This window comes from Castor canadensis, chromosome 7, assembly GCF_047511655.1.
Source record: "Castor canadensis chromosome 7, mCasCan1.hap1v2, whole genome shotgun sequence".
NCBI classification, from domain to species: domain Eukaryota; kingdom Metazoa; phylum Chordata; class Mammalia; order Rodentia; family Castoridae; genus Castor; species Castor canadensis.
In genome coordinates, this window is record NC_133392.1 from 150709538 (window position 1) to 150830565 (window position 121028).

At 51.5% G+C, this 121028-nt stretch overlaps 2 protein-coding genes and 1 long non-coding RNA gene across 6 annotated transcripts; 1 reads left to right on the forward strand and 2 right to left on the reverse strand.

Annotated features, from left to right (window-relative positions):
- Nucleotides 1-23021: 23021 nt before the first annotated feature.
- Padi3 (peptidyl arginine deiminase 3) lies at nucleotides 23022-49837 on the reverse strand. Of its 4 annotated transcripts, none has more exons than XM_074081215.1 (18): nucleotides 49712-49837; nucleotides 45128-45240; nucleotides 44214-44712; nucleotides 43599-43779; nucleotides 41281-41353; nucleotides 39333-39394; nucleotides 38189-38306; nucleotides 37159-37284; nucleotides 36594-36772; nucleotides 36062-36165; nucleotides 35853-35964; nucleotides 34489-34596; nucleotides 33348-33499; nucleotides 31750-31894; nucleotides 31544-31646; nucleotides 29959-30038; nucleotides 28905-29030; nucleotides 23022-27428 (listed from the first exon to the last, which is right to left on the reverse strand). In XM_074081215.1, exons 4-18 carry the CDS (start codon nucleotides 43755-43757, stop codon nucleotides 27195-27197), a joined length of 1881 nt encoding a protein of 626 aa, XP_073937316.1. In that variant the 5' UTR covers nucleotides 43758-43779; nucleotides 44214-44712; nucleotides 45128-45240; nucleotides 49712-49837; the 3' UTR covers nucleotides 23022-27194. The 4 variants fall into 4 exon arrangements, with proteins under 4 accessions (XP_073937316.1, XP_073937314.1, XP_073937315.1 ...); XM_074081213.1 differs by having other exon boundaries at nucleotides 44214-44929; XM_074081214.1 differs by having other exon boundaries at nucleotides 44800-45240.
- Nucleotides 49838-50083: 246 nt separating this feature from the next.
- Nucleotides 50084-54418, forward strand: LOC141425029 (uncharacterized). The gene is made up of 3 exons (XR_012450104.1): nucleotides 50084-50306; nucleotides 50444-50556; nucleotides 53010-54418. It is a non-coding gene; the product is annotated as an uncharacterized lncRNA (long non-coding RNA).
- Padi1 (peptidyl arginine deiminase 1) lies at nucleotides 51860-82157 on the reverse strand. Its single transcript, XM_020153771.2, has 16 exons — nucleotides 81971-82157; nucleotides 68396-68576; nucleotides 67434-67506; nucleotides 66801-66862; nucleotides 65512-65629; nucleotides 65308-65433; nucleotides 64965-65137; nucleotides 64740-64843; nucleotides 63737-63860; nucleotides 63352-63459; nucleotides 62698-62849; nucleotides 58383-58527; nucleotides 57427-57520; nucleotides 56834-56913; nucleotides 56016-56141; nucleotides 51860-53750 (listed from the first exon to the last, which is right to left on the reverse strand). Exons 1-16 carry the CDS (start codon nucleotides 82060-82062, stop codon nucleotides 53517-53519), a joined length of 1992 nt encoding a protein of 663 aa, XP_020009360.2. The 5' UTR covers nucleotides 82063-82157; the 3' UTR covers nucleotides 51860-53516.
- Nucleotides 82158-121028: the final 38871 nt, after the last annotated feature.

Below are 121028 nucleotides of genomic sequence, written 5' to 3' on the forward strand. Positions count from 1 at the left end.
GGGGCCCAAACATCATGATCCACCCCGTGTCTCTCAACCGTGCCATATGGGGGCATGGGAGAGAAGAAGGCGAGGAAGGCAGCGGGGGTTTAAGCAGGGGGTCACAGCCCAGACCACACGTTGTGAGACCATCCAAGCGCAGGGCCTCTCCCACAGGGCTGCCCACTGCTGGGTGCCTTGCCCTGCTCTTCCTAGGGAGTAGCTCATTTCCATAAACCTGTGAACTGGGCACAGTTATTATCCCCTCCTTTTATCCTCACAGCAGCTCTCTGAGGTCAACACCATTATTATACCCATTTTACAGAGGAAGAAACTGAGGCACAGGCAGGTTACACAGCTAGACAATGGATCTGAGCCAAAGGTGTCTGGCTCCAGGGGATGAGGGTTATTTGCTGCCAGTCTCTGTGACATGGGCTTTTCATACCTTATCCTAGCTACTTCTTACTACAACATAAGTTATTTATGGGATTTTGATTACCACCCATTTTACAGAAGGGAAAATTGAGGCTCGGAGAGGAAAAGTAACTTGCCTGGGGAGCCAAAGCTAGCATAAGGGGTGAGAGGGGACGACAGTTGCCTGACGCAGAAGGCTGTGTGCACCGCACACTCCAGGATGTCTGCCTCAGGCCTCCGTCCTCTGGTATCAGACCAGACCACGCAGGTGTGGCCCACACCTGCTCTGAGTGCTCACTTAGGTGGTTGCACCTGGGCTGTTGGTGCCAGCACTGTCTGCTAACAGGGTGATGAGTGAGGGGCATTGGACAAGTCCCATCAGGGAGCACCCTGCACGCTCACATGTGGATCTGAGAGGGGCGTGGGGGGCCGAGGGGGTAGACAGTCTGTGTGTTTCCAGTTTGTTTGCTCTCACTTTGAAGCAAAGACTTTGGCTCATGAAGTAAAAGCCAGGCTGCAGGTTGGGTAGGAATGAGTACCCATCCTCCATCGTGCCAGCATGCCTGGACATGGACCCAGGCATGATGCCCACGCTACAGACAAGGACATTGAGGCTCAGAGAGGTTTAAGGTCCACACCCGCAGAGGTGGACAGCCAGGATCCCATCCACCTTCATCTGACTCACAGCCTGCTTTCTGCTCCCTCGAGGATGTGGCCAGGACTGGTGGTCTGATGTCCCCACGGCCACTCACACACAGCAGGGCCTAAGCGACCCCAGGTCTCTGTCTGGTCATGTAAGAGAATGAGTTTCAGTTTCTAATGGAAAGTGGCTAGTTGGGTCAGCCCTTGGAGAACACTGACCCAGTCCTCCTGCAGATGGGAAGACTGAGGCACAGAGGGCGGTGACATGCCCACGGTCACACAGCAAGTCAGTGAGAGGCTGGGTTCTACCCCAAGCCTCAGGTCTCCTGGGATTGTTTCTTCTTGTTCCTTTCTTTCTCTTTTCTTTGGCAGTTGGAGGTTTGGATGTGCTTGTGAATAAGTCACAGACAAGCCCAAATCAGTTTGTTAGTTCGAAATTTTTTGTTCGTTTTCTTGCAATGGTGGGGATAGAACCCAGGGCCTTGGGCACGCTAGGCAAGCACCCTACCACTGAGCCACACCCCCAACCCTAATTCAAATATGTGTTGAGTGCCCATTGACTACCAGGCACTTCCCAGACACTGGGAACATGCAGTGAGCAAAACAGACAAAAATCCTGTGTCATGGAGCCTTTTTTTTCTGTTGGAAAAAGACAACCAATAAATATAAGTGAATTCTATAGTGCATATGCAAGAGGTATAAAAACTGAAGAACTGGAGTTGAAAATGCAGGGTGAGGACTCACTGCAGTTTGAAATCAGGTGGTCAGAGAAGGTGGCACTTGAGAAAAGAGTTGAGTGCAGCGACAATAGCCAGGAACAGCCAGCACACCTCGTGCAAAGGCCCTGAGGTAGGGTCATGCCTGGTGGGTTGGAGGAGGAGCAAAGAGACAGTGTAGCTGGATGCAGTGGGGAGGTGGAGGCCAACAGGGGAGGGCTGATCACGTGGGACTTCTACTCCAAGTGACCTGGGGAAACGCAGGGCACATCGAGCAGGAAAGGACCATGTGCAGACTTGTTTGAGCACTGTGGTTCTGGCTGCTGTGTGAGAATCCAGTGCAGGGAATGAGGGAGGAGGCGGCCTGTGGGAGGCTGCTGCCCTCAGGCAAGGGGGAGTGTCAGGCTCAGGTCAGGGCTGGGGAGGGAGGAAAGTGGTCAGTCTGCACATTTGGGTAGTAGATTTGCAGGAAGCCAGATGTGGAGTGTAAAGAAAAGAGGGGAATCAGGGGTGACTCAAGGTTTGGGGCCTGAGCACCTGGAAGGGTTGGGGCTGCCCCAGCTGAGTGGGAGCCTGCGGGAGGGGCAGTGGGGTGGAGATCAGAGACTTGGTCCTGGCAGTGTGAGCTGTGAATCAGGGTGGAGATGTCCACAGGGTGGGTGGACACGGGATTCTGGAGTTTAAGAGAAAGGACTAGGCTGCAAGACAGAGACCTCTCCAGCTCCCCTAGGGAGTGATCTGATGAAGAGGTAGGTCAAGGGATGAGCCCTGGGGCCCTCCACCAGAGACGGAGAGGAGTGACCAGCAAGAGAAGTTAGACTATGCTGCTGCGACCGTGTTTGTAATAACACACACGCATGTGCACAACCATGCACACACACACACACACACACCGCCCTCCCACCCCCCGACACGCACAGTTGCACTTTGGAAGCAAATCTCTCCACAGATGCCCACCTGGTCACTCATGGCAGACAAAGGACATGGGGCTTCTGCCTAGGGGGGGGCAGGGCTGAGGTCAGTGGGACAAGAGGCTGACAGTCACAGGGCTGCAGCAACCCAGGTCACTCCTGTTATCTCTGCTGCATCACAGCCTTGCTGCTCGCCTACAAAGGTGTGTGGAGGCCATGTGTAATTTTGGTATTGTAAGGCTTGCCCGTGACTGTGGTTACGTGCGGAACTTTGTAATTTATCTCTGTGGAACATTCTGTTCCTTCCTGAGAGTGGCCACAGCTTGTGTTTAAATGTCTGGCCCCACCCCACCCCTGAAAGCTGACCTGTGGCTGCCATGGCTGCACCCCAGTGCCCAGACTCATGATAGGTGTCCACAAAAAATTTGAATACTGTGGTTGTTTGTCCCTATTACCTGGTCCAGTCCATGACTCACAGCTGGGGACCCTGGTGACAGCCCCTGCAAGCATCCTAGAGCCAATAAAAGCCAGTCTGGCTGTCACTTCTGCCGAGGACATTAATGTTTTCAGAGACCAAAGGATTGGGAAACAAATTCTGCACACGAGGGTGACAGACTCAGAATGCAGACCAGAGCCCCAGAGGAAGGGGCCCCTTTCCTGCTGAAGGGCTGAGTTCCCAGCCCAACTCCCCGCAGGAGGCAAGGTGATCAGAGAGTTGCCCAATCCCTCTGGGTGTCTGGGGCCCAGATTACTGGACACCTGAGCTGCTGTCCCAGTGACCTGCCACCAGCCTGCTCCAGGCAATGGCAACGGGGTAACTCTGGGAAAGGTATTGGGGTCAGAGGACTCTCCCAGGAACTGGGAGACAGGCACAGTGCAGTTGTGCTTGACACAGATGGTCTGGCCATTCCTTCAGCATTATTCATTCATAAATACAGTCAAGATTCACCAACTGAGTTGTTAAGCTCAACAAACACTCATCAAATGCCTCCTAAGTGTCTAGATCTCTCTTAGAGGTGAACTTGGACTTTGTTTAACATAGATTCATGAGCACCAAGGTGCTAACAGACCACAAGTATGAAATACCTGCCACCTGCCCAGCCTGTCACCAGCTCCTTGAATTCTGTTGTTTCTAACCTCACAGCACCACTGCTACAAAGGATGAAGAGCCAGGTTTGTGGTCACATGGCTTCTGAGCAGGTTTGGAACCAGCCTCATCTCATAGGCTCTTCCCTGGCATAGCCCCAACCTGTGCCGGGCCCCCACATGCCTCATCTCCAAACCTCACAGCAACCTGTCTGGATTAGACTCTCCCCATTTTCCAAATGAGGAAACTGAGTCTGGGAGAGGTAGGTGATCGCCCAAGGTTATGATGCAGAGGAAGTGGCGATGCTTGGGTTTACCTTGTCTGGCCTGACTCTGGAACCTTTGCATCCTTGTTCCACCCTCTGAGCCAGGCAGGTCCCATGGCTGATGACCTCTGAAGTTCCTTCTGGCACAAAGACCCCAGCTCTCAGCTTCTCTGACCTCATCGCTTCAAGAAGAAAATTGGGAGCATGTGTAAATCATCCAGACTGGCTGAAACTGGAAAAATCACCTCCCTCCTATAAAGCCTTGTTCAGGCGCCCTGCCTGTTCTCCATATATGTCAGGGGTCTCTCCTCTCTGCTCACTCAGCCTGCCCTGCCCCCAGCACCTAGCTCTGCTTTCCTTTGCAGAATCCTTCCAGGTCCTACAAAGATGCATGAGCACACGAAGCCCAAACCAAGCAATGATGCTAAGATGTGCCAGGCCCTGCCCTGCAAAACTGCTTTACAGAGCCCACTCTGGCGAACCCTGTACCGGCTCTCGGCACATCAGGACCAGGAGTGGCAGATGAAATACAGGTCTGTCTGCACTGAAAACCTCAAAACTCCCACGATGCCATCTCTGAGAAAAGGATAAAGGCTGGTAGTCCTATATCTGACTTCTACCCCATCCTTGCCCCCAGGTGCCCACATTCACTCTCCAGCTCCTGGGATTTTTCCAGGCACCATGACATGACAAGGTCAGCACCATGAAAACAGGGACTTTGGTTTGCTCACTGCTCATCCCCAGTGCTTAGGTCAATGCCTGGCAAAGAGTAAGTGCACAAGAAATACTGTATTTGGTTCAACTGAAGAGATCACTTATTTTGAGATATGGTTCATGCTCTAGCATCCTTTGTTGAAAAGATTCCTTCCTCCATTATTGCTTCTGCACTTTTGTCAGAAGTCAGTTGGCCACACATGCATGGGGCTAAACTGGAGCACTGTATTCTGTTCTGCTGATCTCTGTCTATCTCTCCACCAAAATAATAGTCTTGATTACTGTAGCTAGGTAATACATCTTGAAATCGGGTAGACAGTTGGCTCCTACTTTTTCTTTTTTCAAAATTGTTTTATCTATTAAGGTTCCTTTGTGGTTCCACATAATTTTAGAATAATCTTGCATATGTCTATAAATTATCTTGCTGGGATTTTGATAGTAATTGCAATAAAGTCTGTATGTGAGTTTCTGGAGAATGACATCTTTATTATAGAATCTTTCAATCCATGACCATGGGATATCTCTCCACTTATTGAGATCTTCAGTGTCTTTCATCAGTCTTTTGTAGCTTGCAGCATGTTAAATCTTGTACATGTTAAGTTTACACCAAAGTATTTCAGTTTTTTGGAATGACTAAAAACAGTATTGTATTTTAAATTTCAGGAGATTATTGCCAGCATAGGAAAATAAAAAAGCCAGTGATTTTTCTGTGTGGATCTTGTACTCTGTGACCTTGCCTAAACTGGCTTATTAGTTCTAGGAGTTGCTAGATTTCTTCGGATTTACCATGTGGATGATTATGTCATCTGCAAAGAGGGGCAGTTTTATTTCTTCCCTCCTGATCTTTATGCCTTTTCTTTTTCTTTCTTTCTTTCTTTTTTTTTTTTTTTTGGCAGTACTGGGGTTTGAATTTAGGGCCTTCACCTTGAGCCACTCCACCAGCTCTGTTTTTATGATGGATTTTTTCAAGATAATGATCATGTGAGCTATTTGCCTGGGCTGACTTTGAACCGCAATCCTCCTGATCTCTGCCGCCTACGTAGCTGGGATTACAGGCTTGAGCCACTGTGCCCAGCTTCTTTTCTTGCCTTATTGCACTGGCTAGAACTTCTAGTACTAGGATGCTGTCAGTGGTGAAGGCAGACACCTTGTCTTATTCCCACATTTTTGGAAAAGTGCTCAGTGTTTCTTCATCATTTGTTGTTAACTGTGGGTTCTTCTGTAGATGCCTTTTATTAGGTTGAGGAAGTTTCCTGTCTGTTCCTAATTTACCAGGAGTTTTTTATTATGTTTGATTATTGGATTTTTTTCTAATTACTTTCTCCCATGATTGATATGGTTGTGTGATTTTTCTTCTTTAACTTGTTAACAGGTAGACTATGTTGGTTTTTAAAAATTGTATCAGAATTCATTCTTGAATAAATCTTACTTGGTTATGGTGTATTTTGCATATTGCTGAATTATATTTGCTAATATTCTGTTAATAATTTTTATGTCTCTATGACAAGGGATTTTGTCCTATAGTTTTCTTTCTTTCCTTTTTTGGTACTGTGTTTATCTGGTTTTAGGATAAGGGATAATGCTGACATCATTAAATGAATTGGAGAGGTTCCTACTTCTTCTGTTTTTTTCTAGAAGAAATTACATAGAATTGGTGTTATTATGTTATAATTTGTCTTTAGATGTTCAGTAAAATTCTGAACATCTAAATCATCTGGGACTAGAGATTTCTCTGGGGGGAGTTTTAAATGATAAGTTCAATGTTAAAAGCAGATGCAGGGTTGTTCAAATTATCTACTGCATACGCAGTCTTTGCTGCTTGAAGGGTTTGTGCAGAGTCTGTGGTGTTTCCTCTGTTTTGCTTTTGTTGTCTACACTGCTTATACCGCTATTCCCCATGACATTTTTGGTAGTGGCAATGTTTTTTTTTTTTTCTCTTCTTGTCTTCTGTTAGTCTTACTAGATGTTTGTTGATTTTATTGATCTTTTCAAAGACCAAGATTTTTGTTCTGTTGGTTTTCCTATTTTGTTTTTGTCTTTACTTTCATTATGTTCTGCTTTTGTATTTGTTTTCTTCCTTCTTGCTTTGGGTTTCTTTTGCTCTTTTTTCTAGGGTGTGTATGAGGGAGTGTACTGGGGTTTACACTTAGGCCCTTGTCCTTGCTGGGAGGGAGGCTTTACCACTTATGCATAGCCACGAGCGCCTTTGTTTTTGTGTTTTTTAACAGGGTCTTGGTGGACTGCCAGCTTCGTATTGACATTTTCTCTGTGCTGGGACGACAGGGGCACACCACTGCTCACAGCTTTTTATTGGTTCAGATGAGTGCTCGTTAACTGTTTGCTCTTGAACCACTGTTCCTGGCTTCCTTTTTCTAGTTTTTCTGTCTTTTCCTTTCCCTATATAAGCATTCATGCTGTGAACTTCCCTCTCAGCCCTCATTTAGCTGAGCACCACAAATTTTGACGCACTGTATTTTCATTTACACTCAGCTCAATTTTTCCATTTCTCTTGAGATATAAAAACATTTTTATTTCCTCTGAAATCTTCTCTTGCACCGATTGGTTACTTAGAAGTGCATATATTCAAGATGCACCATGCGGTGTTTTGAGAGATGGATCCATTGTGAAATTGTGATGGATGCTTAAGCTGCTCCCTCTGAGCTGCACGACTCCTCACCTGGACCTGTGAATGAATTGAAAGGGGGAGAAAGGCTTGGCGTCCCTGCCTCTGTTTTGTATCTGTCTTTGCTCTGAGCCATTCTCCCCACAGTCACTTTGCAATCCCCTTGGAATCCAGGAAGGACAGGACTGATTGATAACATCTTTATGACAAGGGATGGAAACTACCCCTAAGGAAGAGCAGAATCTGCAGGTCAGATCACCCCGGGCAACACCCACCTGTTTATCCTGCCAGTGATGACAGCCATACAGCTTCTCCAGAACCCCTCCCAAAACAAGGACTGAAAATGCACCTGACACATTTGTGACCAGGGCAGCTCATTCACTATGCATGCCTCTCCCCGCACCACAATCCTAGGTCTGTTTAAAGGTAAAGTTCATGTCCGTACCCCAAGATGGCTGAAGATGGGCTGAGTGCTCACTCTGCCTCTTCCCACAGCTGCCTGGGTCATGTAATCAAATCTCCCTTCTCTGCCTTCACCGTACTGTCTCTGCACAGGGGCAGGTGGCCGGGCCTCACATGTGGAGCTCAAGGAGTTTGGGCCTGGAGCCAAAAACTCCAGTTTCAAAATGATGACCGCAACCACCTCGAACAGGAATGTGTGTGCGTCTGTATCACACTTTTGTTCATTCTCTTGAGACAGAGTCTTGCTTTGTAGCCCAGACTGGCCTCGGGCTCTTGATCTGCCTGCCTCAGCCTCCCAAGTACAGGGATTACAGGCATGCGTCACTACACCTGTAATCATATTTTCTTTATCCAGTCACCTGCTGCAGGTGACACAGGAGTACAGGCATCTCTGAGATAGCGATTCAATGAATCAGGTGTCTGGACAGGTGGGATCAGATCCCACCTTTTTATGCAGCACTGTCTCACGTACCCTTCTTTACGGCGCTGGTGCAGTCTGTGATCAGAAGACTTCCAAATTCTTTGTCCCACATGGAAGAATCCATGGCAGGACGTGGGTGTAAAGGGAGTTTATTAAAAAGTAGGGAAGGGAAATACAAAGGGAGCATGGTGGGCACAGGTGGAGTCTGCCAGCTGAGACAGTGAGCGTCTCTTTCTCAGGTGCTTTTAAAACTAACCCAGGGGAAGGGAGGAACCAGGAGATTCCCATCCAGTAATCAATGGGTGAGGGCTGCACGGCCAGGTGAGGGTGGTTTGGCCATCCCTGGGCAACCTGCATGAGTCCCGAACTTTCCTTACTTATAGCCTGCCTCACCCTGGCCTCCCAGAAACTTGTTTGTTCTCCCTCCCCTCCCCTTCCTTTCCTCTTCCCCCTTCTTTCCTTCTTCTTCTTCTTCTTTTTTTTTTTTTTTGGTTTCTGTGTCTGGTGTTTTGTGTTAGTGTAGCTCCTGATAAGGTTAATAGATATTCCCAATTTGTCGAGCAGCTGTTGAGGTTATTTTATTTATTTATTTTTGGGTGGGGCTGGAATTTGAACTCAGGGCTTTGTGCTTGCAAAGCAGGTGCTCTACCTTGAGCCACACCTCCTGTCCTCTTTGCTCTGGTTAATTTTGGAGATGGAGCCTTGCAAACTATTTGCCTGGACTGTCTTCAAACCTCAACCCTCCCGATCTCAGGCTCCCAAGTAGCAAGGATTATAGGCAGGCTGATGTTATTTTAGAGCAGTGTTAATCAGAGAGACTTAGGGAGGGAAAGGGCCAGAGGGGGGACATGGGTTCCTGCAGGCACGGACACTTGCACATTCATCCCTTTGCCTTCTCTGGTTAGGACTAGAGGCATCTCTCTGACAGCAACCTGAATGTTTAACCTGGAGGATCTCCTGTGGCCAGCATCGTACAACCTTGGACCTGGAGCTGGTTGAAAATAACACTGACACCCCACATTCTTTTTAGTCAGGCTGGCCAGTTCTCCTCCTGGGTTTATTTGTTTTCTCGGTGGCTTCTCACCCAGCAAGAAGCTGCAAGGCAGGGCTGAGTGGCTGTGCTGCCAGGTGTTGCCAGCCCTCTGGGGCCCTTGGCTGTAGCTCTTCCAGCTCCTCTTTGTCTCCCAGACCACACAGAGCTTCCATCCTTGCTGAGCAGGGATGCTGGGTGTCTTCAGTTGTTACTCAGGGCCCTGTGGTTTAGAACAAGCGCCTTTTGGCCCAGAAGCCATAATGGAGAGCAGTTAGGCGTGAAATGCCACAGGTCTGTTCTGCCCCAATCTGGTCCTCAGTGGCCGCAGCCCTCTGTGCGCCATCCTCCGTTTACTGAGCACTCTAGTGCCAGACCCTCTCCTCAGGTCTCTCCTGATTAACACTGTTCATGCCTATAATTCTAGCTGCTCAGGAGGCTGAGATCAGGAGGATGAAGGTTTGAGGCCAGACCAGGCAAATAGTTTTCAAGACCCAATCTCAAAAATACCCAGAGCAAAGTGAACTGGAGGTATGGCTCAAGTGGTAGAGCGCCTGCTTTGCAAGTGTCCCTCCAAAAAAATAAATAAAATAAAATAACAACCTCAATAGCTGCTTGGCAAATGGAAACATTTGTCCTCCTTATCAGGGACTCTTCTGAGGAATGTGGCTCAGCCATGGCACCTGCTGTTCCTGAGAGGCAGCTGCCCTCCCCTCCACCTCCAGTGCTCCTCCCCCGTGCAGTGCTATGCCATCTGCCCGACGAGGATCTCCTGTGGTCAGGGTGAATCACATCAAGTAATCATGTATGCGTTCTGTGCTCGCCTTTATAATATCTGAGGGCATCTCTTAAAATTGCACAATATCCCATACATCTGGAGGAGTGTGTAAACATTACGGGCACATTAAAGAATGACGTTAAAGTGAGCCCCGTGTAAACACCACCCAGCTACAGCAATAGAAAGCCGAAAAATGTTTGTAGCATCTCCCTGTCTACATCCCCCTCATTCCCGCCCTCAGAACTGACAATTGTGCAAACTTTTGCAATTATCAGTCCCTTGTTTTTATTTATGGTTTTTCCCCTGTTGTTTTGTCTTGCCTTTGTGTTTGTGGTCTTAATGTAAAAGGGAGCACGGTTTATTCCTTTGTGACTTGCTTCTGTCACTCAGTGGTATATTGCTGAAATCATTCTTACAGTCCTCCTCCTCATTACTATCTAACATTCCATCACATGAATAGTAACAGTTTACTTATCTCTTCTACTACCAGTGGGCCTTGTTTCTAGTTTTTGGATAACATGACAAGGTTGCTTTGGACATTCGTGTCTCCAGGCAGGCACATACCTATGAGTTGGGTTTCTGGCTGGTGTAGGGTATGGGCTATGTCAATTTAAGGTTTTTTAATTTTTTGACAGTGCTGAGATTAGAACTTGGGGCCTATGCTTGCTGGGTAGATGCTCTACCACTTGAGCCACACCGCCAGGACTTTTGCTTCAGTTATTTTTCACATTTTTTTGCCTGAACCACAGTCCTTTTACTCAGGCTTCCTGTGTAACTGGTATCACAGGTGTGTGACCACACCAGCTTTTTGTTGTTGTTGTTGAGATGGGGTGTTACTAACTTTTGCCCAGGCTGGCCTCCAAACAGAACTGCTATCCTCCTAATCCCCACCTCCCAAGTACCTGGGGTTACGGTGTGAGTCAATGTCCCTGGGGAGACTGAATGTCTTTTGACTGGTTTACTGGAAACCTGTGTTTGCTGCATTATGAAATTTTGTCTTATTTTTCTGTTGCCTTGTTTCTCTGTTTGTCATATTTATTGGATCACAAGTATTTTTTATGTATCCTAAATATTGGTTCACAAAGAGCAAAATGATAAGGGAAAAGAATAGTGAAGTAATTACATTAAAATCAAGAACTCACTGGGCACTGGGCATGGTGGTACACCTGCAATTCCAGCACTAGGGAAATAGAGGAGGATTTTTGAGTTTCAAGGCCCCTGTGTGGCCTGGGCTACATAGTGAGTTCAAAGTCAGCCTGAACTATACAATAAGACCCTGTCTCAAAAAGTCAAAATATATGAACAAAATTAAGAATTTCTGTGTATTAAAAACAGATTGATGGAGTGACAATTTATGCCACAAATTTGGAGAAGATATATTTGTGACATATGTAAATGATGACAGAGCAGTATACAGAATTTATAGACAATTCCTATCACTTAATAATAAAATTTCTGGCCTTCTATTTATTATAATTGGGTGGTTTGCCTATTTCTGCAAAATTCTACATCGTCACAGTTACGATAGCTTTATAATATCTCTTGATGCCTGCTACAGCAACTTTGCTCACCTTTTCAAGAGTGATTTAGCTCTTCTTGGCTTTTATATAAATTTTAGAATCAGCTTAGAAGTGTTTCTCTCTCTCTCTCTCTCTCTCTCTCTCTTCTCTCTGAAAGCAGAGATTCTAATTATTTGTAATAATTTATATCTTGGGGGAGAATTGTTGTCATTTCAATATTGAGTATTCCAATCTATGGACATGGTATATCCACTAATTAGATCTGCTCTGTTTTTTTCAGTATAGCTGTACAGGATACTGTCCACATTTTTATTAGATAAAATAAAAATGAGTATCGAGTAAACAGATGTGGGTTGGGTAACCACAAGGGCTTCCTGCAGATCAGTGGTTCTCAAACTTTTAGCGGAAACAGAACCCCTAGAGTTTCTGATCCTGAAATCTGGGTGAGGCCCAGGGCGTCTCACGCCAGCTCTCTGGAGATCAGACCTCGAGACCCGCCATTGCATCTGTTCTCTCCGCGTCGTGTTGAAGAAGGTCCTCTCCAAGCCAAGGCCGCATTTGAAAATCACATGGGGAAGCTGCCTCAACTGCTTTTGTGACATGAGCTATCTATCACGCAGAATTTCTCTTTGTTCTCCAAATCTGTTAAGTTGATTTTTTGAACTTGTTTTGCTGGGATCAGTTTAATACAGTCTGATATCATCTGTCATTGCCCCTTTTAATTTCATGTGGTAAGAGTTTAACTTCGGTACGTACAGGTGCTGCTGGGCAGAAGAGTCACCTTCTCCTGCTGTCCCAGGAGGCACAGGGCCTGTCCTACCCCACCCAACCCCACCCCCAACCCCACCCCCAACCTAACCCTAACTCTACCTCTATGTCCAACCCTACCCCTACCCCCAACCTTCCCCTAGCCTAACCCTAACCTCAACCTTAACTCTAACCCTAACCTAGGTGGGACAGGGGTGAGACCAGGGGCACTGGCATAGTCATCACTGTGTCCTTGGACCCACACTCACCCCAGCACTCTGCTGTTGTCAGTCTGTCCATTCTGTACCCATCTGCGAGCTTCCTAAAGCCAGGTGGCCCCATTTGTCCACTCACTTCTAAGCTCCAGACTCTGTCATACTGGCTGGACACATGGTGGAGCCATGGTGGAGGGAGAGGACATATAAGACACAAATCCTGCAGGGGCAGAAAACAAAGAAACCAACACATGTTGGAGCCTTACTGCCTGCCAGGCACCGTTCTGGTCCCTGGATAATCCAGAAGACAAGCGTCCTGCCCAGTTTGCAGATGAGCAAACAGAGGCTCAGCCTCAGGAGAGCACTCATCAAACTGGCTGCTATAAGGTGGTGTTGAGGACAACGATCCAGGTAAGGCGAGATTCACCGTGGCCTGCCACCTTCCCTCTGACAATGAGAGTTACCAGGCTGACTCTTTCTCTTCTTGCATGGGCTGGTGGGAAACTCGAATTCCAGTTCTGAGCTTGAGCACAGACAGAATTTGGTCCTTGTGGTCATATGTGTTTGCCTTTTCCCATGGCTTGATTTCCCATGGCATGGTTTTTTTTCCCTGCTTGATATCTTTTTTTTTTCCTAGTCTTTAATCATCCATTTGCTGAATGTGTTCTTTTTATGTTGCTTCAACTCTCTTGATGAGTGTGCAAAGGAATAAAAAGTTAAATAAATAGAAAAGACATAACTATAATGACCGGGCTGCCTGCTGCCCCCCCGGGTGGTGTTACTCACACGGGATTACTTCTGACTGAGGCCCTGCCCAGCTGCTCAGGCCCCTGCTTGCCGGGCCTGGGAGCCGCCCGGGGCAGCCAGGAGGACTGTAATCCAGGAGCTTCCAGTGAGATAATTAACCCTGAGCTGCAGGTTCTCAGGACTTGCAGCTCATCCAGAGCCCCTTCCGGGTCTGGAATGAGGTTTCATGTTGCCTGTAAGCTCTTCAAAGATAGATTTGCTTCAGAGCTGCTTCCTGGGGCCTTCTTTCTGCCCCCTCATGCAGGACTCGAGCCCCTCTGGAGCCCTCGCCAGCAATGCTCAGCCTGGCTTCTCTGGGCCCAGGCTTTTCAAGCACCTATGAGGGTGACCTTGGCCCCAGACATCCCATCAGGAAGCACATCAAATCCTCACCACCAATGTAACAAGGAAACACTGGGAATGAGGACCCCCAGTCCTGGAGCCTAGAATTGGGGTGAATAGGCAGCCCCAACTTTCTCCTGCCCCAGCCTTGGGAAAACTTGGCCTCAAATCCAGGGGACTGGCCTCTGCCACATCATGGTGGACAGCAGGGGACACACGTACCTGCTCCATCAATCAAGGCTCTGATTCGGCCTGATTTCTTAGACATCCACCTGTAACTTAAAAGTTTTATCAAGAAAAAGTGGGTAAGAGACCCTGGGAGAGCAGACAGAAAAGTGGAGGCTTCTAGGTCAAACCTACCTGCCATTTTAGCATCCTCAGGCAGGAACTTCAAGTTATGCTGTCCCTAGCACATAGCTGCAGTTTCCTTGAGGCCTTACCCTGCTCCCAGCAATCCCCAAGATAGGTGCTATCACAATCCCCATCTTACCTATGAGAAAGTGAAGTTCAGAGAGGGTAAGTGACTTATCCAAGGTCACACAGCTAGCAAGTAACAAAGCTACGAAGCACATCCTGGCAGCCTCTGATCAGGGCTCCAGCCAGCACCCCAAGTGCCTGGGACACAATGAGTAAGTGCTCAGTAAACACCAGTGGATTAAATGAGTGTCTGTGAGAGCCAGCTACTGGATCCAGTTCCCAGCCTCAGAGCCGTCACTCACGAGCAATGGCAGGTACAGGCTGGCAAAGAAACCTCGTCCTTGGTACATGGTTTGCCTCATCGCCCGCAAATGGGGAAGCAGGAAAGACAAAAAGTGATACTTCCCCAAATGGCTTCATCTGTCATCGGGCTTTTAATGAGTCTCTCCAGGAAAGGGAAAGGTGCAGCGTGTATGGCAGTGGGGGAGACGGCCACAGCAAGAATGGCCGTGAGTAGAATCTGGGGCAGAGGGGGGAGCCCTTCAGGGGTTGGACCAGCTCTGCACAGCCACAGCTATGAGGAAGACAACTCTGTATCCCGAAGGACAGGGAAGCCTAAGGTGGACACACGTACAAAAGTGAGCTGAGCTGGAGGAGTGGCTCAAGCAGTAGAGCGCCTGCCTAGCAAGCGTAAGGCCCTGAGTTCAAACCCCAGTACCGCCAAAAAAATCAAAAGAGTGGTTAAGCCATGTTTGGTGGCACACACCTGAAATCCCAATACTCAGGAAGTAGAGATAGGAAGATCAGCCTGGGTTGCATGAGACCTTTCACCTGAAATCCCAATACTCAGGAAGTAGAGATAGGAAGATCAGCCTGGGTTGCATGAGACCTTTCTCAAAAGACAAAAGCACTTGTTTGGCAGAGACAGAGCCTTGTGGCTCAAGACGCTATCTGGAAAATACTAAAGCAAAAAAGGCTGGAGGTGTGGCTCAAGTGGTAGAGTGCCTGCCTAGCAAACGTGAGGCCTGGAGTTCAAACCCAAGTGCCACCAAAAAGAAACAAAAGATCAAAAGTGAGCTAAACACGGAAGGCAGGGAGAACAGGATTTTTTCCTGCCCCTCTCCTCTCGGTCTGGGAGAGTTCCTTCCCCTCTGTACAACACAGCTGCCCAGCTGAGGGCATTTTCCCCGAGTCCCTTGCATCCACAGGGGACCGCTGAGCTATTCTGGCTGACAGTGGCAGTGGTGTGGGTCCCTGCTGGCCCAGGTTTGCCTCATCAGCCTTCTTACTTCTCCTTTCTGTGGGTTTGAGGTCCACATCCACGGAGCAGAGCTACGCCAGCCAACTCTGTGGTACACACATACCTACCATCCTGACCTGAACGCCTGCTCGTTAGGTCACAGCCTGCCTGAGTGCTTCCTCTCCATCCAGTCCTTTCCCTTTTAACAACCCTGCACCCCATCACCCCTTCCCTGCCACCTCCCCACATCCTCATTCTTCCTGGGAATAAAACCAGAAGCCTAGACTTGTATTCTACAGAGACCCCTGAATGTTGTTTGCTTGTTTGTTTGTTTATTTTTTGCGGTGCTGGAGTTTGAACTCAGGGCCTAGACCTTGAGCCACTCCACCACCCCTTTTTTGTGATAGGTTTGTTCTGAGATGGGGTCTCAGGAACTATTTGCCTGGGCAGTCTTTGAAGCACAATTGTCCTGAACTCTGCCTCCTGAGTAGCTAGGATTACAGCAATGAGCCACCAGTACTTGGCTTGTTTTATTTTATTAAAAATGTTTTTTGCTGGTACTGGGGTTTGAACTCAGGGCCTCACACTTGTTAGGCAGGCACTGCTTGAGCCACTTGGCCAGCCCCTGACCGCTTATACCAGGTTCCACTTCCAAGGTGCTGGGCTCAAACCCAGGCCTCCCGCATGCCAGGCAGGTGTTTGAGCTCCATCCCAGCCCTGCAGCTTTGCTTTTTGTAGAAAAAAATGGAAACAAGTCAAACATGTTGCCATAGAACGTAAAAGTGGACGACTAGATCGAGTCCATTAGAACGAAGAACCAAACGGTGAACAGAGTGACTGCAACTCCTCATCATGGTGCTGAGTTTAAGAAGAGCAAAATTAATGAACCAATAAAGAAATGGGCAAGTGAACTAAACAGAACTCTCTCAAAAGAAGAAATTCAAATGGCCAAGAAACACATGAAAAAATGCTCACCATCTCTAGCAATAAAGGAAATGCAAATTAAAACCACACTAAGATTCCACCTCACCCCTGTTAGAATAGCCATCATCAGCAACACCACCAACAACAGGTGTTGGCGAGGATTTGGGGAAAAAGGAACCCTCTTACACTGTTGGTGGGAATGTAAACTAGTACAACCACTCTGGAAAAAAATTTGGAGGCTACTTAGAAAGCTAAACATTGATCTACCATTTGATCCAGCAATACCACTCTTGGGGATATACCCAAAAGACTGTGACACAGGTTACTCCAGAGGCACCTACACACCCATGTTTATTGTGGCACTATTCACAATAGCCAAGTTATGGAAACAGCCAAGATGCCCCACTGCTGACGAAGGTTAGCCTGGCCCAAAAGACCAAAAATCGTATGTTCTCCCTCATATGTGGACATTAGATCAATGGCAAACACAACAATGGGATTGGACTTTGAGCACATGATAAAAGCGAGTGCACACAAGGAAGATATGAGGATAGGTAAGACACCTAAAAAATTAGCTAGCATTTGTTGCCCTTAACGCAGAGAAACTAAAGCAGATACCTTAAAGCAACTGAGGCCAATAGGAAAAGGGGACCAGGAACTAGAGAAAAGGTGAGATCAAAAAGAATTAACCTAGAAGGTAACACCCACGCACAGGAAATCAATGCAAGTCAATGCCCTGTATAGCTATCCTTATCTCAACCAGCAAAAACCCTTGTTCCTTCCTGTTATTGCTTATACTTTCTCTACAACAAGATTAGAAATAAGGGCAAAATAGTTTCTGCCAGGTATCGAGGGGTTGGGGAGGGAGAGGGAGGGGGCGGAGTGGGTGGTAAGGGAGGGGGTGGGGGCAGGGGGGAGAAATGACCCAAGCATTGTATGCACATATGAATAATAAAAAAATAAAAATTTTAAAAAAAGTTAGAAATCAAAGAACAAGTACAGCAGGAACGAGAAGAATTTGGGGAGAGTGTAGAGGACAAAGTAGACCTTGTTATTATGCTAGAGACCACCACCGAGGCCCCTCCATGGTCTCACCATCTAGTGTAGGAAGCAGACAATAAAGCGACAGAGGAAACACGTGATGGTGAGGAGAGCCATCGAGAGGATGGGTGGGCTGTGCTGGGAGCCATAGGAAGCACACCTGGGCCCCAGTCAGACAGGAAGGCCTTCTAGGGAGGTGACCTCTCAGACCAGGGTGAAGGACAGGAGGGAGCCAGGGCAGAGAGAGGCAGTGAGTGCTAAAGCCCAGAGTGGGAATCAGCTGGATGTGTTCTAGAACCTCCCAAAGGCCCTGAGGCATGCGTGGGCTGGAAGGGAAGACATTGGATGGTGGAGGATGGAAGACAGGCCCCATCTCTGGAGTCTGGGAGGTCCCAGGTGAGGTGGTGTCACTCGGTGTGGCAGGGGAGTCCTCAAAGCAGGGCATGGCCCAACTGGGTCTGTGTATTATAAAGAGTGTTCCATGCAGGTAACAGCTTGGTGCGAGGTTTGGGGTAAGGGGTGCTCACATGAACCAAGGAGAAACATCAAAAGGCAGCAGACTAAGCCAGTGACTCATGCCTGTAATTCTTCCTACTTGGAAGGATGGGACTGGAAAGATCAAGGTTTGAGGCCAGCCCAGGCAAATAAGTTCCTGAGACCCCATCTTAACCAATAGCTGGGTACAGTAGCAGGTACCTGTCATCCTGCTAAACAGTAATCTGAGATTGGGAGGACTGAGGTTCCAGGCCAGCCTGGACAAAAAGTAAGACCCCATCTCAATGGAAAAAAGCTGGACATTGTGGTATACACCAGTCATTCCAGGGATGGCAGGAAACCAAAATAGAAGGATCGGGCAAAAAGTGGGACCCTATCTCCAAAATAACCACAGTGAAAAGGGCTGGAGGTGTGGCTCAATCGTTAGAGTGCTTGCTGAACAAATGTGAAGCCCTGAGTTCAAATCCCAGTGCTGCCAAAACCCAATAACAACAAAAACCCTAGTTCAACTAGGGGAGGCCACTGACCAGCCCACTATTTTTGTGAAACCAGGGCAGCAGCTTATAGACAGACCGGAGGTGGAGAAATGGGAAGGGGAAAGGCAGGTCAAGACTGGCCCTGGCTTCCAGACTTAATTACTCTTTTCCTTACAGATGTATTATGAAGTAGCTTCTGAAATGTTTCTGAACGGTTTAAAGAGTAATTATGAGCCAGGCCTGGTGGTACATACCTGTAACCCTGGCTACCCAGGAGGGGGAGGCAGGGAGGATTTTTTGCCAGGCTAGGCAAAGTTACTGAGACCCTACCTCAAAAACAAAAATAAGATATCAAGAACCTACAGATACAACTGGGCCTGGTGGCTCAAGCCTGTCATCCTAGCTACTCAGGAGCAGAGATTAGGAGGATAGGGAGGATCGAGGTTTGAGGACAGCCCTGGATAAAAAGTTAACAAGACCTCATCTTAACAATAAGCTCCGTATAGTGACATGCTCCTGTCATCCCAGTTATGAGGGAGACCAGAGGTGGCAGGATTTCTGTCTGAGGCCAGCCCTGGAAAATAGCACAAGACTCTTATCTGAAAAACAGCTAAAGCAAGAGAGGACTGGTGTGTGGCTCAAGTGGTAGAGCGTCTGCCTAGTAAACATGAGACCCTGAGTTCAAACCCTGGAGCTGCTAAAAAATAAAATAACAACCATGGAATCAAAACCTGTGCCCTCCTCACCTTTCCCCTTTTTTTTTTTAAATTTTTATTTTATTCATATGTGCATACACTGTTTGGGTCATTTCTCCCCCCTTCCCCCACTCCCTCCTTTCCCCCCTCATCCACCCCCTCCCTCTCCCCCCCACACCCTCGCTACCCGGCAGAAACTATCTTACCCTTATCTCTAATTTTGTTGAAGAGAGAGTATACGCAATAATAGGAAGGAACAAGGGTTTTTGCGGGTTGAGATAAGGATAGCTATACAGGGAGTTGACTCACATTAATTTCCGGTGCGTGTGTGTTACCTTCTAGGTTAATTCTTTTTGATCTAACCTTTTCTCTAGTTCCTGGTCCCCTTTTCCTATTGGCCTCAGTTGCTTTAAAGTATCTGCTTTAGTTTCTCTGCGTTAAGGGCAACAAATGCTAGCTAATATTTTAGGTGTCTTACTTATCCTCACCCCTCCCTTGTGTGCTCTCACTTTATCATGTGATCAGAGTCCAATCCCCTTGTTGTGTTTGCCCTTGATCTAATGACCACATATGAGGGAGAGCATACGATTTTTGGTCTTTTGGGCCAGGCTAACCTTACTCAGAACGATGTTCTCCAATTCCATCCATTTACCAGCGAATGATAACATTTCGTTCTTCTTCATGGCTGCATAAAATTCCATTGTGTATAGATAACACATTTTCTTAATCCACTCGTCAGTGCTGGGGCATCTTGGCTGTTTCCATAACTTGGCTATTGTGAATAGTGCCGCAATAAACATGGGTGTGCAGGTGCCTCTGGAGTAACAGTCTTTTGGGTTTATCCCCAAGAGTGGTATTGCTGGATCAAATGGTAGATGGATGTCTAGCTTTTTAAGTAGCCTCCAAATTTTTTTCCAGAGTGGTTGTACTAGTCTACATTCCCACCAACAGTGTAAGAGGATTCCTTTTTCCCCACATCCTCGCCAACACCTGTTGTTGGTGGTGTTGCTAATGATGGCTATTCTGACAGGGGTGAGGTGGAATCTTAGTGTGGTTTTAATTTGCATTTCCTTTATTGCTAGAGATGGTGAGCATTTTTTCATGTGTTTCTTGGCCATTTGAATTTCTTCTTTTGAGAGAGTTCTGTTTAGTTCACTTGCCCATTTCTTTATTGGTTCATTAGTTTTGGGAGAATTTAGTTTTTTAAGTTCCCTATATATTCTGGTTATCAGTCCTTTGATGTGTAGCTGGCAAATATTTTCTCCTACTCTGTGGGTGTTCTCTTCAGTTTAGAGACCATTTCTTTTGATGAACAGAAGCTTTTTAGTTTTATGAGGTCCCATTTATCTATGCTATCTCTTAGTTGCTGTGTTGCTGGGGTTTCGTTGAGAAAGTTCTTACCTATACCTACTAACTCCAGAGTATTTCCTACTCTTTCCTGTATTTGATTTCCAACTGTGGCCACAGTCTTTGGCCGAAAGTGCAGATCATTTATATTAAAAAAAAAAAAAGCCAGGTGTGGTGGTACAGAACTCAGGGAGGATGTGGGAGGATCTTGATTTTAAGGCCTGGGCTGCGTGATGAAACCCTGTTACAAAACACTAAAACCAAACCAAAACCAACCAAAGGAAAAAACCTCCTATTGTTTTTCTGCTTGGCTCCTTTTTCTTCCCTGACATACCCACGTGACCATCTCCTGTGTACCTGTCCACCTTCTTCCTCATAGGGAGTGAGGGTGACTTCGAGGTCATGGTGACCACACTGATGTCAGATTGTACACATTGCTATTCATCTTGTCTTTCTCACTCAACAATACATTCTGGGAGTCCCTTCAGTCAGTCGGGATTCTTCCTGTTCATTTTTTTTTTATACAAGCCCAAATTTTATTTATCTGTTCAGACCACTTCCTTCTTAAAGTAGCTTTACAGTAAGAGCAATGTCAACCCACCTGAGATAAGGTGACATTGTTTTATTTTAAACTAACCTAATAAGTTGTGTTCCCAGTAATAGGTAAAACTGTCCAAATTCCTGTTTATTCTTTTAAAATGCTAAGCTCACAGAGCAAGGTGTGGGGCTTCCTTGACAAGAATCCTGCTTCCACATTTTTTGCCACAGTGAACAAGGACCAGTTGGACTTTGTAACTGAGACATGCCACAGACCCCCGGGGGACACTACAGCCAGCAGGTGCCCAGACCCAGGGATCAGTCTTAGGAAAGCCCATCTAGAGGGAGGAGTCCAGGAATCTGTACTGTTAGGCAGTACTGGGGTTTGAACTCAGGGCCTCACGTTTGCTAGGGAAGCACTCTAACACTTGAGCCACGACCCCAGCCCTCTTTGCATTGGTTATTTTTCAGGTAAGATATGGCATTTTTTTTTTGCTCAGAGCTGGCCTCAGATGGTGATCCTCCCACGTACAGCCTTCCACTTGGCTGGGACCACAGGTGTGAACCACTAAGTCAGCTTATTGTTTGAAATGGGGGTCTTGCTAACTTTTTGCCCAGGCTGCCCTTGAACCAAGATCCTTCTGATCTTCACCTTCTGAGTAACTGGAATTACAGGCATGAGCCATCAAACCCTGCCCAGGGATCTATTTTTTTTAATGCACTCTTTGGAGAGCCTTTGAGTGCTGTTAGGAACACAAGCCCAGCAATGCAGTTTGTCTGGAGCTGGAGCTGCCTGGTTGCTAGAAGTGACCATCAGACAAAGGAGCCCCTGAGCCCCTGAACAAACTGATTCTATGTCAGAGGTTGGGGCAGCAAAAGACCAAAAATCGTATGTTCTCCCTCATATGCGGACATTAGATCAAGGGCAAACACAACAAGGGGATTGGACTATGAGCACATGATAAAAGCAAGAGCACACAAGGAAGGGGTGAGGATAGGTAAGACACCTAAAAAACTAGCTAGCATTTGTTGCCCTTAACGCAGAGAAACTAAAGCAGGTACCTTAAAAGCAAATGAGGCCAATAGGAAAAGGGGACCAGGAACTAGAGAAAAGGTTAGATCAAAAAGAATTAACCTAGAAGGTAACACCCACGCACAGGAAATCAATGTGAGTCAATGCCCTGTATAGCTATCCTTATCTCAACCAGCAAAAACCCTTGTTCCTTCCTATTATTGCTGATACTCTCTCTTCAACAAAATTAGAAATAAGGGCAAAATAGTTTCTGCTGGGTATTGAGGTAGGGGAGAGGGAGGGGGCGGAGTGGGTGGTAAGGGAGGGGGTGGGGGCAGGGGGGAGAAATGAACCAAACCTTGTATGCACATATGAATAATAAAAGAAAAAGGAAAAAAAAAAAGAGGTTGGGGCAGGAGAGGCATCCAGAGTAGGGGGAGGGGCAGTAGGAGGACAGTAAGGGGCCTCTTAAGCTCCTAAGGTTACTTCTGCTCTCCCCAGCAACAGGTCAAAGGCATCTGTGCAAACTCAGTGTCCAGGCAGAATCAGAGGGTGGGGCCTGGCTCTGCTAGGGCTTTAAAGTCTTCTAGGAGGTTCTAACATGCAGATGGGTTGAAAACCACCGGAGTGGCTCATTCAGAAACCAGGGTTTAGTGGTCACCTAGCTCTGTGACCCAGGAAAAGTCCTTTCATTTCCCCGTGCCTCATTTTTCTGTCTTCAAAGCAAGGGTCTTGACAGTGACTGGTTGCCTGTGGCCGTGTTGTGAGGGGGAAAGGAGATGATGGCTGTAAAGTGTCTGGCACACACCTGGCACCTGGCACCCACCACCCTGACACTGCGGGACCTTGGGTTGACACTGACTTCGTAGGAAATGATGGTTTCCGTACTGTGCCACCATTCAAGCTTCCTTCCTATGTCCTCATCCAGAGCCCCGGCTCCCCACCCCACCATGCCCTCCCTCCAGGGCCACGCAGGCTCAGGAGGCCACAGGTTGGGCAACTCCCACCAAGGCCCTGCTGAAGAACACAAGCCTGAGTCAGGGTCGCACGGAGTGGGGTCCCCATTAGAAGGATAGGGTCTTGTCTGGGCTGGAGCCTGGACAGGACAGTCCCTTTGTCCTTTGCCCTAGCCTAGTCTGACTCTTTGCTTGCAAAGGATCTTTGTCCTGTTTTATTTTGTTTTTCTTGGAAGGGGTAACACTGGGGGTTTGAACTCAAGACATCACACTTGCTAGGCAGCTGCTCTTACTGCTTGAGCCACTCCTCCAGGTTGAACTTCATCCTTAATAGAATGCAGGACCCGGAACTGGGCATGGTCTACACAGCAGGCCTAAAGGAGCCTTGGGAGTGTCACACGACTGTTATCATTTGTTCTTCACAGTGCCACCAAGCACTACTCAGAGTCACCTCCCTTAATCTCCAGGAAGAAGGTGTTTATTGTGCCAGTTCACAGAAGAGGAAACTGAGGCCCAAGGGGTTGAAGGTCTAACTAGGAAGTGTGTGTTCAGCGTCCTATGTCAAACTCCAAGAGGGTCCAGGCCACTCCTGGCTGGGAGGAGGAGGAGAGGTCAGGTAGCCCCCCTTTTCCTCAGGGTGGGTGCAGGCTACCTCTATGTTGGAGGAGCCATAGTGGAACAGAGTGGGGAGGAAGTTCCCTGGAGACCCCAGGCCTCAGCCTAGTCTCCCCAGGGCTTCCTGGCTGAGCACCAGGCCTGGAAGGGACAGGGTGGTGTGGTTCAGGCAGCTGCCTAGGAAGAAAATGGCTGGTAGGAGGTAGCCTTTGTCCCCATGCTGCCTCCAGGAGACCCAGGTGCCATCCCAGCAGTAAGGGAGCTGGGACTGAGCAGCAGCCCTGACAGGATGGCCTGTTGACTGCATCTTTCTCTTCTGAGTCTGTGAAATTCATCAGGAGTTTCATCGGTTGAACTTATGGTCCAACTCATGGAGGCTGCAGAGCCAGAGGTTCGCTGGACCAGGCAGAGCAAGATGTCCCAAAGATGTCCACATCCTAATCCCAAGAACCTTCATGATAAAGGGGACTTCAGGCTGCAGGTGGAATGAAAGTTGCTCATCAGTGGAACTAGCAATGGTAGGGCAGCCTGGCTTATCCAGGAGGGCCACTTGTCACCTTGAAGGTCCCTATGCACAGGAGAGGGAGGCAGGAGAACTGACGGATGCCGGCTTTGCTGATGAAGGAGAGGCCACCAAGGGATGCAGGTGGCCTCTAGAAATTGGAGTCAGAGTCTCCCTTACAGCCTCCAGAAGGAGCCAGCCCTGTGGGCACTTTGACTTTGGCCCAGGGGGAACCAGGTCCGACTTCAGCCTCTAGATCTGTGAGATAATAACTATGTGTGATTTTACGCCACTAGGCTGGTAGAAATTTGTCTCAGCAGCCACAGGAAAGGAACTGCTGTGTTCTTTGCTGTGTGAACAGGTGGACTCCCTTGGCATTGGGGTTAGGCTTCTCACTGCTCATTTGTCCCACTCTCACCAGCCTGGAGCACAGGAGGAAAACTTGACAGGTGAGAAGTTTCCGGACTTCATGCTGGAAAACCCAAGCCCTGTGGCCAGGGTAAGAGCATCAAAGTGATACCCAAGTCTCATCCCCATCCTCCCAATTTTAGGCACTTACTTCTAGAGGGTCACACTATCACCCTGAGCCCTTTCTAAGACTTATTTTCTCAGTATCCCCATTAGTGAGGATTAAGGAGCTCATTTTGTCACACTCTGGGCCCATGAGGAAGCATGAGGACATCCTAAGTATACCATGGCACAGAGGAGGCTCCAAGGAAGCCGGTATTTCTCCAGCGACTTGGAGACAGCCCAGCCCAGGACTAGTTAAAGCGTTGTTAGGACTTGGATTGGAGGTTTGGTCCTCAATGCAGCAGTGTTTAGCGGTGACTGAATTATGTGGGCTCTAACCTCATGAATGGATTAATCCATTTATGAATTCATTTAATGGGATATTTTAGTAGGTGGTGGAAACTTTAGAAGGTGGGGCCTAGTTGTAGGAAATAAGTCATTGGGGGTGTGCCCTTCAAGAGTGTATTTTGTCCCCAGCCCCACCTCCTTTCCTGGCCACCATGAGGTGAGCAGTTTTGCTCTGCCCACCATGGGATTCTGTTTCACCTGGGCACAGAAATGATGGACGGCCTCTGAAACCATGAGCCAAAATCCACCTCTCCTTTGGAGATGATTTCCTCAGGCATTTTGTCATGGTGGCAGAAATCTAAACTGCACAAGTGTTTCTGTGTTTTACCCTCAGCAGAGAATGGTGGGGGGGCGGGGAAGGGTCACGGGTGGAGAGGTGGCTCCCTGGTGCTCTGCAATAGGCGTATACTGCTGGACAGGAACACACCTGTGCTTTCAGGAGAAGAGGCTGCTGTCCCCAGGATAACTGTTAACGTCCCTTCTAGTTCTTTCTTTGTGTCAGATAAGGCCCTCCAGAGGACACTACCAGGAAGCCAGTTAAATGGGCCCAAGTCCTTCAGCCACTCTTCTGGGTGACCTAGAGGAAACTTTGCTCACTACAATCACAGTACAACACTAGATTCTTCACCCCAGAGCCAAAAGCATTCCTGTCTGCATTTTTTTTTCTCAGTACTGGGGTTTGAACTCAGGGCCTCACACTTACCATGCAAGTGCTCTATGGCTTGAGACACTGACAGCCCCTGTCTGCCATTTTTAAACGTTTGATGTATAAATAAGCATGGTTTTGAGTTGGACAGAATTCTCCTGCCTCTGGAAGCAATCACAGGTCACTCAGTAGGAATGTACATGAGTGTCCTTGCTTCCTTTGTTTGGAAAGACACTGCTTTGGGGGTCCTTCCCAGGGCTCTCCTTGCATAAAAACAGTCAATACCCTTTCTTCATTCTTTCATCAAGTTGTAGCTTTTGGCTTTGCCCTCACTGAGGGGTAAACCCACAGTGTTCGGTCACAGGGCACCCTAGAGCAGGCTTCCATGAGCTCTGACACTCAGCTGCCCCCTGCTCCACCTCAGCCCCTGGCCCTGGTCCCCCACTCCCCGTGCTCACTTGGTCCTGGGAGCCCAGCCTGCCACCTCCAAGTTGGCTTTTATGACAAGGTCCATATTCACCACAGCTGTCCATGATAGCCCTAACATGTCCTGTGACCAAGATAAAACAATTTCATGATCTTACCCAAATTTGGGGTTATCAGCCCCAAATTCTTGGGGGAGCCAGGCAAGCAAATGCTTTAGCTGTAAGAAACATCCCAATCCTTGCTGTCTGGTTCTAAGCTCAAAGAAGGGCCAAAATTAGAACCACACCATGCATTTGTGCTTCTGTTGATACATTCATCCGTGAAGGAAACCCAGCTGGAAGGAAACCCTTCCAGAACATACATGAAGCCAACACAGTCTGGAAAAAGCCAAGGCCCTCATGGCTCCCACACTCAGAGCAGTTCATTCTGAGTCGTCCCACTGGGAGCCACCTCTGTGAGCCTCAGGAGGTACCACTCTGGGCTGCCTCTTCTGCTGCGTGCCAAAGTGTGGAAACTGACCAGAGGTCAGCAGAAGGCTGAGGGCCAAGTCAGCCAGGAGTCCCCACCCTGCAGAGAGAGTCCTGGGGCCAAGGAAGCATCCTCTTCCTGTCTGTGGGATCGCCAGGGTCAACCCTGTGCACCAGGAAAGGAACTTCCACCCTCATGCCATCGTCCCAATTTCCATCATCTCCCGAGACATTAGTGCCTCCAAGAAATTCCAGGAGGATTTTGGACAAAGCTGGATTTTTGAATGTCAGATAATGGGGAGTGCATAAGACCAAGGGACAACTGTCATTCCTTCCACAAACATGTAGGGAAAACTGGTGGAGCAACTTGGGTTAGGGGAGACACAGACTTCAATACCTGGCCAGGAACTTGGAGTGAGAACAATGGTCCCACTGTGACCTAAATTTTCCCCAACCCCTCTTCCTACGGGGAAGGCTTTGAGTGGAGTCTGTTTTGACCCATGTGACATTAGGTGGTTCCCCTGCAGGGCAGGGCAGGGCAGGTCCAAACAGAATTTGGGGCCTCACAGGCTAATGAGATGTGGGGCTGCTTCTAACTCTCCATTGCCCCAGCGAGAGGATTTGGGGGGAGGGGTGATGAGGGGGAATCCCTTTATGTCATAATGATCCACGGGACAGCCCACGAGAAATGAGGTCTCTTTTTGGAAGACCAAGAGGATTCGTGTCGTTGAAGCGGATGGGTTGCAGTGAGGTGTGAACACGTTCAGGGAAGAGGCTTCTAAGGGAGTTGGGGGTCTCTTGATGCTTGTTGTTCAGGGGCCTGTCTCAGTCTCCATCACCCAGGGCTGACGTCCCACCCCTGGGGGGAGGATGACAGGTGGCAGCGGCTCAGGGCACCATGTGCCACCACTTGAAGGTGAAGGGCTGCCGGCGCACGTTGGTGCCACAGTGGACCTCCCCGTGTAGCATGTGGTATGGGGTGAAGTCATCAATGAAGGTGCAGTGCAGGCCAAGCGGCTCCAGCAGGGAACGCACCTTCTCTTCCAGGCAACAGCGGCCATTGATGAGGGGCCCAAAGGGCTTGGGGATGCCCAGGTGCTTCCCCAGCACCAGCATGTTCACCTGCAGAGAAGGGGGGCCTGGGTCAGAGGCTACACCTCACCATCAGCCTACCTCCCTGACACCTCCACCCACTCAGCAGGAGCTGGGCTTGTCTTTTTTAGGCAGCCTTGAAAATAGCTACTCGCCCGTTCCTGTGCAGTGGGAGGAGCTCTGCTGGAAAAGCACCTTAGCCTGATGCTTTTGGGCGCATCTGCCAAGCTCACCATGGCGATTTTTTGGTAACTGTCCTCCTACTGGTGGACTGCGTAGCTGCCATGTTTATGCTACTGAATCCCAACCTCCTAAGCCATCACTGATTAGATCAGAGTGGACAGCTGACTTGAGATAGACCAATCAGATTCTCTCTCCCAGGAATTTAGAGTTGACACTGGAAGAGCCTCAGTCTTTGTCCTCATGTTCATATCCGTTCCCAGGGGCAGAATGGCAAAGACAGTCAAACTAGAGGGAGAAGAGAACAAGAGAGAGAGAGAGAGAGAGAGAGAGAAGAACACAGTCCCTCTGGCTGAGCCAGTTTGGGTGATTCTCTATTTCCTGCCAACACAAGAACCCAAATCATTGCCCAAGCTTCCGGGAGCACATATATAATTACAAAGCGTCCTCAAGTGTGCAGGAAGGAAGGGGGGTAACAAGAGGCTTTGCAAGGGAGGGCAAAAAAAAAAAAGAGGGAAGGAAAAAAAAGGGGATGAAGCAATGGTGCTGTGGACCTGTTAAAAACAGGCTTTGATGATGGTGAGTTAACTTCCTCTAGGGGATGGAGGCAGGGGAAAGAAGAGCAGGTGACCTGAGGGCAGCACCAGCACCCCCTTGTGGGCTCCTCAGAAGGCAGCAGCATCCCTGGCTCGCCCTCAGACCTGCTCAATGAGGACATTTGTGTGGGGCCCTTGCTATCAGGTGTTTCTGAAGCAAGCTCAAGATTTAGAGACACCAAGGCTAAGCCCTAAGGCTCCATCAAAGGCCTCTTCTTCTGTGAAGTCTTCTCAATCTCCCCTCCTACCTCTTGTCTGGCAGTGCCACCCCCAAACTGCTCTTTATCACTAGGACATGACCTTAGGTGATGAGAGTGTCCCCTCAACAGACAGAGTGAGGCTCCTGGAGAGCAGGGATCATCCTTAGTCATCTGTGTCTCCCACAGGACGTGTAAACGCGTGCGGGATGCACAGCTCTGAGCTGGGAGGGCAGGAACAGAATGGCCCCCAGCTGCCAGTGAGACCACGGGCTTTGCACATGTGACCTCGTGCAATCATTTCTCCACTCCATGAATGTCAGTGGGTCCCTTCCTTTCCTGGTGGCCCTTGAGCCAGGGTTTGGCCAGTTACAGGGACCAAGATGGACACCTAGTGGAGGCCACAGGGTCAGGTGGGACCCCTGATTCTCCTCACTACTGCCTCAGGACCCTAGAATCTCAACAGAACTGTGACAAATGTCTCCCCGCTCTGGGGACGGGAGGAAACCCTAAGTCACAGGTAGTGGACTCACCAAGTCAGGGAAGAAGGCCACTGCCTTTTTCCTCTCGGTCTTGAAGAGCTGCGGGATGTCGATGATGTCGCGGTCAGCCAGGCCCAGCTCCCGCTTCAGCACCTCACGGTTCCAGTCGATGCAGCTCTGGAGACGGGTGAGGGGCCGAGATGGGAGACCACGCCATTGTGGGGGGGGGACCTCGAGGATCCATGTGTGGGGCCGAGTGCCCACGGGTCCACTACTTACACAGCCTTACATTTGGTCAAGATACACCTGCTCTGTATCCCACACATGCCGTCCCACTAGTGGGGCTAACAGTGGGAATGTTCCAGAATATTCCAGAGTGTCCCATCTGTGACCTCTTCTCTAGATCCCTCATTTGAAGGGGATCCCCTTCAGTCTCATGGTTTAAAACACTGCCTGTATGCTGATGAGCTCCAAATTTCTGTCTCCCCCTCTCTTTGCTGAGCTTAGACTTGTAAGTCTAACCAGCTACTTTGCATCTCTGCTTAGAAGTCTAACGAGCACAACCTTATGGCTGGGCCGAAGATAAATTCTTTAAGTTCTATCCCTCCCCACACCTGGTCCTCCTCCAGACTACTCCAGCTCCATAAATGTTACTGCCCCCTCCCAGCTGTCAGGGCCACAGTCCTGCCGTCATTCTTGACTTTTCCTTTCATGTATCCAAAAGCAAGTGCAGTGGGTGCCACCTTTGTTATCTACACCCACTCTGCCATCTTCCTGCTACTTCCCCTGCCTCCCCCTGCTCTGACGCCTGCCTCTCTGGACAAGCTAATGGCAGTGGCTTGCTAACTGTCTTCTTGATTCTTCTCTTGCCCAAAGTGATGGCCTGATAATGTCCCTGCAGACTGGCACTTACTGCCAGGCTCTGTGTTTGAGGTCACACTTCCCTCTGTCCTCCTCAAATGCACAGTGCAAACACCCCACTTCTCCCAGGTCAAAGAAGGGCATTGGAGCCATTCAGATTTTGTGAACCGTGAGCCTCAGGCATCCGCCCCCATTGCTGCCCCCAGGCCTGCCCACCTTCCTCTCACAGCCACAGCCTTTGTACCTGCACGAACTTGTTAAAGCTGATGAGGCTGTCATTGGAAAGAACCTGATTGATGGAGATGGTCTTGACCTGCCTTTCGCCTATGAAAGAGAGAGACATAGAGGGGTGAGGACAAGGACCATACTGTTCTGGAAAGCAGCCAGAAAGAGGCCAGGTTCACAGCTGCTGGTCTGGCCAAGTCAGCTGCTCTCTGACTCTGCTGGACAGGGGTTGGGCAGCACCGGTTAGAGCTTGGCCCAGTCACTGCACATCTGGGGTGGGAGAGAAGGGAGGCACTGATTGCTGTGCGCAATGAACTTGAGACTTCTTTGAGTTCACTGGAAGTGGTAGTTTACAATCACCTGGAGACACTGAGTGATGATTCCTCTTCCTCCGGCTAATGAGGGAGCTGGGGAAGTTGCTGTCTGCCCCTTACCCACCAGAGCCAACTTTATAGGTTCTCTGAGCAGTGAATCAACTGGTCCTGAGAGTCTGACACCATCAGGCTCTCGCCTGCCCTTCAGGAGGTGACTGCATGGCAAAGGGTCTCTGCAGAGGCCTGGCTTTCCTGCCTGTGGTGCTTGTGCAGACAGGCTGGCTAGAGAAGGGGAGACTGGAGTCATGGCTCCCAACCCAACAGCTGCCAGTAACTGAGCGCCTGCCATGAACAGAGCAGGAGCCAAAAGTGCCACGTTCAGAAGCTCACTCAAGCCTCCCCCTTCAAGGTATGCATTGCTACCTCGCTTCACAGGTAAGGAAAAGAGACTCGGAGAGGTCAGATGACTTGCCCAAGGTCACAGAGTTGGGGGGAAGAGAGAGGGCTGTATAAACCCAGCGCTCACAAGGTCTCAAGCCACCATCACAGGGAAGGAGGGCTTTGTAGCTGTGCGTGTGGGCCCCACATCTAAACTTTTCTCTCCGAAGTAAGTTGGTCCAGGACCAACTGCCTCCCACATGAACCCCCTAGAGAAGCTTTCTGTGTGGAAACCCCTGGCATCCAAGTCAGAAGTCAAAGGGAGGAGCTAGTGGGACCTCACAGTCTCAATGAGGCCCCTCCTTGCCAAGGCTATGGTGACCAGGGGCTCACCCAGACCAGATCAGTGTGGGGACAGCTGATGCCAGGCCTCCTGGTGCCTGGTTCCCTCCCACTGGGGGTGAGGACCGCACCATCACTGGGCTGCCAGGGAGGGGGAGGCCTGGCAGCTGGGGCTCCAGAGGACAAGGTAAGCCTGCAGGGACCCATCCCTGGAGGGTGGGAGGCAGAGGCTCCGTGCCTCAGTAGACACCCAGTGGATCAGACCTCACTTAGAAAACACAAACACTAAGATTTTGAGCCAGGACATTCACCCCTAAGCTCTGAGCCCCTCTGAACAGAGGCCTGGTGCAACGGCACCTGTCAAAGGCTGACCTTGGCCCCACCTTCCCCACACCTCCCTGCTCCTCCTCAGGTTCCGCCCCCACCCAGCAGTGGTTGGAGGAGGGAGGACATCAGGAATCAGGGGACACAGCCTTGCTTTAAAATCTGCTGCCCCACTCTGAGACCATGGTATGCCTTGACTCAGGAGGGATGGGAAGTTGTGCTGAGGGTCTTGGTGCTGTTACCCACCGACGACCCCCTGGAACAGGAGGGCCCTGCCATGGCCCCACTTCTGCTTTTCCTGGAAGAGCCGGAAGCAGGCGCCTGGGCTGGCCAGAAGCAACCGGAAGCCCTGTGTGCAAAGAACAGACCCAGCTGAGTCCTTGGCCCCAAAGTGTCCCCTGAGTTCAGCCCCTGGCCCAGAGACTGAGAAAGATATACCACCAAGTCCTTACCTTCCCATCTGGGGCAGGGACAAAGCTCAGAAACTCATCAACATGTCCCACTGCCAGCCAGTCCACAAAGAGCTCCACCAGTGGCTGCACCTTCTGGGCATGGAGGAAGTCCCGTACAACCTGGGTGACCCTGCGACCTCTCGACCTGGGGTCCGTGGGGTTAGGAAAAGTCACTTAACTAAAAAAAAAACCTCCATGCTGAAATGGAATCACAAGTATTCAAGATTTCTGTGGTGTCCAACTTTACTTTAAAAATCGTTGCTGCCAGGCATAGTGGTTCACTTCTGTAATCCCAGCTACTCAGGAGGCAGAGATAGGAGGATCACAGTTTGAGGCCAGATCAGGCCTCAAAAAAAAAAAGTTAGTGAGACCCTATTTCAAAGAAAAAGGTGAGTGTAGTGTCATACCTGTAATCTCAACTACACAGTAGGCGGAGGTAAGGGATCACAATATGAGACTGGCGAGGGAGAGAGAGAGGGATGTAAGCCCCTCTCTAAAAAATAGCTAAAGGAAAAAGGGCTGGGGGCATGGCCCAGGCGGTAGAGCACCTGCCTAGCAAGGGCCAGGTCCTGAGTTCAAATCCCAGCATTGCTTTTGTAAGCAAGAAAGACTATAACTGCATACATTTTAAAAATTCCACTGAGAGTAAGTTCTGCTGAAGCCTCACCACCGTGGATGTCTTAAGGACAGGTGCACGAGACCATCCGGGGCTCGTGATCCATCCTTTGGCATGAAAAAGCACCTAAGACCCACAGTCCTCTTTGGGGCCTTCAGGTATTTGAGGGCTGTTACTCCCCTCTGAAGCCCGACCCTGAATTCGTCTATTACTTGATGTCAAGTCTGTCCTAACGGCTCTGTCTTGGTCTACTGCACAGTAAATAACCATTGCTCCTTTTCTTTTCCACAGCGCCCCTGTGTAATACAGACACAACATTCAATCTCTCTCTCTCTCTCTCTCACTACCATCTCACTTTTTTTGTGGTACTGGGGCTTGAACTCAGGGCCTCACACTTGCTAGGCAGGCACTCTACCACTCGAGCCACTCTGCCAGCCCTGTTTCTGTGTTGGTTATTTTTGAGATGGGGTCTTGCGCACTATTTGCCCAGGGCTGGCTTTGAACAGTGATCCTCCTGATCTCTGCCTCCTGAGTAGCTAGGATTACAGGTGTGCACCACCAGCACCGGGCTGCTATCTCACTTTTCATCTTATACCTCCCTTGTCCTGCTCTGAGGAAACAATCTGGCATCAGTCATTTATATCACAGTATAAACGAGGCTTGACTTAAATGAATTTTGTCCCAGGACTGTTTGCTGTCAGCTGATAGACTCTGGGATCAGCAGTGTCTGTTTATTGCAGAATCAGAAGACCCGAGTCTAGCCATACTTTGCCTTCTGTGTGACTCACTCACCCTCTCTGGGCTACTTGTACAATGAAAAGGCTGGACGGAATAACCTTTTAGGTCCTGGCTTGCTCTGGCCTTCACAGACTTCCAGAGGAAGTCTCCGCATCCAGAACCACATATGAAGTCTGCAGTGGTCCCTCGCCCCCATCATCAGGGCCTCCTGCCTCCCACCGAGCTCCTCTCCCTGCCTTCTCACCCAGGCAGGTTGCCCCCGATGAGGATCCTCCCCAGGGGGTACTCCTTTCCATTGGCCACCACTGGGGGGCTGACCTCCAGGTTCCCAAAGGAGTCCAGACCGCTCACAGACTTGTCTCGTGGCTCCCGAGTCACGTAGCCAAAATCTAAGCCCTGGTGAGGGAAACTGAGTCAGGTGGGGATGGGGAACCTGAAAGGGTTTGAAATAACTTGCTGGGCTCTGAGCTCCTAAAAGACAAGCAGGAGTAGTCTCCCATTCTTCAGATGGAAACACTGAGTAAAAGATAGGCTTTGGTCCAGTCAGTATTTCATGCATGCTTCAGGGACCAAGTCAGGAAAGATTTGGCCCTTTAAGTGCTGGCCTATCAGGCCAGTGTCATCCCCATCCCCTGGTCACATCTCCACCTGACACAGAGCCTGAGGCTTCGGCCATCCTGTCCTCACAGGGTCTTCTTGTCAACTCTAGCCCAGGCCACATATTGGGCTGCTCAGGGGTGGTCCATCCCTGGAGACCAGAGGCTGGCGATGGCCCTCTGAGCCTCAATCTTCAAACTCTGGTGGCCTCCCCAGGGCATCTCTCAGAAAGAACTCAGACACCAAGAAGAGCCAGCTGAGCTCCTGACGCCTGTGTGATCTGGTGGGGACCTGGAAGGACTCCCTATGGCACCAAGGAAGTCTCCCCTCTGTCCCCAGCACCACCACCTTCGGGGCTGACCCCTTTATTACCGAGAGCAGACCCAGCCCTGAGTCTCAACCTCCCTCTGAGCGGGACGCTGTGGTCAGAGGGAGCTCGAAGACTCCTGTTAGCCAGAGCTAACTATCATTTTCACTGCGGGAGGGAAGTAACTCATGGAACACCACAGCAAATGTGTGACAGAGCCAGGGTGCTCGTCAAAGCCGTGTTCTTCACTGCTCTACCGCCCTGTGTCCCCCTCCTGGGACTGCCAGATTTAGCAAATAAAATACAGGATGCTCCATCAAATTTGATCTACAGATAACACATTTGCAATAGAAGGATGTCATCTCCTGGGTTGTATCTGGTTGTATCTGGGAGCAAGGTTCCCAGCAGGGTTCCCTGTGCTCCGATGCAGCTCTGGGGGGACCAGCCCCCAATTCCCAGGTTTGCCACCATCGCCACTCACCAGGATTCTTCTGTAAGGGAAGTCTTGCAGTTCCCCGTTCCTGGGGGAGTCAAAGACAACTGGCAGGGTTTTATGTGGAGCCTCAGTGTAGCCCAGCTCCATCTCATCCTGCCAATAAGGAGAGAGACGCCCAGCTGTGGACAGCCAGCTGCGCCCTGCTGGCTGGGCACTGAGCGCCCTGAGGAAGGCGGCTCCTGCCAGTTCTCTGTCTCAGCCTGTTGTTTGCCCTTGGAGGTGGGGGGGAGGGGGAGGAAGCCAGATGACTGAGGAGACTCAGAGAGGAGATGCATTTGCCTACAGTCACACAGCAAGACAGAGGCTAGGAGTGAATGATAACATGGACATGACCTTGGGGGTGTCCCTGTGTCCATGTGCCAGAGATGGGTAGATATAGAGAGGGCCTCAGAGTGGCCTTAATTGAACCAACAGGCCACTGGGCATCAGCCACCTCCTCTGGCCTCCACACTTGGTCATCAGGGGCTGACCAGGGCTGAGGGACCCAAGAGGCCTAGCTATACCTCAGCTGTGTGAGGTCCGGGGCAGTCCTGAGCCCTCTGGTAAGGAAGGCAAAGAGATGCTTACTAGTCTGCCTGGCCCTGACCTGAGCTCTGTGTAAACACTGACTCCACAAATCCCCACAAATAATAGAGGCTCTATTATTACCCCACGCGATAGATGGAGAAAATGAGGAACAGAGAGGTCATTTGCCCAAGGGCACACAGCTAGTCAGCCCCTCCCCTGAAAGTCTCTCCCCTTAAAGGCCCCTCCCTCTGGAGGCCCCGCCCCTGGGAACCCCTCCCCCTGGAGCTCCCTCTCATTCTCCAGCAGAGGTGATGCCTCCTGCAGTCCCTGCAGGTGCTCTGGGCACCTGGTTACATCCTGGTGCTTCTGTAGCAGTCACTCACTGTGCCAGGGCTGCTCACCCTGTACTATTAATACGTCACACCAGACCTCTCATTGCAGGGCTTGTCCTGGGTCTTGCAGGTTTAACTGCGTCCCTGGAAACCAACTGCACCCCCCCCCACACACACACCCAGTGTGTGAACCAAAAATGTCTCCAGCTGCTGCTGCTAAGTTGCTCTCAGCTCAGTTGCTGAGGGCAGGGAGCCTGTGTCCTGCATCTCACCATCTCACCCAAGGCCTAGCCCTGGTCTGGTGGGTAAAGGGTGCTAAGCCCAGGGGCAGCGTGCGTGCCAGGAGCTCCAGAAAGTTCTGGAGCGAGGTCTCAGGTCTCCATTAGGTAGAGCAGGGCATGCCCTGGAAGCACGCGGGTCCTCCTAGGAGTTTCTCGGCGGCCCCATTACAGAAGCCAGCATCTCCCTGCAGGATGGTGTCCTGCTAGGCCTGCCCAGGGCCATCATTACCTGGATCCAGCGGTCGTTGCGGTTCTCAGTCTGCGGGCAGATGGTCAGCTTGCAGCCGGCCTTCCTGACCAGCTCCTCCACGGCTTCCACAAAACACTTGTTGTTCCTCACACTGGGGACAAGCCCGGGGAGAGCGGCTCAGAGCCAGGGCCTGGGGGCCTAAGGGGTCATCAGGGTGAAGACCCCCACACACACTTCCCCAGACTTACCTGCACACATACACCTCCAGGGGTGGCTGGGTGCTGGGTGTCATGATCCAGGGTGCTACGCGGAACACCACGGTGTCGGTGAAGATCGGTGACGCAGAGAAATACTGCAGGGGAGCCAGAGGGAAAGAGCACTGACTCAGAGTCCAGCGGCCGCCTGTGGTCTTTAAGAAAGCCTTTTGCAACTGGGCATGGTGGTAAACGCCTGTAATCTCAGATAGTCAGGAGGCAGAGGTAGGAGGATCACAGTTCAATGCCAGCCCAGGCAAAAGCATGAAACCCTATCTGAAAAATAAACTAAAAGCAAAAAGGCACGGAGTGTGGCTCAGGTGGGAGAGCACAACCATGAGGCTCCGAGTTCAATGCCCCATACTCCCTCCTACCTTCCCCCCCAAAAAGCCCTTGGCTTCCGCCAGAGGATGGAGATGACCTAGCAGGGTGGGCAGGAAGTCTGGGGACCCTCATGCTGGCCAGTGATTCCTGAATCTGCCAGGAATGGAGCCCTTTTCTCACCCTTTGCCCAACCACCCCCTACCTCATTGGAGTCGTCTAGCAGGGTGACATGGAAGGAGACCAGCCCTGGGAAGCCAGCATCTGGAAAGGAGAGGCCCTCCACGAAGAAGCGCTCCTCATCCCCATGGAGGCGAGGCACCTTGTAGGACACCTTGTCCTGGCCCAGCACGCACCTATAGGCCTCACAGGAGTCCTCGGGACCTGGGAGGGGAAGGAGAGTGGCCGTGACTCTCAGGCAGCCCAGGAAGCATGAGGGGCACAGCTTACCCTCCTCTCCCCACCCCCATCCCACCTGTCACTGCCCCCCCACACACAGAGCAGAGAAGGCAGCTCAGGACCAAGGTGGGCACAGCAGGGAAGGGCACCCTTTCTAACTCCCAAAAAGGTCATGTTTGCCCCAAGCCACTTCTAGGTGTCTTTTCTATAAAAGTGTGCATGCAAATTTTAGAAAAAGCTCTCACTTGTGACTGTCCTCACGATGACCCCGCCAACCACACCCCCCCCCGCCCAGGGCACCTCCTGGAGCTGGAGCAGGAGACATGGAGGTAGAGGAGGCTGCCCTGGCTGGGCACCTGGCACCAACTCACCACAGACATGGAAGACTCGGGCCCGCCCGGCATCATAGCTGGATGTGTGCAGGATGAGTTTGTGGTCATCAAAGAGGGCTGCAGGACCCTGTGTCCGCAGGACCATAAGGGACATGTCTTCCAGATCTGTGAGCCAGAGGGGCAGCGACTGAGAGGGGCCCTGCACGCCCACCCCTCCCGCTCTGGGGCACTGGGTGTCCCAGCCCCAGCTCGTGGATTGCTGGGCTCCGGCAGCAGAAAACCATGAAGATATCCGCGTGCAGGGTCGTGCTACCCTGCTTCATGTCCTCTGTAGGACCTATAGGAGCAGGGAGTGCGCAGTAGCCAGCCCGGTGCCTGGCACCCAAGAGGAGCTCGAGAGAAGCACCCTGCGTGCCCAGGGCATCCCGCAGGTGAGCCCTACCCTTCCCGGGTCTGGGCATTTCCACTGCCGAATGACATGGCTTCTGTGAGCGTCTCGTGTGGAAAGTACCTGTCCCCACCCCCCCCCAGGGTGCTTCTGCCTCATTCTTCACCTTAAGCATGGTGCACGCAGCAGAATGTGAGCATCACTCACATGCAGATCAGAGGTGTGGGGGAGAAGAGGGGTGTCTGGACTTGAAGCTGGAAGGGGAAGGCTTGGATGGACCACAGTCTAGCTTTGCAACTTCAGGGAGTCTCCTGACCTCTAAACCTCAGTGTCTTGTCCCTAAATTGCTTTGAATGCTTAATTAAGAATGTTGGGGAAATACATACAGTAGGTGCTCAAACAATGGCATACAGTAGGTGCTCAAGCAATGTTAGCATCCCCTGTCCCTGGAGCAGGTGAATGGTAGGAGGCTTCTTTCTAGGGTTTCTGCCCCAGCATGAGGTCCTCAGTGCTGAGGAATCTGGGGAGGAACAGCTACCAATCTGAGATGGGTTTTGAGGAATATCAGGGAGCTGGAATTTTGGCCCCCACTTCTGCCTCAAAGCCCTGCCTGGGGGTTGAGACCCCCTGCAGGGTAACTGAGCAGTGACCCTGGACATCAGGGATCCTCAAGCCCCTCACCTTGCAGGCAGCGCACATGCTGGTCGCAGTTGTCTTGGACGTCACAGTCCAGATTGTCGCGATCACAGTTCACCAGCAAGATGGCTCCATGCCCCTCAGGTCCCCACACCCACTGCCGCTGTCAAGAGAAAACAGCCAGTGATGGGGGCTCGGGCCAGTCTCCTGAATCTTCACCCTACCCTGGGAGGAGAGGTCTGTTTTCATGGAGGCACCCCCAGCTCAAGAAATGTCAGTGGCTCCCTATGTCCACACCGTGAAGTCCAAACCATCGAGATGTCTGTCATGGCTGTCTGTGAGTGCCTCCAGGCATGTCCTCTTTGTCTACAGGCAACTTCCTGATTACAGGGCCACAAGCGTCACACCCTGAGCAAGCCTCCATTCTTCCCTCCTCGCCTTTGATCCTGCTCCTCTCTGCATCTGGAATGCCCTCCCTCCTGCACCCTGCAGAGCCCTGCTCCGTGCACTTCCCTCAGGAAGCCTTCCTGGATCACCCAGCCACCTGGACCTTCTCCTCTGAACTCCCAAATCACTTAGTGCCAACACGGTTGGGTCCAAGATTTCTCCTTTCACCTGGATCTGGAGATTTGCACCAATGTCCTATGGACCAAATTGACTTGCTGCTTGTTTTTATAAATAAAGTTTTATTAGAACACAGTCACATGATTAGTGTATGCATTGATTGGCCACTTTCATACCACCACAGGGGACTTGAGATAGAGTGGCCCACAAAGCCTGAAATACTCACTCCCTGCCTTTCATTTTATTTAAAAAAAAAAGTTTGCCAAACCTTGATTTAGATCATAAATTCAGGTGTGGCTTAAGAGGTAGAGTGCAAAGCCCTGAGTTCAAACCCCAGTACCACCAATAAATAAGTAAATAATAAATAAATAGGCAAACGTTTTAAATAAATAAATAAATCTGGAACTTTCCTCTGACAAACCAAAGCCTTCCCCAGGGCTGGCAACCTGTGTCCTTGTTCATTTTGGTGGTGAAGGTCCCCAGCCATGCCTGGTCCACATCTAAGCTTCTGACCTCAGCATCGGCTAGGCTACACGGGTCACCTGTCACGGCCTCTCCTTCTGACCCCAGCTTACAGCAGTTCCGCACTCCACGCCCCAGTCTGGGCCCAGGCAGAGAGGCCTACCTTGTCCACGAAGTTCCTGTCCTGCCTGCCCTCGCAGTTCAGGTCACAGTCCAGGGCGATGTCTGTGGGAGGAGGCAGCTCATTAGATTCCCAGGAGCTCAAGACAGGCCAGGGCTTCTGTGTGTCTAGCCTTATTCTCGGGCCCACCTTGCACTGGCAGATGTATTTCATCTCCCAGTAGACACAGCCCACAGGCGGGCTGGGAAAAGAGGCCTTAGGGAGGGAGGATCAGAGCACAGGCAGGGGCCAAAGGCTGCCCCCTCCAGGAAGCCTTCCCTGACTACTGCTCCCTCTTCTGCATTCCTAGAGCCCTCTCTGCCTAGGGCACACCCTACACTGAATCCAGGTGGCTGGGAGCATTCTCAATCCGTATGAAGCTGTCTCATCTCTTGGGCTGGGCTGTGAGCTGGACTTTGGTGACAGAGGATGTGGATGTGAGTAGGTCTCTGCCACCTACTGACTGTGTGACCTCTCTGAGCCTCAGCCTCGGTAGCGAGGGGCATTCTCCAAGTCCCACACCCCGCCCCCCTTGGAAAGTGGGTGAGATCTCAAAACACAAATGGAGTAGTTAAGGTGTCAGAACCAACCTTCCTGCACCCACAAAACCTTCCTAGCTGGCAGAGGAGTAGCTGTGATCAGAGAGGGGCGTGTGGGGGGACTTTGGGGTGCAGGTCATGTTCTAGTTCTTGGGTCGTGATATGTGTTGCAATTATTCAATTAACGTGTGTGTGCACATGTATGCACACACTCACATATAAAATAAAACCATGTATTTTCTTTATGTGTGCCGTCTAATGTGCGAGGGTTTGGAGTTGGGACAGATGCCCAGCCTTGCTCCTAACTAAAGAATGGGAACGACAATAAGATGACAAGTGATCAGACTGGCAAAACTGGAAGATGGTGATGCTGCCCAGCGTTGGCAGGTTCACACGTGGACAGCGGGTTGGCAAAGTCCTTCGAGTTTTAAATTAGCATCTGTGTCCCCGTTAGCCCGCCTGCCTGCATCTCCTTTCTCACTAACAGCGCTCCAGGTGCTCATACAGTCAGTCCACGGAGGACTTGTGCCCACAGAGGATCCCCAGCTCCACACCAGTGACTTAGGTGACTTTCCACGGTGGCTTTCTCTTCTGTGAATTGTTCATTGCATTCTTCTCATCCAATTGTCCTTTTCTCTTCTGATCAGACTTTTCATACTCTGTATGCAATATGTCAACCACACACATTGCAAATTTATTTCCTTTTCTTCTTTTTTCCTTCTACTTTCCTCCTGTTTTTATGAGACAGAGTCTCACTATGTAGCCCAGTCTGGCCTCGAACTTGAGATCTTCCTAATGTCCTTTCCCAATGCTGGGATCACAGGTGAGCACCACCACGCCGGGCAAGGTCACCAATTCCTGCTTTAGCTATGTGGTGTCCATTGATGAACCATCAAGAGCATTTTTCATCTCTGTTACTGTGATTTTTATTTCTAGAGTTTCCATTTGATCCTTTCTCACAATTTTCATGTCTCTGCTGAAATCCCCCACCTGCTCATGCACAGCGTCCAGCTTTTCTAGGAGGGCTTTTAACACAGGTGTCACACCTCTGTCTGATCATGTCAACTCGAGTCATCTTGCATGGAGTATACATATCAAGTCATGGAGAATTATAGAAAAAACTTCAGGTTGGAAAAATCCTACATTCCCATGTGCTTACAGGAAGGGAAGAGATGCAGCTAGGCTCAGGTCTCTTCATACGGCATCTGTTCGAAGGCTGCTGGCTTTGGGGACCCAGAGATCTTGGTTGGACGGGAGGAGGTTTACTTTTCAGTGTATGCTCTTGTACTGTTTGGATTTCCTAATGTACACTACTCTAACTGGCTTTTTTAAAAAGACTCCAGTTCAGGGTCATTCCCAGCCACCACCTCCCTGTCTTTGGTCAAGGCCCCTTGGCCAAGTCCCCAGCTTACCAACACACGTGAGGTAGAGCACAGCGTAGGCCAGGGGCAGCGGCTTGTGCCTGGAGTGGTAAGAGATCTGCACCTGCAGGGGGACAGACAGAGTCATGCTGGTAGAAACTGAGAGTCCCAGGCCCCCAAGATAGTCCTTGAGGGATGTGATGAGGAGGGCGGAGCCTCAGCTCTTCCTTTAGCTTTCTCTGGGCTGTCCATTTTTCCATGCCTTGGTTGGCCCATCTGTAAAATGAGAACGATTTGTGAGGGATTCTGAGTCAGTCTTACCAATGAGGTCCTGTGGGATTGTGGCCCCCCCATACCCTTTGGGTCTCAGTTTCACCATTTGTAAAATGAGGAGTTTGGATCAGGCAGGGTTTAAGAATCCAAGAATCTCCAGGATCACAATCTGAGGCCAGCCAGTCAAAAAGCTAGAGACCCCATCTGAAAAACAACCAAAGCGAAGAGCTGGGGGTATGACTCAAGCAGTAAGAGCTCCTGCCTAGCAAGCATGAGGCCCTGAGTTCAAACACCAGTACCAACAAAAAAGAAAGAACAGACTCTAAGCCAGCCTTCCCATCCGTGGGACTCAGGCATGCCTGGTTTGAGCCCAGCCTTCCCTGTGGCCTGGGTCAAAGCCATCGCTCTCTGACTGAGCTGCCTTGGCTTTCTCGCCTGCAAAACAGGGATCATGCAGGTCCCCGCCTCGGAGGACTGCAGGGCAGCTTAGAACAAAACCGAATGACTGAGCCTCTGGAAATGCCCAAGAAACACCAGCTGTGGTTACCAGTGGAGACGGCAGGGTGGGTGGGTCAAGGGCAGAGATGGGCTCACATCCTGCAGCCGCCACTTGTGGATATCCTGGGAAAGTTGACCTTCCCTGGGCCTCGATTCCCTCAACTGTGAAGTGGGGGCGCTAACGGGTCCTACCCCAGAGGATCCATTCATTGTAAGTCATGAGGATTAAAGGAGTGGAGCTTGTGGTAGGCTCAGAATGGTACTCAGCGAGTTCCCAGTAACGATGAAAGGTAAGAACAAAGATGGCAATAAAGGGACTAGAGGCAGACGCATCCAAGTCCCCTCTGAGCCACCAGCTGGGACACATCTCTGAGATCACGTCCTTCAACCCCCAGGCTCTGATACCCTCATCTCAGCCAGGACATCAGACATCAGGATCTTGCAGAGGCCACTTACCCCTCAGTCCTGGGAGCCCCCAAATCCTGCAGCCATGGACTCCCCTGTGCCAAGCCCCAGCAACAGCACTCTCCCCATATCTACAGATCCAGGGATTGATAAGGTAGGAGGGGCAGAGCGTGAGGAGGACTCTGACTTTCCTCAGTCCTAGTGGCCCCTGGGGCCGAGTGGGTGGGAGCCACCCACACAGCCCCATCCTGCAGGGCACCCAGAAGAGACCTTCACATGCTGGCTGGTCCTCTGTGTTGCTCTGGGGACTCTGTCCTAACCATCACCAACAGCGCTACTAACTAGGACACATGGCTCTGAGTAAGCCATGCCCCTTCTCAGTCAAAGATTCTAAGTCTAAAAATTGGGTTCATTGAGCTCAGAAGAGAGGCTTGATTCAGACCCACGGGTGCGAAGAGAGGTGAGGCGATGCGGGAACCTCTGTTCAATTGTAAGTTTCCTGTGCATTTGCTGTAGACCCTCCTGGACGGTCACTCTGAGTCTCGGATGCCCCACTTGGGAAAGGGAGCTGGTCTCTGTCCCTCAGGGCTATCATGAGGGCTGGGTGAGGTGACAGCCATGCAAGGCCAGGGCTGCTTTCCAAAAACTCTTGGCATGGAGAGGGAACCACCTTCTCCCACACACCCAAGTCCTTTCTCAGGCATCATCTGTGCCCTGCTCAAAGGCCACCTATTTTCTTCCATGTTATATTGCTGTCCCTTGCAAATGGTGGATCAGGGGACAGTGGAGTCCTCAGGGAAATGTCACCGAGGAAGGGCACTTCCCCAGCTAGCACCATCCCTCCCCATCCCTGCTTTCTCCTTCATTCAGGGTGGCAGAGATTGCCTAGCCAACCCAGTCCTACAGATGGGGAAACTGAGGCCCAACACAGCAGAACTGGGCTGGCTCTTCCCTTCACCAGGTCTTGGGAAGCCAGAGAAGGAGCAAACACTGACTCCTGTCCACCCCCCCCCAAAAAAGGTGCCATGATGATCCCCACATCACAGATGGGCACACAGAGGCTCAGAGACTGACAGGACTGGACTGAGGACACACAGTTTGGGTTTGTGAGCTACAGAGCTGAGACTCCCCCCAGCAGTCTGGCTTCCGGGCTGGATGGGGGGCTCCCCCGCCCTGGCCAGGGACCAGCTCACGTGACTGTCATTGAGGTCATTGCTGGGGGAGTTCATGACCACGATGATCTCCAGCCCCTCGTTGAAGTGCCAGCGCCTGGTGTCAGCATGCTCCCGTCTCCTCTCGATGCTGGGAGAGATGTAAATGTCCACGCCTGGGGTCCCGTAGATCTCAAACATCTCTGTGCCCTCAGGAACTGACCTGGGAAGAACAGGGTTCACATGTTAGAGCTTTGGCTCAAGCCCCACTTCCTCCCCCAGGAAGCCTTCCCTGACCACCCTGGCCTCTTAGACTCTCACAGCCAGCTCTGGGCAGTGGAGTCCAGGTCCCAAACACATACACGCACTTCTCATGCCCCCGAGGCTCTGGGTCCACAAACATTTCCCTCCCAACAAAACTGCAAACTCCCTGGAAGTCAGGACCCAGCTCTGCTCTCTCTAGCAACCTGGTACCCAACTGGGCAGAAAGAGCTCAGGAACAGCATTGTGCAATGGACTCCCTCCCTGTTCTGACACTGTAGCTTTAAGAAGAGCTGTTCTCACCCAAATCCCAGCAGGTGACAAGGTGTCAGGAGAGTCCCCCTTAGGAAAGGGAGTCAGGCTGAGTGCCCTGTGTGGTGGGCAATTTATACTCACCAGTCTGCAAGGTGAGGTCACACAGCACCAGATGGCAGTGCCAGGTTTGAACTTGGGTCTCTCCAGCTCTGAGCCTGAGCTGTGTCGCCTGGGACACTTGGCCAGATTCAGTCAAACAACCAAGTGTTAATTGTAGGTTTAAAACATCTGTGATGCCATCTGGCACCGGGATGGCATTCCCTCGTTTCTGCTAGTCTGAGTCCTTCTTGGAACCCAGCCTACCCGTCCTGGTTGTGGGGTGCCCGCCAGGGCTTCTCACAGCAGGGGAATGAGTCACAGCAGAGCTGGGGAAGGAGGCCACGAACCCGGGGGCTCTGTGGCTCCAGGACCAGAATTAGGAGTCAGGTGGAGACCAGGGTGGGTCACACATTAGGTGACACTAAGTCACTCACCCTCTTGGTCCAGTCACCTCACCAACAACACGAGATAACGACACCCACTTGGCCAGTCAAGGCTCAGATGTGGCATAGGTATTACAGTAAATTAGGGGACAGGGAACCTGTGGGTTGAGGCCATTGAGACAGTGAGCTGGGACGGCTGGGGAAGGGCTCTCAGAGGAGATAGGTCTGAGGGAAAGGGGTTTTACCATGAAGCCTCAGGAGGTCAGGTTTAGACTGTGACAGGTTTGTTTTCACTTCATCTCTATGTAACGGGGAGCCAGTGATTGTTCTTGATTAGGAGGGCAGCACAATGGAACTGTGGCAAGGTAGTTAAGCCTGTGGGGCCAGGCAGCCTGGGTTCAAATCTCACCACAGCCTTGAGGGCGTGATTCAGCCTCCCCCAGCCTCAGCATGGCTATGCTAAGGCACTTGGAATGAGTGAAAGTCATAACTTCATTTTACTGCTAGGGAAACTGAGGCCAGAAGAGAAGCGATCAGAAGGTGGGGCTCCAGACTCTGCGTCTAAGCACTCACTCTGCAATGGTTCCTCAGCCCTGGCCACACATCCCTCTGTTGGGAGGATTGAGGGAATGGCTGCTAGAAGGAGAGCCTGTGTCAGGTATGGCAGGATCCAGACTCCTCACTTCCTAGAAGACAAGGCGGGCACCTGGGCAACATCGGGTCTGGCTATTGGAAGTTTCAGTGTGGCTATCACCTCATACCACAGTGTCTGGGCTCCTGATCCAGCCGACACTGTCCACACTTAGGACTGTCCTAGTCCCCCCACCCTCCAGCCAGCCTCAGAGGGTTGGGACATGTGTTTCCTGGGATGAAGAAGATCCCGTGTTAAAACCAGGAAGGTCCCTACAAACCAAGACAGGTGATTACCCTAGAGAAAGCCAACCTCAGGCCACCTTTGGAACACACAGCTTCCCAGTGACACAGGTGGCCCCGAAGCCTGTATTTCAGACTCTACTGATGCCCACTGTGGCTGACCCCATGGTGAAGAGTGGGCTGCTCAGAAAGGCTGGCCCCTGACCCCCCAGAAGCATAAGGACAGCGCCAGGTGAGGAGAAGATGTTGCTCAGATGACACAGCCATGGTGACAGCTCAGATCAGGTCTCAGGGTTCCTGGCTCCATCAGGCAGTCTTTGGGTGCCGTGACTCACCTGCCCTCCCAACTAGGGCAGCGGTTCTGCACACGCCAGGCTCAAAAACGCTCAATGCCATGCCTCCGACAGATAAGGCAAGCCAGACTCTCTGAAGGGGCCCCAAGCAGCATATCTTTTTCCTCTGCAGCTCTGGGGATCAAACCCAGAGCCTCGTGCATGCCAGGCAAGCACTCTACCACTGAGCTACCCCCCAGCAGTACTTTTTTAAAGGCCCTAGGTGACTCAAATGTGCAAGCAGGGTGGGGACCTCCACTGGAGACAAGAGGAGGCTGCCAGCTCATTGCCAGGTGTGGTCCCTTAAAAGACACCTGCTAACGGAAGAAGAGATCCTCACTGAAGGAGATCAGTGGCATCCATCCTCCTATTTTTTTTAAGACCTACCCCATGGGGCTGGGCATGGTATTGTATACCTGTAATCCAAAATACTCAGGAGGCAGAGGTAGGAGGATTACAGTCCAAAGCCAGCCTGGGCAAAAACTTGACACCCTGTCTGAAACTAAAAGAGTGGCTCAAGTGGTAGAGCACCTGCCTAGCAAGCACAAGGCCCTGTACCACAAAAAGGTGTGCATCGTACACACTTGGGGCTCTGAGCCCTTAGATCAAGTCTTCCAGCACCGAGCTTCCACAAGCTCCCCTGAACCTCCATCCAGGTGAGTCTTTGCCTCTGTGACTCGGGTCCCCTCACCAGTAGTCATGGACTGACTTGGGAGACCTGCTTCCTAGTTTTGGCTCTGCCCCGAGCTCGTTCTGTGGCCCTGGACAAGTCATTTCATGATCAAGACTCAGTTTTCCTATTCAGAAAATGAAGGGGTAAGAGAGATGCCTCACTGAGCCAGTCTGGGGGCTGCTCTTCAAGCCCACCCGTGACAAGTTCCAAAGGTGACCAACTTCCAGGTCCTCACAGCCACAATGGGACAGATCCCAGCAGTGTGTCACATGTCTTAGGAGTGTCAGGTCAGATGCTTCCAGTCTGGCTGCCATTCTCACCATGGCCAGAGACTGGCCCTGGGATGAGCCCACCGCCAGAGTCGTCCTGGGAGTGTGACACTGCCTGGCGAGAACTAAGGCTGCCTTCCTCCCACGCTAGCTCAGTCTGAGACCTGACCTCATCACTGGCCTTCTGGCATGTTGGGGAGCATGGTGGGTGGCGGGGTGTGAGGGGTGACACACTGGACCACAGCACCTGGCGACTCAAGTCCAGCTGTGCCTTATAAGTTAGGATGTGCCCGCTCTTGTCCTCTGACCCCTTCATGCACCTGGGAAACGGAGGCTACTGTCTTCCTCCAGGTGCCACAAGAAGTAATGGAGACCCCAGGGACCTAGGGTGGGCTCACGCACCCATGTTTCACCTTTTTTTCCCTTTCTCTGTTCTGAGACCCCCTGCTCGAAGCCAGGCCCTGCCATCTCCCACTCACAGGAGGCAGGAGGACAGGGTGGAGTCCACTGCCGCTGATGGAGAGGCTGGGACTCTCACCTGTGCTCATCTTTCAAGGCTCTGGCTGGGCCCCTCTTAAAGGAAGCCCTCACTGGCTGCTCAGCCCTTACTAATTCCTCTTCTCTCCTCTTCTCCTTTAGTGTGGCTCATACCATTCCCCAGCCTGACTTGGGAACTCTTGAAAAGTCCACAGGCTCAGGACAGAGCCCTAAAATGGTAACAATGGTTACGGATACCAGAGTTGAACGTTCCTCACATGCCAGGCATTAGCTGGGTACTCCACGCACACAATTCTCCCAACAGCCCTTTGAAGTAAGGGCCAAATTGTTCAGGCTGCATTCTGACTCTCCACTCAGTGGCTACATGACCTTGGATGAGTTACTTAACCTCTCTCTGCCTCAGTTCCCTCATGTGTACAATGGGGTGATGTCAGCACACAGCTCTGGATCATTGTGAGTTGGGTAACCCAGGAAAAGTACTACGGGCACCTGGTGCTAAGCTTACTTGCTGCCACCACTACTCTCCCCATTCTGCAGAGGAAGAAATAGAGACTGGGGGAGGGGAAGAAAGAACTTGTCCAAGATTAGACAGCTGGGAAGTCATAGTCACATTGAGTCACTACACGTGCTGTCCTTTCTCTTGCGAGCCACAGGCTGAACACCCAGGACTGTTAAAGCAAGGCACGTCCATGTGGAAAGGGACCTTAGCGATAGCCCTGCTCTACTCTTTTTCAAGACCTGGATCCTGTCCACAGCCCCTGCTAGGAGCCCCGTAGGCAGGGACAGAGCCTGCTCGTGCCCCTCTGTGTGTGTCCCCACAGCCTGACACACACTAGCATCGAAAGAAATGTGATGAATGCACAGATGAGCTAGGAGTTCCACTCCCCAGGGGCAAGGGGGGGCTGGTCATTGGGGTCCAAGGATTCCCCCACTTGAAGATGTCAGAGCCCCTACCCAACATCTCTTCTGTGAACCCCTGTGGCCAATCTCAGGTCACCCACCACTGGCTGCCTTTGCCTCTCGTTGCCCCAACCTGTCCTCGGGGGGAGAAGCCAGCCCAGCTACCTGGACGGGTCAAACTAGAGACAGATCTGCCCGAGGGGCACGAGGCAGCTGGGCAGGTGAGTCACCCACAGGCATGCAGCCTTGGAGCAGGCGGTGGCGCCAGGCAGCACGGCCTGTCCTGCCTCTTCCGGCTCCTGCCTGCTCCTAGGAGCCACCCAATCCCCTTCCCATTCCCATTCGTCATGGCCTCCCCACCCTCAGCCAGCTTTAGTGCCTAGTTCCCAGTGGGGCTGGGCTTTCTCCAGACTTGGTTTCTCCCACGACCTGCTCCTCACCCCCTCTCATCTATGCTCTGGGGACCATCTCTCCAGCTAAGTTCAATCTTTAAATTCTTAGGGACACTTGTTCTCAGAGAGTGGTGACTTCACCCCCCCTAGGACTCAGTCAGCACTATCTGGAGACAGTCTTGGTTGTCACAGAAGGGGTGGGGGGTGCTACTAGCCTCCGGTAAGTGGAGGTGAAGATATTGCCTATAATGCCCGAACAGCCCCACAATAGCCACTCATCGTGTCACAGTGCCTAGGATAAGAATCTGGCCCAAGGAGAGGTCTGAGAGCCAAGAGGTAGCAATAATTACAGGTGTCTGTGTCCTCCCCTCCCAGCATCTTGGTCACTTGTCCTCAAAAGTCCCGAAGCCAGATCTTTGGTGGATCCCAGTGCCCAGCTCCAAACACTCTTTTCCTTCCTCAGAGAGAAAGAAGGTGTGACCTCACTTCCCACCACAGTCATAAAGGCCTTCTCTGCCACACGACTGAGCATAATACACGGATGTTGAGTGACTGTGAAAGAGACCGGATCTGAGATCCCGACTTCCACGAGTGAAGAAGGCTGGAAGCAGAAGACCTGAGTGAGACTGCAGGTGGGCTTGAAGCCTGGCTCCATCACTTGGCTACTGTGTGACTCCAGCAAATGGTTCACCCTCTCTGTACCTCGATTTGCCCATCTGCCTGACAAGGCGATGCTCACAACAAGACCAGACCAAGGGGTCGTAGTCAGGGTGTAATTTGAGTTTACATTCAAGGGTTAAATTCCAGAGGCCTGTCAAGCTCTGACAATAGACATCATTATTTCAAATATGATTTCCTCTCTGTTGTCAGGTACATAAGACCAGGGGTGGCAGGGGCGGGTAGCTGCCTTTTCCTGTTCTTGACAGACCACCAGGCCAGCCTGCAGGATCTCTAAGTAAAGTGCCTAGCTCTGCCACCCCCCTACCATGGCACCAGCATCCTCCAAGATGGAGCTAGGCCACTGCAAGTCTCCTCTGCCCCCTCCATCTTCTGCCATTCAGCTGACAATTCAAGGACCCAAACATCCCTGCTTGACTGCAAGACTGGGGAGTGGGCAACCAGGCCAGGGCCCTGAGGAAGCCCACCCAGTTCCCAGGGAAGAAGACTGCTGGGAGTGAGTACCTAGGACCCAAAAACCCTCCAGGGCCTCCATCCCTTACCCATAAATGTCCACGATGGTCTCCACGCCAGCCACACACACGGCACTGGTGGGATGATCCAGGGACACACGTACCATCCTTTGCAGCGACATGCTGGCCTTGGACTGGGCTTTGGCTACCAAACCCAGTACTGCTCAGAGCCCCCTCGGGATGTGGTTTAAAAGTCCCCGACCCCACCCCTCCAGCCCAGAATGAAGCTCATTGGCTCCAGTCCTGGAAGCCCAGCCCCTTCCCAGATGCCCGAGACAATCCTCTCTTCAGGATTGGCTGGCAGGGGCCCCGGTATTTGCATATGAACCTGTTGCTCCCATGATGGGCACCCAGGGCGTTAATTTCTCCCTGTAAGGGAAGCAAGTCCCCACAGGTGCTTAGCCAGGGCATGCGGGCCAAGGGAGCAGGGTTGTTGGGGAAGGAGGAAGGTGTGCGGAGATGTGCAGCATTGATCTCGGTCCTTCCTTGCCCCCTCGCCTCTTCTTCCTGCATTTTCAGAAGCAATATGTTTCATGGGGAGCTCCTCTCTGAGGCTGGGGAAGCCAGCGGAAATGCAGAACCCCAGGCCCCGCCTCCGATCTGATGCAGCCTTTTAGAAGTACAGGTAACGTCTCTGTTTTTTACAATCACTTCAAAGCATTTTGGTGCTGTTGAGAAACACCAGCCTTTTTCTTAAGTGCATGGGTGGGTGACCTTGGGCAAGTCACTTCATTACTCTGTGCCTCTCTTTTCCCATCTGAGGAATGGCTGCATGGAAGCTAACGTGGACCAACGCTGGCGGAGCTCTAGTATGGAGCTTGGCATTATCTCATCACCATTGTTGTTATTATTGGATGCCAAGACCTCTGAAAGGGGTAAGTGATGAGGACGAAGATTGTCCCTAGCCAATAAGAGTCACGGTATGAAGCTCATTGTCAGGAAGGGAAACTGAGGCTGGGGATCACCTGGAACAGTGAGAGCAAGGGCTCTGGGAAAGGGAATCTTGGATTCCTATCCAGGCTCCACCGTGCTCCAGTGAAGTGGCCTTGGGGCTTGTGTCTGATCTCTAGGGCCTCAGTTTCCTCATCTGTAGAAAATGTGGCTAGTCACCAGCATTGGCAGAGATAATGGCCAGGCTGCACCCTGCCCGGCGGAGGCTCAGAAGATGCTGAATCGAGGTCTCCTCCCGTCCATCTGCTAGGGCTGACCATCAGGGCAGGGACTTGACCTGCTCCCCAGTGTCCCCAGCTGGTACACTTGCACCAGCCCGCCCGAGGATCTCAGTGGACACTAAGACCATCACTCCTAAAACCCAGTTTCCAGGAGGGACGTTCTTTCCAAGGAATGCTGGCAAGCCTCTTGGTCCAGTGACAACTACACTTTTTTCAGCCTGGTCGCCAACACAGCTCTGGGTAAGGGCTAGAGTTTAGGAGGAAGCCCCAGGAAGCCTCCCTTGCCTGCCCACATCTGAGTACAGTTGGGGGGTGGTGGGGGATACAGAAAATACCCCAGCCCCGGCCTCCAGGTACTGGCCCACTATACTGGAGACAGGAGCAGTCTCCATCTCAGCCCTGTGTCTCCCTTTGGAAGTGGACCCATGTCTTCATCTCTCCCCAGCTATCAGATCCATGGTTCATTCAGACTAAAGTGTCAATGACAGATTGGCAGTGTTATTTTTGCTTCCTAGTCTGTTACAATAGCTAAAATGAGTGAGTGAGTATCCAAGGTGCAATCTGGGGCAGCGGCAAGGGTATAAGACGAGGGGATGATGTTTTTGGGCCTTAAAATGAGACCACTGTGGCTCGACTGCGTGGTCTCCACTGGCCTCCTTCCGAATGACTGAATGACTGTGTCCCAGGATTCCCACCCCCGCAATCCACAGGGCCCAGCATCAGTTCCACCTCTCTTCCGTCCCTGACAGAGAGAGGCAGAAGGAGGAGAGGTCAGGGAGCAAAAAAGGAAGAGATGGGACCCTCCCTCCTTCTCATCCACTTTCCAGGCAGTCAGCCCTAGGCCACTCGGGATGTGCCAGTCTTTCTGCTGAATCGGTGGTCACCTGGCACTCACCAACCTGGACCCGGGGTGCTCCTGTGCCTGTGGCCACAGAAGCTGAGCCTAGGAGCTGGTAGCAGAGCCTCTTGTTGTCCTTCCCTTCTCCCCAGTCCGGCAGGCAGAGGCAAAGGAGGCAGCCAGAATGCATGCTGACATTTTTTATTGATCAGAAAGGGGCTGACTGAGTGCCCAGGATGTCCTGAGCTGACACCAGGACCCCCAACAGTACTGACAGCAATTCCAGAGCCCTCCCCACCACACACACTCAGCACAGCTCTGCAGGCCTGCTCCCACACTCCTCCCAACCCTACCCTTCGTCCACCTCAGCCCTTTCTCCTTCCTGGCCCAGACTCCAGCTGGGTCGTGGTCATAAGAGGGCAGTCGGGTGAGAACAGGAGCTTGCAAAGGGGTTCTGCAGAACCTTCTGGAAGGGGAGGAGCCAGGTTCCTGTCAGCACACATTTGCCATACTCATTCCATGTAAGCCTTCACTAAGTGTTCCATGGCAAGAAGAGTGACAGCAGCTGCTTCAGTCTGGGTCTCAACAGGGGCCACCAGCAATGCAGACAGGCAGAAGTCCAGGAGCTAGCACCCATTGTGGTACCCCAGCCTGCGGGGAGGAGGGGAGGCCAGTTCCGTCCTGTCTGCTGTGCATCCCCAGCCTTCCTGCCTGCACTTGCCTCTGTGACCTCACCCAGGGCCATTGGCCTCACATGGCAGCTCTCTCTGTCCTACCATGGCAGGAGACTTGGGCCTGCTTGGGGGTTTGCTCTCAGCACAACACAGGCTCTAGGCAGGGCCCCTTGGCTGCTGCAGAACAGCAGGTCGCCTCCCCCTCCCACTGCCTGCAGGAGGAAGGGGAGTAATTAAAGACAATTAGAGAAAATTACGCCCACCTTCAGAGATAACCTAATTGTCCCCCCACCCTCTGCTAACATCTGGGCCACACCCCGCCACATCTGGAACGCCAGCCGCCTTCAGATCCCAAAATCCAAAGCCAGGGAGCCTCGGGGCACAAAAGCCTCCTGTCCCCAAGATCCACAGTCACCTCCTTTAGTCTCCTCTGCCACCCTAGCCCGGTCCATCCGTCCTGCCCAGCAGTACTCCTTAGGGTGGCCTCCCCAGCCTCCCTTTGCTTCTCAGCACTTTTAAGCCGGAAACAGCTGGCTCTCATAATTATAGGCTTCCCAGCCTGTAACAAGCACCCTCTGACCATGGAGTCAGGTATTAAAGGGGTTTTGTTGCCTGCTTTTTTCTTCTTCTTCTTTTAAAAATAGGCCCCAGGATACTGGATTTCCTGTCCTTGGCTGCCTACATCTAGTTAAAAGATGCTGAGTGACACAGCCTGGGGTTCCCTTTGGAAAGAGAACACCTCAAATATTTTTGTCTCATAAGAGCCAGAGACTGCCTAGAACTAGAGGCTTCACCCCAAAGCCCAGGTACTCTGGTCCCCATTCCTGGGGCAGACCCTAAGCCATTTTCCTCTGATTCCTGGAGGCATCAGAATAGAGGGAGGGCAATTCAAACTGGGGTCCACCTGCCTAGGCCACTCACAGCCATACTTGAACATGCTAAGGCTGCTGATCTTGAACCTCTGGGTGCCGCTGATGAGAAGAGGAGAGGGGAAAGTGAGGTCTGTCCTTCCTGAGCTGGGCAGAAGGGCAGTATGTGCCCCTTGGAGTCTGGTGTCCACAGTGGCCGGCCTGTTTGCAAGCTCTGAGGTCACATCCCTTGCCCTGGGACGCCGCACCAGCAGGGCAACCAGGACAGCTGCCTGGGCCTGGTCAGGGCACTGCGTGCCACCACTTGAAGGCGAAGGGCTTCCTGCGTACGTTGGTGCCACAGTGGATCTCCCCGAGCAGCTGATGGTAAGAGAGATAGTCGTCAATGAAGACGCAGTGCAGACCGAGCGGCTCCAGCAGGGAACGCACCTTCTCTTCCAGGCAGCAGCGGCCATTGATGAGGGGCCCGAAGGGTTTGGGGATGCCCAGGTACTTGCCTAGGACCACCATGTTGACCTGAAAAAGACAGAAGGCAAGAGGGAGGCTGTGCTGGCTGCGGAAACTCTGCACCTGATGCCCCTCCTGGACTCTGTGCCGGCCCCTCCCCAGTGTGTCCCTTGTCCCTGCCAGCACCCCTGGGCCACCAGGACTGGAGATGGCTCAAGATAGCAGAGAATAAATAGATGTGTGGTTGGAAGGAAGGGTTAATAACAGCCAAGGCTGTCAGTGACATACACAGTAATTTTGTAGCAACTGTATGAATCAGTCACCCTTTCTTCCAACACTTTCTTCCACCTACCGGAAAGTTGTCATTTTATAACAAGTTTGTTAGAACAAGAGATTTTACTGTCACCTGCCAGAAAATGCTTACAACAAATACACGGAGTTATAAGGTCTATACTGTGAATATCCTGAGTCCTGCGTGTTCTCTTAAGCACGGACTTGTGCAGTACACCACTCGCTCAACAGTCTTCACCAACCCTGATCATTGTGACTGGCGGCAAAACCCATGCTCTTTACCCAGACTCTGCCAGAGTGGGGTTACCTGTGAGGCTGCAGAAATGGGGATAGGGGCTGAGAGCCCCTGGGGACACTGAGTTTACCTCTGGTGGCACGTCTGTGTCCCTTGGTTGTGAACCTGGCTTAGAGCCTCACATGCAGACCCCCGACCTTGGCCTTGAACTACCCAGTTGCTCACTAGTGGGCTGGAACCTGCTGGGGTGGGGCGGGGCACACAGGGGACAGAGGGCAGGGTGGGGAGCTGGAGTCAGGTCCACAGTCATGACCAGCCAGACCTCTGCTCCCTTCTGACAGAGGAGTCAAGAGATCAGAGCTGACCCAACTCTGCCACTCACTCACTATGTGACTTCAGGCAAGTCACCCACTCACCTTCTGAGGGCCTCAGTTTCCCCAGCTGACAAATGAGGTCAACTGAGTATCTCCTGAGGGCCCTTCCCATCTGGACACATTGTAATCCCTCAGCAGAGCCAGGACTGAGCTGAGAAATTCCCACAGACAGCAACTGTTAGGGAGGGAACGTCTAGCAGACAGAGGCCAGACCACAGCCCAAGGAGGACTGACCAAGGTCATGGGCTCCAGCCTCAGCCAGAACCAATGCCTGGTGGTCCCTTAGAGCTTCACTGTCCTAAAGGGTCACCAGCAGCCACATGTGACAGTTTACATTTAAATTAAATCAATGTTTCCATGCTTTATCCATACTGATCACATTCCAGGAGTCTGTAGTCACCTCTCCATGATGGCACTTTTTGTATTGTATGAACAATACCTAGAGCAATGTCACCATCAACAGACAGCACTGCCTTCCAGCAATGGTTCTCAATGAGGGAGGATTTCACCCTATGGCATTTTGGGTGGTCACAACTGGGGTGTTATTGCACCTAGAAGGCACATGTCAGAGACCCTGCTAATGCCCTGCAGTGCACAGGATGCCCCCCACAAAGGATTGCCAGCCTGGCTGGCAGGACCCATGGAGTGGAGAAGCCCTGGCTTCAGCTCCCACCAACACATGGGGGTTGGACCTCACAGTGAGGATCCAGGAACCAATGTGGACCTCTGCACCCAGCTCCAAGCCGCATCCTGGTCCCAGCATTCAGTGGCTTGCCGGTGTGAGGGACCCAAGATGAAAGCACATTGTGAAAAGGGGAGGGTCCTTCTCTACCCCAGGGGACCACCGCTCACAGCTGCCAACACCAGACATCCCTTCCCAGGAGGTAATAGCTACTGCGGCTATGCCTGCCCTGATAGCATCACTCAGGCCTCTCCCAGGTGACAGCAGGGAGTATCACATCTGCTCATCTGCTTGTCAGCTGCCAGGGTAATGAGAGCTAGTGAGGCTCCCTGCCTCACCTGTCCCACTCAGGAGACCCTTGGGCAGCCACAAGTGGGGGTCAGGGTGGGAACAGAGCACGCAGCTGAGCCCCCAAACCAAAGCTGAAACATTTGTAAGCAAACCGCACTTCCTTTCTCTTTTTCTTCTTCCATTTGGAAAATGAAGAGCCCATTTATGGTGGGGACTGCCCTGAACACTGTAGAATGTTTGGCCACACCCTGGCTGCTGCCCACCTGACAAAGGTACCTCCCTCCCCACTGTGGCTTTCAGAGATGCCCAGGACACACAGTACCCTAGCTGGGAACCACTGACAAATGTCCTCTGTCTGCACAAGCAGGGCTGGCTCCACTCCAGCCTGTGTGTCCATCTGTCCTTGGACACAGGTTGCTGCTTCTCTCCTGCCAGGACCCTGCAGACCTGAGGACTCTCACCATGTCAGGGAAGAAGGCCTCCGCATAGGCTCCTTTCAGGGAGAAGAGCTGCGGGATGTCCACAATGTCACCCTCAGCCAGGCCCAGCTCCCGCTTCAGCACCTCACGGTTCCAGTCGATGCACTTCTGGGGAGGAGCCAGGACAAGAAGGATGTAAGTCACCAAGCGCCTACTGAGTGCTGCACCTGTACACAGCCTTGCACACCTGCCAGGTCCTGTGAGCCTCTCACAGATCTATGTAATTGAGACCTTGCTGTCCTGAGATGGGGAAACTGAGGCTCAAGCAGACTGTCCATTGCCACAGAGACAGAGGTGGAGCTGGGGTTTAGACCTGGGCACTTTTTGGTCCCCAAAGTCCTTGTCACTTTCACACACTGTCCCAGTCCCAGCCACAGCATAAATGGTCCAGTTCCACCTCCGTCTTTTAGGGGAACATGCACCCAGAGGCCTAGGGGCCCCCTCCATTGACCGAGCTCTGTGCCATGCATGCATGGAAGACATCGTCCTGGGGCAAGCCCTGCCCCTTCCAGAGGTCTCCTTCCACCTGTGCTCTGCACGGGGTCCCTCAGCCTCACCCACAGCACCCCATTTCTCCCACATATCTCGAGCTCACCACACTTCTCCCACGAAGACTTGGAGTTGCTTTCGTGGAAATAGCTCACTTCCCCAGAGTGGTGCCAGGGCTCCCTCATCAGACTGGAGCTCCCTGAGGGCACGGCCCTGTCTCTTCCACCAGACTGTGAGCTCAGGAGGCCGGAAACTCTGTCCCACCCCTGCCACTAGGACAAGCAGAGGCCCTCAGTGGTTCTGCCCCTCACCTGTGCATGGAGACTGTCGCTCCTGAGGTGTCTGTCCGCCAGCATCTCATTAATGCTCCTCTTTACTTTGTGTTTTAACCCTGCGAGAGAAAGACAGCAGGTGGGGTCAGGGAACATGAACTGGGAGCCACCACAGGCCAGGGGCAGCTAAATCCAGGCCAGGATTTCCTGGAAGCCTTGGAGGAGCAGACAAGACCTGGTAATGGATCAGAACCCTCTTTGGAACAGACTCTGGAATTTGGCCTAATAATTACAGTGCAGCTATCATTACCAACGCCCACCATGCTCTGAGAACCCAAATTAATTTATTATCAATCTTTAAAACAATCCTAAAATGAGATTAATTATCACTGCCAATGAAGAGAAGAGGAAACTGAGGCTCTGAGAAGTTCAGAGCACATCCTTGGTTGGTACCACTGCCAGCAAGTAGTAGGAGTAGGGTGTTGGTGGGACTCAAGCCAGCCCAGGGTTCCACAGGAGAAGGGACTAATCTGAGGACACAGTTGTGAAATGCACCAATATGAAAGTGCCCAGGGATGGTGATGAAAGGGCAGGATCCCTGACAGTGTATGTAGGGAGGCAACAGAACTCACCATCAAACTGGGCTGCCTCCCCATAGCCTTCCTCTTTCTTTTCTTGGAACAGTTTGAGGCAAGCACTGGGGCTGGCCAGGAGCAGCCGGAAACCCTGGTACAGAGGGAAAAGGATGACTCAGTGCACAGGTTCCTCCTGAGGTTCCTCCCAATGCAGGAGACCCCAAACCCAGACAGGATCTGAGTTCAGGAGCCAGGCCATGCACAGTGCTCCCTTCTCCCCATCCATCCCGCTCACCTGCCCTTCTCCCAGGCTTCCTGTGGTCACCTCCAAGCCTTGGTCCACACTGTTCTCCCTGCCTGGAGGCCCTTCCCCACTTGGCCCACCAGGGAACTCCTGCCTTGCCTCACCTCAGGTGTCTCCTTCACTGGCACAGGCAGAGCACACAGGCTTCAGCTGCGGCCTGCACCTGCCCCCATCAGCGCTCTCACCATGCCAGGTTGGAGCTACCAGCCACAGGGAGGCCTCCCCTCCCAAGCTGCATACTTCCTTCCCTGTCCCCTCTGCAAAGTGGTAGAGCCCCCTTCTGAGGCTCAGTTTCCCCACCTGCAAATTGGAGGCAATAATAATAGCACCTACCTCGGGGACTTCGGAAGAATTACCTGGATTAAAGTGTATGGAGTATTTGGCACAGAGTAGGTGCTCAGTGCCTTTTTACCAGTTCTTATTATCAGTGGCATTTTGGCTGTTGCCTGAGGGATTTGTGTCTGAGCAAACACTCAGTAGGTGTGAGAATGAGTGTCTGGGCAGTGAGCACTTGAGTGCCCTCCTGGACCAAGGCTCTCACCTCCTCCCAGAAGCCCTGGGTGATTAACCCCAGGGTGCCCTGACCCAGTGGTTGCTCTAGACCCAGAATTGAGCTGTTTCCAGGTGGCTTCGCCCTGTCCATCCCAGACTAGGCAGGGGCAGAGATGGCTCAGGCACAGGCAGATGGGACAGTGGGTAGGAGATGCACCTTTTGGTCCGAGGTGGGCACAAAGCTCAGGAATTCATCCACGTGGCCCACGGAGAGCCAGTCCGAGTAGAGTTCCACAGGCGCCTGTACCCGCTGGGCATAGAGGAAGTCTCGAACCACCCTGTTCATGCGCCGTCCACTGGACCTGGCCAGGGAGAGAGAGAGACGACAGCCACCTCATGCCCAGTGCGTGCTGGCATCTTTGTGTGCCCTCCCTCAGCCTCCCAGCAGCCCTCTGAGTGGATGCCTTTTCCCAAAGGGGAAACTGAGGCTTGAGAGCTGAAGTGGCTTAGCCTGCGCCACACAGTTGAGAAATGACAGGGTCAAACCTCTCTGATTCCAGGCCCACAATCCCAAGTCCAAGCCAAGGCCACGGGTACTGGGAGCAGCAGAGGGGAAAGACACCCAGGAGGAGAGGAGGCTAGAGTGCCAGGGTCAGGCTGCCCTCTGTTCACCATGCAGCCCCCACCGTACCACCTGAGATGGATGCTAAGTGGGGTGTGCCAGGTGCAGGCCAAGCCCTGCCCGACCCCAGGAACTGGCCTTCACCTTGCTCATCTTCCAGAGTCTCTACCCTGCCCATCACAAGCTCTCCTCAAGGCCAGAAAGGTCACCCCTAACCTTAGGGAGCCACAGGAGAGAGCTCCATCTATCATAAAGAACTGGAGACCCTTGTATCTCAGCCTGGAGTCAGAGACACTGACTTCTTACTCAAGGGACACACAGCATTAGCTCAAAGTATGACCAGACCTAGAAGCCTCTCCCTGGCCCTATATTTCCTGAACATGGGGCCTGGATGGCCACATCACACCACGAAGGAGGCAGTGCTTGTTGCCAGGACTCCTGGCCACCAGCCACTGGCCAGCTGAGGCCTCCCTCACTGGATAGCCAGTGGCCTATCTCTTTCCCTCGTCTCTCTTCTTGTTCATGGTCTAACCGGAGAGAGGCTTTTAAATGTCACTCACAGAGACTGCAGAGCCCCAACACTGACCCACACAGTCCCTGCTGGGCTCTGGCACCTCTGTCCCCTTCTGCCTCTGTCCTCTTCATTTCCTCAGCTCCCTTCACACTGGCCTCCTGCTGTTCCTTGAACTCAGTTGGCACATTCCTGCCTTGGGGTCTTTTCACCTGCCCTTCTCTTCCTGGAGTCTAGCCCATTCCCCATGGCCAAGGCTAACCTCGCCTCCCCTAGGTTAACTTAAGTCTTTTCTTCCTTCTCCACGACGTCTTTGAAAGCAGCAACACCACCCGTCCATGTCCCTAGCCTTGTTCTCCTCTCAGCACTGGGCACCTGGCGTACTTACGCCAGCCTGAGTGTGAACTCCAAGAGCGCTGGGGTCTGGGTCTGGGCTGGTCACCAGTGTCCCCAGCACCTTGCTCACCTTGCTTCAAAAACACTCATGAGGAACTGGCGAAGTGATTCAAGTGGTAGAGCACATGCCTAGCAAGCCTGAGGCCCTGAGTTCAAACCTCAGTACTGCCTCCACCCCCCCAAAAAAAAACCCCAAAACACTGGGCGCTGGTGATTCACGCCTGTATCCTAGCTATTTGGGAGGCAGAGATCAAGAGGATCACATTTGAGGCCAGCCTGGGCAAGAAAGGTGAGACCCTGTCTCAAAAATATGCAACACAAAAAATGGCTGGTAGAGTGGCTTAAATGGTAGAATACCTGCCTAGCAAGTGTGAAGCCCTGAGTTCAAACCCCAGTGACGCCAAAAAAAAAAAGAAGAAAAGAAAAAATTCACTGCTGAGTGGTGCAAATGCTTTGAACGGCTGTGTAATACATCGTCCATGATGTGCATAAACTAAAGTACGTCACAGACAAAGTCCAACAAAGTCCCTGCTTTGAACCGTGGAATGGGGTCAGGGAAAAGGTTTCCTGGGTTGCTGTCATTTTAACATCGTGTTGTCAAATTTTAAAGGATTTCTTAGGTCAGTGAGATGGTGGGAAGAAGAGCTAGACTTCAGAAGAATCCAGCAGCAGGAAGCAGAAACAGAACCGGCAGGGAGGGAGCTGAGTCCCCCCTAGGTCTGGAGGCTGTAAAACACCGCAGGGTGACTCAGCCTGAGTCATCCTCAAAGCCACCACCAGGGGGCAGAATTGCTCAAAGAATGTTGTAAACTTGGGGAGCAGAGGATGGAGAACCCAAGATGGCAGAAAGACAAGCACATTTGTTGTACACCTACTGTGTGCTCCTGGCTCTGCGTATCTCATTTAATCTTCATGATAGCCCTGTGATCCACGTACAGATATCAGCTCCAGTCACCAGCTAAGGATGGCTCTACCAAGCTCTCTGGCCTCGCTCCCTGGGGTTCCTCCTTGCTCACTCAGCTCCAACCCCCTGACCGCGTTGCTAGAGTCTCTGGCATATTCCTGCCTCAGGACTTTTGCACTGGCTGTCTCCACTCCCTCCTGGATAGCCATCTCTTTAATTCCCTTATTTCCTTCATGGAGGCAGAATGGCTTGCTGGTCATAGACACTCAAGGGCTACTTCCAGGTCATTCCAATACCCCATCACCTCAGAAGCCTCAATAAACAGTGATTGGATTGGTTAAATGACTGCAGAACAAATGCCCGCACCTTGGCTTCCCCATCCGTAAAATGGGGACAGGAATGGTCCCAACCCCATGGAGCTGTTGGAAGGTTTAAAGGAAGTGATTGTGTGTGTGGCACATAGTGGACAGCATGACGTTCCACCCTGCTTCAAAGCAGACCCGCTGCTCCCAGGTGGGGGCAGCTGAGCAATACCAAGCACTGCAGAGAACTCACCCTCCCCAGCACCGGTGATGAGATAGCTGCAGTGGGGATTTTTTAAAAATTAGATCCATATTACAGCTGAGGAAGCTGAGGCATGGAACATAAAATAAACCATTTATTTAAAATGTTTCTGCTGGAGGCGTGGCTGAAGCTGTTGAGCAATCTGCCTAGCAAGCACAAAGCCCTGGGTTCAAACCTCTGTACCACACACCCACACCACATATAAAATGTGTCTGTATTTCTCACTGACATATCCCTACTTCTTTTATTTTTTAAATTTTTGCATAAATTAATTGTGCAGTGGAGTTTCATTGTTAACTCTAGTACTTTCAACCATACCTGGCATGCAATAATTTTTATTTTTTATTTATGGTGGTACAGGGATTCAAACTCAGGGCATTTGCTGGGCAGACGTTCTACCACCTGAGCCACTCCACCAGCCCAATGCAAGAAATATTTTCATGTGAAAGAATCAAGCCTCTAATACTCCACATTGCCTGGCTGGTGGAAAGGCAGGACTCAAACCCAAGGCTGCTTGATTCTAAAGGTTGAGCTCCTACCTCACAGGCCCCTGCGGGAAGTCCCAAGAAGTCTATCTGAAGGCCTTACAGCCTGGCAGCCCCAGGGGTCGTGGGCTGGACCCAGCCCCAGTGTGGTAAAGTCACCTGCAGAGCCAGCCTGCTCCTCCCACCCTGGCCAGCCTCAGGACCGAGCACCTGGCTGGGCACCCAGCTCTGTACCGAGATTGGTGCCAGTAAACCTCACCCACAGCTTGAGGCTGTGTGACCTTCCCAGTAGTACCTGACTCCTCTGGGCCCAGGATAGAAGGCCAGCCAGGGCTAGGAGGGCAAGTTGGGGCACACCCAAGCTCCAGGTCAACCCTCACAAATGGGAAGGAGCCTCCAGGACTATAGTGAGGAGCAGGGGCCCACCAGGACCCCCAGTAGCCCCATCTCCCCCTTCTTTGGCTACCGGCAGGCGGGCTTTGGACCTGATCGCCTTAGTTAGCAGATAGCGTCACCTGTTTGAGCACTAAAACCTAAATACCTTGTTTCACAGCTGTCCTGGGTGGGACCCACTGAGTCACTCTGTCACCCTGGTATCCTGGCCAGCCACTTGCTCACCTGCTGCCACCAACCCTGGGCACTGGGTGACCTCTGGGCCCTTTCCAGTCATTGCAGCTACTCTGGCTTCCTAGTGGGAGAAACCGACAAGGCCAGACCCTGCCTGTGGGCCAGGTCCCATGTCACCTGTCCAGCTCTATTGAACTTTTAGGCATGTCAGAAATCTGTCTTTTTATGTGAATCCTCCAAAACACCTGGGAGGACTCTAGTTAGTCACAAGAGTCTAGTCCTCTAGAACAAAGTCACTAGTTAGTGGCTTTTCTCCTAAGATAGTGGGACCTTTTAGATCTGAGGTTCTAGGGTTCTGAGTCTTCCAGTCTAGGATTCCAGGCAGACAGTGTAGGCCACCCCTTGCCTCTTAGACTGGGGGACTGTGCTGGTAGTAAGGGGATGAGGAGAGGGGACCTGCCACCTTCCCAGTTGGCTGCTCACTTGGGGAAACTGCCGCCGATGAGGACCCGGCCCAGAGGGTACTCTATGCCTCCCACCGTCACAGGCGGGCTGACGTCCAGGTTGCCAAAGGAATCCAGGCTGGAGGCGCCAGCGAGCAGGACCTCCCGGGTCACATATCCAAAGTCAGGACCCTAGGGAAGAAGCAGCCCCAAGCAGAGGAGTTAGTGAGGACAGGAAGAGGGGACAGCTGTCGGAGGAGAGGAGAATGAGTGTGTGTGGAGTTGGGGTACTGAAAAGACAGCCTCTGCCCATTTTTACAGAAAAGTTGAAAAGTCTTCTTTTCCACGTCCAGCTGAGGATAGAAGGGCAAACCCAACCCAGGATGAAAGGTAACAGACGAGAGCATCCCCTCTCTGACCCCTGCACCTGCCTCTGGGTGACACCCTCACACTACAGGCTTGGTAGTCACCTGGCCCCTCCAGGATGCTCCTCCCCAAAAGGGAGGGGGAAAACGATTGGAGTGGTGGCCTATTTGCATACCCTTCCAGGCCTCCCACTGACTCCCATCCCCTGTGTTCTTTGGCACCCCCTCTTTCCAGTTTCTGGGCCCTGACAGACCAGATGAGGCTTTACCAGGGGGCTCCCACAGAAGGGGTCACCCAAGGGCTCCCACGTCTACCCTTTGCCACACACCAGAATCTTCTTATAGGGGAAGTCCCTCAGGCCTCTATTTCGGGGGGAGTCAAAGACCACGGGGAAGGATTTGTGAGGTGCCTCTATGTAGCCAAACTCCATCTCGTCCTGGGAGGGAAGAGAAGAAAGCCACAGTGACTTTCTTGGTGTGATGTTCAGAGCAGGTGACTCCACCCCTCCAGGCAGGAGGAAGGGGCAGATCTTCCCTGCAACCTGGGGAGTAGCAGGTCTGGAAGCGAGGCCTTCAAGAGCCTAATCTGGCTTCTCCAGAGAGACCAGGCCAGTTAGGCCCCCATGCTGACTCTCCTGCCCCCAGGCGACCCCCTAACTCTTTTCTGGAGTCAGCTGTGCCCTCCCCCACCACCCCCTGCCGCCACACACACACCTGGATCCAGCGGTCATTGCGGTTCTCAGCCCGTGGACAGACAACCAGTTTGCAGTTGGCTTGCCTCGCCAGGTAAGTCATGTCGTCCAGGAACTTCTCATTTGAGCCATGAGCGTCTATCACACTGCGAAAGACGGTGGCCTCTGACTGGGGCCTTGAGTCACACTGGGCTGGGCCCGGTGAAGCCCCTGGGGTACAGAGCATCAGATCCGGACCCTGCCCTTCATGGGATAATGAGGGAAAGGGGGAGATAATGTCCCCAGATCGTGTCAGGTGACAGTTGCAAAGTGAGATTGCAAGGCCAGGCTGTGGAGCCACAGAGACAGGGCACCTAAATTAGAGTAGGCGGTCACGGGTGACCATGGAGGTGACCTGGAGCTGAATGTCATTGGTTACGGCGACAGTGAGAAGACACCAGCCCAGTCTACTCCTGTTCTGTGAGGTTTGTCTAAGCAGAGGGTCAGGGACGGGGTGGCGAGCAGACAGGAGGAAGGGATTCCCTTAGGAGCATGGCACACACCTGGACCCAGGTAAGCAGAGAAAAGTTGTTTCACCACATTCTCCCCTGCCTTTGGGACACCGACACCTGAAGGTCTTTCCAGTGGAGGCTGACCCTCCCAACAGGGGACCTGACTAGAATGCTGAGAGGTGGCCCTGGTGGACCCTGGAGGCCAAATCCCCACATCCTCACCAGGCACAGGAGTTACCCACATTGGAGTGGGGCCAGATCTTCTGTGGCCCCCAGTACTAGAGCAGGGCCTGGCCCTACTGCCCAGACCAAACCCTGTCTTCTGCAGGGCAGAGATGCCAGAGCACTAGTGGTGACTAGGGCCAGGATCCAGCTGCTCAGGACAGGGAGAGGCCAGCAGCCCCAAGGCCACCTGCTGCTGTTCTGTGCCCAGCTCTGCAATGTGGCTGCGCTCAGTGACTCAGGGCCAGCCCCACCCAGCATCCTCACCTGCCTCTCTGAGTCCAATAATGACGGGGGCTGGAGGGGGCTCACCTGCACACATACAGCTCCAGGGGGGGCTGCGTGTTGGGCGTCATGATCCAGGGGGCCACGCGGAAGACCACTGTGTCTGTGAAGAGAGACACCTCGGGCAGGGTCTGGGGGAAAGAGGAGGACTCAGTGGCCCTGCAGGGGGTCCCAGGCCATCTGCCCACCCGGAGCCTCCACTCTGGTCCCCAAGTCCCTCAGCCACATACCACGCCCCAATGCTGTACCCACCCCCATGTCCACCAGGCTGACACTGAGGGAGACCAGCCCCAGGAAATGGGCGTCAGGGAACGCGAGCCCCTCCACGTGGAGTCTGATCACTTGCTCCCCCGGCTGCCGCTCTACTTCATAGGACAGGTGATTCGGCCCCAGCACCGTTTTATAGTCGGACAGGGAGTTCCCACCTAGGGAGAAGCAAGTCAGGGCCAGTGCTAGGTCAGGGTGAGGACGGGAAACTGTGGGCAGGAATCCCAGTGTAAGTCACCTTTGTGGCTATGAGAAGTGATGGAGGAAGAGAGACTCTGGGAGGAGGGGGAAGGGACAGGGCAGGGAGGGGAGGCCGGCCACTGCTCACCCCGGGCACAGAAGACCCGCGCTCTTTTAGAATCAGACGCCGACACCTTCAAGACCAGCTTGTGGCTTTGGAAGAGCTCATCTGGGCCACCACAGCTCAGCACCATAGGGGACAGGTCCTGCAGGTCTGGGGAGAACAGCCTCCTTGAGATTGCCTTCCCCCATTGGCAAGACCCCCTCTCCAGCAACTTCTCCGGTCACTCACCGTCCAGTGACACCAGCTGACTGTGGTCCAGGTCAGGCCCCGTGGACCTGTGACTCTCCTTGTCACAGTTTACCAGCAGGATGGCTCCATAGCCCTCGGGGCCCCAGTGCCAGGCTTTCTGCAGCAAAACAGGAAGCCTCGAGGTCAGAGGACCCAAGAAATGACCTGGGCAGACTGCACTGTAGCTTGGAGACTTTCGTGCTTAAAGATTTAAAGAGTGGTCACAGGCTTGGGGACAGGAGCTCTTGGTAAGGTGCTACGCCCACCCACGTGCAGTGAACAACCTACAGTGCTGTGTACAGTGGTGATGTCGCCACACCCAGAAATGGTTGAGCTTTGGCTGCCCCACCCTGACTTTGGTGAGGGTAGAGGGGCTGCAGAAGCCTTGGAAGGCACTCTCGCCTGTCCCTCGCCCACCTGGGCCTGTCCCACACAGATCACTGACCTCCACCTGAGGTCCTGCACACCCTGCACACTGGAGCCCCGCCTGACTCCGGGGTCACTGTTGACCCAGACACGCCTTCACTTCATCCCCACTGATCCACAAGGCAGAGCTTAGTTTCCCCATTTCACAGAAGAGGAAAGAGAGGCTGGGGGAGGCGACAGGCTGCCCCTCCCAGATGGCACGGCTGGCCTTCAAGCTCAGGGACGGCACAGGGCCACCGCCAGCCTATGTGGCATCCTCTTGCACTCTTGTCACCCCTCGGGGTAGGGGCCACCCTCCACCAGGACCTAAGACATGCAAATCACTATGCAAATCACCTACCACTTTACCCAAGCCCCCCAGCAGTGAACAACCTGCCTGACATTGTTCACAAAGCCCTGTGGTCCAGGCTGTCCTCTGCAGTCTTTCCCTGCAAACTGTACCTTCTACCACTTTTAGGACAGATTCCAAATACTCCCCGTGAGGTGATTCCCTGAGCCCATCCCATTCTCCTCTTTACAGTCTAAATGGGACCTCCTCTACCAGAAGGAGGTCGTTCAGTTACTCAATAACCTTTCATAAAATTATCCACCATATTTAGGGGATCCAAATACAACCCCTAAATAGAAAACGCAGCAAGCAAAAGAACTAATCCCAATTCCACGTTGATATAAGACAGACCAGAAAGGGTAAGCTGTTTTCCAGTTGTCACACAGCAGGTTAGTCACATGGTGTGATGTAAGTTAATGCCTACCCATGCCAATTTGGCTGTCCCTGGATGTCACAGACCCTGAGAATTCACTGCCCTTTGGAAGGAGAGCTCGTTCCACCCCAGGTCTGTCTGTCAGTAGGCGGGAGGTCTCACCTTGTCACCTCGGCTCCTCTTTGCCTTGCCTGTGCGGCCCATGTCGACATCAAGGGAAACATCTGCAAAAGGCAGAGAGGCGCCTGTCTTAGTGCATGTACTGCTCGTGTCCAGCAAGCTTGACCCCCTCCACAGGCCTATAAGGACCTGGAAGCCCAGCTCTGGTGACCATCCCAACTCTTGGGAGGCCTTGCAGCTGGCCCTGGGGTTCTGTGCGGGGGTGACATTGAGGTTCTGGTGTTGGAGAGAGCCAGGTCTTTGGGTCTAGAGTGACTTGCTTTTTGTCACTGTGGTTGAATTACTATGTCTTAGGCTTCCACACATCATGGTGGCTCCTCACTCTGGAGCTATTCACCATGGTTTAGAGCTGGGTCCTGGAGTCCTAGTCAGCATCTACAAGGGACTCTGGGTGGAGGAGGCCTCTGTGGCTGTGGCAGTGGCAGTGATATTTCTGGACCTTGTGGCCCTAAGTGTTGCTTGGCCTCCATCCCTGGGTTCTGGGAAGGTTGGAAGGTGTCTGAAGAGGCCGAGGTTCTCCGTGGTGGAGGAGGCCAGCTTGGGCCTTCACGAGGGCTCCTTCATGACCTTCCAACAGCCACCCCGTCCCCAGACAGCCCAGGAGGCAGGACTTACCAACGCCAGTGAGGTACAGCATACTGTGGCCCAGGGCACCGACCTCCTGTGGTCCAAAGTAGGACACCTTCACCTGTGGCAGGAAGTTAGCCCTAAGTCAGTGAGCCACCACCCGACAGTCAGTGGTGGCAGGAAATATGGGGACACTGGTGCAGAGCCATTCACCCAGGTAAAAGCTGGGTGCCTTGCTGGCTCCAGAGTTGTCCAGGGAGAGAGGATAGGGGACCCAAGCAGAAGCAGTCAGCCTTTCAGGGGATGTGAAGAGACAGAGAGAAAAGGGCCACTGTGGCCATTGATGGGCAACTTGACCTAGCTAAGCCCTGTTCTTCCTTTGTGCGGTGAGACCACGACCCAGCCCCGCAGTTACAGCCTGTGCGGATGTCCAGACCCCATGCCCAGTGCCCTGCTCGACCATTTCCGTTCAATGGGCAACAGGGCTTGTTCCTAAGGAGGTCACTGGGGCCCTGCCTGCAGTCACACGGCTGATGCAACAGATGGAGGTCAGATCTGAGCCTCACGGGCTCCAGCTTGCTGCAGCTGCACACAGACCCTGGCTTGTCACTGCTGGGGAGAAAAAGCACGTCTACCGACCAGGGCTCACAGGAGTGAGGAGGCATTGTCCAAGCTCCAAGCTGTGGCTGAGCAAAGGCTGATCAGGTTCACATGGGCACAAGAGTGTGGGGGCTTCCTGTGGGGGCCTGAGTGTAGGGTGAATAGAGGGACTAACACAGGGGCGTTTGGATTTGGAGAGGGACCAGGAGTGCTCCTGTGTGCCGTGTGGAGTTAGGGCGCTTGTGTGGGTTTGTGGGTTCGGTGTCTTTGGAGCTGTGCCAGGATATGCTGTGTGGATGTGGGTATAAACTTTGTGGGGTGTGGCTAAGTGGGGTCATATGTGAATCAGACGTCATATGGGTGGGGGTTGGGGAGAAGCCAGTCCCTCACTCTGAGGAGGCAGTTCTTACCTTGAGGTCATTTAAATCTTTACTGGCTGTGCTCACAGACACGACCACATCCATGTTGGTGTTCAGTGGCCAGTGGGCCTTGCTGGCAGGTTTTGTCACCTGTGAGGGACGGTAGACCAGGAAGACCTCCACCTCAGAGCTCCCAGAGACTCCAAAGTTATCAGCGCCATGGGGCACATCACTGGCAGAGAAAGAAGGAGAGGTTCAGGATAGTGACCACGTGGTAGGGGAACTGGGGCTGCTGTCAGAATAGCTGGGTTGGGAGCCCTGTCCCCTCCAGTGTCACTTTACTCCCATCATGCTGGCCTTGCTGCTGGTTCATGAAGATGCCACGCTGTCCTGCCTCAGGGCCTTTGCGTGGCTGTTCCCTCTACACGGAATGCTCTTCCCCAATATTCACAAGGCTCACACCCACAAATTTCAGGACTCTGCTTAGACGTCACCCTCTCAACGAACCCCCATCACTCAATTTGCCCACCTTCTCCCCCACCTGCTCTTTCCCCTCATCCTGCTCTGATTCTTAATTGTCCCCGTGTGCCATCCCCTCTCCTGTTAGCTGGGCTCCCTGAGAACAAGGCATTCATTTTGCTTGCTGACATGTCCTCGGCACTTGCGCAGGGTCTGGCATCCATTAGATGGTCAATAAACACTTGCTAACAAGTGAATGGATTCCCCCTTTCTGCTACTGTGGGGGGCTTCTCAGGCCCACCTGCACCCAAGGGGGATTCAGCACATGATGATGGAGACCCAAGTGCAACCTCTCCCCATCTTCCTGGTACATTACATCCACCTGATGCCCCACAGCTCTGGGCTGTGGGGGTGGAGAGAGGCAGGAAACCTTCTGTCTGCCTGGGCCACAGCCTGGTCATCTCAACCCCGTCCCCACACCACCAGTGACTCCCAGCACAGCTGGCTGGGCCCGCCTTCCTGGACTAGACAATGGTGTCTTGCAAACTCAGCCTACAGAGAACACAAACCCAAGCCAACAGAGCCTGGGGAGAGTCACATCTTTTCCTTCTTCTACCCCCTGGATAAATGCAAGCTGCCCAGGCTCCGGACTAGTCAGGGTTCCATGAAGCCCTTGGCTAGGAGGAGCTGACCCCCGAGGGAAAGTCAGAGGAGGGAACCACATGCATGCTTCTTCCTCCGTACCCCAGCAGGCCGTCTACCATCACATCCCATAGCAGAGCCTTCAACCTCCAGGCCACCACCCATAGTCAGTGCCGCTTACAGACACCCACCTGACTAAAAGGACACTGCTTGGAGGGGTCCTTTCACATGTCCTCCTGCCTCCACCCTTTCCTGGACATTTAAGAACCCACTCAAATACGAAACCTTCTGGAGGAACTACTGCCCCCCACAACCCAACCCCTGCCACAATCTCTCTGTCCCCATCAAACAGCTGTCCCCCTTAACAATGGCAATGATGGGACTGGGGAGCTAGCTGGAGCTGCCACTGGAGTGCCCTGGGCAGCATGGGGAGGGAAAGCTGAGTCAAAGAGTTGAGAGCAAAGCAAAGGAGATGCGGTGACGATCCCAGGTCCCTACTGCTCACCACGGGCTCGTAGAACAAGCGTCATTACCCCCACTTTACAGACATGGAGGGAGGCCCATAGCCTGCCATCGACATCCCCACCCCATACCACATGCTCCTCCATTGCCACACTCCATGTCACCTTCAGGAGACACACACACACACCTTTACAGCATCATCTTTGGGCATCCCTTACCCTGGAAGCCCCAAGTGTCCTGGGCTTGCGTCTTTGCATCTGTCCCCCTCCTGCCTCCCTTGTGCCACCTTCACTTTCAAGCACTGTCACCTACATGGTCATCTCTGAGTGTCCCCTCAGCCTTGGCACTCTACCAGAGACCTGCTCCTCACAGATGCCATGTCACCCCTGCATACTGCTCACAGGAGCTGCTTCTCCCTCCCTCCCTCCCTGCCACTTCAGACCCCCAGGTGCGCAGGGGTCTTCTTTGCTCCTCACTGTCCCTTCCAGAGCACTGTCTTTCTTTATTCCTTTAAGCCCAGTTTTGAACTGAACTGTTCACATGACACCTCCCAGCTGCAGGGCCCCTCCCGCCATCCCTTAGGGTACAGCTCCCACCACTGTGTCCAACCGGCCATCCTCAGGTTTTATCTGTCGTCAATGATGCACCCTCACCCTCCTCTTCCAGTGACACTGATCCCAGCCACCCTCCCGCAGGCAGGCCCTTCTCTGTGTCTTTACCAAGAACTGCTCCAGCTGCACCACTCAGACATTGGCTCACTCCCAACATGCCATCACCACTGGAGCCCAGCACCCCAGGGGTGCAGCCCTAGAAGGCTGAGTCCTCTGTGCCCCCTTCCCTTCACAGCTTCATCCCTTATGGCCATCCATTATGGCCCTCACTCCCCTGCACCTCTCACATCTTGAGCCCAGCTTTCCTCCCTCCTGCCCTGTACTCTCACCCGCACAGTCTCACCTGGATCCGTGACCCTTGACTTAGCTTGGATGTCCTGCAGCAGGAGGCTGCAGAGTCCCCGGGCTCTTTTCTTTCTCAGAGTCCTGAAAAATCATTCCACACTTTCCCATCTCTCCAGAAGCCCCTCCCCTCCTCACTCAGAGCTGGTCACTGCCTCTTCCCACAGTCTGGGCTTCCACCGCACCTGCCTCTGGGTCCCATCCACACCTGCCCTCCCAGGCAGTACTCAGCTGCCAGAGCTCCTGAGTTAGTCCCTGCCTCCAGGGTATTGTGCCCACCTTCCCCTCTTCCCCTCTCCCTCTCCTAGCACAGGTGTGCTGCAAACAGCACCTGTCCTAGAAACCACCACTCCCTTCTCCACGGCCCCTCATCTTTCTTCAGCTCCTTCCACAGGCAAACGCCCCAGAGCCCTGTGGCCCTGTGGCCTCAGAAACCTGCCTGCACTCAGGCTTCCTCCCCACCCCACCACTGCCATTGGAACTGCCTTGTGCCCAGACCCAGGGTCCTTTTCTGTTCCCACGGGTTGAATGTCAGAGGCTTTTGTCCAGAAAATCATCTGGCCTCCTTGAAAAGCATCTCCACCTGACGGCAGGCTTCGCTTGCTGTCCTCTCACTCCACCTCATCTCTGTCCTTTGCTGCCCCTGCACAGTCACCTCAGGGCGCAACCACCTGGTTGGCGAATTTAACAACCAGCTCCCATGGCGGACTTACGCATATATATTTACATTTATCACAAATTGAATCACATAAGTGATATGCATCATCCAACGTACAAATTATAAATATACACATTTATGTATATATATTTTATTCTTTATTATAAAGCATAGCCCATCCCCTTGCAGCCACCCTGTGGTCACCATTTGACAGGATTTGACAAATGTAATAATTGTCCCCCAGCCTGCTAATTCTTTCCCCCAGTAAATTTACTGTCATTGAATCTGATGTGTAACAGGTATTGGGTTGGTGAAAGTGAACCAGGGAAGACGTATATCAGATGTCACCATTCATCAATGACAGGAAACGTCTTTGTTGAATCAGATAATTCTGGAAGAATTCTGTCTCAATTTTTTTGTACTAGCCCCAACGCAAAGGTTAGAGACACAATACAGTTTTTCTTTTTCTTTTCTTTTTTGACACAGGGTTTCACTATGTAGCCCAGGCAGCCCTCAAATTCACGATCTTCCTGCCTCAGCCTCCTAGGGGCTGGGATTACAGGTGTACACACCACATATAGCTCACAGTACACTGCTAAATTTCATCCATGTTTACCTTTCTTTATAAGTTTCTTAAGCTTAGCCAACCAAGATAACAATACACAAAGCCCTGGTTTGTAGCCTTCAACACTTCCCGTGGCATAAATAATCTCACTCTGCTCAGTCTCAAGTTCCCAGCCCAACACCCAGAACTCAGGGTTTCCAAAAGAGGTGCAATTGCACCCCATGACTTCACTACTTCTACCATACAGATCATGGTATAACACAATAAAATAACCAGGAAGCAATGAGTTTTCAGTACTTATTACCTTTGTTTTAAAATATAGATGATCAAAAAAATAAAATAAAATAATAAAATACAGATGGTCCCAGGCTGGTGGAGTGGCTCAAATGGTAGAACACCTGCCTAGCAAGCATGAAGCTTTGAGTTCAAACCCCAGTGCTACCAAAAGAAAAAAAAGAAAAAGAAAAAGGAAAAGGAAATACACACAGTCCCTACTCACTTATGACGGCCCAACTTAGTTTTCCAACTTTGTGCGTGGGGGACCATCCATATAGCACCCTCTTTTCACTCTCAGTTCAGCAGTTAATAAACTACACGAGCTATTCCATTCTTTATTGAAAATAGGCTCTGTGTTCGCCAGCCATAGGCCTAGGGGAGTGATCTGAGCACACAGAAGGTGGCAGGCTAAGCTATGATGTTCCGTGCGTGACACGTACCAACTGCATTTTCAACTTTCTGTGGGTTTATCAGGACACAACCATCCAGCTCAGAACCTTCCCACCAAGCCTGTGTCCCCGCCAAGCCACCATCCTGACCTCAAAGCCTCCCCTCCCCTGTGCTCCCTGGGGACAGACGACTTCCCACAGGAGGCAGTTGTTTGTCCTCGAGTATACCGAGCCTGCAGTTTCTCTCTGACTGGAACATTCTGCTCACAGATACCTGCAGAGTGCCCAGTCCCTCGCTTCATGCTCAGTGATTTCCTCCCTGACCACCTATTGTAAACAGTGTGACCTGAACCTGCACCTCTGCACCCGGTTTCACTCCAAACCATGGCACGTATCACCTGCCACGATGCATCTGTTCCCTCCCTGCCTCTCCCTCCAGAACGCACCTATACATACATTATGGGTGAGGACAATGGCTTTGTCAGGACTGGGGGTGGCTGAGCCTGCCCTCCTGGACCAGGACTGAGCTCCTGGGCTCCTGCCTAGTCTCAGCCTCCACAAGGGCACATGCTCTACTCAAAGACATTGTCCCTGCCTGCCCATCCCCCTCTCTCATGTCCAGCACACAGACAGGCTACAAACATCATGTAAAAGTGTTGTGTCTGTCATCATTACATTGAACTTAGCCTGCCTGGCCCCACAGCCCTGCCCCACGCATCCAAGCAAGCAGACCCAAGCCCAGGGCAGCCAGCCGGCTCCACGCCCTGCCAAGGGCTGCCACTGCCAGGTGAAGCCCTTTCAAGAAAAGCAGGGTCTCAGAAGAGCCAATTCCCAGCTACAGGAAAAAGCTAGCCTTCCAAGTCACCACTGTGGCCACATAACCCCATCTGGAGCCTTGGTAGGAATTAATAATAAGAGTAGAAAGAGAAAGAAAAGACATGGCCCAGTAACTTTGGAGGTGCCAGGGCCCTGGAAACCCACCAGCCTCTTACAGTCTAGATCTGCCCCTACCAATTCACTCAGCAGCTGTGCCTCAGTTTGTCCCCCTCTGGGGTGCTGGGCTCCCAGCTCTCACCCCCTGCAGGTGCCAGGTAAGGGGCCTTCCTCTGGTGGTACCATTCTTATCATCACCTGGCCATGGGGACAGATGGCTTCCCACCAGAGGCAGCTGATGAACACTGGAGGGCCTGCTCCAGCCACCACCACCCTCCACAACAGCCTTCAAGGCTCAGCTCATCCCTCCAGTTGGCAGGTGCAGTGTGGGTGTCCTGGCTGGCAAGCAGCGGGAGGGAGCGACTACTGTTTCTCTCTGAGGCTCAAGTGAGGCCGGTTGCACCAGGCAGGCACTTTACCAACTTGGATCCTTGGCACCTTAACCTTGCCCCTGCCCAGGACCTCAGGATGGGGCTCTCACATTGGCTTGTCCTCATCTCTCAGGTTCCCAGGCTGCGGCTGAAGTGACAGGCAGGTGTGGAAGCCCCAGACCATGCCACCACTCTCCCCAGCTCTGCAGTTCCTCATAGCCCACACCTCCAGGCTACCTCCCTCATGGCTCAGCCCTAGACCAGGCATGCAGTGCTGATCTGGCTCCAAAGTCACAGTCAGGGGAGCTGTAGACTTGAAATCTCCCATTTGAAAGAAAGGGACATGGTTATTGTCATTGTGCCTTGTAACCCCTGGCACCACCTTTACGTCATGACCATTACCACACTGAGGAGACTCCTCCCTTGGAGGCCCATCCCCCATTTCTGCCAGGACAGGGGGGAGGGAGAGAGGAGTCTTACTTCCTAAGACTCACTTCAAATACCACCTCTTCCATAGAGGCTGGTGTGGACTCTGTGCTGTGTGACCTTAAATCTGGTCCCTAACCTGCTCCAAGCCTCAATTTTCCTCCTCTGTGAAATGGACTATTCCAAAGAGCCAGTTCCCCTGGCTGCCTAGTCTGGAGCCCACAGACTCTGCATTCAAAGTGTGCTCCTGACTGGTGGTAGGTGATGATGTCATCATTGCTATAACTCTTCTTAGAGCCCTGCCAGCCCCACCCACCCAGCTGGAACCTCCTCAGTGCTCCACAGCACTGGTGCAGCCCTTCCTCAGGACCCCTTCAGATCCATCTGTGCCACTCAGGGCACTGTCCAGCCTGACTTACACTGCCCAGTCCCCTGCCCTGTGCCCAGAGCAAGACGGGTCACATCAGCTTCAATTGAGTGGTGGCAGGTGGCAGGGAGGATGGAGTCACAAATGAGGCGTGGGGGTGGGGCAGGAGTGCATGATCAACTGTATTCTCCAGTTCTGCCTGCGCACTCTGCAAAGCTGTGCCAGCTTGCTGGTGACAGCAAGGGGTAGCATGTCCCACAGGTATTACTGGGGTGGAAAAGAGCCCCTACTCCGAGCTGGACACCCATTTAACTTTTGACACCCATGATCTCACACCTCCCAGGCGGGTGTTACTGTCCCCACTCAACAGACGACACCTCAGAAACATGAAGTAACTTTCCTCGGGTCACACAGCTGGCACAGGAACACAGGTTTGTCTTCTTTTGTGGGCTGACATGAAACGAGTAGACATGACCTGAGCATGCCCCCGTCAGGCTGGAGGGAGGAGATCAGCCAAAGAATGCAGGAAGGAAGTAGAAATGTTGAAATTGTGCGACACACACTCCTCATTATGGTTCCCTGGAAGCAAGCCAGGGAGACAGAAGGCAGGATGCAGGCACAGAGGCAGGAAAGCCACTTTCCCCATCTGCCACCCCCTCAACTGAGGAAGACCTCAGTGCAGGCAGGCCGGGAGGATGCTGCTCATGACTGTCTGGTCCCTGTGTGCCCTAGGATGAGGCACACATGCACATGGGGCCTGGAGGTCATCCTGGCCAGCCCCCTGCCCAGAGCAGGGCTCTGCTTGAACATTTCCCATGACAGACAGCTCACGGCCTTACGCCCCTCCGCAGTTAGAAAGCATTTCCTTTGGCTTGACTGCAACCTTGCACCCAGAGGCTCCCCCACTCTGAGGCTCCACAGGCCACACCTTACCTCAGTGACTAGGAGGTTTACCAGGTCTCCAGGAAGAAGAGAGACCCAGCAGTCATAGAGCAGTCCTCCCAAGTCCTCTACCCAAGATGCAGCTTGGACATCACCAGTCCCTGAGGACAGGAGCTGGGTGAGCAGGGATGGGGTACCAGCATGTCCTGGGGAGCCGTCAGAGCCCTGTACTGTCCAGTGGTGAGCCAGGAAGGAGACAATGATGCATAACCAAATGCCAAGCTAAAGAGCAGACAGCCACCAGGTCCATGGTTCTTCTGCCCCTCAGGAGACTTGGGGTGTCCACTGAAACTGGAAGAAATGTCATAGGAGCAGCTGGCAGGGCCTGGCAAGGTCACTCTTGTATGGCCAGTTCTGCCTAGAGCTGAAAATCTGGCTGGAGAGCCAGGCCCCACTGCAGCTGGCCGGGCCCCCTAGGACTCCGGTCCTGAAAGTCAGGAACTCCCCAGGGACACACAGAACACTACTTCAGCACACTTCCTGAGCACTTTACAATGCCACACAGGGTGCCAGGTAGGCAGAGGGGAAGGGCCCTGGCCCGACCCAGGGAAGCAGCTCACGGGCCACAGAGGGTCCTGCTTCCATCCCTGCCTGTCCGCCGCCCAGCTGGGGAATGAGCCTCTTCCCCAGGTTACAGAGCAGAACCAGACGGCAGGGTGGACACAGAAGGTCACAGTGGCAGAGCTGAGATTTCACCCCAAAGCTCACCCACTGCCCTGCCCCCACCCAGCCCCTCAACCAACTCAGCAATGTAGAAGATTCCCACATAATGGGCTCTTTCTGGATCGAGTTTACAGAATGTGAAATTAGGCAAAAGTGGGTTCAAAGCCCAGCCCCAGCTATGTGACTTCAGAAGTCTCTCGAAAGGTTTCCAGAGACCCCGGGGAAAGAAGCAGCACATAATTCAACACCATAAAGAAGCTGGCCTGCCCTAACGATATGATGCATCTAGCAGAGAAACTGACCTTGAATCAGAAAGTTCACTCACAAGCCATCCATCCATCCCCCATGCATAGTATTGATTGATGGATGCTGTGTACAAATAAGCTTCTAGTTGACCTTTTTAAACGTTGTGTTCAATAGTGTGTTCTGATTTCTACTTGATTTGTTTAATAAATGAGGAAAAGCAGGAAAAAAAAAGTCTCTTGACTCTTGCATCCGGGTTTCTTTGTCAGCAAGTGGGGGGGGGTCTCATCCATCCCCACCTCACAGGCTTGCTGTGAGACGTAGCTGACAGCGCTGCTTCCCTCCCATCCTCACTGCCATGAAGGGTACTGAAAGGTGTGGGGGACAGACAGACAGATCCTCTAGCGAGGACATGATGGGTCTGTGGATGACAGCTGCTGCCCCCCTCTAAAGAAACCAGACTAGGTGTGCGGTCCCTAAAACCAGCCTCCTGAAATTTTTTCGCTCCTGCTGAGACAGGGGCTCCTCCCAGATGGGCACAGCCTATGGTGGGCTCCCGGCACCAGAGCTCAGCAGGGGGTCGCAGAGCAGGTACACAGAGCATGGATTAAATGACTGCAGACGCCCTTCAACAGAGGGGTATAGGTGCTGGTAGCTGAAAGTGCAGCTCAGACACTCGGCCCCCAGGCTCCCAACCAGGATTCAACCTTTCCCTCTGTCCTTCCCTGACTGGCTGTGGCTGACAGAGGTCAGGAGTGGGCCATGGCAGATGCAGAACTCATAGCACACACACAGGGTGTGACCGTGTCCTCTCCTCACCTGAGACAGCAATCGATAGATTGTGGATGCCTCACACCCTGTCATTGCTCAGGAGGGGTCCACCCAGGGACCCAGGAGGAGGACCAAGCTTGACAGGCCAGCTGTCACTCCCTGGCCTTCCCAGTGGAGGCAGGCAAGGGATAGGAACCAGAACACCCTGAGATAGAGGGCCCTGAATTTAAAGTCAGTCATGAGTCACTTTCCTCTTCTCAACGTACTCTGCTCTGTGGGTTATGAAATTTCTTATCAACAAAATAGGGGGAAAAAAGGCACCAGCTGCACAGGTACAAGCAATAGATGATGTCATCCCCATCTAGCCTGCAGAAAAAACAAAAAGAAAAACAAAACAGGCTCAGAGAGGCTAAGTGACTGGCCTACAGTCACACAGCCTGCAAGGACCAGCCAGACCCTAGGAGATCATGATTACCACCATCTTACTCTGAGCAATCACTGAATTGGCTGCCAGATGGCCTGAACTCCCAGGAGCTTCCGCCTCGGGAGCCCAGTTGGGGTGGTGTCTTTGTGTTGGGGATATGGGGGAGGAGAGAGCTCAGTCCTCCTTCCTCCTTGCTAAGCCCAGGTGTGCAGAGCCTTGACAATCAGCCTGGCTCACAACACCCCAGCCATGCTCTCTGCAGGATCCTGCTTGGCCTGGCTGTCCTAGGATGGGGCCTGAGACCTGCAATGAGGATGACAGGGTCATGGATTCGGCCAGAAAGGTATGATAGAGAGGCCCTTGCTTTGAGTGGCCTTGGACTCCAATGCACAGTGACCGGGTTTCAGGGTCTGGGGCTCAGGGTGCCTTTGGAGACCCAAATGTAGGTCTGTCCCACCTGAGAGGCCAGGCCTGCTGAGATCCATAGGTTTCAGCTTCCTCAGCACCAGCCTGAGGGAGGGCTTGGGCACCACCTGGTAGCAGCTTTGGAATTCCCCTGGCTTTTCCTGCTCATGGCTAGACTCCCCTCCAGACTCCCCTCAAGTGGCTGTGGTTATCTTCCAGCCAGCATCCCACCCCATCCCCGGAGGAATGAGACAGGCCAGAGCTGGAGGGGCCACAGCGGGGGAAGAAGGTAATGGGGTCGGGGGGTAGGGCAAGAGGCACAATCTACATCTCAGGCAAACAGCCGTGTGGAACCCTCTCTCAGGTCCACCCACTCAGGATACAGGAGCTACGCCTGGCTGACCCCAGCCATTCTTCAGGAGGAAAAGGATGGGGACCAGGGAGGAAGAGAAGAACTGGCACTTGTAAGTGATGGAAGCTGAAAAGGGAAGAGAGGCAGGCAGAATGACAAGTGATTCCGAGACAAACCCAAGAAGGGTCAGGAACAGAAACATGGTAAGCGGCGGGGCGGGGGGGGGGGGGGGGAGGTGGTGTTTGCTGAGGGGGCAGAACAAGGGAGGGAGGGAATCCCAGCCCGTCTCAAAATGGCTGGTGGCACTTGGGACTCAGGGAAGCAAAGACGTCTGTAGCATCAGAGGGACTGACCTCTGGGGCCAATATTTTATCTCTTAAGAAGCCCACACTCCCATTTCCGGGTCAGACACTGCAGCCTCCAGGGCCTCCGGGTGTTGGGGGCAGGGGGTTGTTTATGGAGGCTCCTCTAGTCTCATATTTCCCAAAATCCTTCCTCAAACTAAAACTTTGGCTGTCACTGTCAAATAAAGGCGTCCTTCCTGCCACAGGGATGTGCAACAGGATGGGGCAGGGAGACAGGGTGCCCCAGCCCAGTATCCACAGCCTGTCACTGAGAATTAGTGTCCCTGTCAATCCCATAATTATGTCTAGAGGAGCCCAATTATGTTTCGTTGTACTTCTGTGTAAGGCAAAAGCATTCATTTACCCCGTGTAAACAACAGAAGCATTCACCTACACAGGTCTTAGAACACTGCTTTGGCTTTTGAAATTCAGGGAACCTCAGAAAATTCTCTGGCCTAGGCCTCTCTGGGAGGCCGCTTCCCCTCTGCCTTTGTATTTCCTAAAGCCCACCACTTTCAGACCTGAAGAGTCTGTTTTGAAGGTGTGAAAAGACTTGGGAAAACTCCAGAAGATGTTCCTCTCCCCTGCCCAGCCAGCATTCTCCACCTTGAAGAACAAATGTGCATATGGCCTCACTCCCAGACCCTGACTCTGACCTCTGAACAAACAAGGAGTGCCATGCTGGACCACCAGTGGATCCCCCATACTGCCCACCCCTCTTTATAGGCATGAGCTTCTCGGGGCCACCTGAAGGCCACAGCCAGGGAAGTCTGGCAGGATCCAGGGAGTTGGAGTGGTATAGTCAGGGTAAGAAGGTCAGGGTGGTGAGCAAGACCACTGGGGCCAGGGTTGGGATCTCCTGTGCCTGCTGAATCAGGGGATCCCTAAGAATTCCTTGGGCTGGGTTACCCCATGGCATACAATTACCCCCAAACACAAATACGTCTCCAATTAACCAATCCACGCAGCCCATGGGGAATTAATCATCTCCTGTGACTTCACTCATACATGGACCTCCCCTGAAGGACTCAGACTCAGGCAGCTCAGGTGACCAGCGTACCTCCTCTTTGGGGGATTTCCCTGCTCCTCTAGCAAGGTCCATTAGAAGCCCCTTGCTGGGCCTTGGCTGAGCCAGGCATGGGTTAGGGGGTGGGAGAGCCTCAAGTTCATCATTCATCATCAAGTGTAGCCCTTCCCCCTGGCCAGCCCAGCCCTGCATGAACCTTGGACGCCTTGAAATCCTCCTGGCCTGACAGCTCCATACTACCTTCCTTCCTTCCTTCCTTCCTTCCTTTCCTACCCGGGGCAGACCTCCCAGGCAGGAGGCGCCTCCTTTGTGCTGCTCTGCTTTAGACTCTCGGTAGCTGTTATGCTAGTCACCCCAATGCCTGCCCAGGGTGCATCTCTCTAGGCTACGGGGTGCTAGTCCCCTATGTGTCAGTTCAGAATCTGGGAGCAGTGTCCCCTCCCAGTGCCAGTCAGAGGACAGCAGCCACCAGAGCACAGGCAGCTCCTTTCACCCCTCATCTGAGCCAGGCTACCCTGGAGGACACGCAGGGTTTTGGACACTCAGCCTGGTGCAGGCTGCCTTATGCATCTGTGCTCCAGCTAAAATGTCAGACTCCTTCTGCAGCATAAGTGTGTTCTGTGAAACCCACAAAGAAAGTTGTTTTGAACTGGGGGTGCAGCTCAGTGGTAGAGTACTTGCCTAGCATGCCTAGGCCCTAGGTTCAATCCCTAGCACCATAAATACACACACATTGTTGGTTATCTGAAATTCAGCCTTACCTGGGCATGCTGTATTTTTAGTCACTAAATCTGATAGGCCCATGCTAAAAGGGCAGGAGAAAATGGGACCCCCACTGGCCACACAGATACGAGAGAACCAGCCTCCAAAGCAATTTAGAGTGAAGGTCTGACCACCAGGGCTCCTGGCTCTTCCTTCACATTCCTGTCCCTGGGGCCCCAGGCCACTACCCAAGAGAAGGACAGGGAAGTCTTCTGAGGCAGTGGCTCATCTGGGGCCAGGTAGGTGGGTGGGTGGCATTCATTCACCAGACTGAGTAACCACAGGGGCTGAGACCTAACAGGGTGATGGGAGCTCAGATCCAACTTGTTAATGACCTCCAGCTACCAGCTCCTCGTGGAGAGGGGCTTCCCACCCTGGGCCCCCACCAGCAATGATGGAGCTGGTAGTCAGTCCACCAGAGCTGGAGAGGTGACAGAGACCACCAAGTCCACCTTGCTCAGTGGCCAGGTGGGAACACACTGAGCCCAGTCTCTGGATCCCCATCTAGACAGAACCAGGACAGGAAAGATTTGGGGTAATAGGAGAAGCTAATGCCATGACTGACACCCATGATGACTTACACTATCACTGCCAACCATCACAGTCATTGTCATCGTCACCATCATTACCACCACCACCATCATTGTCATCACTGTCTCATGGCAAGCCCAAGTCCCCGGCTCTGCTCCAGCCTGGCTTCATAGATTAAGCCATTGAGTGTTCTCTAATAACTCCGTCATGATCCCAGTCACCCTAGTTGCACCTGGGTGGCCTCCTCACTGCAGAGACACAGGGAGTCGACAGGAAACTGAGGGATGGAAGAACTTGGAAGGCCAAGTTCTCTTCCTCATCTCAACCAACAATTCCCTCTTATGCTCCCCTTGGGTTTGAGAACCAGAGCCCAGACCCCTGAGCCTGGTCCAAGGGCCAGAGGCAGATCCTTATCCAGAGACTGTAGGCTAATGTCCCAACTCTGATGCCCCGGGAGCCAGAGCCTGGTGGGTGCACCTGATCAGACCCTAGTCCCTCCCTCCCTGAGTCCACAGCCAACTCCACCTTCTCCACTGCAAAACAACCTCCTGCCACCATCCCCCTGCCGAGCCTGGTGTGCTCCCCGTGCTCACCCAATTGCCTCAGGGTCCCCCATAAGAGCACAGCACTCTACAGCAAGAAGGGTGCCCCCGGCTCTCACCTGTGGACGTCCACCAGTGTCTCCACTCCCACCACACACACGGCATAGGTGGGCTTCTTCAAAGACAGCCTCACAGCTTTCTGCGAGGCCATCCTGTGCCCAGCTCCCAGCCTTTAAGCTCAGTACAGGTGCCGGCAGCCACACGCCCCGGCTCCCGGCTCCTCTCCTGGACACCTGGCTGCCAGGTAGGGGCGTGAGTTCTGATGGGCTGGTGCTCTCCTCCTCCCTTTTAATTTCACCCTGCGACCTGGTTAGCCTCCCAGAGCCTGGTCCCCACCTCCTGGCTCCACGCCCAGTCTTCCTCAGTCATAGGTTGTCCATCCAGGAGGCCAGGGAGGAGGTGGTCTAGGCCTCTGAGGGAATGCAAAGGGGGCTTTAGAGGTGGGACCTGAGCCAGGCTCAGCTTCCAACAGGGAGTCACTGAGACCCCATTCCCCCTACCTGCCCCTGCCATCCAACTCTGCCTCCAACCTCAGACTCTGCCTACCTGAGCCCACACTGTGGCAACATCAGCATTTCTGAGGGCTGACTATGTGCCAGATGCCAGCTAAGCAGTCCACAGATCTGATCTCCCATGTGCAGAGATCAGGAGGCAATTCACACTCAGCAGAGTCAGACTGCTAGGGTTCAAATCTCTTACAGATTTGGCTCTGTCTCTTACAGCCACTGGTGGGCATTGAGTTATTTAAGTTCTCTGGCTGTCTCCCCGTGTGTATGATGGCAGCTGTTCCACTGGGCGTGTGTGGAGAGGTTTAGCACAGTGCCTAAGAGAAATTCTAGCAGCCTGGTCCCCTCACTTGACAAGTAAGAGAATTATGTATCAGATTACACTGCTGGATAGTGGGAGAGCCCTGGCTAGAATGGAGGCCTCCCTGACTCACCATTCTAGATGACCCCAGAAAGTGGGATGATGCCATGGTGTCCAGACTTCAGAGGAGGCAGAGCCAGCTCCAGTGTGCACCATGGCCAGCCAAAGGGAAGGGAACTTGACAAGGAGTTCTAAGCCTTGGATGGGGGAGTGGAGTGCTGGTACCTTGTTGAAAAACCCTCTTCTGACCAGGTGTGCATGCCTGTAATCCCAGCACACAGGATGCTGAGGCAGGAGTAGCTCAAGTTTCAGGGTAGCCTGGGATACATATCAAGACCTCCCCTAAAAGAGGAAATGGAGGGGAGGGAACGAAGGAAGGAAGGAAGGAAGGAAGGAAAGAAGAAAGAAAGGAAGAGAGGGAGGAAGGGAGGGAGGGGGGAGGGAGGAAGGCAAGGAGGGAGGGAGGGAAGGACCACAAGTCCTGAGCCTGATCTGTGGTTGTTTGTGGGATTTCATTTATTCATTTGACAAGTGCTAAGCACTCCAGGTGAAGCAAAACAGGCCATGACCCCTGCTCTGAGGACGTTGATATTCAGGGGAGACAGACACCACACAGAATTAATTAAGTAAAATGTGCATAACATTAGCTGTGGCTCCTTCCATCCTCCAGGCAGAGAGGACGGTGCCTTGCTCCAGGAGTATCAGTGAAGTGGTAAGAACACCTGGGTTCTGAACACATCTTGAAGATGGAACTTTCAGCATTTGCTGATGGCTTGGAGGTGGCATGGGAGAAAGTGGTCAACAATGTCTGGTCCTAAGCAACCAGAAGGATGGTGCCATTGTCAGAGAGATGCACCAGCAGGGTGAACAGGGGGATTGGTAGTTCTGCATTGGACTTGCTAAACAAGAGAGGACCACAAGATCTTTGAGTGGAGATGGTCAGTTGCAGGTGACATGTCCCCTTCATGTTGGGCATCAGCATGGTGAGAAGGGTGATCCCTCCCAGGACACACCTCCTTAGCCACACCATCCTCTCTGGTGTACAGGTGGCCACTGTACACACTGGAACAAAGGACACACACCCAGAACTCCCCTGCCCACAGGTCTGAGAGGCCTGTGGAGATGGAGAGAGGAAAAACACCCCCTACAGGGCACTGCCAGTCTGACCAGGGCTTAGGGGACACACAGTCCCTGCTTCCAGGAGCCTCTATCCTGATTAGGAAGATGGGGATATAAAAACAGAATAAACATTTATTTGGTTACTGTTGATTGGGAAGGTCTTTTTGGAATGAGCTTTCTTACTGCCAACACATTTGATTCTAAATGTTATAGATCTACAGAGTTTATTATACCTAAAAGCACTAAGGCTAAACCTTAAGGTTCCCATGAGCTCAGAACCCAAAAACCAGCACTCAGGGATGGCTTTTCCATCACCTCAACCCACACCCATTACCCAGGACCTAAGTCATTTGTTCTAACAACAGTTATTGATCCAAATATGTTCACGCCTTTAAAATGTAATAGGGAAGGTAAAAAGTAGGGGGTCAAAGAGCACATAGCGTGTTCCCATCAGAGAATATTGGATGGATAGACAGATGGATGGATAAAGTGGAGGAAGGGAGGCAAGGAGGAGGGCAGGTTGGTGCATAAGGAACTGTCCGTGAAGATGACGATGGTGATGGAGGTGATGGTGGTTGTGGTTATGATGGTGGTGGTGGTGATGATGGTGGTGGTGGTGATGATGGTGGTGGTGGTGATGGTAGTGGTGGTGGTGATGGTGGTGGTGGTGATGGTGGTGGTGGTGATGATGGTAGTGGTGGTGGTGATGGTGGTGGTGGTGGTGATGGTGGTGGTGGTGATGGTGGTGGTGGTGATGGTGGTGGTGGTGATGGTGGTGGTGGTGATGATGGTGGTGGTGATGATGGTGGTGGTGGTGATGGTGGTGGTGGTGATGATGGTGGTGGTGGTGATGGTGGTGGTGGTGATGATGGTGGTGGTGGTGATGGTGGTGGTGGTGGTGGTGATGGTGGTGGTGGTGATGGTGGTGGTGGTGGTGGTGGTGGTGATGGTGGTGGTCGTGATGGTGGTGGTGGTGGTGGTGGTGATGGTGGTGGTGGTGATGGTGGTGATGGTGGTGATGGTGGTGGTGGTGATGATGGTGGTGGTGGTGATGGTGGTGGTGGTGGTGGTGGTGATGGTGGTGGTGGTGATGGTGGTGGTCGTGATGATGGTGGTGGTGGTGATGATGGTGGTGGTGGTGATGGTGGTGATGGTGGTGGTGGTGGTGGCGATGGTGGTGGTGGTGATGGTGGTGGTGGTGGTGATGGTGGTGGTGATGGTGGTGGTGATGGTGGTGATGGTGGTGGTGGTGGTGGTGGTGGTGGTGATCGTGGTGATAATGGTGGTGGTGGTGATGGTGGTGATGGTGGTGATGGTGGTGGTGGTGATGGTGGTGGTGGTGATGATGGTGGTGGTGGTGGTGATGGTGGTGGTGATGGTGGTGGTGATGGTGGTGATGGTGGTGGTGGTGATGGTGGTGGTGGTGATGATGGTGGTGGTGGTGATGATGGTGGTGGTGGTGATGGTAGTGGTGGTGGTGATGGTGGTGGTGGTGATGATGGTGGTGGTGGTGATGATGGTAGTGGTGGTGGTGATGGTGGTGGTGGTGGTGATGGTGGTGGTGGTGATGGTGGTGGTGGTGGTGGTGATGGTGGTGGTGGTGATGGTGGTGGTCGTGATGATGGTGGTGGTGGTGATGATGGTGGTGGTGGTGATGGTGGTGATGGTGGTGGTGGTGGTGATGGTGGTGGTGGTGGTGGTGATGGTGGTGATGGTGATGATGGTGGTGGTGGTGGTGATGATGGTGGTGGTGGTGGTGGTGGTGGTGATGGTGGTGGTGGTGGTGGTGATGGTGGTGGTGGTGATGATGGTGGTGGTGATGGTGGTGGTGGTGGTGATGATGGTGGCGATGATGGTGATGGTGGTGGTGGTGGTGGTGGTGGTGATGGTGGTGGTGATGATGGTGGTGGTGGTGATGGCAAAACAACAATAACAATGAGGATGTTGATGCTAGCAAACACTGTACAGCCTTCACCACACACCAGGCCTGTTGGAAACCCCTTCCATATAGTTATTTATCTCATCTTCATGATGATCCTAAGTGCCAAGAACTGATCACTCAGGCTGGAGGCATAGCTCAAGTAGTAGAGCGCTCACCTAGCAAGCACAAGGCCCTGAGTTCAAACCCCAATCCCCCCAAACAAGACTTATTAAGCCTGGAACCACAAGTTCAAACAGACCACAGCCTGGATATGCTCTCTGCCAGAGTGACCAGGTCAGGTATCTCCAAGGAATTGTCCTTGGGGCTAGAGGAAAAAGAAGGGAGGCAGGGAGGGAGCACTGGGGAAGGTCAGGAGGCCGAGAGGAGGATTGGTACACCTCTGTTTCACAGATGAGGAAAAGCAAGGAGATAAGGGTTGGAGATTAGTCTATACACAGTGTTCATCCAGGCCGCCTTGCCCCAGGTGGACTCATAATTGTGGACATCATCCCTGGGAGGTAGAACATCGCGTTCTCCTCACCTTCTTCCTAAAGCTTTTGTGCCTTCTCTTGGCACTTCAACATAAGCTGACAATATCCATACTCAGAGAAAAATATAGGCACCCTCTTTATTCTGTCTTTGAGAAAAAAAGTCCAAGTGTTTCCTCCTGTCAACCCCTCTGTGGCCTTCCCCACCTCCCTTCCTTTTTCCTCCAGCCTGGGAACATTTCTTTGGAGGCACCATGACCTGCCCAGGCTCCTGCCCTACCCAAAACCCACAAAGGCACATCCTGCACACCCAGGCTGTGGTCTGTTTGAACTTGGGATTCCAGGCTTGACAGATCAGACCTGGGAGGAGCGGGGGTGGGGAACCATGTGACATCACTGTCCCCCTTCCCTCTGGCAGGTAGACTATCCAGCTGAGTGGTCCTGCCCAGTCAGGTCAACAGGAAAGGCAGCACCATGCAGGAGAGAGGCTGGCCACCTGGCTGAAGAACAAAGCACTGTGGGCCTGAGGCAGACCTGGTCCTTGGGCAGTGACATTGACCATTAAAGACTGATGGGTCAGGAGGGTGGTAGTGGCATGGGGAAGTCACAGGGAAAGTCACCAGATGCCCGGGTGCCAGGGTAAACTCCCTGGCACCTTCAGGCATGGAAATGGCCTGAGGCCTTGTGACAGTCAGAGGCTCTGGGGCTGTTCCAGTGACTGCTGATTCTAGCTAGGGGCCCTTCTCTGACACCCCACCCATAGCCTGTGCCTCCACTTAGCTAGGATGGCCTGAAGGAAGGGAGAGGGGTGAGCAGAGCCCAGATCTCTGGACCCTCACCCTGTGGCATTCTCCATTCCCGGGACCCCTGGGCACCACAGGTCAGTTCCACCTGCTCATGGGAACCTTCTACCTTCATTCAGAGGCCCTCAGAGACCATCAGTCCGGCCCCTCCTATTCTGGCTGGGTAAACCAAAGGTCAGAGAGGAGCAATGACTTACCCAGAGTGACGCAGAAAAGTCACAGGAAGCTAAGTCTGAACCCAAAGTTTTCATTCATCCATTCAACAAATATCTATGGAGCACCTGTTGTATACAGGAACTGTTCTAGAAGTCAGAGTTCAAGATACCTGCTGAGTGCTCTGAGCTCCTTATATTGGCTTATTCCACTGAGATCTCCCCAGGTAAACGTCCCCTCAACCTTTCTTGCACCCCTGATTCTCAAGGCAGAATCCTAGACTTGCTGGTGGGTTGGGGTGTAGAGAAAGCAGGGTGCTCATCAATTCCTGCAGAGCCAGGGGCCTGGGGCCAGTGGCTGTAATGGCAGGAAGGGTTCAGGGCCACAAGCCCGGTGGATCTGCAGGAACCACCAATTCCCTTCCTGGTCTGGGGACATCTGAAGCTCTGTGTGGCAGTGTCATCAGCAGTCCTAATGACACTGTTGGCAGGGCTGGGCAAGAGCAGGCCTCAGGTGAACAAGCACCCTGCCCTGGGAGTTTACAATCAGGTGAGTCACCGCACAGGTGGCCCATTCAGCAGCCTCCCCACCTGGCTTCCCCATCCCCACAAACAGCTCTGCATCCACCCCAGCTGCCCAAGTCAAAGACCCAGGCAGTCTCTTTGGTCTCCCCCTCTCTGACCCAATCACCCCTCCCAGCCCACATTTCTGGTCCCCAAGGTCCCATCCCTTCCTCTTCACCCAACCCTCACCACCCTGTCCCTGCCACCACAGTCTCTCAGTGAAGACCTCAGTGCCTCCAGGTATCCTTGGGTCTGAGCTTATTGCAGTGTACACTGCAGGCAGCCCTGACCATGCCATTCCCTGCAAAAAGCCCAGCCCTGCTCCCCACTGTGCCCAGGGCAAAGAAGGCAACCAAGTGGGAAAGGTAGGCAAGACTTTTCCCTGTCCTGTGTTCCCGTTTGGGCTGGGCTGTTTCTTAGGTTTTAGGCAGGCCCCTGGGCACACAATTGAATGTCTCCAAGTCTTCCAATATTCTCAACATCTCAAACTCCTAATTTATAAAACCTGGAATAACATAGACGTTTGAAAAATAATGTAGGTAAAAAGCGTCCGGTATGTGGCTGGCGCTCAAGAGATGGGAACTTGGCTTGGGACTCAAGGCCACCAACCCCAAGCCCCTCTAACCCCCCTGGCTCAGCACCCAAGTCCCTCCCTGGCCAAAATTCCTTTGACAGTCAGGTGCAGTGACTCATGCCTGTCACCCCAGCTACGTGGGAAGTGTAAATAGGAGGATTGAGGTCCAGCCTGGCAAAAAACATGAGATCCTGTCTGAAAAATAACTAAAGCAAAAAAGGGCTGGGGTGTGGCTCAAGTGGTAGAGCACCTGTCTAGCAAGTGTGAGGCCCTGAGTTCAAAGCACCCAGTGGGAGGGAAGGAGGGACCTTTAGGCACTCCTGCTGCCCTCACCGGTGGCTTACTTCAAACCTGGGTTTCTCCATGAATCTCCACCCATCACCAGCCTCCTTGTTCTCCCCTCCCCTTCCCCCCACCCCTCATCCTCCAGCACCCACTCTACAAGAAAACTCTGCACTTCTGCTTCCTGTATGGATTTACATCCCACAACCTAACGAAAAGGATTTGAACAGCCTCCTTCATGTGAGAACATTAACTCAAAGAATGGAGAAAGAAAGAAAAAGTCAGGTGTGGAGTCCTTACCTGATGGGTATGTTTAGCAATGAGCTCCCTAGTGGCCCAGGAAAAAAGGCAAACATAATTGAGAACATGGATCATGGTACTCACAGGGTAAAACTAAACCCATCGAGGAAAAGGAGCTCAGCTCTTCCAGACCCTGAGAACTGAGGGAGCCCTCCCTTCTTCCCCTGCAGGGTGGAGAAAATGTGGGGCTCTGAACTCTGTGGTCCAGAACATTCTTACAGGTGTGCTGGCTGGATCCTCAGGCTGATTTTGGGGTATGATGTCTATAGAAATACATACTTTGTATTCTTCTGGCTCCTCGATGAGAATTCTTTGTCATAAGCAAAACTTTGGTTAAATAAAGATCACTTGGAGGCTCCCTCCTTCGTGGTGGCTTTCTTGCTTCTGCAAAGAAGGATGTCTTCTAATGCCAGCCAATCTGTGGCTAGAGCAGAGTCCTGTTGGAAACATCAGCCCAGGTCCAGCACCTTCTGCTGACTCAGGGGACATCTTTCCCGAGAAGGGGTGGGGGAGAGACCTGTGCTGGTCATCACCTATAACAGGGCTTCCTGGTTCAGCTGGCCCATTCATAAAATGTGCTTCTCACTGCCTCCTTGAATACATGAAGACAGAGAGAGAGACAGAGAGAGAGAGAGAGAGTGACTTGCCTTAAAACCCATGGCCAGGTAGAGGCAATGCAAGGTAAAAGACAAGACTCAGCCCCAGGGTTAGGAACTTGGATTTTCAGTGGCCAACTTCAGTTCCTCAGAACCCTTTTTCTTTTCAGAGGGGCAGTCCTGCCCTGTGAGACACTCCAGCTAGGTCTGGGCTGATATCGGGGGCAAGCTATGCTAATAACTTAGACACGCTTTTGTTTTCCTCCCATGTCAGAAGTTGAGTAACAATAAATGCCAGCTACATTCACCTCATGAGCTATTATTCACTGGCTATTCTTTTTTTTTCTTTTATTCATATGTCCATACAATGCTTGGGCTATTTCTCCCCCCACCCCCTCCCTTACCCCCCCCCGCCCCCTCCCTCTCCCCCCACCCCCTCACTACCCGCAGAAACTATTTTGCCCTTATCTCTAATTTTGTTGTAGAGAGAGTATAAGCCATAATAGGAAGGAACAAGGGTTTTTGCTGGTTGAGATAAGGATAGCTATACAGGGCATTGACTCACATTGATTTCCTGTGCTTGTGTGTTACCTTCTAGGTTAATTCTTTTTGATCTAACCTTTTCTCTAGTTCCTGGTCCCCTTCTCCCATTGGCCTCTGTCGCTTTAAAGTATCTGCATTAGTTTCTCTGAATTGAGGGCAACAAATGCTATCTAGTTTTTTGGGTGTCTTACCTATCCTCACCCCTCCCTCGTGTGCTCTCGCTTTATCATGTGATCAGAGTCCAATCCCCTTGTTGTGTTTGCCCTTGATCTAATGTCCGCATATGAGGGAGAACATACGATTTTTGGTCTTTTGGGCCAGGCTAACCTCACTCAGAATGATGTTCTGCAATTCCATCCATTTACCAGCGAATGATAACATTTCATTCTTCTTCATGGCTGCATAAAATTCCATTGTGTATAGATACCACATTTTCTTGATCCATTTGTCAGTGGTGGGGCATCTTGGCTGTTTCCATAACTTGGCTATTGTGAATATTGCTGCAGTAAACATGGGTGTGCAGGTGCCTCTGGAGTAACCTGTGTCGCAGTATTTTGGGTATGTCCCCAAGAGTGGTATTGCTGGATCATATGGTAGATCAATGTTTAGATTTTTAAGAAGCCTCCAAATTTTTTTCCAGAGTGGTTGTACTAGTTTGCATTCCCACCAGCTTCACTGGATATTCTTGATTTTGCTTGGTAAACGTGACCACTGGCAATCAGTTTCTTTCATGCTATTGCAATTGTAATTAGAAATACCAATAGCTCTGAGGTCACACACTGCACTTCACGTGACGATATAGAGGTTACAGAAGAGTTAAGAAAGTGTAAAAGACGCTTCCTGGTTTGAAGAGACAGACTGAAAGTAAAGGCAGACAGCCATCCAAATGCAGTCTGTGTAGGTGGCCAGATAAGAAATTTAGCAACCGCAGGGCACAGGCAGGTCCGATGGTGACAGGCAGTACTGAGTGTCTGTTTGAAGTAGGCTGTGTGTCACAGCTGAAGCAGCCCAAGGACAGAGGTGAAGCTCTTTGCTGTGGCAATTTTCCTGAGTCAATCTCATGACAAGTGACCAGATGACAGATCAGTGTGGCTGATATGCCTCATTCTTGGGGTGCTCCTTCTCCCATAAGTCCCAGGTAAGAGGGTTACATCTGGGGTGATTGATAAGCTCATGTGTCTGGTGTTTCTGATATGATTTGATATACTCACACCTGTAATTTTGTTACTGGCACAAATAAATGATTTATGAGTTTGTGCCTGATGGCGTGCTGGCAGATGGTGGTTGTTTACTTGTATAAACAAGGTGTAGAGTCATCATGCCTCAGTCTTGTACTAAAAATGGAGTAACTCACGACAAACTGCTGCTTTACAAAATGGGAAAGCACAGGGCAAGCCTCAGCCTCAAAGCCACTGTTACCTACGACGTGGGGTGACTCAGAGCAGCCCAGCCGGCTCTCCTCCCCTGGCCACTGTTAGTCTCTCCACCCATGTGGTAGACAAGACACTGCCTCCCAAGACCCCCACTCATCCAATATTCATTCAACACACATCATGGAGGAACAACAGCTGGTGGCAGCCTGCCTTCTAGGAGGGCACGTTTTGTGGGGACCATGGAGTATGAATGCTAGGCAGTTTTGTAAGAGCCATAATAATAAAGGGACCCAGGTATCAAGGCCATGCACAGAAGGCAGGGAGGGGGACGGTGGGAGCCAGCATTTATTGAGCACTTACAGTATGCCCGCTCTGGACTAACACTTGACAAGCATCAGAACACAGGCACCCCTGTGGTAATGAAAATCTAGACTGAGTTTCAGCAGCATGTCCGAAGTCCTGCGAACCAGGACAGCAGGGGAGCTACACCCCCGACTCGGGGGACTCCAGAGCTTGGAAGAAGATGCAGCCTGAGAGCTCTCATGGTGTCTTGTGTACTGGGTACAGAGAGGGCCACCAGCCTCAACCCTCCTGTGTCAGTGCATATGCCTAGCTTCATCCTGGGGAAATGTGCAGCTGTCCTATGTCCAGTCTTGCAGCCCCCTGCTCTGAGTTCAGTGACTTACAGCCGTCTAAAGAAAAAAATCTTCCTGGCACAGATCTGGTTCTTTTCTTCTTGTCTGATTGAGCTGCACACCTGACAGCTAGGAATTGGAATTCACCACCCTCTCCCTTTCCCAGCACTCCCTAGTCCCACACCTGGAGGGTGACAGCCAGAAGCTGGGGAGCAGGAATAGGCCACAACAAAACCCAGCCGGGGGACCAACAGTTCTTGGGATCATTTATCACAGGATCAGATGCTCATGACCTTCACAAAAGCAAACTTAACAAACAACCCTGGGGTCCACTCACCTGGGACCCACACCCCTTGCAAACGCTGCATCAAGGCTCCAGGCTTAGTGGAACACACCTGTAATCTGACATCAAGACCCTGATTCAGAAAGACAAAAATCACACGAAGGGCCCATGTTTAGGTTAGATGCTAGGGTTGCTCCCAGGGTGTTTGACCTACCATCTTCCCAGAAGGCTTGTCATTGATAAAGCTCTTTCTTCTCCTGTCACTGTGTCACTCTGTCTCTGGAGTCACTGGCTTTAAGTGGCTCAGCAGAATCAGCTCATTTACAACAGGAGGCCCAAAAGACAGTGGATCCTAGCTCTGGAGCCTCCCCAGACCCAGGCCGAGGCCTTCTGGTTCTTGCTGGCCTTGGTCCAAGTGAGTCCTGAGTCAGGGGACCAGTCTGCCTAGGTAAGGAGCACACACCCTCCCAGAAAAGCAGAGTAGGAAGTTGTGGAGAAACCTGAAGTCCAGGGGCTTCACAGATGAAAGAGTAGAAGCTCAGATGAAGCAAAGTGGGGATCCCAACAGCACCCCATCATAGCCTAGGGGTCTACGTATCATCTCAGAAAGCCACAGCCTGGCTGGGCTTGGTAATCTCAGCATTCCGGCGGAAGGAAGGAAGGAAGGAAAAGAAAGGAGGAAGGGAAAGAAAGGAGGAAGGGGAAGTCACAGGGGCTGGCAGAGTAGCTCACGTAGTAGAGTGCTTGTCTAGAAAGGGTGAGGCCCTGAGTTCAAACCCCAGTACCACCAAAAAAGGAAAAGCCACAGCCTGACTTGTCACCAGTAAGAAGGCCCATGGAGGGCAAGCAATTGATTCAAGGCCACACATGGGTCATTGTCTTTCCCTCACATCTGACAAGGGAAAGGGCCCAGATGGCCAGCAGCTGGGCAGGCTGTAGCAACTGTGAGCATGTGTCCTGAGACGGGCCACCCTCGGTTGGGCTGGGTGATCTGGGGCAGCAGCTTCACCCCTTTGGGACTGTTTTGTGCTCTTATTGTATGCCTATTTGAGGTGTTAGGGCTTTACACCACTTCCAGGGAGGTGGCTGCACTTACCCCAAAGTGCAGATATTTCAAATCACCCAGCATAGGCCCAGCAGACACTCTGCATATTAGTCCTCTCCCCACCCCTCATGGTGCACTCCTCCAGGAAGCCCTTCCAGAAGGCTCTGGCTCACAGGGATATTCTGTTCTCTCTGCAGTCCCCACAGGCTCAACCTTCAGTTATTGCCTGGTTTAGCCCCCGTCCCTTGTCACTCTGGCGAGACTGAACATTCCAGAAGGAAAGGACAGGGACATGGATATTTCAGGCCTTTGGCTCTGGGGGTTCAGGAAGCTGACTCAAGTGAAAAAAAAAAATCTAGACTCCAGCATGGCTCAAGTGGTACAGCATCTACCTAGCAAGCACACGGCCCTGAGTTCAAACCCCAGTTCTGCCAATAAATAAATAAATCACCTTAAAAATCTAGACTCCAAGTTCTTGGAGTTCTGAGCCACCCATCCAACAGCAGGAGTTCCTGCTCTGCACAGACAGAGCTCCAGGACTGTCCAGCCTCTGCCTCACTGTCCCTAGTGCCTGGTTGGCAGCCTTGGGGAACCAGTGTCACCTGTGAGCAGAGCTCCTGCCTTTTCCCCACCCTGGTCTAGAGTGGAGAGGGAGAAGAGAGGACAGAAAGACATGAGGAAACAGACAGGGAAAAAAAAAAAAACATTGCAAAGCGGAGACAGAAGCAAAGGAAGTCCAGACCAGAATGAAGTGAGAGCGTAAGAAAGGAAGAGAGACACGGCGCACATGCACATGTGTGCCTGTGTGTGAGACAGCAGAAGCAAGCAGACCAGAACCCAGGGACACCACAGGACCCTCCCCACACCCTGCTGCCCAGTCTTCCTTTCCCCTGCTCCCTGCAGCAGGCAGAGCTGGGGGAGGGCAGGGCCCACACCATGAACAGGTTCCGATCATAGACCTTGCACCTGACCTTGACACCTGCCAGGCGGGTGGCTGTGTTTAACCCCACTGAACAGATGAAGAAACTGAGGCTAGGAGCAATCATGTGACTCAACTACATCAACTGGACCCACCATTCCTGGGATGCACAGAGGAGAGACGGAGGCCCAGAGAGGGGTGGTGGCCGACTATGGGTTACACAGCAGTCAGCTGGATCTAGAAGCCAGCTCCCCTGGCACCTTGCCTGGCTCCAAAGAAAACAAAGTAAGTCTCATTAAGTCTCCAGCACAGAGGCTCCAGGTCTTATCAGATAGGCTGCGGTCAACGCCCTTGAAGCTGTCAACACAGCCCGCCACGTTTCTCCATCCTCCTTGCTGCCTCCTGCCTCTGCTTTCTTGTCAGGAAAGGGCAGCTCAGGGACCGCCCAAACCTGTCCTCTCCCCTGGGAGCTGGGCCCCAGCTCCCCACCCATTCAGTCCAACCTAGACTCCCACACGGAGATGGTGAGAGGCAGGATGGCCATCCAGACACCCCCAACTGTGACATCAGCAGAGTATGTCGTCAGCCTCCCCCAAAGTCCTATTCCCCTGGGGACAGGGAGGGAAGACAGGCCATCCTGCTTCAAGTGGCAGTATCACCTTGGCCCAAGGAGTCTCTGCACCCTACAGGTAGGTGGGGGAGGGGTTGGCAGGAGGCAGGGGGTAGGGAGGGAGGGAGGGGACTGAGGCCTTGGGTCAATCAAGTGAGTCCCTTGCTTCCCTGTTGTCGTCTGGGCTCCCGAGGCTGCCCACCCCCCAGGGTGTTCACAGTGCCTTCTCCCTAGATAAGCTAGAGTCCCTAGGTGACATGTTGGCCACTGGATGGGGGACAGAGGCCAGAATGCTGCAGGGAAGGGGCCAGGAGAGGCCAGATTGGACAGTTGGCATGGAAGCCAGACTCAGGTCATGGGAGAAGTCCATGACTACTCAGTGGGCACCCTGAGGTGTGGTCTGAGAGGGTGACACAGAGGTGACACAGAGGTGCCATGGGCCGGGAGTCAGCATCTTCTGTCAGATCTGTGAATCCCACTCATAGCCTCCCCAGTCTCCTTTGAAGGCAGATGGGAGAGGGTTCTGGCTTCAGGTGACTTTAGCCTATTTCTCCAGGACAGGTGACGACTTCACACTGCACCATCCTCCCACAGTCCTGCTGCCACCAAAGCCTCCATCCTCTCAGCGGAGCACCAGGCATGGGTCCAGGGACCAAGACACCCACCATGTCCTCTTGGTGCAGCCTTCACCTCCCAAACCAGGGCAGAAACCAAGGGAGAGGCTGGCAGGCAAGCACACACGGTCAGCCCATGGGGACTACGGAGCCAAGGAAACTTCTAGAAACAGTGCTCACTGCAAAGGATTTGAAGATCCAGCCCAGAAAAGATGTGGGAACCTTCTTTTTTTTTTTTTTTTTTTTTTTTTGCCTTCTCTGAGTTTTGAAGACATTTCTTAGAAAAGTGTTGCCTGCGCCTTAAACACCACCTTTATTTCTTGCTTTCGGTATTTCTGTCTCCTGGAATGAATCAGCTGAATAAAGGAGTGAGTCAAATTCCCACATAGAAGGGAAGAAACTCACCATTCACAGATGTGATGGAAAACTCCCATTCAGAACTTATAAGGAATGCCTGCAAATCAATATGAAAAAGAGTGTCCTGATTTTTTTTTCTTTTTTGGTGGCACTGGGGTTTGAACTCAGGGTCTCACACTTGCTAGGCAGGTGCTCTACCACTTGAGCCATTCCACCAGCCCATCCTAATTTTTAATTTATTCACTTTGGTGCTGTGGAGTTGAGCCCAGGGCACTCTACTAAGTGACAGTCCTTTTCTGATTTTTTTTTTTTTTGGACAGGGTCTCCCTATGTCGTCCAGACTGACCTCAGCCTAAGATCCTCCTGCCTCTACCTCCCAAGTACTAGGGTTATATAGGAAACATTTGACTCACAGGGCTTGCTATTCAAGGTGGAATACACCAAAAACATTGAACTCTGCAAACAGATCACCAACGAGCATAGGGAACAATTAGAATAGCAAACAGACCCTAGAGGTCCTGCACATATGCTCTAAGAAGTTCCCAAGTAAGCAAGAAGCAAATGACACAAATCAAATCCTGGAAACTTCGCACCCTTCCCCATTGGCCTACAGTAACCTGCTAAGTTCCCACTCTGCTTGCAAATAAAAGGTCCACGTGGACTGTGTCGGGGCTGTGGTTACTTGATCAGCTACAGCCCTACCTGGTCTCTCGCTTCACTTGACTCTGTGTCCGGGAAATTTACTCTGGATCGCTTCAGAGTCTTCACGGGATTACAGGTATGTGCCACCAGGCCCAGCTCTGATATTTTTTTCTGACCAGGCACTTCATTTTTAATTTAAAAAGATGCGTTTTCATTCCAGATGGCCAATAAACATACAGAAAGATGCTCAACTTCCTTAGTCACCATGAAAATGCAAGATAAAGCCCAAGGGAGACTCTACCACACTCCCACTGGTAGAGCTAAAGTTAAAAGTCATTTGATACCAAGTGGTGACCAGGACTTGGGGCGACCAGGGCTCGCAGACACTGCTAGTGAGAATGTAAATCCATGCGACCACATCGGAAAATATTTTGGCAGCACCTACTGGAGCAAAGCACAAAGTTTTCATGTCACCCGTAATTCCATTCCTAGACACTCTGGCAGAATGGGAGCATTTCCACCAAAAGATCTGTACAAGAATGTTCGTCACAACTTACAATAACCACACACTGGAAATAACCCACACATCCGCCAACAGATACAAGAATAGTAGTGTTTTCATACAGCGACATATTATGCAGCAGTGAAAAAGAACACATTATAGCTCCCTGCAGCATCAGGAGGAAATCTCACAGACATAACGACAAGCAAAAGAATCTAGATACAAAAGACTAAATATGGTGTGATCCCATTTGCAAAAAGTTCAAGAATCAGCGAAGCTAATCTATGGTAATGGAAATCAGAAGCATGGTCAGATACCGACTAACAGAGATGAAGAAGCTTTCGGGTGCCAGAAATGTCCTATATCTTGACCTGGGTGGTGGCTTCCCTGCTGTGATTATATGTAAAAATGCATTGAGCTACACACTTAACATGTATGGATTTTACTGTGTGTATGTGATACTTTAAGAAACAATTGAACTTTTTTCCAAATCATGAAAACATACCCTAAACCTGGATGGAAGCAGAGAAGATACCAGGTAACCAGTAGGGCTTAGAGTCAAAGAAGCTTCCAGAAGTAGCAACTGAAATTTAAAAGGCTCGTGTTTTAACGGACAATTAGGCCAACCCACTGTCTTGTTGGCCAGGCAGGAGGCTGCGATCTGGGCCAATCTGAGCTTAGAAAGCTGTGATGTGGGTGTTAAACTCACAAAGCCCTCTGAAGGACATGGCCCAGCTGGCCACAGCAACTGCAAGTCACCCAACGATTTGGGAAGAAAAAAAGTATTTTTAAATGTTAAAATGGGTCAGATGAGGTGGTGCACACCTGTAGTCCTGGCTACTCAAGAGGCTGGGCTAGGAGAATCACTTGAGACCAAGGACAATGTAGTGAGACCCTGTCTCTACAAAGGAAAAAAAAAATCCCAGGTTTTTGGCTTTGTTCTTTTAATATTGAAACAAACAGGACCATGTCAAGGCAAGACCCCTGCCAGCCCATGGAGAACCTTGGGCAAAGGAGAGAAAATAATGGCCTTTCTTCGGAACAGATGAAACCCCACACAAGGGCACAGGCTTGGCCAGACAGCTCAGACAGGAAGTCAGCCCCAGTGCCTCCTCAGAGATCTGTGTGCAGAGCACAATCTTGTCTACCACTCACAGCTGCCCTGTGCTGTGGGGTGGACAAAAGGCACATGCGCACAGATTTGAATCAGAAGCCAGCAAGGAGATTCTGAGCTCATGGCCAGCTTCCCGCCTGCGAGCGCCAGGCGCCTCTGAGCCTGTGTCCACTGGTGCAGGCAATCTGGAAGATCCCATGAAAGTGCACTTGAGAATGGTGAGACAGAGGGGGAGGAGGAGGGGTGCTAGAGGAAGGATAAAGAAAAGCCTCCCAGCTGGGCTTTGGTAGCTCACACCTGTAATCCTAGCAACTCAGAAGACAGAGATCAGGAGGATTGCAAACAGTTCAAGAGACCCTATCTCAAAATACCTAACACCTGCAGTGGCTCAAGGTGTAGGTCCTGAGTTCAAGCCCCAGAACTGCAAAAAAAAAAAAAAAACAAAACCAAGAAAGGCCTCCCAGACTGCTCATCCCCAGAGCTCATCCCCAGAACTATTGTGGACTCAGTGCTAACAGTGCAGGCAGTTAGAGTTTGGATCTGAAGTGTACCCCAAAAGCCCATGTCTTGAAGGCTTTGCCCCTCAAGCAGCAGTGTTCAGAGGCGGGGTCTTTGAATTGTGAGGTCTCTGACCTCACCAATGGATTAATCTATTGATGGAGTCATAGCTTAATAAGCTATTGGGAGGTAGTAGAAACTTTAGGAAGCAGGGCCTAATTAGAAGAAGGTCACAGGGGCGTGACCTTGAAGGGTGCATTTTGTCCCTGGTCCTTTTCCCTCCTCCTCTCCCCTCCCCATTTCCCAAGCTGGGATGAATGCTTACACCACAGCAATGTAACTAACCAAGACTGTAGACAGAAACCTCTCGAGCTGTGAGCCAAAGTGAATCTTTCCTCTTTCAACTGGATTTCTTTCAGACATATTGCCACAGTGCCAGGAATCTGACAAACACAGGGCAGGAGTGGGGGGTTCTACTCACCCGCCAATGAGGGCTGCCCAAGAGGGTAAACTGGGCTTCCAGAGATAGCCATGCAGAGTGGCAGGAGCACTGGGTCCCAGGCATAAGACCCACAGACTTGGCAGGTGACCTTGGGCACCTCTTCTTGTCTCTGTTTCTGTGCAAAGAGGGGATTAGCTCTGAGGCCTGTCTAGCCTCCACTCTGAGAACAAATGAGGCCCAGGCCTCCTGCAGCCCTCCCTGCCTTCTCCCCAGGGACCCACAGTGAGGCCAGTCCAAGTCGGGCTGATCTGAGTCCAGCCCAACCCAGGCCCAAATCACCCCGCCTGCTCCTGGCCCTCTGTCCTGGTGGGCACACAGGATGCCAGCATGGCCTGGCAGGTGGGCACCTTGTTCTGACTGCTGCTTTGTGTTAATGCACACGTCCTGCTCCACTTTCCCCCACCCTGGGTGCACGTGTGGCCTCCTTTCTCTCCCAGATACCCAGCACTGGTCACAAGTGCCAGCCACACACAGAGCAGCCAGCCATAGCACAGGCCTCTTGGGTGCTGGCCCTGAAGCCCAGTGAAGGGGCCCAACCTGATGGGAGAGACACAGCCCAGGCCCAGGGAGAGACAGCCTGCCCCTCCCGGGGGCCTCTTCTCTGAAGGTGGAAACAGAGCCCTGTTCCCTTGGGACTCCTGGTCCCATGCACGAGACTCAGGTGTGATTCTTAAGAACCCTCCAGTCTGGTGCTGGGGTCCCAGCTCCTTCCAATCCAATGGGGAAGGCAGCACATACAGCAGGCCGAAGTCTGCAGGCCGCCAGATCCTGTCGGCCTCCCTCGCGCATGTGTGCGGGGCTCCCTCTGGGCACGTGGCTGTAGCCAGGGAAGGTGCCAGAGCTGAGGTGAGAGATTGGGAGGGGAGCATGGGAGGCAAGCTGGAGGCAGGGGTCACCTCGGGGATTCAGGGTCTCTCTTAAGTGACACACAGAGAACATTCACATCCCAGCCCCCTGGGCCTCCTCATCGTCCAGGAGCTCAGCAGCCAGGGTTTGGCCTTCCTGTTTGACAGCAGAGGAAACAGGCCCAGAAGGAGAGGAGACCGGGCCAAGGCCACACATTGAGTCGGTACTGGAACCCGAGTTGATCTCCAGAAGGAGGCAGGGAGGAGCTGCCAGTGACTAAGGAGCTGGTTTCCCCACGCCCTTGGCCTGGAAGGCTAGGCTTGCCGGGCACCCTCTGCCCCAGCGCCCGAGATGGCCTGTCTCAATCTTGTTTGGAAAATGTTTTTCATTTGAGGGAGGACTGCTACCTTTGCCAGGGGTTTATGGGCCCGGTTTATGGGGCTGGCACAGGGAGCCTGGGGCCCAGCTTCTTTCTGCACCAACAAAAATACCTGCTGAAGCGCAGCTCTAACCACAGCTTCTCTGAAAGTCAAGACTAGGGGTGAGTTGGCCTACCCCCAGCATTTGTGGAAGGGAACAGGGAGGCTCAGAGAAGTGTAGTGACCTACCCAAGGTCACACACATGCCAGTAACAGAGCTTGGACCTGATACTGCTCCCGTGGCTCCCTGCCAGGGCTCTCAACAGCATTGGAACTGAATGGGACAGTTCGTCCCCTGGAGCTGTCCTTGTAGGAGCAGCTCAGGGTATCAGATCCGTCCTGGGAGTATTCTGAGCTTTGCCTTCTGTGGGGTTAAACTCCTGGTTCTGCTGACCCAGGCCTGGCCATGGTACCTGGCCAAGGTAGGCTTTGGGGAGCATAAGGGGTCACATCACCCCTCCTCCCCCCCCAACACGAGCAGCCAGGATCCCCTAAGACAGCCTACCTGCTAGTGCTGGGAGAAGGAGGAACTCTATTTATTGAGCACCTGCTGTGTGCATCCAGGGTAGAGCACTGTAACATTATATCTATTACCTCCTTGGAGTCCCCTAGCCAAGGTGCATTTACAAGAGGAATTCAAAGATGTTTGAATGAGACACATTGCCCCAAGTTACATCGCATCTCTGTGGGGAGCTGGAATGCCTGGTCTGTCTTTTCTGAAGCCCAGCTCTTTCTCCACTGCTCCCATAGCTTCCCTCAGGAAGGGACCCAGGGGCTCCCTGCCTCCCCTAGGCCAGGCTCAGAGCCTCCTGCCACCTAATCCCACTGACCAGCTCCTGCAGGGGCTGGCTCTGCCATGGCTCAAAGATGGTTTTACCTTAGCTGTAGCTCTGACTCTGGAAAGAATAACACCTGACCTGGGGTCCACTCTACTCCACTGAGATTCCCAGGCCAACTCAAGGTTGCAAAACAGGCCCAGGGGCTTAACTGAAGAGAATTCATGGACCAGAATGAAATTTCCACAGATCTCAGGCTGATGGATGCAGAGATTTGAATTCTGCCAAGCCCTGCTGTGTGACCTTGGGTGTACTGCTGGCTCTCTCTGACACTTTTTTGCCAAGACCGTGAGATATGATTCTACACATGCCTGATTAGGACCAAAAGCTCAGGCAGAACTTTTTGCTCCAAAGAGCAAGGAGGGAAGAGGAGGGGAAGAGGCTGGTGGTGCATATCTATAATTCCAGCACTTAGGAGGTTGAGGCATAAGGATGGTGAGTTTGAGGCCAGCCTGGGCTACATAGTGAGACCCTGCCTTAAAAAATAAACAAACGAAATGAAAAGAAAGGGAAGAGAGCTGTGCCAGGAATGGGTGAGACCTCAGAGCACAGCTCTGACACCACTCGTGGCACCCTTCACTAGATGCTCCCAGGGTAGAGGGGGTTGCGGGGGATGCATCTGCAGAAAGACAAGGCAGATCCAGGAACTCATGAGACGGAGAACACCCACCACCTCATGCCCTCTTGGATGCTACCATCAAAGAGACCGATGATAGTTGCTTGGGAGGCTGAGACAGGTTCAAGGCCAGTCTGGGCAAAAATTTTGCGAGACCACCATCTCAAGGGTGGTACACACCTGTCATCCCAGGTAAGGAGCATCAAGGTCCAGGCTGGCCTGGGCAAAAAGCAAGACCCCCATCTCCAAAATAACCAGAGCAGCAGGGGCTGGAGGTTGCATGGCTCAAGTGGTAGAGCACCTGCCTAGCAAGCTCAAGGCCCTGAGTTCAAACTCCAGTGCTGCCAGAGAGAGAGAGAGAGAGAGAGAGAGAGAGAGAGGAGATGATGATGAGTGTTGGCAAGGATGTGGAGAAGCTGGAAGCCACTTACGTTGCTATGAGCACCTACAATGGTGCCACCACCTTGGCAAACATCAGTGCAGCTGCTGTGCAGTTGGATGGCACTCCTGAGGAGAGAGGAGAAGGAAGGGCCCAGAGCATCCTGACACCCCAGGAGCTGCCTGCAGGGAGGGCACTCACTTTCCTGGACACCTAGACTTGGGGTTTGCAAGTAGGAGCTTGAAACACCGGGTCACAAGCTCACTTCCCAAAAAGATTGCAAGGGATGGAGATGTCTCTTCTGATCTGATGTGGCTCTGGTCCCCACAAGGCCCCAAGGCATTGCCTTCAGCTTCTGAGAGCACAACTTTATATTCTCAGTCTCTCTCTCTCTGTCAAGTTTCTTTTTTCCTTTTTTTTTTAATTGGTGGCATTGGGATTTGAACTCAGGGCCTCACACTTGCTAGGCAGGCACTCTCACTGCTTGAGCTACTCCAACAGCCCTTTTTTGTGATGGGTTTTATCGAGATAGGATCTTGAGAACTATTTGCCTGGGGTGGCCTTGAACTGTGAACCTCCTGATCTCTGCCTCCTGAGTAGCTAGGATTTCAGGTGTGAGCCACCTGCGCTGGGCTAGAAGTTCCTTTTTTGTGCCTTCTTTCTTTTCCCACTGGATCTTGTAAGATGTTCACATATTTCTTTAATCTTTTCCAAGAGTCAAGTTTTGAATATTTTTAGCCCTTTTTTCCCTCCAGCTTCCACTTTGATTTTTACCTTTCCTTTCTTTGAGTCAATCTTGCAATTTTTCTAACTTGGCCAATCAGGTGCTTAATTGGCTAGTTTCCTGCCCTTCCTGCTGACCAATGACATGCAAGCTTATGCAGTTTGTTGTAGGAATAGTTTCTGCTGAGTCCCTCAGTCTCACCTGCTGTCAGCTCACTCTTGCTGGGTCATCAATACATCACAATCTCTCCTTTGCTGGATGAGTTATTTAAGCTAGACCAATGGGACTTTCTTATTAGCCTTGCTGATAAGATTATCAGCAAGCCTTCCAAGCTAATCTCACAGCAGTCAGAGAATTGGAGTTTTGTTGAGACTTGCTTCGGTGGCCAGGACGCACATAAGTCAGTTCTCCAAGGGGCTCCAGGTGCTTGAGAAGAATTCGTGTTGCCCATGGTTGATCCTGGCTCACCTCTGTGTTGATCGAATAGAACTTGTTATTTGTGCTCAGCAAGTCTTCTGCTGATTAGTGATTTTTTTTGTCTGTTTATTTTCCAATGATTGAGACATGCTAAAATCTCCTGCTATGCTAGTAGCTTTGTACACTTCTCAAAGTTCAAGCAATTTTTAACATCAGACATGTTAATATTGGGGTAATACCGGCTTCATAAGATGAATTGAGAAGGGGTCTTTCCTCTTCTGCTTTCCAGGAAGGGAGTGTATAAAATTGGTGTTAATTCTTTGAACATTTGATGGAATTGTCCAAGGACAATCTGGGCCAGGAAATGCTTTTCCAGGATTTTTTAAGTTATAAAGTCAATATTTTTTAATAGTTAAAGGGTTATCTTACTTACCTATCTCAGCTGGGCCTGGTGGTTCCTTCCTGTAATCCCAGCTACTCTGGAGGCAGAGGCAAAAATTTAAGGCCAGTCAGGGTAAGGGTAGTGGCAAGACCTGGTCTCAAAAACAAAATAAAAACAAAAGGTCTGGGGGCACAGCTCAAATGGTAGGACTTTGTTTAGCATGAACCCGGCCCTGGGTTCAATCCCTAACACAACAAAACAAAAGCTATTTTGTATTAGGTGTGTTTTAGCTGTTTGTGATTTTTGAGAAAGTGGCCCATTTCATCTAAATTGTTGAATGTATGTTTGTTCTGTAGTTTGTAGTATTCCCTTATTGTTATTTTGATATCTGCAAGGTCTGTATTGATATGCTAAGTTTTATTCCTGACATTCAGAACTTGTATCCACCACACCCCCGCCCCCCCACCCCCCACCCCCCCCACCCTCGGCCCTGGCACTGGGATTTGAACTCAGAGACTTGTGCCTGCTAAGCAAATGCTCTACTATTTGAGCCACGTCTCCAGCCCTCTGTTTTCTTTGTCAGTCTTGTTAGATTTTTGTCTTTTCAAAAAGTCAGATTATGGTTTCATTAGTTTTCTTTCTTATTTTTTTTCAATTTTTAATTCCTTTCACTTCTGCTCACTTTTATTATTTCCTTCCTTCCTTTTGCTTCAGGTTTCTTTTGCTCTTATGTTTCTACTGTCATGGGGGAGTTTTGATTATTGACTCAGTTTGTCCTCTTTACAAGCATTTGATGTGACAGAATGCTCTCTCAACACTGCTTTTCACAAACTGTACTTTAATTTCCTTTCAGTACTGTGTTTGTTCTTTCCCTCGAGGCGTTTCTCTGAGCCATGTATTATTTGGAAGTGTGTTGCTTTCTGCTGTTACTGGGTTTTATTTTCATTCCACTGTGGTCAAACAGTTTACTCTGTATAATCTCAATTCCCCTAAGTGTTTCGAGGTTTTTCTTAAATTCCAGGATATGACATATCTTGGTGTATGCCCCACAGCTCATTGAGAAAGGATGTGTACCTTGCTGTTGTAGGGCGGGCGTTAAAGGTTGACTAGATGCTGTTTGTTGGTCAATGTGGTACTGAATTCTTCCAGAACTCGGTTGATTTCTGTCTAGCTGTTCCATCAGTTGTTGAGAGAGTGTTAAAGTCTCCAACTATAACTGTGACTTGTCTATCTTTTACAGTCCTATAAGTTTAGCTTTATATATTGTCAGGCTCCATTGTTAAGATTTCTCTTTCTTCTGGATAAAAACATCTGTCTCTGGTCCTTCACTTGCTCTAAAGTCATTTAGTATTTACATTTAATATACACTTGCTTTCTTTTGATTAATGTTGGCATGGCATATCTTTTTTTTATCCTCTTATTTTCAATTTACTTGTTTTATTATTATTTGAAGTGAGTTTCTTGCAGGCAGCAAGTAGTTGGGTCATGTTTGTCTTTTTGTCCACTTTGCCAATTTCTGTCCTTTAACGGGTTTATATAGACCATTTACAGTTCATGTCATTATTGGTATGGTAGAGTTTCAGTCTGCCATTTTATTATTTTTTTCTTTTTTCTTGCCTTCCTATAGGTTACTTGAATGTTTTTTAGAATTCCATCTTGATATTTTTATAAAGTTTTCAAATGTATCACCTTTGGTGTTTTTTCCCCTAGGTATTACATCACACGTGCATAACTTGTCACAATCTACTTGTATTATTTTACTAATGCAAATGAAGTCTACAAATCTTTCTTCCCTTTATGTCACTTATCCTCTTCACTATAATATAATTTCCTTAATATTTCATCCACTTTCTTGGATGAAATATTATTGGTTTGACTATCAAATGTAACTTATACAGCTCAAGAAGAAAAGAAATCCTGTTGTATGGACCATAATTTTGCTCTTTCTTTTGTCCATCCTTCCTGGCATCCCAAAATTCCTTCTTTTATCATTTCCTCTCTGTTTAGAAAACATATTTTAGGTAAGGTTTGCTGGTGACACATTGTCTTACTTTTCTCTTGTCTGAGAGTGCCTTAATTTCTTCTGGGGCATGGTTTAAATTGTAAAGCACCTGGTTAGCAAGTGTGAGGCCCCAAGTTCAAACCCCAGTACTGCCAAAAAAAAAAAATATGATGGATGAGAGTGTCTTAATTTCTTCTTCCTTCCTGAAAGACATTTTTGCTAGGTATATAGAATTCCAGGTTAATAGTTCTTTTCTTCCAGCACATCAAAAATGTGACATGCTCTGCTTTCTCATGACAAATCTTCTGCCACTCATATTATTTTCTCCAAAGGTAAAACGTCATTTCTCTGTTGCTATTGCCAAGGTTTATCCTGTCATTTTTTTAAGAAGTTTGATTGTGACGTGTCTTGAAATACATTTCTTTGAGTTTATCTTGTTTGGGTTCTCCTCAGACTCACAGCTGCAAGTTTATGTCTTTTATCAAATTTGAGGAATTTTTTTCACTATTTCCTTGAGTACTTTTCAGCATCACACTCTTCCTCTCCTCTCCTCCTGTGACTCCAATGACTGAATGTTACATCTTTGTTATTAGCCCAGGTCCCTGAAGTTCCGTTCATTTTTATTTGATCTATTTTCCTCTGATGTTTAGGTTGGGTGATTATATTGCTCTATATTCAAGTTCACTATTTTTTCCCCTGTGTCTTCTCCATCCTGCTTTTGAGCCCATCTGCTAAGTTTTTACTTTTGTTATGGAGTCTTACATGCTAAAATTTTCACTTGGTTTGTCCTTATATCTTCCAGTTCTTTGTGAGTATTTTTCATTTATTTCAAGAATGTGTGCAAGAGCCATTTTTATGACAGCTGAATTTAGATCTTTGTTGAATAATTTGGCACCTGCGTCATCTCAATGTTGACATCTTTTCTCATCCAGATTCGTATTTTCTCACTTCGTGGTATGACAAATGATTTTCTGTTGAAACCCAGGCATTTGGATTCTGTGTTATGAACTCTAATCTTACTTAATTCCTATGTTATGACAGATTCCTCTGGCACTGCTCTGGGAGGAAAGAAGGGGGCCAGCTCATTGCTGTCAGGTGGTTCTCCATTCAGCTTCTGTTAACACCTGGGGGGAAAGAGCTTCCTGATTATGGCTGAGTAATATTGGTAGTGGGAGCTTGGGCTCCTTGCAAGGCTGGGACACAGGGTGCCTTGTTGCTTGGCATATGGCCTATTCTGATACCAGGGGAGTAGGGCTGGCCTCATGAGCCCTGGACAGTAGTGAAAGTCCTGACCCTCTTTTAGGGTTCCCTGACACCACCCCAATGAGCCCCTTGGCATCCAAGGTAACATGGAAGACCAGCTCCCACACATGGTCTCCACAAATATCACATGGTCCAAAAGATGCTCATTACCACCCAGTAAGAATGAAGGTCCCACCCCCTAGCCTTCTCTGACACCATAGCTGAGGGACTGAGGCACTTCACCATAATTCCCACTCCACCTTTGCCAGAAAGAAAGAGGCTGGGGTCACTGTTTTTTCTGCAGTGTTTGGCTGGAACTGTTATTGTCTTGCTCAGGTGTCCCTTTCCTGGTCCTTGGGCTAGAAAGAGCTGGCTTTAGGGTGTCTTCTGTTTATACCTGTGGATCTTTCTGGGTTATGGCTTCTCATGCCTCACAGACTGTGATATATGAAGTGAAAAAGAAAACCCAGGAAGTGCTTTGTTGCGTATTCTGAACTTGGGCTATGGGACCATACAAGTTCATAGTTGTTCCAGTCTTCCTATGAATGGACTTTCCTCACACTGTGTGGTGACACCCTCATTTCTTCATAATGTTTTTGCTTTAAAGTCTGTTTTATCTGTGTTCATCAAACCCACACCAACTTCTATTGGGTTTGCATTACTTTTGGTATATCTTATATTTTGGTGGCACTAGGGTTTGAACTCAGGGCCTCACGCTTGCCAGGCAGGCACTCTACCACTTAAGCCACTCCACCAGCCCTATTTTTGTGATAGGGTTTTTCAAGACAGAGTCTCAAGAACTATTTTCCCAGCTGGCTTCAAACTGTGATCCCCCTGATCTCTGCCTCCTGAGTAGCTGGGATTATAGGCGTGGGCACTTGGCATATCTTTTCTATTCTTTTGCTTTGCAAACTTCCTGAGATTTTGTCTTTCAGGAGCATCTTAAGTACAAAGCTTTACTTTTCATCTATTTTGACGATATACATCTCTCACTAGTAATTAGTCCACTTCCAATTAGTATTGTTGCCGGCTCATTGACTTTATTTATTCAAATATTTCAGCACTGACCATGCACGGTGGTGCACATCTGTAGTTCCAGCACAGGAAGCTGAAGCAGGAAGATCACATGAGCCAAGAGTCTGAGACCAGCCTGGGCAACATAGTAAGACCCTGTCTCAAAAACAAGTGGTAGAGTGCCTGCCCAGCAAGCGTGAGGGCTGAAGTTCAAACCTCACTACTGCCAAAAAAATAAAATAAAATAAAACAACAGAAAAAAGTAAGTGAACAAATATTCAGTGCCTACTTGTGCCAGGCACTGTTCTAGATGTGAAGATATGGAGTGAACCCGAGTCAAATCTATTCTCGTAGGGGTGAGAGTCAAGTTGGGGGAAACTGATAATAAAAAAATGGAAAAAAAATATTAACCATGGAGAATTGTAAATAATATATGTAATCTCTCTCCTCCAGAACATAGGGCTTGGCTATGAGCTGCACACAATGACTTCCTTCTAATGAGAATGCGGGAAAGGAAAGAGGGGAGAGTATCTTTGTGGAGGTTACAAGAGTTTTCTAGGGCAGCCTAATGAAGTCCCCACCAAGTGACTTAACAGAAATTTGTTTTCCTAGTTCTGGAGGCCAGAAGTCCAACCTCAAAATGTTGTCAGGGATGGCGCCTTTTGAAGGCAGTGAGGGAAGGGTCTGCTCCAGGCTTCTCTCCTTGACTTGAAAATGGCTGTCATCCTGTTTTCACAGCACTCAACTTTATGTGCATTGCCTCTGAATTGCCCTTTCACTGGACACCAGTCATATTGAGTGTGGCCCACCCTAATGACCTCATTTGAACTTCATTATCTTTGCAAAGACCCTGTCTCCAGCAAAGGTCACATTCTGAAATGCTGGAGGTTAAGGTTTCAGTATATGAAATTTTTTGGGGGGGAGGGTCACAATTTGAGGGAAAAAATTACAAATGCTACTTCATCTGATGACCAAGGTTAACGTCAAACCACTAACACAGAGATTAGCACAGAGTAGGGTGAGGTCGCTGTTTGAGACAGGGTCAGAAGTCTCTCTAGAGAGAAACACTTGAGTAAGACCTGAAGGAAGTGAGGAAACAGCACTAGGGCCACTAGGGAAACTGAGTCCCAGTAAAGGAAGCAGAATTGCAAAGTCCAGACCAGGACAATGGCTGACACAATCAAGGAAACACTGAGAAACCAGAGTGGCTTGGGGTGGGCTGGGAAGGTCAGGGCCAGGGCCCCAGAGAAGAAGTCAGAAAGGTGAAAGGTGGAATTATGTGACCTTGAAGACCTATGGAGTGAGACCAGACATCCTAAGAGAGGCATGGTATGGCCCGGGGTTGGGTAGAATCCCTCAGACTTCACAGACACAGAGGTGAGGGTAGAAGAAGAAGAGAGGCCAGTCAGAGACGGCCATGAGGAAGCCATGGAGCAGAAAGTGGGCACATGGAGACTGGTTTTGGGAGAAGATCCAGCAAGGTTTGTGGACATATGCAACATGAGGTGAAAGAGAGGCATCAGAGATGACTCTAAGGCTGTGGTGGAAGTGACCAGAAGCCAGGAGCTGCCATGACTAAACTGGGGGGATCATTGGCGGACTGGGTCTGTGGGCTGGAGGTCACAGGATGTGTGCAGGTGTTGAGATCTAGGTGTCCATTGGACCTCTAGGAGGTGGCACGTGGAATCTGGCTTGAGTACAAGGGGAGTCTGGGCTGCAGGTGGGACACAGGGGTGGGCAGCAATTTCAAAGCCAGGAGACTGCAGGAGACCTCCTAGGAAGGGAGTGAAGGCAGGAGAAAGATGAGGCCGGTGGACTGAGCCCGGGGGGCCTCCGCTTCAGAGTTGCAAGAGGCACAGGTAGGAGGATCTTGCTCTGAGGCTGGTCCTGGGCAAAAACATGAAACCCTATCCAAAACAAAACTACAGCAACAAAAGGGCTAGGGCCGTGGCTCAAGTGGTAGAGCACCTGCCTGGGATGCTCGAGGCCCTGGGTTCAATATGCAGTACTAAAAGAAGGGAGGAAGGTGAGGGAGAGAGAGAGAGAGAGAGAGAGAGAGAGAGAGAGAGAGAGAGAGAGATCTCCTTGCCAACAGTCCTGGTCTGGGCTTTGCATTTCTGCTCCCTCTACTGGGACTTAGTTTCCCCAGTCACCTTAATGCTGTTCCTTCACTTCCTCCAGGTCTTACTCAAGTGTTTCTCTCTAGAGAGACTTCTGACCCTGTCTCAAACAGCAACCTCACCCTACTCTGTGCTAATCACTGTGAGTTAGTGGTTTGACATTAACCTTGGTCATCCAGATGAAGACATTTTTTCACACTTACCTTTTCTACCTGTTCTCTGCAGAGGTTCTGACTTTATGGGGGAGCTCAGATTTTTTCTTAGATCTTGACGACTGTCCTGCCTTATATAAATCTGTCAAAAGCAAAGCTCCACACCGTCATGGGAGAAGGAACACAAAATGGCACAGCCACTTTGGAAACCAGTCTGGCAGTTTCTTGTAAAGTCGGACAGACAAAGCCTTCCGTGCAACCTGGCAATCTCACAACCAGCTATTAACCTGAGTGAAATGAAATGCCCACATTCACCTCAGACCCTGCCTACGAATCTTTGTAGCCGTTTTATTCATCATAAGCAAAAGATGAGCACTACCCGACACCCTTCCAGAGGGACTGGGCAATCCGTGCTGCGTAACACACACCGCACGCACAGCACGACAAGCCGATAATGCGTCCTGCTCACTGACAGCCAGATCCCACAAAGAGTCTGCTGGCTCCTTTGATCTGACAAAGGAAAAGGCCAAAATAGGTGGACAGAGCAGACCAGGGGAGGGCCAGAAATGAGAAAAGGAAATGACTGCAAAGAGATGTGGGGAAATTGTGGGGAGGTGAAACCATCCTGGGTGTCAATTGTATGCAACTGCAAGCACTTGTCAAAACTCACAGAATTTAATCTGGAAAAGGGGATTTTACTCTGTGTGAACTTGGCCCTGATTATCCACAAAGCTTAAGCTCCCACAAATCACTGGACAGCCGCCAGCCAAGGGCCCTTGTCTCGCTCTTGATTTGGGCACACACTCCCGTGTGCGTGCGTGAGCGAGCCTTTGAGCGATTCCTCTGTTTTCTTGCCAGCTCGTTTGAAAGATCCTTCCAGAGCTGTGGTGCAGAGCTCCAGGCTTAATGAGGTGAACGCCATCTTCAGCCTCAAAGGTTACCAGGCCAGTGGGGAAAGACAGGAGCCAGTGGTGAGGCAGCTCCCCAGCACTCTGGCTCCCCAGCCCTGCCAGAGATCACATAACTTTTTCGTAATGACATTAATGGCTGTAATTAACTACAGAGGGTAGTTGGTTGGGCCCACAGCCAGGAAGGTGGTGCCAGGTGACTCACCACACTCTTGGGGAACAGCAGGACAGGCCCAGAGGCCCCCACCACCACAGAGAGAGCGCAGCAGACATGCAGACACCCTAGCGTGGGCAGCGTGGGGGTCAGGTCTTGGAAGACATGCCTGACTCAGGCCTAGTCACCATCCACAGGGTCTGGGGATCTGCAACTCCCTCCGCCAGGGGACAAATTCCCACAGCACCCGTTTCACTGGTGGCTCTTGGGGTTTGAGTGCTCTTGGAACCAAGAGCACAGGGACTCCTCCCAGCCTCACCTGTCTCCTGGGGCAGCGGAGGGTTCAATTAACCACTGTGCATAAGGCACTTAGCACCTGCCTGCCACTCAATAAATGGCCCCATTATTATCACCACCCCACTTAGCAAATGAGGTAGCTGAGGCCCAGTGCTATTAAGGGACTTGTCCATAGTCACTCAACTACCGAGTTGCAAAACCGGGTATGTCTGGCTCCAAAGCTTCACAGGCTGACCTGCCTGGAGCAAATCACACCTAGACACAAGTTTCCAGGCCTCAGGAAAATACAAATATCCCAAAGAGGGCAAAGTGGCTCCCCTGGACCAGCTCCATCAAGCTCAGAGCATCTCTACCCTGTCCTCACTGTTAACCCCACATCTCCATGACTCCATTTGTTTCCCATGCTGAACACTTCCTCCAGAGAGTCTTCCTTGATTCCTCCACCTTCCTCATCTCAAAGCACGGGAATCTGTCTCATGTATGGAAGGGCCCAAGGCTCTGAGGATTCAGCGGTGAAGGAAACAGACAAGACCCTGTCCCCTTGGAGCTGACATTCTAGTGGAGAGGAGAAATAATAAAAGTTTTAAAACAGGAAAGTCAATCACAAATGACGATAAGATCTATGAAGGAAGCAGACAGAAAAACTTCCTGGAGCCTTCTAAAAAAAGGTTACAAAGTAACAATGTCACAAAGTAACATTTCAACTAAAACTTCAGAAATGAAAAGTCCTAGCCATTGTCAGGAGCAAAATGTTCCAGGTGAAAAGGGCTTGTGCAAAGGTCCTGGGGTGGAAAACCAACTCGAGGACTTAGGGAATGACCAGGAGTCCTCTGGGGCCAGAAAGGTGAGTTGAGGAGAAAAAGTAGGAAAGAACATGGAAGCAATAGGCAAGCTGTGCCAGCTGAACCCTTTGGCTGTGACTGAGTGAGGTCCCCAAGCAGAGAGTACCCTGCAGGGAGTGGATGCTAAGGGAGAGGAAGGAAAGAAGACTCAGTGGCCCAGGCAGGTCTGATGGGAAGTGGCCCAGGCAGGATGGGATAGGGGCAGTGAGGCGGTAAGAGGTGGCCAGCTGGGCTCCTGAGGACCCAGGGCTCCTGCTCCAACTCTGCTGTCCATGGTGTCACCTTTGCTCCTCTGGATTTATTTCCAAGCTCCAGACACCTCTTCCAGGAAGTCCTGTAAGTCTTCCGCACCTCCCATCAAGGAGGCGCTCCTGGAACTAAGCACACCCTTGTCAACCCAGTACCACCCTCACAACTATGGGATTAACAGCTACAGCTGAGGTGGAGTCCAAGGCTGGGGACAATCCCTGAGACTAGGGACTTAGGACATGCTGACTTCAGAGGCGACCTGTTTGTCCCCAAATCCCTCCCATTCCCTCCTGCTGCTCTGACTCCACTCCACAGAGGATGGAGCCTTCTGGTCCTGGATGTCCCCTTCCTAACTCCCCAGCCACCGGGGCTGGTAGCTCTAGACCTCACTAATATCTATCTCCTCCTTGACCACCCAGGTCTGGACCCTCCTTTTTTCATTCTCCAAGGAACACATGCCTGGTTCCAAGCTTGGCACAGAGATCAAAGAACGGGGCACATCTCGGCCTCGGGGTTCACAATCCTGGGGAGGCAGGCGGGCAGATTGATGACGGTGGGGGCAAGGAGGGTGGGGAGGGTGGTGGAGACAGTGGGGATGGTGGGGATGGTGGTAGAGATGGTGAGAATGGCGGGGATGATGATGGGAGAGATGGTGTGGTGGTATGGGATGGCATGGAGATGCTGGGCTTGGTGGGGATGGGAAGATGGAGGATGGGAATGGTGGAGATGGTGGTGGGGATGGTAGGGTTGCTGGGGATGATGATGGGGGATAGTGGGGTGGTGGGGATGGTAATGTGACGGCAATGAGGAGAGAACAATGCTCCCCCTTTTCGAGGTTCACCGTGGTCCAGATATGGCACTAAACACTTGACATCTAATCCTCATGACAGCCCTGTGAGGTAGGAGTCATCATTTTAATAATGGGTAACACTTACTACTTACTACATACCAGACATCCTAGTAAATCCCTTACGAGTGTCAGCCCACTCTAGGCAGGTACCACTACTGCCCCTATTTTATGGATGAGAAAACTGAGGCAGAGAGAGGTTGAGTAACTTGTTCAAGGTCTCACAGCCAGTTATGCAAATGATGTGTTCTGCTGGATGAGGACAGCAGGTGCACGGGACATGGAGGAGGAAGGAGTCCTGGACAGCCGGAGGGAGACGTCATGGAGGAGGTGACTCTCAGCTGAGTCTTGGGAGCTCACAGTTCGTCAGGCGGGCATGAGGTGAAGGCATTCCAGGAAAAGGATCCAAGGAACAGAGCCCAGAAGCATCATAAGGATCATCAAAGTTGGAGGGTTGGGGTGGGGACACTCAGGCTGGAAGAGTGGGACAAGGCCAGGTGTCAAAGGGCTTAAGGCCAGGTGTCAAAGGGCTTGTGGCCAGGGTGAGACGTGTGGACCTTGTTGCCCCTCAACACTGTACCTGGGATTGGGGGTGACATTTATCCCTTGGCCATGTCCTGTACCACTCCCCTGCCACATGTGCTCAGTTCTTCACACACCTGTGCACAGCCCACCCCTTGCGGGACTCGGCTCAGGGAGCCCCAGGAAGTCCCACCCTGCCCCTAAGCTCTGCATGGTGGTGGGAGTTCTGGACCCCCAGTCTTCTTCTCACCATTCCAGTCCTAGCTAGCATGTAAAACCTTTCAGGGCCATGGGCATGTCCTATAGTGAAGTGTACAGGGTGGGTGCTTTTTCCTGAACACGCCAAACGGGGCCTAGCAGCGTGACCACATGAGGCTGAGCTCTGTGCTCCAACGTGCATTGCCTCACTTGGTCTTCACAGCATCTTTCAACTTGAGGAAATTGAGGCCTGGCAAGCTCAAAGGACCTCTCCAGTGTCACCAGATGTAGATTTGACTTCAAGTCTTCCTGACTCCACAGTCCATGAAAGCAGCCACCTCGCACACTTTGCCTGAATGCCCCCTGTCCTTGTTGGTATTTAGCAGGTGCTCTGTAGAGACTCAGAGACAGGTAAGACTGGCCCAGCCCCCAGGAGTCACTTGCTCTTTCAGATGGGGTCCTCTGGAAAGGCCACTGGCTACTCTCTCTGTTACTGCAGCAGGTCCTGGCCAACCACAACCCTGGGATCTCAGAAGACCCTCAAATCCTCCAGAGCCAGAGCTAAGAGGGCAGAGGTTCTTCTGAGCTCCTGTGGAGATGCTGGCTCTGACTCACCCCAAGGCCACAGACAGGAATCTGAATCAAAGTCCAAAGAAGCCAGCCAGGCAATAGCACAAGCTCACGCCACTCAGCCCTGCCAAACTGCAGCCAAATGGTCACTAGACCTTGACTGGCTCTGGATACATGCTCAGCCCCTTCTGGGGCTTGCCATCTCCACTCCACAGGACCACAGCACTCATGAAGATGTTCCACGCATCTGTTCACCATCCAGGCACCCATCAATTTCACAAATACCTACTGACCACTTACTATGTGCCAGGCCTGGAGTCCAGGATAAAATGTGTGACGTACACACAATACCAGCTTCTTGTGCAGTGCCTGGCTGTGGGTCCCAGACAAACCGCTCCCCCTCAGGAAAGCCAAAACCTCACTAGTTACTGAAGTGGGGAAGGGAAACAACTCAGCACCCTCAGGCCTGAGCCCAGGGACCTGAAGTGTCTCTATCATTAGTCCTGTCCGGGTGCCCTTGGGCCAGACCTGAGGGAAAGCCCACGAGCAGCTGAGCATGCACCCCTGGAGTGCTCTCACAGAGGGACAGCTGAATCCAGCTGAGTGTCCCCACCCCTGTACCCTGCCAGCATGGGGGTCGGGGGTGAGAGGAACAGAGCATCAGGAGAGGCACCAAAGAACCTCCCATGCCACTTGCCCAGGGAAGGCTCAGATCATGAAGACAAAGCTGCTATGGGGTCCAGGAGGGACCTTGGCTTTGCAGCAGGACATCCTCAGAAGGGGCTCCCTAGGGGGCCGAGAAAAAAGCAGCCGGGGCCCACATAGCAAGGAGGAGTAGGGGAAGCCAGGGTAGATGGGGATGCCACCCAAGGCACAAGCCTGCTGGATAGCTGCTGAGTCACTAGGTCCCCCACACCAGGGCTGTGTGGCTTCCTCATGAAGCTTCATCATGTCCCCGTGACCGGCCCACTCAGCCTCTGGGCAGTTACTCACAGGCTTGTTATAGAGGCCAGAGCAGTGGGGGAGGCGGGAGGCAGAAGAGATTGGCCTTAGTCTTGGCTTTGGGCCTCTGGCCCATTCCAGCTCCAGCCTCTACCCTCCCCCTTCTTCTCATCATTGTTTCTTCTTTCCTGGGACCTCTGTCACATCCCTCATAATAGAAGTGTCCTATGCGGGGCCTGTCCCTCCCTCCACACCAGGATGCTGCCAGGACCCCCCTCAGACTGACATCTCTGCCTGAGCAGAAGCTGAGCTGCCCCTCGGGGTAGCCCTGACTAATTGAGGGCTTCTCCAGGGAGGCCTTTAGTCTCCCCCATCCTCTGGGAACTCCCTGGGCCCTGCCCTAGGACACTGGCCAACCCTGGTCCTTTTATCCCTGTCTACCTGGGGTCAGTCAGAGGGAACCTGGGAGGTGGCTAAGGTCAGCTACTTCACGGCCTCCTCCTGCCCAAGGTGCAAGAGTAGAGACAACCTCGGACTCACCAAGACCTGAATGTGTACACGTCACGCCCTCTCAGCAGTGGGACCCAAGGCAATTCATTAACCCCCTGGGGGCCTCTATTGCCTCATCTGTAAAGTACAGACAGGAAGAAGTGACACAATGTTTGTCAAGTGTTTAACGGGGCTGGCACCCGGTGAGTGGCCCACAAATGGGCACCATTATCATCATTATAAAAAGAATCACAAGAGAGAACCACCCCTCAGAGGTGCCCAGCACACTACAGTTTACAAAGCACGTCCAAGGGTGGTGCGTGCCTGTTCTCTATGGAGGCTCCAGAGAAAGAGGCTCCCTACCCGGCCAAGTCCTCATACTCCTGACCCAGTAGGTGGCAGGTCTGAGCTGTCTCTGAGCTGGGTGCCTCCAGCACATGACCCAAGCTCTGTGAACCTCGGTTTCCTCTCTGTAAAATGGGGTGATGGCCCCTCTCTCTCAAGTTAGCTGCGGAGGGCAGACAATGTGTGTGTGTAAAGAGCAGAGCCGGGGCCATTTGTGTAAGTGCTCACAATTGTCATTGCAACCAGATTTCTAGGCAAGAGGCCCAACTCTTGCCAGGTTAGGCAATGCCAGGTCCAGCCATTTGCCTTTGACACATCAAATAAAGAGACAGGTAATGGTGAGGGGCAGAGAAAGGAGATCCTATCACGAGGCAGCCAGAAGGAGAGGCAAAGAAAAGCATTTCAGAGCATCTTTGGGGTACAGATATGAGCTTTAGATTTAAATAGAAGAGGAACTGGGGATGGGGGCAAGAGGTGTACATGACGATTAAACAGTCCTGGTCACAGGTATGGACCTGCGGTCAGAGGTGTCTCAGGATTGTCAGATGGGGCCTTGTTGTAGTCAGAAAGTCCTTGTTGCTTGCTGGGTGGTCTATCTGCTGCTCCTTTCCTTGGGGGTAGTTTCTGTCCATTGTTTTAAAATGCTATTGATCGGCTTCCTGGAACCCAAAGTGGCTGCAAAATGACTGCAGGAGAAAACGGCTCAGAGCAAAGGACACAGATACAAAATGGAGGCAGGGATGCCAAGCTTTTCCCCTCTTTCAGCTCCCCTTTGGACAATCGAAGGTCCAAGTGAGCAGTCAGTGTTTTCTTAGCAATAGCAGTCTCCAAGGTTCTGTTATAGCATTGTTTACTGAGCACCCGTTCTGTGCAGGGTGCCTTACAGAAAATGCCACATTCGATCCTAAAATAACATTGCTACATGTTCAGGGAGCTGGGGTTTTAGGCTGGTTTCATGGGAAGGGGCTCTGAGAAGGGGTGGTGGACACCAACTGAGGCCTTAGCCATACCCAAGGAAGCTCCTCACTGCACTTTCCTCAGAGGTGTCCTGCATGGACGCACATGGCCATCCAACTAAGGACTTCATTTCCCAGCATTCCTTGCAGCTGGTGTCTAAGTCGTGTAAAAATAACCATTAGATTTTGTCCTTATAATTGTGTCTCTCCTTTCCCCATTTCTCCCTTCTCATTAGCTAGAACTCAGATGTGATCAAGGGGCCTGGGCAGGCACATTAGATCATGAGGTGGGAGCCTAGTGTAAGGAAGGTAGGGCAAGGATACATGTCAGTCAGCTCCCTCAGTGGTCATATCCCACCCTGTCCTCTCTTCTTGTCAAAGCCACTGCCCTCCTCAACTTTGTGACAGCAGCCAAAATTGTGTGCCAACTTGTTACTAGAACCGGTAAGGCTCCAGGAAGGAGATCCCCAAAAGGGAGGAGGCCTCTACCTGGCTCTTGAGTGCTGATCTCATGAAGTTGCAAAAAAGAATTTTGGGACACATCGAAGTAGAGACCAAGAAAGATTTATTAATGCAAAGCAGAGCAGATAGTAAACACCCAGAAATGTGGGCAGATCTGATAAGCAGCGCAGTAAGTGCTGAAATGTCAGGGAACTTATGGTGAAAAAATGTAGAAGGGAGAGGGGGCTCAAATTTACCCAACGATGAGCCCTCCCCTTTGCACTGACACCTGGTATATTTAATCATTCTTTCTGTTACACTGTTTTACAGACTGTGCTCAGAGATTTCTTTTTTTCCTAGTACTGGAGCTTGAACTCAGGGCCTTCATCTCTAGCTACTCCTCCACCAGCCCTTTTTGTGATGGGTTTTTTCGAGATAGGGTCTCACAAACTATTAGCCTGGGCTGGCTTCAAACCATGATCCTCCTGATCTCTGCCTCCTGAGTAGCTAGGATTATAGGCGTGAGCCACTGGTGCCCAGCCTGGGCTCAGAGATTTTAAGGTTGGTAAACTCATGAAACTTGGGTAATTACAACAAAGAAACCTGAGCATCCCTTTAAACAAAGGATGGATCCAGGCACCAGTGGCACACACCCATGATCCTGTAGGCTGTGATCCTCCTCAGGAGACATCACAAGAATCATGGTTTGAAGCCAGCCTCAGGTAAGTAGTTCTCAGACCCTATCTTGAAAATACCCAATACAAAAAAGGGGCTGATGGAGTGGCTCAAGTGGTAGAGCATCTGCCTAGCAAGTGTGAGGCCCTGAGTTCAACCCCAAGCCACCAAAAAACTAAAAATAAAGGATGGGTCCTGCCAGATGCTCCTGTCAAGACAGTGTCCATCCATGCGATAAAAACACTCCCTTGCAAACATTTTTGTGATCAAAGGAGTCATTTCCCAACTGTTTTTCCCCAAGACAAGTATGTTTCTTTAAGATATCCTTGCTCAGTTCCCAGAGTACACTAATTATTTGGACAAGCAGGCAAGGTCAGAGGGAGAGAACTGCTCGTTTGCTTTTCTTTCTTTCTTTTTTTTTAGTTTTTAGTTTTTACTAAATATTACAGCTTATTGAGGCAACATAAGGCTTAAAGCGAGGAAAATAGTACCTGTGTACTTTTAATCAAGTCATTCATGAATGCAGTGTTAATCTCTGCATTTCTGGCTGCTGTTTCCCATGCCTCATTTTCCCTGATCAAGCCTGCCTCAAGCTGACACAAACCAAGGCAGCCCATTCAGAGGGGCCCTGCGAACATGAGACATCCCTCCTTTGATTTTTTTTCTAGGTGTATCATTTGCTTTGTGTCAATATACACTAGCTCCCCATATTCATGGGTTCCACATCTGTGGATTCAACCAAGCATGGGTCAAAAATATTTGAAAAAAAATTGTCTGCACTGGGCAAGTACAGAATTTTTTTCTTTCATTATTTCCAAAACAATAACAGGGTAACAACCATTTCCACAGCACCGACATTGCACATGGTAGCACTGCGCCATTTTACATAAAGAAGGGGAGCATCTGGAGATTTGGGGAACTATGGGGAGTCCTGGAACCAAACCCCCTCCTCCATGGCTAGTGAGGGACAACTGTATAGATGAAAGTTCATCTATCTATTGAGGTACACGTACTGTTATGTGTCATCTAATGACAGGCAAATGATCTGAGAAATGTCTTGTTGTGCAATTCTGGGTGAGCACTGCACACTTAAAACCCACACAGCTACATCACCAGCAGGCATAATCTCGTAGGACCACGGTCACATATTCACTCCATCATTGACTGCAACATTGTCAATGCAATGTTTGACTGTTTGGAGGGGTGGATTTCCCAGTACACAAACTCAACCACGCAAGGGACAAATTTCACTTTTCTGCAGCCAGATGAAGTTCATGCCTCAAGCTTCTTGTTTCCTGGGAAACCCGCATAGGCCAGCAAGTGACCGCCCACATACGGGATCGATTTCAGCCAATTAGGATCTGTCTTTGACAAATCAGGGTGGGTTCTGCCAATTGTGAGCTTTTCCTCCTGCCCCCCACCCCTTCCTCCCTTGCCAGTGGTATCCAAACTCTAGCTAATACTTAAATGCAGTATCACAGTCTCACTGTGCTTTGTAACTCATCCTCAGTGGAACTGGGCCTCCCTGGTTCCCAGATGAGCTTTGGATAGGTCTCACCTTGTCACGATTGCACAGCGCCACTGTCCACCTTCCTTGGATTTATCAGCTCTTGGCAGGGGGCAGAGGGGCAGGGTACCAATTGGTGGTCTTTCTTTCTTAATTTGTGGTACATTAAGTATTAGTGTATGACAACTGATGAACTCTTAGTGTTCATAAACTTTGGTAGCTGTAAGATTCTCCCCATTTGCAAATGAGGAAACTGAGGCCCCAGGTGGTAAAATCGAAGTTATGTGGGTCGTAACTGGGGAGCTCAAACTTGAACGGAGGCAGTCTATACCCTAACCATGAGGCAATTCTGCCCTGTGGGGTGTCCTGCCCTTTCCAGCTTTGCCCTCCTGGTCTTTTTGGTGTTCACAAACCCTGAAAGGAAACAAGCAAGGATTCCAGGCCCCTGATGGACAGTGAAGGAAGCTAAAGCCCCAGAGGAAGGGACGACTCAGCCTTAGTGGACCAGTTCTCCTCGGGGGAGATCCCTGACTCTGACCTTGTCTAGCCATACCCACACTACGCACGCCCACGCACCCACGTGTAAGGCTGCACGGCACCAAGCTGGCCCGACGTCTCCCAGCGGCTCCATCCCACAACACTAAAATCATTACCCGCCCCCGCTGGCCAGCTCGCAGGGCTGCCGATGGCGAAAGGAGAACCACAAGGCAGTGAGTCACTCCC

Excerpts from the sequence above, each read along its gene's own strand:
- Padi3 (XM_020153770.2), bottom strand. The coding sequence starts at position 49,803 with ATGTCGCTGCAAAGGATGGTACGTGTGTCCCTGGATCATCCCACCAGT. Across the intron at positions 39,395-41,280 it reads GCTCTACCTCACGTGTGTTG|ACATCGCCCTGGACTGTGAC; the intron begins GTAAGCTGGGGA and ends CTCCTCCCACAG. Across the intron at positions 35,965-36,061 it reads CTGGAGGTGTATGTGTGCAG|TGTGAGGAACAACAAGTGTT; the intron begins GTAAGTCTGGGG and ends GCTTGTCCCCAG.
- Padi1 (XM_020153771.2), bottom strand. The coding sequence starts at position 82,062 with ATGGCCTCGCAGAAAGCTGTGAGGCTGTCTTTGAAGAAGCCCACCTAT. Across the intron at positions 65,630-66,800 it reads AGAGGAGCCGAGGTGACAAG|AAAGCCTGGCACTGGGGCCC; the intron begins GTGAGACCTCCC and ends GTTTTGCTGCAG. Across the intron at positions 57,521-58,382 it reads TGCCCACCTCGGACCAAAAG|GGTTTCCGGCTGCTCCTGGC; the intron begins GTGCATCTCCTA and ends CCTCTGTACCAG.